At 43.3% G+C, this 144,179-nt stretch overlaps 1 protein-coding gene across 3 annotated transcripts; it reads left to right on the top strand.

Moving 5' to 3' along the window:
* Positions 1–26,347: 26,347 nt before the first annotated feature.
* Positions 26,348–125,575, top strand: CNKSR3 (CNKSR family member 3). 3 transcript variants are annotated; one of them, XR_012158097.1, is made up of 14 exons: positions 26,348–26,578; positions 75,408–75,571; positions 88,595–88,797; positions 90,166–90,253; positions 97,467–97,508; positions 99,605–99,724; positions 101,430–101,489; positions 108,998–109,066; positions 109,860–110,006; positions 118,762–118,886; positions 121,335–121,543; positions 122,011–122,100; positions 122,505–122,794; positions 123,998–124,085. XR_012158097.1 is itself a non-coding variant. In XM_073337708.2 (14 exons), exons 1-14 carry the CDS (start codon positions 26,527–26,529, stop codon positions 124,294–124,296), a joined length of 1,746 nt encoding a protein of 581 aa, XP_073193809.1. In that variant the 5' UTR covers positions 26,348–26,526; the 3' UTR covers positions 124,297–125,575. The 3 variants fall into 3 exon arrangements, 2 of the variants coding, with proteins under 2 accessions (XP_073193809.1, XP_073193808.1); XM_073337708.2 differs by lacking the exon at positions 122,505–122,794 and adding an exon at positions 63,513–63,590 and having other exon boundaries at positions 123,998–125,575; XM_073337707.2 differs by lacking the exon at positions 122,505–122,794 and having other exon boundaries at positions 123,998–125,575.
* The last annotated feature ends 18,604 nt before the right edge of the window (positions 125,576–144,179 follow it).

Raw genomic sequence — 144,179 nt, 5'->3', positions numbered from 1 at the left:
GAAACAAAAACAGAAAACTTAACAGACTCCGAAGATTTTAATATCAAACATGAGTAGACTAAGGACTAGATTTGTAAAGATTGTTAGGTTCCTAGTGGGATTTTCCAAAGCTTCTGGGTGCCTAACACCCAATGCTTTTGCACAATACCACTAGATGCCTAAATACCTTTAAAAATCTGGTCCTAAGTGATTACAAAGGAATAGACAACATGAATGGATGGGCAATGCAGGACCATAATTAACTGATGACAGATGATGGAAGTTTTCCAAAAGAATCAGATTTTTGGCTCTGTTCAGATAAACTCTTAAAAACTTGGATGATTATCTATATCTCTTGTGTAGGATATTAAAAAACTGGGTCTAATTTTTCTCCCATTGCAGTCAATGGCAAAATTTCTGTTGACTTCAGTGGGAGCAGAGTTATGCCAGCATTAAGTGCTGTTGAAAATGCCACCCCTTCTATCTAAAAAATGGAGCAGTATGGCAAATGCCTCAATAGGGGTTCGTTGGTTTGGTTTGAATCCACTTTGGTAAAGACAAGACCCAGAACACAAGTTCTTTATGTTGCATATTGGTTATTGGAGTGGTCGCGAATACATAGGTATAGAGCATATCATGTTAATACTGTATTATACCCAGCATGTGGGCAGATATGTTAACCAAATTATATTGTGTTTTTCCCATAATTCTATCCACTTTGCCAGGGCCGTCCTTACCCATACGCAAAGTACACAGGTTCTCTGCATAGCTGCATGCTGCTCCAGTCCCTGCTCTGCCTCTTCCCAATGGCCCCCATTCCTGCTCTGCCCCAGCCCCACCTCTTCCCGCCCCTGCTCTGCCCCAGCCCCACCTCTTTCTGTCCCTGCTCTGCCCCAGCCCCACCCCCACTCCCTTGAGGACTGCAGCAGGGCTGGGCCTGCACTCACCAGTGGCAGGAAGAGCAGCGGCCTGGCCCTAGCCACATGGCTGGTGACTGCTGCGGGGTGGTTCCCCCCTGTCCCCCAAGCCAGACCCCCTTCCCCATGGAGGCCTGCGGGGGCGGGGGGCTGCATAGGGCCCCAGAATAGCTAGGGACAGCCCTGCACTTTCCTCACTTATTCCAAGACAGAGATATCCCACAAGATTCCGCAATGCTAAATATAGCTTTTGGCATTAGCAGATCTAAAGCCTGTCACAGGCAAAATACATTTATTGTGTACAGGCACTTTCATGGCAACCAGTTTAAAATGTAGTATCCAAAACAAAGACAAGGAAAGGTACCAAACAACATGTTAAGGAACTGGTACAAACTGGTGAGTTGGATCTTCGGTGCTGTACAAAGTGCTTTATAACTTGTAAGCTACTGTCATATAAATATAAGTGGTTTTGAGGGTGCATTTTGAAGCACACCTACTGTGTAAGGTGAACATGCTGTGAGATAAGAATTGCTTCCCAAAAGATGAGGTGTCTGTCTCCCTTTCACATTGTACTATTTTGTCTTAGACAAAGACTAAATTTTGTTATTCAGTCTCTTGAACATTTTTCATAACAAAGCCCAAGTGTAGTCAATCAATTGGCTATATTGTTAGCGACAGAGGTTTCAGAAGGGTTTGCAGGGGTTGAACAAAGAAGAACATACCACATCACCAAGTATCAGAAGCTTCATGAACCACAATTAAACCATGACTTTCAGTTTTCAGTGATAGCAAATAATTTTGCTTTGAATTTCAGCAAAGGGCCACATGCCAAGAACAGGTTTACACAATACCCAGTGGGTTTCAGGTATATGTATGAACTCCACATGTTTTGCAGTCCAGTGTGAAAAGTTCACAACGCTCCAATAATGAATGCATATAGGCAGTAGTCCACTTGTTAGATTCAAATACATTAATAATTTTGGGCATGATCTTATTCCCATTCACTTCATGGGGAGCAGAACTGGGCCCTTTTAATGATTTATTGAAAATACCCTGTAATGGGATAGTCTTTCCCTTATGGGTAGTGGTGCCTAGGGGTTAGCCCACCTCCCTCATGTGGTGTGGTCCTTTAAGATTTTGAAATGGGCTGATGTATATACAAGGACCTAGGAGATACTGATAGAGAGGAAGCTGTCCAAGGAATAAGTAGTGTTTGGGAGGAAATCCTGTCACTGATTCTTTAAGGGCCTGGGAAAATTTCCAAACTTGAGGGGAAAACGTTATGGGCCAGGAAGGCCAGTACTAAAACCCCCACGGAAGGAAGGGCCATTAACACCCCGGAATTTAAAAGGGAGCTGTATTGAGGAAGGTGTAGGAACTAAATATATTAGACCCCGAAGAAGGGGAAGATTGTTTAAAGACTCTGGAGCAACATTTCTCAAATGTGACCACCGTGGCCGCATGCGGCCACCAGGGGCGTTTCGTGCAGCCGTAACAGCCTCCTAGGCTGCTCCTGGATCTCCTGAACCACCTCTGGAGAGAGGTGGGGCACAACACTGCAGGAGCAAGGTGAGTTCTTGACCCACCTTTGGGGGGAGGGGGTTGTGGCGGCAGGCTCCAGCAGCGGGACTTCAGGATCCTGGCCGTGTGGCCCCGGGCTCCAACCGCAGGGCAGTGGGTATTGACCTTCCCCCCCGGCTATGGCCACATGGCCGTGGCTTCCAGCTGCAGGGCTTCAGCCTCCAGCCTCTGGTTCCAGCTGCATGGCAGCAGGCGCTGCCCCCCGGCTTCAGTCTCAGGCTCCAGCCTCTGGCGCTGACCCCCAGCTGCAGCCACACGGCAGCAGGCTCCAAGCACAGGGCTTTGAGGGCCACCCCTGGCTCTGGCCGCAGGGCAGCAGGCGCTGCCCCGGCTGTGCCGCGGAGTTTCAGTCGGCCTCTGGCCCCCAGTTCTGGCCGTGCGGTGGCAGACGCTGGCCCCCAGCTCCATGTGCTGATCCCCTGCCCCAGCTGCATGGCAACAGGCGCCAACCCACACTCTGTTCCCAGGCTCCGGCACTAGCCTTGGGCGCTGAGCTCCGGCAGTGAGCTCCGATCCCTGGTTCCAGCCACACCATTCCTGTCCCTAGCTGTGGGCTCTGGCCGTGGGCACTGAGCCGACCCTGGCCACATGGCAGAAGACACCATGCCCTGGCTCTGGACATGGAACAGTGGTACTCATCATTCACCTCCATTGCATCCTTGGCCCCCGTGGCCCCGTATCCATGCCCCTCCCCCTCCAGGCCCTGCTGCCTTCCTGGCCTCACATCCATTCCCCCCCATTACCCTGGACCCCCCTGCTGCCTCCTCCGGCCTGCATCCATTCCTCCATTGCCTCTGGCCCCTGCTGCCTCCCTCTTTCCCCCCGCCCCCTATCCAGGACTTAACGGGTCCTGGGGCTTGCTGATATTAACAAACAAGCAAGTAGAGTATCACTTTTCACATCAGACTTACTCGCTATCTGTGAAAAGCGATATTTGTATGTTTGTTAATATCACTTATCACTTTTCATAGCCTCCCAAGTGGCTACAAAGTGTGCTCTGATATTAACAAAGATACAAAGATCACTTTTCACAGCAAGCCCCATGGACCCACCCAGCCCTGGATGGAGGGGGGCCGAAGAGGGAGGCAGCATTATTTTTGTTATTGAGTCTGTCAGGAAACCCTACAAATACACATTACAAGGATTTGGATGTGAATCTGTGCATATTTAATTGTTTTTCCTAAAGTTAATTAAGTATTTTAGGAAAAAAGTGTCAGTGAGGCCACCAAACAATGTGTTGCAAGAACCCCTGCCTGAGGCAAGTGAGGGGCATGTGCCTGCAGAGACTTGCTCGGTCAGTGGAGGGCACTACAGGGTGGGCATGTCCTATGGCATACCTCAAAAGCGTTACTCCTTATTATGGATAAATGGCCTGAAAAATTATAGTGTTAAATGGTAAAATCGTTTTAAAGATTCCCAAGTGCCAGAGAGAATATACATCTTTAATTAAAAATGCTAAGTGGGTGTGTTTTGCTTTTTTAAAAATACCTAAATACAGTTCTAATTTTTCATGGCCAATTTCTAACCTCATAAAAGTAACAGTTTGTATTTCAAAAATCTGACAGTCGCTGCACTGTAGTGATACAAGCAGGCATTGCTACAGATATAGGGCCACACAGACGGTTAGTGCAATTCAATAAATTCAGTAGATTACACCAAAGATTAATTTGCCCCGCTGATTATGTGTGGGGTGGATACTCCTCCCTTTGAATTCAATGGTAGGACTCTTGTCGACTTCAATGGGAGCAAGATCACGTTGTATATCTTTAAGACAGACTACAGCCATAAGAGGCTTTGGTTTATTTGGCAAAGGAAGACAGGCATTACTCAAACATATCTCTTATTTTTGTGTTCATCTATATTTTTGGTGTATGTCTCTGTGTTTGTGTGTGTATATATATTGTCATTGGAAAAGCTAGCTATTGTATATGAATATATATGATCAATAAGACTTGAGAATGCATTTTTTCTATTTTTAATTTAGTTTTTTTCCACACAGAAAGGAGAAAATATATATATTACATGGCAATAGCTCTGTTTGTGAAAACTGTACTTTCTCCTATATGAAAATTACTAAAATATGAAAGGAAAATGCATTTTCAGGTCTGTCTGATTGTGTAATGATTCTCAAATACTGCTGTAGTAACTGTTTACATAAACCATACCAACTGTTCACCGGTTAAAGACGTTACCTTTCTTCACACAGAAACAGCAGGGAAGCAGACATGTAGGAGAGGAGCTTGGTATTCCAAACAACATAACTGATCATTTAAAGGACCATCTGGAAAACTTGCCTTCAGATAAACTGCTGATGACGGCTATAGGATGTTTAACACTTAACCACAATGCTACGCCATTGTCACACGACTTGCAGGGAAATGGGCACACTAGCACCAGCAGTTATTGGTTCACCTTTTAGTATTGCTTAACACCATGGGCTTAAATGTTCAGATTTGGTTTTCACTTTGCCTGGCTAAATGGATTGTTATACTGTATTTTGCATTAAGAACCTAACAAAAGGTCTCTCATGCCACTGGTATCAGTGCTTTATGGGATTATGTTCTCTTACATCATTTAATATTATATTATGGAGGTTCATTCTTGCAGATTTACAGCACACAGTGAATTGAAAGCAGCTCACCTTAGGTTTTTAACAAAAGCAACTATTTAATGACTCAGTGGATAAGCTGTTACCAGCAGGAGAGTGGGGTGGGAGGAGCTATTGTTTCATGGTCTCTGTGTATATAATGTCTTCTGCAGTTTCCACAGTATGCATCCGATGAAGTGAGCTGTAGCTAACGAAAGCTCATGCTCAAATAAATTGGTTGGTCTCTAAGGTGCCACAAGTCCTCCTTTTCTTTTTGCGAACACAGACTAACACGGCTGTTACTCTGAAACCTGGAAATGTATGATTACTTTCCCCTAAATAAGATATTCCAGTTGAGAGCAATTCCTCAAAATTAAGGTTTGGTTCAGCAAGGTATTCAAGCACATGTGTAACTTTAAACATAGGAGTAGTTCTGTTTCATGGGGACTGGTCATGTGCTGAAATACCTTGCTGTATCAGCACCTGCTTGAACAAAATCCCCAAACTTTCTTATGCTGTGTCTACACTAGTGTGTTTACAGTTGCACAGCTATACCGCTGCAGCTGCGCCGCTGTAAGATCTTGCGTGTAGCCACTCTATGCCGTCAGGAGAGAGCTCTCCTGTTGACATAATAAAACCACCTCAAAGAGTGGCCATAGCTATGTTGGTGTTCACACCCCTGAGCTACATGAATTTTGCCAACATAAGTGGTAGTGTAGACATGGCCTTAATCGACAGCATGGCTGGTTGCTTTACATTTTTGAATGTACATTTGTTCAAAATAAAGTCAATAAGAAAAAGAACAGGTGACTGTGATGAGAATTGTAAAATAAGGCATGATGGGGTCCTCATTGTTAGAAAGTAATTATTTTAGAAGACACAAAGATTTGATGTGCCAAACCATCTCATGCTTCACCAAGCAAGTAATGCATTTTTAAACTTGTTTTGTTCAAATACTATACTGGCAGCCTTAACTATGGCCTTCTCTACCACGCACATGCTATCACAAAGAAAGGTGGAAAAAAAATTACATTGAGCACCATAAAGCTAAAACGTTATCAAAAGACAGGAAAATATTACTATAGAAAAGATTTTCCAGTACAATAACACTGAATGAAACAGGGACTTGTGAAGCCTTCGGGATATGTATTTTTTTCTATTGAGTTTTTCTCCTTTCAGAAAATAAACAAAGGACTAACAATATTGTCTGGGTAGCCCTCTGCTTTTTCAAGGCAAAAGGTACTGAAATCGTTGGCCATCATTTTAATTTGAACTATTTGACCAATGCTCTCAATGAGAAGAGGTTTATGTTTTGACACAAAAATGCCGGCAGAATTGCCAGGAGTGAAGATGAGTTAGGGCTTGATCAAAGCCCACTGAAGTCAATGTCGACTCCCATTGACTTCAATGGGCTTTGGGGCAGGCCTTTTGAGGCCAACAGTGAAATCCTGACCACCCTGACTTTCACTAACTTCAATAGTGCTGGGATGTCACCCCCAGAAATCTGCACGTGCAAAGGGTCTTGTGTTTATATAGTTTTCTTACATCTGACATTAAAACCTTGAGGCATGGTTTGCAGAGTTCCTGAGCACCCACAGCTCTAATTCAAGTCATGGCACCTTTTGAAAATTGGACTCTTGTTTATGTACTATTGATATGTCTTTTGGGAGCAAGCTCCAGAAAAGATCTTAATGAAACATAGAAAAACTAAAGAAAACCAACTTAGACTTCCTGTAAAGTTATGTGGAAAACACTTAAGGAGCCTCAGCAGAGCTGTTGCATTTCTTAGCCATTTCTCATGTAATATCCGCATTAGAAAGCAAAACAGTCAATGCCACCTTCAGGGGATGATGTTCAAAAGCCCCTAAAGAATTTAGGAGCTCAAGTCGTGCTGATGTTCAATAGAACTGATGCTCTGCACTCACTTATTGAAAATCTCACTCTAGAGCTGTCCCAGTCTTAAAAGTGCCCGTGCGCACGTGTGTAAGATATATAATTAAATAATGTAGTGAATTAGGTATTAATGAAAGAGAAGATATATAATAGCTGCACAAGATACCCATTCCCCAATAGCTCTGCTAATGTAACATCTTTTACAAAAGACAAGTGTCTCTCCAAAGCAGAGGGAAAATTGTGCTGATTTGTTCTCATAGAGTTGTGCTGTGGATAAATGTCCATCAGGAATCCTCCGGCTGAGCTGGCTGATCTCCTGAAACTGCCACAGATGGAATGAATGCAAAGACGAATACAAAATACCCTCTCTGTTTTACGGTGCTCTCTACATTAGGGAACACTATACTCTCACAAATAGGTGGTCCCGCCAGAATATGGTTGAGGCACATTGGCAATGAAGCACGGGAAAAACTTTGGGGCCTGTTCCAAAGCCCATTGCAGTTGACTTCACCTCCATGCTGTACCCGTTTTGTGGATATAAAGAGGCTTTTAAGTCTTGCACTCTGTCCATTTTCTGAACATGAAATTCACTTTTTTTAAAAGTGACATAATACATCACACATGCAAAAATAGCCCCCACTAATAAATGTCTGTGTGCTTCTATTAATGTGGAAGAGCCAGAAACTCATGTGTTGAACCGCAACTTTGACTCATGCCTAATGCTGACCGCGGCAGTACTTGTGTAAGGAGTGATACACTAGAGATGCCAGACATCCAATGTTTTAAATATTAAAACAATTCTGCCAATCTCTGGTGACTTTTGGAAAGAATAAATGTCTGTTGTCTGGCTTGTGCTGCGATAATACATACTACAGACATATTACACACACAAGAAGCCAAGGACTTCAAACAACTTGGTCTCCTTATGGCCTCAGGCATAAACAATGCACACACAGCTGATGTTGATACTGAAATTTCTGCCCATTGGATCTCCCATCATTAAGCTGTTTTTGGTGTTCATGTCCTGCGAGTTTTCCTTTACATCTTTCTTGTACGCAGTTTGGTTCTGAGGATTCTGTTACTGAGAGGGAGGTCACTGCTGTGGTTTTTACACAAAGGAAGAGAAAAGCTCCTGGCATGAACTCGATTCCTGCACAAGTGTATAATTCTTTCCTTGTCTGGTGGACTCCTTGCCTGTTGTTCAACTTTTTAATTATATTATCATATTTGAAACAATTCCTCTAAGCTGGAAAGGAAATATAATTATCACTGTATAGGAGACAGGGAAGACTTGTAGACATATATATTTACTGGAAGTAGTTTCCAAAGTTTTTTTTGCCAGATTTCTGTTATGAAAATTACTGTCCTGAGGGGAGACAGTAAACCTATTTTTGAAGAGTAGATAGATTTCAAGAGGGACTATTGTACTTCAGATAATTGCTTTACCCTTTCTTATATGATTAATAAGGACTCCCAAAGAATGAACCAACAATTGTTTGTGACTTGTACTGCCCTCAAGGTAGTCATTGATTCAACTGACAGTCTTACTCTTTGGTCCAAATCCATAGAGCTGTGCAAGCCAGTTCCAGTTCACAGATAGATTGTGAGACCTTTTTTTCCTGTCTGTCTGCATGGAGTTCCTCAGCCAGAGTTTCACTTTGAGTTTTAGGTTTGAAATAAGGAAAGAATTGGCTCTTATGCAAAAGCAAGAAAAATCTGGAAAAATCTGTGTAAAACATACAGTAAAATTACTGTATTTCACTATTGCCCTTCTGATTATTTTATTTAAACAAAAGAGAAGTTTAAACATCTCAATGATAAGTAAAAAAGAACTAATATATAAAAGTCAAAACAAACACATGAGTTTAATTTAAAATTCCTATTTGAAGCAAAAGACAAATGTGTTATGGTAGTGATACTTTCACAGCACAAACAGCATTCCTGGTGAAGACTAGTATGCAAGCCTCATGACTAGGGAGTGCAGCTCCAGGGTTTGCTAAAGACTTCATATGGGACCTGAACAAGTCATTTAACCTCTAAGTTTTGCAAGTTTTCTCTCATCTGTAAAATGAGGACAATATTTTCCTATATGTCTACATACTTGTAGGGCCCCATTGCTGTAGTATCAGAGCGCCTCACAAGCGTGATCAGATTTAAACTTGCAACCCGCTGGTGATATCCCTTCATTATAGATGAGGAACTGCATAGAGAGATTAAGGCCTCTTTACTCTGGAAACTCTTAGGGCAAGTCTTCATGACAGCGCTACATCGGTGCAGCTGTGCCAATAAGTACTCCACCTTGGTGAGAAGTGGTGTGGACAGTGCAAAACTTGCATCGCTTGGAGTGGGGGATTCTTCACACCCCTGAGACATAAGTTATATTGACTTAGGCTGTAGTGTAGACCTGCCCTTAGGGTATGTCTACACTGAAATTAAAAACCTGCAGCTGGTCTGTGCCAGCTGACTTAGGCTGGAAGGGCTCCGGCCAAGGGGCTGTTCCATTGCAATCTAGATGTTTTGGCTTTGGTGCTGTAAGACCCTACGAGGTGGGAGGGTCCCAGAGAGAATATCTATGCCTCAAATAAACTGCCCCTTAGCCTGAGCCCTTTAGCTTGAGTCAGCTGGCATGGGTCAGGCATGGGTGTCTAATTGCAATGTAGACATACCCTTGGACACATGCTTCCCATTGAAATTAATGGACCTACTGTCAGACATAAAGTTAAGTAGGTGTGGAAGTTGGTTTAGAATCAGGCTCTTAGCAACATGCCCAGTGACTTGGAGGATAACTGACAGGGCAAGGAACTGAGTCCCAGTTCAATGTCTTACCCACACAGGGCCACATGTAATTAGTGAGACAATTCATTAATGTTTGCAACATGGTTCGAGAGACGCTGCAGAAGTACAAAGTATTATTATAAGAGCTGTGGATTTGCCTTTCATTGTAGTGTGTTTACTGATGTCTAGATAAACTTGTTTATAAACTAGTGGGGGCTTCTATTCTTGGTGATACTGCATTGTTTGGCTGCAGTAATCAGTTTGTAATATGTGTGTCTTGCGATCTTGATTACACTTAAAACACGCATTAAACGGTGTGAGTCAGTGCAGGAAAACATCAAAACATCTGCTCAGATTATTTGGGGTTTGTTTTAAATAGGCAATAGACATATTTCCTGTCTTTCCCTTATGTTTGAATCCCCACATCCTCATAACTAACGTTTATATTTCCATGTAAAGCCCCAGTGGAAATAATTAAGAGTTTCCTCACAACTATCTTGTATTCCAAGAGACTAGAGTCTGGAAACAAATGTATAATAGTAAGAATGACAGGCATCTGAAGTAAAATGTTTGCTTGCCTAGCTTGTTTATCCCCTCCAGAAGAAGAGGAAAAAGAAATATATATACTCGGAGGAGTGTGAGGGAAGAAGGGGTGAAGAGAAAAATTCTGCAGTATTTTTGAAAATGATCTCCTATATAACTTTAAAAATCTATCTATTTCTAGTGCTGCCATCACCAGACCATCTAGGCACAAATACCAGAATTAAAGAACTGTCAGCACTCTCTCGGTTAGATTGTCTTCTCTGCTCTCCCATTAGTGAGACCTATTCCTGAGGTCTTCCTCTGAGTGAAGAAAGAAAACAGACCAGCCAGAGATGGCAGAAGGCATTTCTGGCCACTGCTGTAATATGTGGGAGCCCTGGTGTTCATCAGTAAGGGTCAGGATGTAGCACGTGCTGCTGTTGCCATTCTGGCTTGTGTGGCATGCTACAGGCAACAACAAGAGATGGCTTGAGTAGCCCCCCGAGCTGCCTAAATTACGCTGGAGGCTGTTTCAGCCCCTGAAATAGCCGATAGGTGCAAAGTGGCCTAAAGATATTCCTCCCTCTCCGCCCGCAGTGTTGTGCCATCTCTGCTTCACCTCCTGGAGGCACTGGGTCTAAGCTGAGGACAGAGTTGAGTGTGAGTCGATGTTTCTGCACCACTCTGATAAATGACCGCTGGACAGACATCCCTGACAGATGGGAGTAGGCATGGCTTCTGCTATGTTCTCAAGGTGTTTCTCCCTCTCTACCAGCATAACCATCACTTCACTTGTGTTTTAAGTCTCTGCCAGCTCTTTTTCATCCAGGGGCATAATTCTTCTGGAGCTGAGGAAACTGGCCATGATGGGAGTGTCTGCTCTAGGTGTCTCTCTTCTTACGTGTGGTCCAAGAGCTAGGTCAAGCGACTGAGGGTGAAGACTTCAGGGTGAAATCCTGGCTCCACTCAAATCAACGGCAACACTCTCACTAACTTCCGTACGGCCAGGATTTCACCCTAGGCTTCTATTTAAGGCTGATACTGACAGGCTGACAAATTCTGTACTGCCACTTACCCAGCTGTAAAATTATACTTTGTATTTAACCACCCCTGGGTGATGCTGGGAGGCTTAGTTAGTTGTAAACAATGTTGAGATCCTTGCATGAACAATGCTATGTAAGTACAAAACTTATGAAAGAACATGTTTTCTGCTCAGTGATTTGAGACTGACTTTCTAAAATAACTCAAGGAGTTAAGCAATGTAAATAGATTATAAGGCAGAGCCCATTTCTGCACTTTTATTGAGGCAATTTGCCATTAGAGTCAAGGGGATTTCACCTTGAGTAAGAACTGCAGGAGGAGCCCCTCCATATTTTTTAGCTGTGTTTTGCAAAGTATCAGCAGTCAATGTACCTACAAATAGGCACAGCAGCAAGCAAGTCCCAAAATTCACAACTGGGAGATTTAGTTGTGAACCTGCTGACTGAAACCTCTATTAAAGAAAACTAGGAAGATCCAGGTATAAGACCTACCTGATCCAGACTGCAATGAAATCTATAGGAAACAAGTAGCATGAAACAGGCTGATGAAAAACAATCCTTTCACTGAAGAGCCTGGTAGTTCCATCAAGAGCTTTTGATAACCATCACACTAGATTGCTGTGGTTATTGTTGGCACACTCATAATTACTTTCCTCTTGATGGTAATAAATATAGTTTTATGATCAACTGTAAACCCATAGAAAATGAAACTAATTTAACAAAGGCAAGAAAAAGTCTGGCCCGTTTCTACTTTAAAATCATAACAACACTTAGCACCTAGTCCTCTTCAGAGCATTTTACAAACATCAACTAATTAATTTCACATCAAGCAGGTGAGCCGAGGTCAGTATTATTAACCCCATTTCAGACATAGGGAAATTGAAGTGCACAGGGTAAGTGATTTATACCAGTCTGTCAATGGAATCAATGTCAAAATTGGGATTAGAGCTCAAGAGATCCTGATGCTTCCAGCCAAAGGGTCAGTTTAATAGACTCCCCTCCTTTCTCTTCATTGCATTCAATATTTTGCTTATGGAAAAACCCTTTTTATTAACATTCTGATTTAACATGTATATTTTGGTCTTACAGAGAGAAATTTCATAGCTTTATAACTAAATAATTTTAGATTCAGGACTTAAAGTGAAATGACTGCATACATTTTGATCAATTTCATTTCACCGTTAACATCCCACCCATAACACCATGAGTTGATATCCTCAGTTGTGGCCATGTAGTAGAAATTGCATCATGGGAAGAAAGGACACAAAGGTGACTTTTGCACTCCCCAGTGCGGGACTGGCTGTGGGATGGGCCAGTCCCCCAGTACAGTTTAGATTAACAACCCTCAAATTGCTCTAAATTATGCCTGCTCCCAACAGCCCCAAAGGGCTGAAATGGTAGGTTGGGATCTCTGGGGCATAGGGAAAACATTGCCATACTCCCTTTACTGAAGCCCATGGTACAGCACAAACCAGCCACAGAGCAGTCCAGGATATTCTTCTGAACCTCTCAAAAGGAAAATCATTCCAATGGAATACTCCATATTCAAAGTGCAGACAAAACAGACGCATTGTATATAGTGTAGAACATTAACATCTTCATGTTGTAACACATATACAAAACTCTTCACATATACAGAGCATGTGACAATTTCAGATATCAAGGTAGGGAGTGGGATATAAATGCCCATGCAATCTTGATTTGTCCCCCTTGTGTGCATGTATTATGATTCAGTCATTAATGACATGATCACATGCTAGTTTTTCCATAAGGACCAATCCCAATTCTGAGGCTGATTCATTGTGAGTCACTTAATCTCTCTCTCTCAGTTTTCCCAATCAGTAAAGTGAGGTTTCAAATACTTACCTACCTCAAAGAGTCTTTGTGAATGCTAGTTAATTAGGGTTAAATCCTTTTCTTATTCTGTGAGTGGTCCCATGATTTCACTGGGATTATCTGAATGAGTATGGCAATGCTTGAAAAGCTCTCTATAAATGCTAAACTGTTGTTTTGTTGCTGTTGTTATGGGGAGGAGGAGTAATAAATGACATGCTACAGTATGAATGGCACATGGTCAGGAAAATCATTCCCTGATGATAATCACTGATGACAAGGGGAGGCACAGGATTTCTATTTTTCTACTATTCGAAGTTTGCCACTATTTCTGGTACACTGCGAATCCCACATTAATAAATACGTAAACCCTTTAGACACACGCAGTAAAATACAATGAAGCTCTCTAAGCCAAAGATTTGCTGAAGGAACAAACAGGATAAAGTCAAACAACTCCTACGTGCAAAGATATACATTGTAATATGCTGACCTTTAAAAAAAAATGTTTCCTGTGCCCTGAACTGAAACCATTTACGCTTTTTTAATTTGGTGTGTGATGCTTAGCTCGTCACTTAACCCTTAAGGTTAAGTGTGTCTACACTGCAATAAAAGAGTTTCCCACACCTCTAAATAGGGATAATAATGCTTACCTACCTTTGAAAAAGGATTTTGAGATCTAAGCCCTGATCCTGCAACTGGATCTGTGCAGACAAAATCTTACACCCATGTAGAACCTCACTGATTTTGTTTCAGAGTAACAGCCGTGTTAGTCTGTATTCGCAAAAAGAAAAGGAGTACTTGTGGCACCTTAGAGACTAACCAATTTATTTGAGCATAAGCTTTCGTGAGCTACAGCTCACTTCATCGGATGCATACTGTGGAAACTGCAGAAGACATTATATACACAGAGACCATGAAACAATACCTCCTCCCACCCGACTATCCTGCTGGTAATAGCTTATCTAAAGTGATCACTCTCCTTACAATGTGTATGATAATCAAGGTGGGCCATTTCCAGCACAAATCCAGGTTTTCTCACCCCCCCCCCTTTTTCAAAAACCACACACACAAACTCACTCTCCTGCTGGTAAATGGCCCACCTTGATTATCATACACATTGTAAAGAGAGTGGTCACTTTGGATGGGCTATTACCAGCAGGAGAGTGAGTTTGTGGGGGGTGGGGGGGGGGGGGGGCGGAGGGTGAGAAAACCTGGATTTGTGCTGGAAATGGCCCAACTTGATTATCATACACATTGTAAGGAGAGTGATCACTTTAGATAAGCTATTACCAGCAGGAGAGTGGGGTGGGAGGAGGTATTGTTTCATGGTCTCTGTGTATATAATGTCTTCTGCAGTTTCCACAGTATGCATCCGATGAAGTGAGCTGTAGCTCAGGAAAGCTTATGCTCAATTAAATTGGTTAGTCTCTAAGGTGCCACAAGTACTCCTTTTCTTTTTACTGATTTTGTTGGGATCCACCTGCAGGGATCTGATTTCCAGCATCAGGGATTTGCAGATTAGGACTAGATTCAGTCTCAGCCCTGAGTATAGGGCAAACATAGCTGTATCACCTCCAGAACAGCACTGTGAAGGATCGTGATTCAGACATTCACACAATTCCTCCCCTCCTCCTCCCTCACTGTGACTGGGGGTGTATGACATTATTTCACCCCTTTTCAGGGTGCACTTGATCAGTTTGCTGGCTGTGTGGAGGAGGGAATGGAGCCATGGCTCTGTACTCCCGAGACCCTTCCTGCACACGTGTTTGTGGGTGGGAGTGTTAGGCATTCGATGACTGGGACTCAAGATTCCAGACCCATTCATGGTAAGGGGACCCCTCAGGACTTGTGAGACTGCTGTGCATCACAGCAGCCTGAGTTACAGCAGGCATTCAAAAACTCTGTGGGCACACAGTCACTCCCATTTGACTCCCTCCTACACCCGGAGCTCCAGTCCAGAATCCATAATGCAGCTGCATGGCTATAAGGAAGTACTTATTCCCTCATACTCACCTTAGGGCTAGAGTCAGTCTAGCCCTAAAAGTGCTATAAATACTAATGATTATAATTAAGCAAATAATGTACCTGTTGAGAGAATACAGTTAAAATTAAACCTTACTGGACTGAGATTAAACATAACTTTTAAATTAATTATATAAACAAGGAGGGCACATTTTCAAAAAATTGTAAATTGTAAATGGTGTAAATTTGCAAGTGTGATTAACTGCATGTTCAAAATCCCCATATTTTCACGCACAATAGCAGAGCATACAAATTGGGTAATTAGTTCTCTATGGTTATCTGATCTGTACCCACACTTATACATGCAAATTCTTGCAAGACCAAATTTTCAAATATAGTCACTGGGTTGATGCCCCTGGGAAATGTGGCCTTCAAATACTCATCTGTCATTGTGGAAAAACTTTTACGAATGAGGACTGGAGGGAGACAGCAAACTATTGATCGTCATGGTTGTCTGAATGAAATCAGTGCGATGCATTTTGAGTGAAATTCATATAATTGGATGGCCCTTGTTCTGGCTATCAGCAGAGGATTGAACTCCATCCTCCATGAATACACCAGATGTAAGCAAAAAAAGAGCACTACCATGTTTACTGACACCACAGTCATGTCAGACAACATATTGGCATTAAAGATGTCCAGTAAAATATGCAGGATCTGAAGTCATGCCAAGGGGCAATGCTGTTTTTCAAGTAGGCATTGATGGAAATGAAGAAAGCTGGTAAAACTGATTTTTCCCTTCTCCTGTTGCAGCAAGTATTTTAAACAGAGCCATGATTAAACAAACAGCAGTTCATCTAATCATGCCAGCTAATTACATCATGACAGTCACTTACAGTGAACCTTGTTTTAAGGGGAGAAGAGAGTGAGATGATGCAGCTGGAGAAAAAGCAGTTCAATACACAGTTCCTGTCTGGGTTTAAACTGAAGAAACACAGGTAAGCAACTCAGAAATGGATCCATTGACTCTCTGCCTCTGCCCCAAATGAGATCCTAAAGACCTCCTTCAGTAACCTGAGGGTAAGTGGGTACAGTACGTCATACAGACAGAGTCAACACAATCCCATCTTGTCTAAGAACGCTAAATCAGCCATTTAAAAAAACTGTCAGATATACCAGTGAGGAATAATTAAGAACCACATGGGAATGTACCACCTTGCTAGTCTGCTGACAAAGGACCTGATTTGTATGCCTTAAACCGGGGAGGGGGATTATCCAAGTGGGATTGGGCCCAACATTGATGACAAAGGAGATGCTGCTCACCAGATGAATGCTCTAAAGCCAACAGGGAGAATCATTTGCTTTTCTTCTTACAATCTGGGGAGCTCAGCACCTGTGTAGACAATACAAAATCATTGTTACGTTAACCATTGTTAAACTGCTAAATGGGCACTGCAAGCCCCATCTGTTTATTCAGTCATTTGCCTGAGGTGGGCTGGTTAGGAGGGAGTTGCTTTTTTGTTGTTGTTTAAATTTGAATGACATAGGTACTATGGGGAATCTGTAAACTTCTGGCTTTTGTACCAGTTAAATGTGTACAATGTGGATTTTAACTAATTTCATTGTAGTCTTTCCAAAGTGTTTGGAGACTAATTGACAGGCACATGGTTCACAAACTGAATAGCAAATAAATGAACCAGAACCTAAACTGAGCAAAATGATGGTTCTCCGATAAGTGAAAAATAATTAATATTGAGAGGGTTTTCGTGTGTGTGTTTGTGTATGTGTCTGTGTGTATATATATATATTTTTTTTTCTTCCTCTCACTCAAAAGTCTTAACTTCATGTTGTTTCTGTTTTTTAAAACTATATTTCTAAAATGCTTTATCCAGCTATAAGCCTCAACAGACTCTGCCTCAGGGTGTATGTATATGTATCTGTTCACTTGTGTGCTGTTGCAGTCGTGTCTGAAAGCCCCAGTCATGGACCACAACCCTATATACTAGGTGCTACACAAACACAGAACAAAGAGACAGTCCCTGTCCCAAACAGCTTACAGTGTAAGTATCTGACAAGAGACAACAGATGGATACAGTAAGAGAGATGTGGGGGAGGGGGGAGCACAAGGAAACAACGAGACATTATTGGACAGCATGATGGACAGTGGGCCCAGCATGTCAGCTGCCTAACCATTGTGAAGACAAAGTGGGTGAGGTAATATCTTTTACTGGACCAAATTCTTGAGATTGACAAGCTTTTGAGATACATAGAGCTCTTCTTCGGGTCTGGGAAACTTAGGCCTGTTCTATATTACAGAGTTAGGTCGACGCAAGGCACCTTACATTGACCTAACTATGTAAGTGTCTACACTAAAATTTCGCTCCCACCTATGTAATTCATCCACTACACCAACTTAACTCCACCTCCATGAGAGATGTAGAGTCAACAGTGAGGTAGTTAAGTCAGTGCTGTCTCAGTGTAGACACTGTGTTGCCTACGTCGACTGTTCAATTGGTGCAAGCGCTCCTGATGAGGACGTGCACCGCTGACAAAAGGAGCAAAGTGTAGACACGTACAAGTGATGTAATTACTGCAGTGTCTGTATACCGACATAAATTTTGTTGACTTAATTTTGTGGTGTAGACATGCCCTTACCCAGAGTGTCACAAGGTGGAACTGATTGTTCAGCATAAGTAGTTAACAAATATTTCAAGGGACCATTCAAGGTGAAGTGGCCCGTTAACATCCCTCCTATCATAGGGAGGAAATAAAGGGGGTGAGCGGGTGGGAAAGCAGCTGCGGGAGAAGGGTTGTAGATTGTTGTAATAGGCCATAAATCCAGTGTCTCTATTCAGTCCATGATTTTTAGCGTCTAGCAAAGTTATAAATTTAAGCTCCTAAGCTTGTCTTTTGCAAGTGTTTTGCAGGTTTCCTTTGAGGATCAGGTCTGATAGGTTAGATACAGAGTGATTGCTTTGTTAAAAGCGTTCACCCACAGGTGATCAGTCCTCATCCTCAAAGGAAACTTGCACAACACTTTCGAAAGATGAGCTTGGGAGCTTAAATTTATAATTTTGCCAGACACTAAAAATCATGGACTGAACAGAGACATTGGATTTATGGCCTATTACAACAATCTATACACTACAGTCCCCCCATCTGCTTTCCCACCCCCCTTCTTTCATCCTTATGACAGGTGAGTTCACGGGCCACTTCACTTTGAATGGTCCCTTGAAATATCTGTTAACTACTTATGCTAAGCAATCTGCTCCACCTTGCAAGTAGCTCTGACACTCAGGGCATGGCTACACTGGAAACTTCAAAGCGCTGTCGTGGGAGCACTCCCATGGGAGCTCTCCCAGTGCTCCTGGTAATCCACCTCCACGAGGAGACTAGCTCCAAGCGCTGGGAGCGCGGCTGTTTACACTAGCGCTTTAAAGCGCTCTGACTCGCTGCACATGGGGTGATTTTTCACCCCCCTGAGCCAGCAAGTTAGAGCGCTATAAAATGTAAGTGTAGCCAAGCCTTCAGAGTAGGGGAAGTCTACACTACAGCTGTGCCACTGTAGCACTATAATGGAGATGCTCTGTCTAAGCTAAGGCATAGTTAATCCACTTCTCCGACAGGAGGTAGGTATGTTGGTGGGAGAAGCTCTCTCGCCAACATAGCGCTGTCTACATGGGGGGTATAGCTATATTGCTTTGGGGTGTGGATTTTTCACACCCCTGAGTGACATAGTTATACCGATATAGGTCTGTATTGTAGACCAGACCTTTGTTTCCCAGACCTGAAGAAGAGCTCAGTGTAAGCTCAAAAGCTTGTCTCTCTCACTAATCAAAGATATCACCACACTCACCTGTCTTTCTAATATCCTGGGACCAACACGGCTATACCACCACTGCATATACCCATTGTACAGTTTAATAATGTTGAACAAAAAGTTTCATGCACACATGCTCACCCATCACATTAGAGTTCACCATTCTGCTTGAATGGGAAGAGGAGCAGTGCACTTGACAAATGGGCCTCAGGTACGGAGAGCAAGAAGCTGTCACTGAGCAAGATCCCTCTGGATGAACATTGTATAAACACCTAGATAGTTTCCCCCATGCTACTCTAATGTTGGTGAATGGAAAAGTGATTCTGAGATGAGTGACATACTTGGTAACAGCTGAAGAAAGTGGGCTGTGCACTAGTTCATACAGACCTTAGAACCTCCAAGTATATTCTGTCAGTCACTAGGGGTTTGCTCTGACCACATAGAGTTGCCTTGGACAAATTATAAACATTTCCTTAGAAGACAGTGAGCCTGAAAACACTGAAAAACTTAACATAGCTCCCACAAGGAGGGTAATAGTATCTCCAAAACCAGGAACACCCAGAACTGAATGGTTTAGAGTAGGAATATCAACTAGCATGTTAGGGTGCTAACATGGGAAGGGAGTGGTCCTGGGGAACCTGCAATTGCTGCTGCTATCTTTGAGAGCACTTCCACTTCAGGCAACCAAAGATTCCTGCTCCCTTCCCTGCTCTCAGCACAGCATCTGTCAGCATTTTGGGGGGAGGCAATGTCTTTTGTTCTGTGTTTGTACAGCTCCTAGCATAATGGGGTCTTGGTCCATGACTGGGGCACCTAGGCACTACGATAATCTTCTACTACTCAGCCTGCCTTGTCCGAGGCCCTCTTCCTCCCTGTTTTGGTGTTACCATCCCCATGCATTTGAAAATCACATCAGGTCCCCCTGAGGTTTTTTTTTTAAAAAAATAGGGTTCTTTTAATTTGCCTTCTGGGTTTTGAGCCTTTTAGGGTTCAGGTTTTCAAGCTTTTCTCTGCAACTATGAGGGCCAAAAATGTACCTTGTTTTTATGAAATCGGAGATTTCATGTAATCACATGACTCCAAGAGCCAGGACTTTAAGAAAAACACAATAAGAGTTGTGATAAAATCTTATGAGTTGGCAACACTGCGGAGTGTTTCTTGCTCCAATCCTGGTCTTTGTGGTGCTCCTCCATGCAGTCAGTGGCTCCCACTCAGTAGTAGGACTCTGGCCACCCAAAACCAGAATTAAAGTGAGAATGGAGAGGGAAAGCATTTCTCTAAGGCCTGGTGTACGCTGGGCGTGGGGAGGGTGGGGGTGGGGGGGTGTCAATCTAAGTTACGCAACTTCAGCTATGTGAATAACATAGCTGAAGTCAACGTACTTAGATCTACTTACCATGGTGTCTTCACTGCGGTAAGTCGACAGCTGGTGCTCTTCCGTCGACTCCGCCTTTGCCTCTTGCCCTGGTGGAACACCAGAGTTGATGGGAGAGCTCTCAGTGGTCGATTTACCGTTGGATCAATTGCTGCCCATCGATCCAGCGGGTAATGTAGACAAGCCCTAACACATAGACAATATCCTAGTATGGTCTCAGGCTTGGTCTACACGAGAGAGTTAGGTCGACATAAGGCAGTGTATGTTGACCTGACCTATGTCAATATGGCATAGTGTCTATGCTACAGCCTTGTTCCCGCTGATGTAAGTGCTCCTACTACACCGACATAACTCCATCTCCGTGAGACGCGTAGGGCTTATGTCGGTATAGTTAGGGTGGCGCAGTGTCTGTGTAGATACTGTCTTCCCTACATTGGCTGCTGGCTGTCTTGTCAATTTCATGGCTCTGCTGGATCTGTGAAATTGACAAGAAAGCCAGCTCTGGGCTTCCCAGCAGGGTTGCTGCCTGGTCTCTGCTCCAAGCAGGGCTGCCGTCTGGGTTCCCCACTGGGAGCCCTACTGTCCCCCTCCTGCCCCCCAGGTCCTGGCTCCTCGCCGGGAGCACAGCAGCCGGCTGGACTCCAGGTGTGGATCTCCCTGCTGGAGGCAAGATGCCCTGGGCAGCTTCCCCCCATTCCCAGCTGAGAGTGGGGGGAGCAAGAAGCCTGGGGTGCAGCTGGGCTCCGGGCAGAAAGCTGTATGGAGCTTAGAGCCCTGGCCCCCACTGAGAGATCCCCACACTGCTCCTGCTCAGGATGCACACCACCAACAGAAGGAGGGTAGCGTGGACATCAGCCACCACAGTAATTGCCTTGCAAGACTGGGCCCAACCAGGTTGTGGCTTAGGCACTACTGCAATATAAATGTTAGTTAAATAATAAATAATAATAATTAATTAATAACACTGCCAGGTGGTTAGGGATGCTTTTCCCCACATACCATCAATGTCCCCAATTTCTGCCATCAACCAAGAAGTACAGGTAGGGATAGAGAGAGACAGCAAACATAAAAAGAAATAATTTTTTCCAAAAATGAAGAATAATCTTCCCCCAATTGCTAACCTGTGTGAGTTCCCCAGTTACAGCGTGGGTGCAGTGTATGGCATTCCTTAAAATGTTTACTGCAATTGCAACTACTGATCTCGCATGGCTTGGAATTAAATTCCTCCATTTCCTCAAATTATGCCCCTGTAAAAATCCCTATGGTGTAGCAAATCCTTGCTTGATGATATATGTTGTACCCATTTTGGAGGCCCTGTGCAAGAAATTTCAGTTTAAAACACAATATCCAAATACTTTGTAGATGGAAAAGGAATCAACCATTTCCATCTCTAGTCCCATTCTATGTTCTCTGATCCCATTGCATCAGAGGATTGCTATTCCACTTAATGTAAAAGGATTAAATTTTAAAGATTAACTGTTTTGCTGGAATATTCTCAGTCTAAAGCATTTAAAGGAACTACCTGACAGAACATGTTAGATTATAATAGTTTTTTGCATCTCTATAATTCGTTCCATACAAGGATTCAAAATGCTTTAAAACGTGAATGAATTAAACCACACAATGCCCCAGTAAAGCTGTTTTGATGTTATCATTGATGGGAGAACTGAAGCAAAGATGATGAAGTAACTCACGCAACATCAGGAACTAAGTTAGTCTATGACAGGACCAGAAGCAGAATTTAGATCTCCAGCTTTAACCACTAGACCATACTCCCTCTTATTGACATAGTCAACCATTTATTTTTCTTTTAGGAATGGGCCGTAATTACCTATGCCAAGGGTTCATTTCCCAAATTATTGAGTGGGTTCCTAAAAGTTTTTATGGTTTAATACTGGGTGACCTTTTTTCTAATATGAGCGTTCTGCAGCAGTCAGACTTTTCCTGTATTGCAGCCCCACCCCATAATCAGCTTCTGAGGGTATGTCTACACTACCTGCCAGATTGGTGGGCAGAGATCGATCCAGCAGGGGTCTAGACGCAATAAATCGACCCCCGAGCGCTCGCCTGTCGACTCCTGTACTCCACCGCCGCGAGAGGTGCAGGCGGAGTCGACGGGGGAGCGGCAGCAGTTGACTCACCGCGGTAAAGATACCATGGTAAATTGATCTAAGTACGTGGACTTCAGCTACGATATTCACATAGCTGAAATTGCGTAACTTAGATCGGTGTGTGTGTCTCCTCCCCACCCCCAGTGTAGACCAGGGCTGGGAGAGTGCAAAAGTGTGCTGCAGCTGCACTCTCTCTCGATCCTAAAATCATTACCTGTACATTTTCTCCTTGCTGGAGAAACTGACTGTTTAGATTTGTCCAGGTCTCCAGGTTCTGTGGCAGTACACAATGTAGAGCTGGTTGGGGCAATCTTCTGTTAGAATTATTTTCCAAAGGAAAAATCACTTTCTGACTAATCAAAATTTTCCACAAAAAATTTCAATTTTGCTAGACAATTTAGATTTTCCATTGGAAAATCATTCTCACCTCTGAGGCCATCTGGCTCTGGGCAGCCTGGTCTTTAGGTCTTTCAGGGTCCTGGCTCCTTGGCAGCCTAAAAACCTTAGCTCCCAAGCTGTCTGGCTTCCCAATAAAGCAGGATCCTGGAACTCTGAGCAGCTTGGGGAACCTCAGAAGTGTTTAGAGAAATCCAAAATGAAATGCCCTTTTGATTTTTTTCTAAAAAAAATATTTGGAATTTCTGTTCCTGGGAAAATTTAATTTTTCATTCCATTTTGGAATGGAAGTTTTTTGAAATTTCAGAATTTTCCATGGAATGGGAATTCCAGTTTCTGACCAGCTGTACTACAGTAGAACCTCAGAGTTATGAACACCTAGGGAATAGAGGTTGTTCGTAACTCTGAAATGTTCTTAACTCTGAACAAAACATTATGGTTGTTCTTTCAAAAATTTACAGCTGAACATTGACTTAATACAGCTTTGACACTTTGCTATGCAGAAGAAAAATTCTACTTTTAACCATTGTAATTTAAATGAAACAAGCACAGAAACAGTTTCCTTACCTTGTGAAATATTTTTTTTAAACTTTCCCTTTATTTTGTAGAAGCTTACATTTAACACAGTACTGTACTGTATTTGCTTTTCTTTTTCTTTTTTGGTCTCTGCTGCTGCCTGATTGTGTACTTCCAGTTCCAAATGAGGTGTCTGGTTGACTGGTCAGTTCGTAATTCTGGTGTTTGTCGTTCTGAGGTTCTACTGTATAATTCTTATTCAATGGGCCATAAAATAGGGCTCTTCCTTCTGTAAATGCTAACCTTCAGAAAAAGGGAGACTTTTTATGCTATCTTTTTATGCTAGCATAACTATGTTACTCAGGGTTATGGAACATCCACACCTCTGAACGATGTAGTTTTACTGACTTAACCCCTGGCATAGTCAGCGCTATGTTGAAGGTAGGGCTTCTCCTATCAACATAGCTACCACATCTTGTGGAGGTAGAGTAGACCTAGGGGGGGAAAATGGAGGGGTGAGGGAAGGAGGTTTGAAATCTGTGAAAAAACCCATAGAATTATTTTTCCTCCTTTTTGTTGTTGTTGAAACTGTGATTGATTGGAAAATGTTCCAAACAGCTCTACTCTGTTCAAGTTGAGCATGTGCATAAGTGTTTGTAGAATCAAGACTGGTTTCAGAGTAGCAGCCGTGTTAGTCTGTATTCGCAACCAGACCACACCACACGATCCATCGTCTACAGCCAAGCTCTACAATACGACCGCATTTGCTCCAAACCCTCAGACAAAGACAAACACCTACAAGATCTCTATCAAGCATTCTTACAACTACAATACCCACCTGCTGAAGTGAAGAAACAGATTGATAGAGCCAGAAGAGTTCCCAGAAGTCACCTACTACAGGACAGGACCAACAAAGAAAATAACAGAACGCCACTAGCCATCACCTTCAGCCCCCAACTAAAACCTCTCCAACGCATTATCAAGGATCTACAACCTATCCTGAAGGACAACCCATCACTGTCACAGATCTTGGGAGACAGGCCAGTCCTTGCCTACAGACAGCCCCCCAACCAGAAGCAAATACTCACCAGCAGCCACACACCACACAACAGAACCACTAACCCAGGAACCAATCCTTGCAACAAAGCCCGTTGCCAACTGTGTCCACATATCTATTCAGGGGACACCATCATAGGGCCTAATCACATCAGCCACACTATCAGAGGCTCATTCACCTGCACATCTACCAATGTGATGTATGCCATCATGTGCCAGCAATGCCCCTCTGCCATGTACATTGGTCAAACTGGACAGTCTCTACGTAAAAGAATAAATGGACACAAATCAGATGTCAAGAATTATAACATTCATAAACCAGTCAGAGAACACTTCAATCTCTCTGGTCACTGGATTTCTGACCTAAAAGTGACTGTTCTTCAACAAAAAAACTTCAGAAACAGTCTCCAACTAGAGACTACTGAATTGGAATTAATTTGCAAATTGGATACAATTAACTTAGGCTTGAATAGAGACTGGGAGTGGTTGAGTCATTATACAAAGTAAAACTATTTCCCCTTGTCTATTCCTCCTCCCCACAACTGTTCCTCAGACGTTCTTGTTAACTCCTGGAAATGTGCTGGAAATGGCCCACCTTGATTATCACTTCAAAAGGTTTTCTCTCCCCCCACCCCACTCTCCTGCTGGTAATAGCTCATCTTAAGTTATCATACACATTGTAAGGAGAGTGATCAACACCCATTTTTTCATGGTCTGTGTGTATATAAATCTCCTCACTGTATTTTCCACTTTATGCATCCGACGAAGTGAGCTGTAGCTCACGAAAGCTTATACTCAGATAAATTGGTTAGTCTCTAAGGTGCCACAAGTACTCCTTTTCTTTTTGAGAATCAAGACCATAAATCTTACTTTACTAAAGAGTCTCTTCTCCCCTGGAAGCACATCTAAGCGTATTCGTGACAGAGATGTGCATTCTAGGGCCCTGCTTTGGCAAAGACTTAATGTGCTTCACTTTGGGCAGTCCCACTTTGATAGTGCTACTCCCAATGCATACAGTTAGGCACATGGGTTAGGTCTTTGCCTGTTTGGGGCCTAGGTGGCACTTAAATTCTCACAGATTATTTCCTGGAGCTTGGGACTTTTGCCCCACAAGGCATGCTGGGGCTCCTATGGGTTTGAAAATATTTACTGGAACTCTGCTCCAGATAGCTCTGACTGAATTTAAGCCCTGGCTCTCTGGTTGGGTATTTGAGTTCCATGTGGGGGTCCTCCCCCAACTCCTTGCAGGATCCTGGCCAGTGCTTAATTGGTAATGGAAGAGGTGCTCAAGCAATTGTTTTATTTTCATAACTGAGGGGCGATAAGCCCTGAGGTTGCTGGGGCCAACCCTAGAAGTGCCAGCAGGGCTCAGCCACCCAACCCTGCCAAACAATTAAGCCCCACTCAGGCCCTCTAAGGGAAAATGAGACCCAGGAAAAGGAAAGGAAAACCCCAGGGGAGAAGGGTTAAAGAAGAAAATGTCCATGCTGGCATAGGTGCTGGAAGTAGGGGCGCTGGCACTAGGAGTGCTGCAGGGTTCCCAGCTGGCTCTCAGCGCCGCCACTGTACAAACGGAACGAAGCCATTCCCGGGGACGGGTCCATGCCACAGCCCCTGCGCCCGCTCCCCGGGGGAGGCTATAAGCCCCGCTCTGAAAACCCATCCGGGCAGAGGCCCAAAGCGGCTGCGGAGTGCGCGTGGGCGCCGGCGGGCGGGGAGCAGACAGCGCCGGCCCGGCCCGGCCCGGCCCAGCCCAGGAGTTTCGCTTCAGCCCCCGCTTGGGCTGGAAACAGCTGCACACGCAACCTGAGCCGCCGAGCCGCTCCCGGCCCGCCTCCGCTGGGCGCAGCCTGCGAAGCCGGGAGAGGAGAAGGGGCAGAGCCGAGCACCGGGGGATGGTGCGCGGCCAGGCAGAGGGCGGGGCCGGGACGCGCGGCAGAGACGGGGGCAGCACGTGGGGGAGGAGCCCGCAGGAGGCGGGCGGAGCTGCTGGAGCGGGGGCAGCCCGCCCAGCCGGGGAGCGGGGATGGGCGCTTGAAAGGGGAGTCTGTGGCCGAAGGAGGGAGAGCGGGACAAGTGGCTGGGTTGAGCGTGCCCCGCTGGCGCAGGCTTCCCGGCAGGGACCTTTGGGGCGCGGCTCAGCCCGGCGGGAGAGCGCCCAGCATGGAGCCCGTTACCAAGTGGAGCCCGAAGCAAGTCGTGGACTGGACCAAAGGTAAGAGGGCGACTCAGCCGGGCTCGTCCCGCTCAGGGGAGCCGCCGGGGCTCGCAGCCAGGGGTCCCCCGCGCGCCCCCTGTGGTGGGCGCAAACTTTCTGGGTCGGGGAACAGCTGCCTGGAGGGGACTCGCCGTGTCCCGCCACCCCCCCTGTTTCTGCCGGGGACGTGGGGCGCTGCCGAACAAGCTCCCACTCTTCCCCTTCCACGCGCTTTGCGAAGCTCGGCCGCCTGCGGACTCCCCAGCTCCGTGCCGTCCCCTTCCCGGGACTCGCCGCAAGCGAACACCGCGCCTCCGGACATGTTGTTTTGCGGCTTGCGGGGGGAGCCGCGGCTGTGGAGTTAATGTTAGTAGTTCTCGCCGCCTCCTGCTTTTGTATATACAAGTGCTCGTGCTGCACAGCTCTGGCCTCCTGCTGGTCTCTGTGCAACGCGCCCGTTGTTGGTGCTTGGCCACCAGGGGCGTACCGTGACTCTCGTGTGATCCTTTTGAAGATCCCTGAAATGCTCATTAAATAACACACTCTGGAATGGTAGGGCTCCTGAATGCCTGGCTAAATAGCAGCAGTCCTGCTTTGAGCCATTCAACTCCCCAAGGGAGGAGAGGAGCTGATAAAACGTCCCAACGTTACAACTTGAAGGATGTATTTGATGTTGATTCCAAGTCAGTCAGTCTCCTGGGCAGGAAAAGTTATTTTCCATGAGCGCGTGTAAGCTTGGCATTACTACTTTAGGATTTCCAGAATCCTGCTGGAAACCTGGCAGTTTGCCGGGAGATTTCCCATCCACTTAGGTGACTTTGGTCTCCTAGCTCCATAGTTCAGAAACCAGCAAATTTATAGTATTACCTTTTGGAGAGGAGTACATTTTTGACCTGGATAACTTTGCTTTGGGTTGGGATTGAGAGCTCCATGGTACTTCGTGTGGGTTCTTCTTTAATTGAATTCTGTCCAATGCTCAGTCCCTTTGTCCATTTCACTTGTGGTCATATTGCCCAGTCTATTTGCATAATCAGTAATGCAATTATTTTCAAAGAATATTACAAGTATTATGTGACTCATTCTGCAAAGTTCTAAACAAAGCCAATTACTCTCAAAAAGGCATGCCATTTGTATAATTTTGTTGGAAAACTGCAACCAGCTCTAGTAAGCAAGAATTATTAACCCCATTTTACAGATGGAGAAACTAACGGAGTTAGTGTTAGAGCTGGGATTGGAACGCTGAGCTCCAGATTCTGTGACTATAGTACCCATCTCTCATTTATCCACCAAAGTTTCCCACCCCATTTTGAGGCTTCATCAGCGTGTTGACATAGCTGTGGGAAGCTTCAATGTAGCTGTTGCATTTGAAAAGAGTGCAGAGCATCTTCAAAGCTGAACAAATGGGCAAGTTTTTTTTTTTCTGGAGGATGGGGAGGCAGGCACCTGGAGAGGTCAGGGCTGTTCGGTTGCATTATGTGTTTGCAGATGTAAGATGCCATAACTTTGTTCACTCTGGATTTTTATGTGTGATCGTCTCTAACCTCCTGGCAACACTGTTTTGGAAAGGCAGCTTTAGAGTATTAATATCTGTTTTTGTTTTTTTTAGTAGTCGAATCCTGGCAGCTCTAGTTTGACTTACTTTATGATCCATCTATTAAAGACAGAAATTTTGTCACATCATAGAGTATTTTACGAGCTGCTGTTGTACATTGCAATATGCTACACAGAGAGGAAAATGATTAAGAATTGGGTGAGAGCTTCATTTCCTGCATCCTATCATTTGCATCTTTTTGAGAGTTTATACATTTTATTACAGGGTTCACTTGGATATAGTAAGATGGATCAAAATGTTCTGTTGGCATCACGCTGACTTGAAGCTATGATTACTGTCCCTGTGAAGAGAAAGTTTCCCATTGATCAGAAGCCCTCACTTAAGCATCTTAATGCTGATTGAGCTGCATAACTGTGGTCAGTTCTTGGCAACTTTGTCTGAAGAGCAGGCAGATTTGGAAGCCATGCTACTGTTTTGTTATTGGATGACATGGGTAATTTCAGCATTTGTAAGTCTGAACTCATGTAAGAATGCTACAGCACTTACGATGACAGGGCATGCAAGCAGCCTCTATGAAAGAGAATGCTGTAGAAATGTGATGTAATGCATAACTTCACAACACAAATAACTTCTATAGAAAGATCTGTTTCTTTCAGTGGTGTTGATTTAAAAGGAAATATATCTTGCTTTGTCACATGGAATATTTACCTAACACATTCTTTCCTCTTACTAGTCTGTCTCTCCTGCATTTTATCTTAGCATTCAAATTTATTGCCTTACTTCATAAAGGGATAAATCTGCTAATCATTTGAAAAGGTTTTATTGTATGCCTTTCGTAAACTTGGTTTGTTTTCTTGCATAATTTATTTTAGCTTGTCTATTCCTTTTAACAGGTCACTCTTTACTTGGGCTCTCAATTAGTATGACACAGAATAATCAAGGCCTGGTTGCAGTTTAATCATCTGATTGACACTAAGACATGTGTGCTTTGAAACGAAGAGGCTCATAGGAGTGAATAAATTAAAGACTCTGTCGTTGATTTCCAATTTCACAGTGTGAATTTGACCTCTTAGCTTCACAACAGAAATCTCCTTCTGGTACTACTCCATGCATGACAATTTTGTAATAAGGAAATAGGCAGGGAAAAAGTGTTTCTTTATGGGTACACGTTAACTTCTGTCATTGCATCTGAATGTCAGAATTGTAACTTAAAAGCCTGTAAATAACTGGGTAATAGCCATGTTGGCACAATGTTTCATGTTTAATTTTTAATCCAGAATAAGTCTGCCTTTCAGCCCACCACTGTCAGATTTTATTTCTGACCAAAGATCAATATTTTAAGTTTTATCCTGTGACTACTATAGCTAAAAAAGCCTAGTTTTCTAGGACTGTTTTCTAATTACAGCATGCACACAAAAGAACCTTCCAAGCCTATAACTAGGTTTGGAAGGATTAGATTTTTATCAGTAAATGTCAGTAAACATCAACTTCACTGTACGCTCAAACTGATGAAAAATATTTCTGTCAATCAAAATGTATAGATAAGCAACATTTTTCTTACTTTGCCTGAGAACTTATTAGCATTTGATTTAAGTATACTTTATATATTTTGACATGTGATGTTGACAGTTTGTGTGTTAATGGTTATAAAGGTTAAACATTTTGAATCACCGTGTCTGTTCTCATTAAATAATTGTCTGACTTGCCAAAACTTTCACAGTTGTGGGAAATTAAAATAAAAATAAAAGATGCTTACAAACAAACAGCAATGATACCCGTCGAAACTATAAACGGAATACCCTGTAGCATTTGTTTGAGTATATGTGTGCCCTGAGCAATAGCTAAGATAATCTTCAGCATAGCTGAACAGACCATGCTTTCTGAGGGAAAAACTTCCTGTGTGTTGGTGCTCTGTTCTACCTGTACTCAGAACTGTGATGGCATTGAGATGAATTCTGACAAAATGGTATAAATAGATGCAATGGGGGATGACAGTTCTGAGTGGAGGATTCAGGTTTGCAGATACTGGTGCATTCCTGTTAGACACTTTTTAGAAAATGTGGGGAATAACCATTTGGATCTGGCTAACCCATTTGGAAGCTCAACAGGAGGTTGTAAAAGAGGTTTTCTTTACTACTAAAGCCTCATCAGCTTCTAATTCTTCTAGAGCAGAACTTCTGGAGTTCCTTTCTCCTTTTAAAAGAAATTCAACAAAACAACCAAACAAAGCTTTTAGTAGAAGTATCAGTAGAGGCGCTTAGTTTAAGCAAATTTGACTTTCTTTTTTTGGGGGGGCAGGAAGTGTGGCTAGCGTATGTTTTCTGGCTTTTGTACTTGGATTTATTGACAAGCTAACTGTTGGCCTAAGAGATAATCATATAGAAGCTTATATTACAGGGTTTAAATTTAATTTGAATATGGGCTTTAGGCATACACAGTTTTTGTGTAGGGCCTTGTTGTTGGTCATCAAAGTCTAACAACTGATATAGACTAGTTACTGTCACTTGCTGATTCAGACTAGTACTCCATGATTTTCCTGGACAAGTGTATTAATATAAATACGTTTTTGTGATTAAAGTGGGCTGAATTGACATTACTGGACACTGCATGCAGTAAAGCAGAACCATGCTAGCTAGCTAAACTTGTTTGGAAATAACGTTTGATACATGTCTTTGTCATGGCTTCATTGTTCAATGTGCACAGAATTTTTCTCTGAGCTGTGCTCCAGACTACCGTCTGACAAGTCTATAGTGATGTTTCTGAGTATTTGTAACGAGAGGTGAAAACCATGTTACTTTTGTGTTTTCTTATAGTGTCTGAAAACTGTTTGGAGCATGCTTACTGGCCCCAGTGAGAATGGTGCTTCGGACTGCTCTCCTCTGCTTACAGGAAAAAGTCCAGAGTGACTGGCAAGCTTTTTTGCACTGACCCACAAATTTGCCTCAACCCCATTCTGGGGCCCACCTTTAGCAGTGAGAGCATACTTCATTGTCTAGGTCACTAGGCCTTTTGAATCATTATAGAGACCGCTAGGAAGAGTCATGCCAGTTGTCGTGTGGTCACCTGTTTACTGGAAACTGACTGATTGTACTGAGGTCAACAACCTATCTTACATATTATGTTTGACCAGCTGTTAGATAAGAGTGAATTCTGGTTCCACTGAAGTTGATGGGAGTTTAACCATTGACTTCAAGGGAACTGAGGATTTCACTCTCAGGGCTTCACTGCAGAATCCATTTCATACTCTTAGGTATTGTCCTTAACCTGAGTCCTGTTGGTAAACACATCCTCTCACCCAAGTGTGGTGGTGTTGTTTTTATACCAAGGGTAGTTGGTCTGTCATAGGCTATTCAAAGTACTGCTTATGCTCCAACTGTAACCTGCCCACTTTGCAATGTGGGCACAGGCTGAACCACTCAAGTGTCGATAGTCCTCCAATGCCTTCCCGCAATTTCCCCGTGTGCTCAGAAGGACGGCCAAGTTCTACCACTATTCACTGTGAAAGAATCCTAGCGTGATTCAGTTGCAGCCCTAAACTGTGGGAAATGATGCCAGGAGTCCTAGCGCCCTCAGGTGAGTGAGTGCAGCACCTGCGTGGAAGCACGTGGCTATAGCTTTGCAGTGTGGTTGCTGTCACTCAAGGTAGGTCAACCTGGGTACTGATGACTGAGATAGCTGTGCAGTGAAGGCATACCCTTAGTCTCTGCCAGTCTGGGATAGATTCCACCTAGTTACCAGGAGAGTTCACTGGCATAATCATACCACTATAGTTACACTAGAATGGCGCTTGTGTGGACACTTATTCTGGAATAAGACTGTTCATGTGGGGAGTTATACGGTACAACTATAACAGTATGATTTTATTCTAGTAAATTTCCCTCTGTAGACAAGTTCCCGGAGGCCTCTGATCCGGGAACCTTAGCCATTTTGTGTTCATTCTTCAGAAAAAATGTTGATAGGGAAGAATGTAGCTTTGTTCTTTTCTGACTTTTTTTTTAATGGTATGATTCTCTTTTGTGTAAAAGCAGCATAGTTGCCATTACTTCTTCCTGAAACAGAAAGGAATTTCATCTATATTTCTTTTGTTCTCTACAGCCATGTTCTTGTCTAGCTGTTGACATGTCTATATTAGTTGTGACTTCAAACCAAACTGCATACAGCAAAGATAGTGTGAAATTATACTGGAGTGTAGACCTTTTCATTGTGTATCTCTGTTACAATTCTGGACTCATGTAGCCCTGAACCAAGATGACATCTCATTCTTTTACTGCCGCTTCAGGTTTAGTTACTCTGTGCATCTACTCATGGGTATCATTGGCTTCTGCCCTCTGGTATGTCATAAACTACTCTGATTTTTGTTAATGGTGCCTGTAAATACAGTTGTGCTAAATGTCTTAATGCATTTCCCCATTTTTTTTTCTATTTTCTTACTAGTTAGCAGCAATTCATCTTGAGAGGCTCTTCTTGACTATTTAAAGCTCTTTGTGTTTTATGTTGCTTAACTTATACAACTTGGAAAAGGTCAATTGTATCACAATTGTTTATGCTATTCAGTTGAAAACCATAGCTGGAACAAGTATGAATGGCACATGGGCACCCAACTGCTCTAAGTCCTCACTTTTTGTAATGCTCTTTTGGGAAAACTGAATAATGTTGTAAGGCACCAAATAACTTTAAGCACAATATTGTGGGGATTATAGATAAGTACTTGCATCTCCATTCTTCTGACTTGAAAGTTACCTCTAATTGGGCTGCAGAAGAATTTTTGTTTTTCATGTTTACAATTATTTCTAAAGATGTTTTGCGTAATAGACCAGGAAATGGCTTTGAATGGATGCTTTTTCTGTCTATTGAAATTATGAATAGAGCCAGCCAGTAAATGCTCTGTTAGCGACAGTTGAAAATATTTAACAGATCACTGTCAAGGTTCCTTCCCCACTCTGAACTCTAGGGTACAGATGTGGGGACTTGCATGAAAGACCCCCCTAAGCTAATTCTTACCAGCATAGGTTAAAAACTTCCCCAAGGTACAAGCTTTGTCTTGTCCTTGAACAATATGCTGCCACCACTAAGTGTTTTAAACAAAGAATAGGGAAAGAGCCCACTTGGAGATGTCTTCCCCCCAAAATATCCGCTCCGCCCCCCAGCCCTACACCCTCTTTCCTGGGGAAGGCTTGATGATAATCCTCACCAATTGGTACAGGTGAACACAGACCCAAACCCTTGGATCTTAAGAACAATGAAAAATCAATCAGGTTCTTAAAAAAGAATTTTAATTAAAGAAAAGGTAAAAGAATCACCTCTGTAAAATCAGGATGGTAAATACCTTACAGGGTAATCAGATTCGAAACCTAGAGAATCCCTCTAGGCAAAACCTTAAGTTACAGAAAGACACAAAAACAGGAATACACATTCCCTCCAGCACAGTTTATTTTACGAGCCATTAAACAAAAGAAAATCTAATGCATTTTCTAGCTAGATTACTTTTATTAACTTTACAGGAGCTGTAAGGCTTGCATTCCTGATCTGTTCCCAGCAAAAGCATCACACAGACCAAACCCTTTGTTCCTCCCCCTCCAGATTTGAAAGAATCTTGTCCTCTCATTGGCCATTTTGGGTCAGGTGCCAGCGGGGTTACCTTAGCTTCTTAACCCTTTACAGGTGAAAGGATTTTGCCTCTGGACAGGAGGGATTTTATAGCACTGTACAGAGAGAGGTGGTTTCCCTTTCCTTTATATTTATGACAATCACTTATCTGGATTGAAACTGACAATTTTTTTTTTTTTTTTAAGTTGCACAACCAGTTTCTATTACTGTTTTTTTTAAAGTTTTATTCATTTACATCCACCGAGATCAGTGAATGTGTACCAAAAAACAACTGAAGTGTGAAGTAAACGTTCGTATGTTTAGCTCATATTTTCAGATTTTGCTGTGTTGCAATTTCTTGAACAGCTCAGGAGTTCCATGAATGAGTTTTTTTTTTTTTTTTAATGTGAGTGTACACAGTCAGTTCTGTCTGATTACCTTTACATTACATGGCTGATCAAACTATTTTAACCAAGGATCAGAAGCCTACAGACAATATTCCATCAGGTTACTTAAAAAAACCTGTTAAACTTTAAAGCAACAGTGACTTATTAGAAAGTTGATTATAAACTTTTTTAAAAAGAAACAATGTAAATACTACGTGTGGATGGAAATATGTGGAGTGATGACAGTGTGTTTAAGTGTTTTGGGATCCAAAGATGTGCGCTCAATTTTAGCTTACTGGAGATGTCAAGTGTCTTAGTTGAGAGAGACCCCTGTAAATTGCCCAAAAGCAGAGATAGGTAAATAAACCCAAGTCATAGCTTTTCCCTCTGAAAAGCTTTTCAGTGACAGGAAATCTTCTGTATCTATTATTTTATCTGGTGTTGACGTAGGGGAAGCCTTGTTCCTGTTTTAAAAACGGGTGCTTGCTAGTTAGTGATGGGCTCTTGCTTTACGTTTTTACTTGATGTTTTTTCCAGAGTAGAAGAAAGCTGGTCACTTTTAGAATGTAAATCTTTCTAGGGCAAGGACCATACTTCCTTATGCTTGTACAGTGCCTGGCACATTGCATGGGCTACTGAAAACCTATAGTGTGTACTGGACAACATGCTGTCAATGTTGTCACAATCTTGGCTGAAAACAAGAGTTTCTACTTTTAGCTCTTTTACTGCAACAGATGACACCCTTTTGAACTGCATTTATGGGAGGGGTGTGTGTACATGTATATAGAGAATTCCTACAGTTTTGTAATCATGTTTTAAGTGTGTTTTTTTTTTTTTTTTTTTTTAAAATATCACAGTCCCTGGGCCCGTCTGGAGTGAGCTGTTTACTTGCAGGTGTGCTGCCCCCAGGAAACAAAAACAGACGACTACTAGTAACCAATAATCCTAAACTTCAGGGAAGTTCAAAAGAAGTGACTTGACCTCAATTCCTCTCCCAAAATATCAGGCAGCCACTCAGTTTTCTTTGTCTGTTGCATTTTCTTGTTGCAATAGAACTTGCATAGGTAAGGAAACATCACAAGTTACAAGTATTAATGAATTAATCCAAATAATGGCCCTGTTCATTGACTTAATGAATCAATAATTATTGTATTTAATATTCATAATGGTGTTACCTGACCTGATTTGAAGGCCTGTCCTCCGGGCCACCCCTCACTGTTTCCCACATCTTAGATGTTCTGCTTTCCTGGGCTGTAGGCAAGCAGGAGAATATGGGTTGCAGGTCAGCTTGCTCACCACTAAGGGTACTATTCTTGCTGAGAAATCAGCTTCTCCGTCTCCTTCTCTGACTGTTCTCCCCCTGCTGATCCCAGCTACATGGAGCAGTGGGGTGGCAAGGAGTTGGCTTAGGCAGGAGAAATGGGAAGCAGTTATGGGACCAAGGGCTAAAATAGGCTGCCTTGAAGCAACCCATTATCCATCTAAAGTACTTACATGGCCCCAATTGTCATAGTATCTGAGCTGCTCATGATTTCTTTTTCTTTTTTAAACTGTTTGTTTAGGAAGTACTGAAATTCACAAATCCTTGGTATGTAAATATCAGAAACAAAACAGTAATTACAACAGTGAGCTTTTGTTTAGAGCCATTATATAGTAACTCATCAGATCTTTCCATAGAACAGGCATTACCCTATTACAGAGTGTGCATCCTTTCAACACCTGTGATGTCATCTCTAGTGATTTTTATCACGGGCAGAGATTGTGAGGCTTATGCAGGGGCATCGCCCCCTCCCCCAAATGGATATGACGCGTGGGGGTGGAGGCAGATTTCTCCCTTCTATTTGGCCCTGTTTTCTCCCTGCAGAAGAATATTCAGGGGGTGGGTTGTGAGCAGTGATGTTGCCAGGTGCTCTGTGTGTCCAGGTCAGTTTCCCCACCTGGGTTGCTAAGGGGAGGGCAGGAGAGCAGCACCTGATGCTCACAGCAGAGCTCCAGCTTGGGGCCGTTTCAGTTTTACTAGCCTATAAAGTAAGAGACTTGCCCCAGAAACACAGGCATCTAGACATTCTAATCAGCACCGGTAACATTGTAAGAAAGTGAACACAGCTCTGAGCTGCTCCCAAGCATCTGAATAGTGTACAGCATTGACTGCGTCAAGCCCAGAAGAGTGACAGAGTGAACAGATTTCAGAGTAGCAGCCGTGTTAGTCTGTATCTGCAAAAAGAAAAGGAGTTCTTGTGGCACCTTAGAGACTAACAGTGACAGAGAAGGTTAAATGTGAATGCAGTGTGCTTAGGCAGATGGGCAAAGGGGACAGACTTTAGCGATGGATTTGTTTGTGTGCATTACATGTTCATGTATCTCTAAAACCAGGGAGACATTATTCATAGTTACATGAAAGTGCTCGGTTCCGTTTATTCAAGAATTTGTTTTTATGCTAATGTTGATTTTTAAGTGGCAGCTGGTAGACATGGCAAATAATTAAGTTTAAAACAAAAAAAGGGTGATTAAATAATGAACGTAAACTGTATTTGTGATTTCAAGTACACTGTAATTTAAGTACCGCTAACAATCAGTAAATCCAGAAGTTAGACCTATGCCTATTATTAATAGTATTAAGCCCCTTGCCTTCCCAAATATAGAAGTCAAACTATGCCTATGATTTTTATTAAATTGAGTGAAATCTCTGATAGATCTTTTAACATACTAGTCAAAATAATGGGACAGCATGCTGGTGTGTGTGTGGTTTTTATTTTTTTCAGGTGAATGTACCTTGAGTATTGAATAAAAGGTAACCAAGTATCTATTTGTTCTGTTTGTTTTTGCTGGGTATGTAATTGGTGGGTTCCATTTTTCCATAGCCACCACCTCCCATACTTTTTGAACCATTCCTCTGCAGTTGGACTATGTGATTTTTCTAATGTAGTTATTCTCATCATCCCTGTGAAGTAGGGCAATGGTGTTATCCCCATTTTACAAATGGGGAATTGAGGCTCATAGAGACTAAGGCCATGTGTACACTAGAGAGTTTATAGTGTGGCACAGCTGTACTGATGCAACTGTAGCCGCTTTATGCTGATGAGAAAGCTCTCCCATCGACATAATTATACCACCCCCAATGAGTGATCTCAGTGAGAGAGTGTCTTCCACAGACATAGAACTATTCACACCAGTGCTTCTTTCTGTGTAACTTACATTGCTCAGGAGTGTGTGTGTGTGTGTGTGTTTTTTTTTTTCTTCTTCACACCCCTTAGTGACATAAGGTTATACTAACAAAAGAGATAGTGTAGACATAGCCTAAGTAACCTGCCTGAGGTGACAGAGGAAGTCTTTGAAAAAGCAGAGAATTGAATGAGTCTCCTGATTCCCAGGTTAGCACTCTTAATGCTGGGTCATGCTTCCCTCCCACCCAGCAACTGTTCCCCGTCCAATCCTCTGATTAGCTGAGGCTTCCCATAGACCTTCCCCTGCCCATCTCTTAAGTGGGGTGCCCACATGTGCTCCCTGCCCAGGTGGAGGAGCGTTGCAAGGGAAATCTGGTGTCATCTTGACTCCTTGCCCTGGCACTAAATCAACAATGTTTTCAAGACTGATGTTTATGATTATAGGCAAGCTATCTGCACACATGTAAATGAGCTAACTTGCGTTAAATGTCACGCACAATGCTGGACAAAACTTGGAAGCTATGAGTTAGTGATTTGACAATGGCTAAAACTACACTTGTATGGTTCACTTAGCTGTGTACTGAATCAGGCTGTGGAGTAATGTGTACTATCCTACTGCACCAAACAGCAGGGTATGTGTCAGTGTAATTACTCATAAATCCCTTTACATGAAGATGGTTTTCTCCCATTGGCACATCAGTGATTGATCCTTCTTAGTGCTTTGTTTATACCTGCCGTTAGCTGGACCTAAACTGGTGCCTGAAAGCACAGTTGCTGTCAGTGCATCTTCAAAGGGAAAGGACACTCCAGACTTTCATACAGATGTGCTGTATGAAAAGGGAAACTGAGGCACACTGCCATATTGCTTTTATGGCTAACTGCCAAGATTCCTATACTATGGACAACATTAATATCTACATTGACTTGATGTTAGTTAGGTTTCACACATTTGCCAGAGCTTGTACGAATAAAGTATCTAAGTTCTTTAGCTCTTGGCAAGATCACATGAGACATACAGGAACTATGCTGCAAAAGCAGATCCAATCCACTATTGTTCTAACCAAGTTTTACCTTGAGTTTGTAAAGAGATTCACTCATGTTATTGAACATGACTTTGATAAACCATTTCTGTTATACACTGATATGGCTTCTAATCCAATACTAGCTGTAGTAAGACAAAAACAAGGATGGGGAGCTCTTGGGATGTAGTCAGTGATGTTTGTGTCATCCCTTCCTACATCAGTTTTGTGTTGGGGGTGTGACGTTATTGACATAATTTGGGACCGTATAGATCATTGTTGCAACCAAGGTCCTGTAGTGGCAACAAATCTTATGTAAAGGGGATCAAATGAGGTGTCTGAGACAACGTTATGGTTTGCTGATTATGATTATGCTATATGTGTGTATCATTTTTGTAGTTGAAGTTATGAATATTGGCTCTATACTGCCTGTATTTCAAACTTATGCTGTGCTTCTGGGTGACACCCCAGACAAGTTGATGTCAGCTCTCAGCTTGATGGCCTATTAAGGACCATCAGCTATAGAATTGACCCATTGAGAGAAGGCGGACACGCCTTGTGACTCAGCAAGGTATGCAGGGACATGCCTATGGACAGAACTCTGAGGTTTTTCCATGCCATGTGATGGACAGCTTGTCTTTGGAACAAAGAAAGCAGAGACCACATGGCAAGAGACTATTAAAAAGCTGCTGCGGCTCCTCCATCTTGTCTTCAATCCTGATTCATACCTCTGGAGGAACTTTGCTACACTGAAGCTTTGAACCAAGGACTGAAGGACCCATCCCAGCTGTGGATGTACTCCAGAGACTTAATTTGAACCTGCAGTTTATTCTGTCACTGCTGCAAGCCTGAGCCAAGAATTTTGCCATTACTGTATGTAATTGATTCAATTTAACCAATTCTAGCTCTCATCTATATCTTTTTCCTTTTATGACTATACCTTTAGATTCTAGATTCTAAAGGATTGGCAACAGCGTGATTTGTGGGTAAGATCTAACTTGTATATTGATCTGGGTCTGGGGTTTGGTCCTTTGGGATCAAGAGAGCCATTTTTTCTTTTACTGGGGTATTGGTTTTCACAACCATTTGTCCCCATAACGAGTGGCACTGGTGGTGATACTGGGAAACTGGAGTGTCTAAGGGAATTGCTTGTGTAACTTGTGGTTAGCCAGTGGGGTAAAACCAAAGTCTTCTCTGTTTGGCTGGTTTGGTTTGCCTTGGTGTGCATAGAAACCTCAGCCTTGGGCTGTAACTGCCCTGCTTTAAGGAATTTGTCCTGAATTGGCCCCCTCATTTGGGTCCCACCAGAACGAGCATTGTTACAGTTGCTGCTTGATCAACGGAAAGAATCCCATTAAAAACTCTTAATTTGGTGTACATCAAGGGTACAAGGCAGATCCTCCCATTGAATTAGATTGCAGAACATGCACCCATGCTAGCGTGATCCTGATTCCTCTGTCTTTCATGCACAAAATGGGTAACGACTGGGTTGCCATACCACTAATATTAATGGATAGGATTTTGTTCCTGTATTCTCCTCCTGCTGTGCCACCCAGAAAACCCACCTCCATGCTACAGGAGTGAAATTTCCTTCACTTCAATCAGCCTTTTATGTAACAGCTCCACAATGCATCCCCCGCCCTTCTTGCATGAGGGTAAATCTTGCCCTGCGAGGACAGAAGCTTGTGCTTGTTTAAAGGACATGTCAGCTCCGCTTTCCCAGCCAGCTTGGGACTGCAGGGGCAGGCCTAAGAGTGTGGCTGTCCCCCTATCCCATCCCTACTGTCTTGTGACAACAGTAGGCCAGTGAGGCGGCTCCCTCAAGAGAGGGCTCTCATTAGATGATTGAAGTTGCATTAGCAGTCTGGGTTTGTTAGTTGGGGCACAGGGCAGTTGGTTATGGAGCCCAAAAGGGTCTCTGCCCTCCACTGCTAAACACTGGTCCAAGATACTCCTGTTGCTGCCATTGTTGTTCAGAGTGTGCATATGTTGTGACTCACAGACATAACATTTTACTCCCATTTTAAACTTATCAGATTAGCATTCTCTCTCCTCGTTTGCTCATCACCGCTCTCGAATGGCTGGTGTGGGCCTTCTGTTAAATTAGTCGGTTTCTGGAGAGAGGTAGTATTGCAGCTTCAGCCAGCATCTTGAAAAGTTAGTTTGAAAGTTGGCTACTGCCACGTTGCCCAAAAAGAGGTACTGTGGTGGAGTGCGTATCTGAATGGATAACTTGACACTGTCTGCTCAATAATATCCTCATTTAAAGTGTTTAGTTTGGCACATGGAACGATAAGATTTCTGTGTAGGACTCCCCGCCCGAGGAACTCTAGAAGGCAAGAAGGAACAAGTTCAGACATGCCTTAAGAATGTCGGAACAATACAGGGAGACCCCTTTTGGAAGATGAGAGGATGGTGCTTGGCTGAGGCAGCTTATGAACTGGAAAGAGCAAGCGAGAGTGCAGTGAAAAGCACAAATCTGAATTCTGGTGTGAGATTGTTACCAAAAATATTCAGGAGAAAAAGGAGTTACGCTTTCCCCAAACCATTACCTTAACTATAAAATGTTAAGATATAAAATTTGAAAGAATTGTTGTCTGTCCCAAACTAACAATATAAAGATCAAAAAACTGCATTGCTAATACATTTTACCAACAATATGAAAAACATGAAAGATGGAATTTTCAGAGGTGACTTAAGAGCTCACCAGTGCTACTGACCCATTAGTTTGCTCACCTGATAACTTTTTTCAGAATGATTTTAAGGAACTGTATCTGTTGATTGCTTAATTTCCCTCTTTCCCCTCCCAACCCCCCAGTACAAAATTCCTGTTGCTCAATCGCTAGATAGTAGTAGTTAAAAGTCAATTTTAAAGTGATAATAACAAACCACAAACAGAACTTTTAAAAATTCCTAAAGAAAATAAGAGAGGGACTTTGGAGGAAAGAAGAAATAAGACATGATGTACTGTTGTAGTTTGTGTGTGTATACACACGCATATATTCTCTCTCTCTCTCCCCCCCCCCCCCCCCTCAGATGCATACTTTCACCTGTGATGAATGCTCAGCTAGATGTAAAAAGACTGACTTAAAATATTTGTGTTTAATAGCAATTGCATATCTTTTAATGAGATCTAAGTATATGTAAATATATATAAAAAATTAACAAACTCCATATATAATCAAAATATAATAATTTTGAAAACCAAGTCCACAGATTAACCTTTGGAAGGCATTTTGTGTGACTCACTGAAGTGCAGCTTCCCTCGGTGGTACCTACACATGAATAAAGCTAAAAGAATATTTTTAATTTCCCCCCTCTCCTTTCTGGCACTGATTAATGATCAACTGTAATCTGACTGTATTTAAGAGCGCATATGATGTTATTCTGTCCTGGGTGATGAGGCTCATCCATTGTTGCGGGTGGGGGAAGCAAATAAGTGCGGGGGGGGGAGCGGGAGAGGAGGGCCACAGTAATGCCAAGTACATAAAAGGCCCCTGCCCTGAATATGGCACAGATAATCGCCTGGCAAGGAGAGGGGGGTGGCGCCTGTGGTGGCATAGCGTATGCCCTTTGACCTTAAGGCCACTAAGATGTGAGGACCTGTTAGTCATATTTGAGAGAGGTTTTCATACTTGTTACTGTCTTTTCAGCGATGTCCTAACCACTTTCCCAGACATCAGTGGTAACCCACCAGAGCATATGCATGTGCGTGATCTGTCTGTGAATGGTGAGATGCTGGCATATGAGGCATATTGTTTAGTGTGTGTGTGTGTGTGTGTGTGTGTGTGTAAACCCACCAAAAAGTAGGTAACGATTTAAAAAGACTCTGCAAACAAACTTGTTGGGGGCAGGGCCAGTGTCTGTCATCTATGTGTTTGCACAGTGCCCAGATCCTATTGTAGGTATCTATATGGTCCCCCATTACCGTAGCATGTGAGCACCTCACAATCTTTAATGTATTTATCCTGACAATATCTCCGTGAGTTGGGGAAAGACTATTGCCCTAATTTTAGAGCTAGGGAACTGAGGGACAGAAACTAAGCAACTTGCTCTAGGCACAGGCGCCAACTTTTCCAGGCACCAGTGGGTGCTTGCCCCTGCCCCCCATCCTGACCCCTTCCCCCAAATTCCTGCCATGGCCCCGCCTCTTCCCGGTGCGCTGCGTTCCCCTTCCTCCCCACTCCCTCCCAGCGCTTGCTGCTGCAAAACAGTTGTTTCGCGCAGCAAATGCTGGGAGCTAGGGGGAGAAGCGGAGCTGCAAGTGCTATGGGGAAGAGGAGAAGTGGAGGTGAGCTTGGGCGGGGCAGGGAGCTGCCGGTGGGTGCAGAGCACCCACCAATTTTTCCCCATGGGTGCTCCTGCCCTGGAGCACCCACGGAGTTGGTGCCTATAGCAGCTTTGGCAAAGGAGGAAGTGGAACCTGGCTCTCCTAAGTCTCTGGCTACCATCCTAACCACTGGACCCTCCTTCTTCTTTGTGTTAGACCTCTAGGTGCTGCCATAATACTGTATATAAGGAGTGACATTGTGTCCAAGCCAACCAGGTAATGTTGAGTGGAAAGAACTTAGCCTGACTGCACGTAGGACTGATGAAATATTACTAATTGATAGACCTCAAGTTGGCCTGTAAAAAGGCAGGAAAGCAGCTGCTGAATAGATTAAAGGGTGACCTACTCTACAGAGATGATGTCAGGTATCTTGTGCTATCAAGTTTCTGTTAATTCTAAAATGTATTGGTATACTTTCTGAATGCTTTCCATTTCACCTTGATGGTATTCTTTGGACCCCCTTCAGAGTTTAATTTTAATCCCTGATATATCTAAAATCATGCCTGTTCTACAGAATTGGCCATAGAAGTGGAACTAGTTGCAACATGGCTATCCCTGGACATGATAAAAACATATAGTCAGTGAAATACCTTCAGTTGTATGCTTTAAAAAGTAGTTTTAAAATGTATCCTGTTAGAGAACACTCTTATATTCTTAATCCACCTGTTTTAAAAGTGATGCAAATCTTGTATTTCTAATTTCTAAGGCTCTTCTCAACTTGGTATGTAAGCATCAGATAGTGATTGTAGTAACATTGGCCACTCTTTTTTAAATGGCAGAGGTTTTAGCTCAGTAAGAATTGTACTGACACAAATCCCAAGGCAGTCTAATTGGAGAGGAATTCCAGCTCTCGGTAGACAAGTCACATGCCTGACATGCTCGGGGCCTTTTGTTCAGTAGTCATTCACATAAATATTTACTTTCCAGATCCTGAACTTTTCTGATAACTTAGTTATACTTCAGTTAATAGAACTTGGTTACTGCAGGAAATGCTGGATGATGAATGGACTGTCCATGTGTCTCAGACCTATCTGTATATGTTGTACATTCAACTAAATTCTTATTGGTCAGTATCATTGTCAGGTTTCCAAGGATTAAATGTGTTGAAATTACGGCATATTAACAGTTGGTAAATTCTGCTAAACACCTGCTGCAGCTTTACCAAAATTAATTCTGCTTTTCAGTATAAATTGCTTAAAACCGCTGTGCTCTCACACAAAATTGCTAACTTCTGAAACCTCCACTTACCTTGAGAGCATTCCCAAGAGGTGCTCAGCCTCTTGCAGGATTGGCCCTTTTGAGATTGCCTTGTGTGTGTTTGAGTGACTATTTTCTGCAAACTTTGGCCTCCCACTGACTCTAGAACACACACCACTAAAGAAAAATATTCCTATGATAAATGTTGCCAAAATAACATGTTTAAGCATGAAGTGGTGCTACAGAATGTTTGAGTACAATAGTAAGTACAGATCACATAAGTAAAATTGACCAGGCTTCCAAATATTTGATATGAATTGGTGTTTTAAACATATAAAAGTCACAATGCTACTAGTCAACTTTCTTACAGTTAACAGCATTGCACATGTGCTTGTATGCAGGCAAGTTCTTTGGCCATATTGGGAAGTAACAATCAGTGTGCGCCTCACCTTGGCTTTATGACATGGAATAATTAAAGGATAGGTAGGTAATTCTTTAAAGCAATTATAAAAATATGGGAATGAGGAAAGATTTGTACAGATCTTGTTTGGTCTCAGAATCAAACACGGTATTCTAGTAAATCAAATTTCTAATGCTGTAGATGCTAAATCGTACTGTGAGGGGTTGTCCCCCTTTAAGGTGCCTCCTGATGTACTGGGATACCATTGAGCTCACCTGTTTTGCCATCCTGGGCCGCTTTTACCCTATGTTGATGAGCCAGGCTCTTAAGCCTTCTCTAGCACACACACAGGGAGGGCTACACCCAGCTGCAGAAAGACACAGACACTGAGATCAGCTCTGGAAGACTCCACTTAAGGGACTTGCTCCAGCACTCAGGTGCCCACCTCCCTTGGAGTGCAGACCCAAAGGTATATTGTATTGCGCTGTTTAGAAAGATCTGCACAGCGCAAACTCATAAAAATTCACCCTCTCCCTCGATGTGAAGAGAGAGATGCACAGCTTCTTGTCCGCCCCCCTCTCCCCCCCCCCGCTGTCCGATATGGATTACACAAACTGGGTTATGTTATAAACAAGAAATAAATTTGTTTAACTACAAAAGACAGATTTTAAGTGATTATAAGGGATAGCAAACAGAGCAAAGCAGATTACCAAGCAAATAAAACAAAACACGCAAACTAAGCTTGATTCACCAAAGAAACAGGTTACAAAATGTATTTTCTCACCCTAAATATTATTTTAGGTAAGTTTCAGAGTTTCAGTAGCTTAATATTCCAGTTATTTCTTCAAACAGACTGGACCCCTGTCTCAGTCTGGACTCACCCCTACCTTTCCTTTCAGGTGCTTTCAGCAGTACTCCTTCTTGGATAGGCAATGGATAAGAGTCCAGATCAGCCCCCTCCCCAGCCCTTAAAAAGGAAAAGGCAGAAATCCTTTGTTTGATCCCCATCCCCCGTAGAGTGGGAAAATACCAGCAGAATCCAAGGGGGTATTTTTCATCAGGTGACGCTATCACCTGACCTTGTAGTGTCAATGCAGCATTCCAGGAAGCACCTTGAGAAGGTGGGAGATTAGTATCTTCAGAGTTCTATTGTCCTACTGTCTGATGGGTGTTTCTGCAAGTACACACACAGTTGTAGTTGTTACATAGTCAATATTCCTAACTTTTTAGATACAGAAATGATACGTGCATATGAATTGGATAATCATTCAGTAAATCATAACCTTTCCAGTGATACCTTACGTGAGCCATCTTGCATAAAGTATATCTTAGTTATGCCGTATTCATATCATAACCATATTTCTATTAAGAATATGGGGTGTAACACCACATACTACATGTTTTAGCATCTCAAACTTATCAATATAGTATATTGCACCATTCCATTTCGCTTTTGTCGACATAAACTATTGCAGTGTTGTGGTGTGGTTTAATATGCTTTTCCAGCATGGTAAAATGTAAATAGACCGGTAACAGCATGGCAGGTTCTAGAACCTTGCATATTGATGGGGGGCTTGGACTCATTGATGGAGGGCTTGGAGCCAGCTACAGAGCAATTTTTGTTGACCCAGTGGCAGGTGGCTCTTGTTAAATCTCATATTTGGCTGAAGTTGAGGTCTGTCTCTGCTGCAGAGGATTTAGGGAGCTTGACGGAGGGGTCCTGCAGGGAGAAATCCTAGGAACAAGCCTGACTCAGGAGGAAATTTAGGCTCATGATTGTTTTGTTGTTCAAGTTAACACTAAAGGCAACCCCCAGAAAAGAAATGAACTTGGAATAATAACCTGTTCGGTGTTGAGGGCAGAGTGGGGGCTCTGTGCTTCACAGGGCCCCTAAGGAAGGAGTTGCTTGTGGCTATAATTTATTTATGATTTGTAAAGGTCCAGTTCTATAGCTATTCCATGCATTGAGCATCTACATAATCTGTCCCAAAGGGAAGTTTGTGAAGAAATAGCTTTGGAGTGCAGACCTGGATTCTACAGAGGGATGGTAATTATCAAAACTCCACAGCACAGAGACTCATGGCTTCCCTTTGACATTATTTCTTTTTAAGTATAGTTTTTAAAAATAAGCTAAAATGCTTAAAATAAAAGTACACTTCAATATCCATAATCATTTTGTGTCTCTGTAGACTTAAAACTGCAAATACACTTCAAAGCAAAATACTCAAACACTTCACCCACAAAAGCTTATGCTCCAATATGTCTGTTAGTCTATAAGGTGCCACAGGACACTCTGCCACTTTTACAGATCCAGACTAACACGGCTACCCCTCTCATACTCAAACACTTCAGTTCCTCTTACTTCCCTGCTGAGATTTAAGTTTCTAGCATGATCTGGGAACACAGTTTGGTTCAATATGTGCCACAAGACTAAACTGAAAACTCTGAACCATGTTTTAACCAGGTTTTGCAAAACGAGAGAGTCTGTAGTAGTGGGATGACTGAAGACTGGTTTCTGTGTTAATTAGGATAGGGTTTGTGATATCACCTGTGCAGGAAAAACGTGCTTTGCTGCAAAGATCATTTTCTAAACCCATCGCTTTGACCATGTCACCCCTTTCGTGCATCCCTGGTTCCCCTTCTCTATCACATCAAACAGGAGCTACTTCTCCATTTTTCAAGGCCCTTTACAGCCTATTTCCTCCCTCCTTATCTATCTTTCATTATTGAGATGTTGACTCCTTTGTCTGATCAGCCAATGATGCCAGCCACTGTTGCTCGCTTGTGTAAAAAAAAAAAAAAATTTAAGAAGTCCTTGGTGCTTTCTGCCGTGCGCTGCCCCTCATGCTTAGGAGAAGTGCCTCATAAATAGCTGCAAAACTAACTCGTTCTCCAAAAATCTCCTTAAAACTCTCCTGTTGTGATGCCTACAAATAACTTGATAATGGTTAGGCTGCTGGTGTGTTGAGACCACTGCCTTTGTTGCTGACCAATGTTGCCTTTGTTTCCTTGTACTCCTCAGTCTATCTCCACCTGTTGTCTCTTGTCTTCTGCTTTGGTCTTGTCTATGCTTATATTTTATAGCGCTCTAACTTTCTGGCTCAGGGGTGTGAAATATCACCCCACTGAGCGCAGCAATTTTGAGCGCTTTAAAGCGCTAGTGTGGATAGGCTCCAAGCGCTGGAAGCCCTGTCCCAGCGCTTGGAGCTATTCCCCTTGTTGAGGTGGATTACCAGGAGCGCTGGGAGAGCGCTTCCGCATATGACCGCACTCATACTTCAAAGCGCTGCTGCAGGAGTGCTCCTGCGGCAGTGCTTTGAAGTTTCTAGTGTAGACATAGCCTTAGATAGTAACCTCTTTGGGACAGCAGGTACCATCTTCTTGTTCTGTGTCTGTACAGCACCTTGCACAATGGGCTTGGTCCATGACTGGGATTCCTAGACATTACGGTAATACAAATAATAACCCTCCACTGGAGTCAGAATGCTGGTCTTAGTAAGTGAAAACCTTTGTCCCTTTGTCGTAAGGAATGTATCCACAATTTGTTTTTAATTTGGGAGTTCAAACAGTATTTTAATTTTGTTTTCATAAGTCTTGCTCTACCATATTTAAGTGATTAGCAACTGTTGATAGCTAGTTATTCTTACAGGAGTGGCATAAACAAAACATCTGGTAACAACTAGATTCTAGGCTTGCTATTCATAAATGTTTCATGACGTTTTGTAGTAATCTCCTAGATTACTGTCTCAAAGGCTGGTTATCTGTGAACTTTAGCGGCTTTTGGCTTACTGCGTATTATTCTTTGACTAGCTCATGGATGTAACAATAGCTGTGGCGGATTCCCACATATGTACTTTATTCATCTGTGCATACACAAAGTAATAGACTTTGTTGCATCAACTAGATCAGTTCCACATGGTAGCATGAGAGGAGATTGCCCCATTTCTTCTTGGGAACCAAGAGTAAATGTTGCAAAACTGCCTCCTGCTTCCACTGTGGGAACAGGACATCAGAGCCTTAATTACTGGAGTTCGGAAAAGGAGCTGTTGTGACTAATGAACTACTCCTTAAACCACAAAATCCATACTCTTTTGAACAGAGTGAGCTCTTAATTGCATGTTTTAGGTGAAGGCCTTAGAGCAGGGTTTGCTGCACCGCAGTAACTACATTAAGTTACCGAGCACACAAACCTGATGTAAGAGAAATACAAACAAGTAACGCACAGTATACTAACACGGTTTTAAAACAAAATAAATTTGGGCTTGACCTGTGTAAACTTAGTATTTATTTATTTATTTATTTTTTTAAAGGTCAGCAAGGTCCCTAGCTACGTTTGCCGATGTGTATCAATAAACATGTCTCTTTCTGGAAGAAAGGTGTTGACCTAATTTCTCTGGGCCGTGTGTAGCTGGAGCCTAAAATATTAAAGTATTAGTTGACCAGCCATGAAGGTAAATCCCTCAGAAGCGTGCTTCAAAGGGAACTTTTGTTTGTTTCAATAACCCATATTTTTTATACCAAAGAGTACTGACAGTGTAAGCGACTGAATTGCACACTTCATCTCTTTTTTTTCTCTTTTTTTCTTAAAGGAAATTAATGACTCTGTCTTGAGTAAAAGTTCTCCTATTAGCAGTGGTAAGAAAGGACAACTAGATGGCTAGAGGTTGTGTAAATAGGATGCATAATCTATGACTAGAAGATGTCACAGACGTCTTTCTGACTGACCTAAGTGGAATTGGTTGGTTGGTTTCAGTCTATTTGTCCGTGACCGGGTATTCATATCACAAAAGCCATTGCCATAGTTGGCATTAATTGCTCACTTGTTGGGCATCTCAGCAAAGTGGTTACTCCTGGGGGAATCACTGTTCGTGCGCAAAATTCATGTCCCCTGCAGATTTTTTTGCTTCCCCACAGAAAAATGACTTTTGACAGAGAAGCAAAGGAAAGCTACAAGAGCGGTCATGCGCCCCTCCCTGGCAGTGCAGGCATGTTGGTTTGAGCACCTGGAGTAGCTGGTAGAGCCGTAAATCACCACTGGGGTGGGGAGGGCTGGGCAGGTGTGTGTGTGTGTGAGAGACAGACACTCTGTCCCTCTCGCTTGCTATGGCAGCATGCTTGGTGTGAAGGGGCAGGGCTTCAGGGTGTTTCTGAGGAGTTAGGTGGGGGGCAGGCTCTGTCCCCTCAGGTAGAGCAGAATGTAGCAGCCTGCCTGCTTAGTGAATTATTCCCATTATCTTTGTGAATTCCCCCAGGAGTATAAAACAGGTGTAAAAGAAAGTATGGGCTTATAAATGTTTATAGTGCTTTAGTGATTTAGAACTGGTCTAGATTTTTGGACTGAAAAAATTTCCCCTTAAAATGTACTCTCTGAACTGTTTGCTACTGACCTTTCTGGAGATGGTTAGTAGCCAGTATAAATTGTGAGTTTGATCCCCCAGCCCTCATTTGCTCTTCAGTTGCCTATATTGTAACACTGAGCATAGGGCTGCATATATTTGTTGACTAATAACTAGACATAAAGGGTCAAACCTAGCTACATTACCGTTAGGCCAGGGGTTTGATACCCACTCCCTTTCTCCATCCATTGTATTGTAGTTTAAATAAATTACCGAAATACTTGAAACCAGAGTGATTATATTGTGTTGTTTTGTCAAATAAAATATGCAGGATTTTAAAATACTGTGCACAGAATTTTTAATTTTTTGATACAGAATTCCCCCAGGAGTAAGCAGTGAAGGATTTGAATGGGTTGGAAGCTGACCTATCTTCTCCATCCTAGAATCAGTCCCTTTGGGTTAGAGTATAGTGAAGCGTGCACTGCCATCACTGTATGTGAGTAAATGGAAGACTTTGGTTTGCTTGGGCTGTCAGTCCAGTGTCTTTTACAAGCACTAAATTCACACATGCAAAGAAGGTGCAGGATAGAAGTTGAGAGGAAAAATGGTAATTGGAGAGATTTAATTCCTGCATACTCACAAGTACTGGTTGATTCTAATGCCATTAAACTTAGAATTATAAACTTCTGGGATGGGGGGAAAATTTCATGCTTGTTTGATGTGGGAGAGGTAGGATTTCCATTGAGGGAGAAAATAGTGAGTTAAAGGGATTGTACATGGATAGAGTGATCTGGCAATATGATATACAAATTTTCATTTTGTCTTGTGGGCAGCTTCTTTTTCCATTCCTGATCATGCTGTGTATGGCAATCAAATCAATTGCTAATGAGGAAAAATAAGATGAGGGAAGTAATGCATTTTATCAAACTTCAATGCAATATGATTTTTGAAAGTCTTACACAGCCTACTTTTGCTCTTAATGTCGTTTCACCTTGTTCCTGCATACATCTGTCTACTAATCCTCTTTTTCCTCACGTGCTTCCCTTTTGTCCTTATCCTCACCCTCTTCCCCATGCTTCCGTCTAGATATCTAGCTTTCATCTTTTCCCCCTGTTCTGTTGAATAAACTGCCCAGTTATCTTATTTCCTTGTCTACTGGCATTCCTGTCGTTGAAACAGTAGTTCCTGTTCCCTCTCTTCTTTGCTCTTACATAGTTAAGAGCCAGCTTGGCTGTATCCTGGTTGTTTTCAAAGCTCTTCTCAGTGAAGAACCCAGACAGTGTAGAAAGAACAAGGGAGGATGAATGCCATGTGGCCAGCAAGTGCTCTGTGGAGCAGCAGTGGTTCATGGAGTGAACCTGGTTTGGGAACTCCTAGTATGGACTGAGTTTTTCATCATCCCCCAGTCGGGAGTGGCCAAATTCATTATGTGTAGCTGTTATGATGACAACTGTTAAACCAGTTAGTACTATGTCACCTTTCTAATGAATGGGATCCACTTTGCAGAAACCAGCATCGCAACCGATACCCTTACTGAAGCTGCCAGAAGGAAGCCAAGAGAGGCCAAGTGGGAGTGGCGACTGAATGATGCTCCTAGTGGCACTCTCTCTAGCTTGGGGATGCATATGTTACTGCTGCTTTGTTGCTGTTCTGTGGGTAGAGGCTTCATTTTCCAGAGCTGTCGGTTTGGCATCTCGCAAAAATATTCCTGTCTTTTTAAAACTGCCACTAAAAATCCCTAGAAATCCTGACCTCTCACAAATAAAGGTAAAGATTAGCTTGATATAAAGAAGGCCACTATAGGGCATGTAAGTGCATGGGAGAACAAAGCTGTTCAGTGATCAGTGTCTAGAAATCATTACATAAAAATCAATAATCTTGTAATTCATGTGCTAAATATGAGGTAACAGAATCTTGAAACCTGTTAAATGTCAAAGTGACTTTAGTCCTCTAACCTTGAAGTTCTATTTGGTTTTAAAGTCTCCTCTCCCAAAATAACATGTATGCTTGCACTAAAGTACTTCTTTGAGTTTATATTGGTACATGCTCGCCATTTGGCATGATGAGCAATTTTGCATGATTTGGAACACTGAAAATGTGAACATAGGCTGGAAATTTTAATAGATCACACCTATGTACAGGTGACCATCCAAAAATAAATCCTAGATTTTAGTTATGTTGGGTTCTTCATCTTTTTGGGTAGATTGAAAATATAAGGCCCTCCAATGCTTAGCTTAGACAAATGGGTAATGAGGAAACCGTCCAGTCTGTGAGTTTGTTGTCAAAATTAAATCTTTCCATATTGTTTGAATTCACAAAGCTCACAACATTTTCTGGATCAAACTTAATATCTTTTGATTAGCGGATACATCAGTCACCATAAGTTTCCATGCCTTTTAGTTTTATACAGACCTTATCCAGAACAGATGCAACCTTTTAAAAAGTGATGTGTAGTTTGCAAGGTTAAAACCCCCCAAAACCAACACTCTAATTTTGCTAGGGATTTTTTTATAGCCTTTTCCTTGTTTTGAGTTAGTAGCACTAATAAAACCACTCTGTGATAGATGTGAATATTACTCCTATAAAAGATTGGGGGAAGGAGAGAGCTTAATATATCATTCTAGCAACATGGTTTTCAACCTAGAAAATGTGTTAGAGGTACAATACTGTTTTGTTAGGGAGAGTTAAAGGCAGCTAGGCTTGTTACAAAAAAGAGAACTAACAAAGCTATGAGTGTTTTAGAATAGTAAACATGCAACATAGTTCTCCTTTTCCCACCTGTCTACCTTCCATTCTCCCTGTGTCTTGCTATTTTTGATCCAGGATCACTCTGCATTGGATTTCTTATGGAATTGTGCATCTTTTTTTATATAAAAGAATGTTGTTATACAACCTGCAGTAGTTCTTACATTGTGCTGGGGTACTGCTCCCCTCAAGTCACACTTCTGCTTAGGACTGTACATGCAACTCAGTATTTTGGAATACCTCTTAATGGACAATGTAGGACCTCTGAGCACCAATAGAAGGCTAAATCAAATAGAAAATTATGAATGACACTAAAAACCCCTAATCATTAAACAACTAGAAGAACAATTTTATAAGAAACCGAAAGAGAAACAAGTTTTTTCTTTCAAGTGACTCTAGAAATAGGTAGAGGATGGAGGATTGGATAGAAAACTAGGCCAAGTACCAGACCCCTTGCTTGTTTTCAGTGCTGATTGGCCTATGCTAGCTCTGTCTCGTTCTTACCTTTGGGATGAACTACTTCTGTGCAGTGCAGTGCTGCCCCTCCTCCTCACTCTTTCTCTAACATTATAGCGCTAAGATATGAAAATGTAGAATTCTGTTAATGTTATTAACAGATGTGTAAACATGACTATGTAAAAACTTCTGTGTGCTTAAGCCATATTCTGATTGGTAGTTATCCATGTCCTCAAAGTTGGAGGGGCTTCCAGCAATAATTGGTCCTTAAAAGATGGTTCTGTATTAAATTACAAGTCAAGCAGACTGAGGAGAACAGTTAAATTTGAGAAAAGCAACGAAAACGCTGCCTGTTGCTGCAGTGATTAAGTTAATAGAAAGCTTCTCTTCCACCCACAGAAGTTGGTCCAATAAAAGATACTACCTCACCCACCTTGTCTCTGTTAAGTTAATAGATGATCTTTTGGTGACTGCTGCAATATTAGAATAAGCAGAACAACTATTATTATTTGTACTTAATGTTGCGGTTGCAGTAGTGGCAAGTGGCTACAGTCAGGATCAGGGCCCCATTGTACTTGGTATTGTATACCACAAAAATACACAATGCCTGCCGTGCCCTCCACCCCCGGGATTGTCCTAGCAACCATTTATAGGATACTGTATCCCCTCGAACATGTGTGTAATTGAGAATTCTGTGTTTGCACAAAATCTTAGAGACTCTGCCAATTAAAATGTTAAAATCACTGTACAAAAAATTCCAGTTTCTAAAAAAGTACCCCTTTAAAGTAAAGATTAAAAAAATCCTGTTTGCATAAAGGTCTCTTCAGCAGATGAAAAACAGACTGACTGTACAGAGAGACAAAGGAACTGACTAGACACCAACTCTGTGTGTGTGTATGTGTGAGAGAGATAATATGCATGCATTGATTGAAAACTGTGGCAAGCCTTCCCTTGCATTAATAGTATGGTGATGACTCAAACTAGGTGTTACAAGGTTGTTTTAAAAGGTAGTATTAAAACTTACATTGTTACAACTGTGTGTTTTGATGAGAACATACCATTAAGCTGTATAGGAAGATTCACCCCTCTCCTGCTCCTAGTGTTTCAGTCTGTGGCTGTATTTGTAGGGCATGGCTACACTTGCAGATATAGAGTGCTTTGAGTTAAACCAGCCTTCGTAGAGCGCAGTAGGGAAAGCGCTGCAGTCTGTCCACACTGACAGCTACAAGCGCACTGGTGTGGCCACATCTGTGGCACTTGCAGCGGCATTGGGAGCGGTGCATTGTGGGCAGCCATCCCAGCATGCAAGTGGCTGCAACTTGGTTTTCAAATGCGGGGGATGGGTGGAGTGTGTATGTATGTGGGGAGAGAGGGAGTGGGTTTTTGGGTGGCTGAGAGCATGTCACCATGCTGTGTTGTAAGTTCAGACATCAGGAGACTCCCGCCTCTCTCTCTCTCTCTCACAGCATTCCACACTAATGACTTGCTTTGTCTTAGAGCAGATAAGCATGCCAGTTGTCAGAAATGAAGCTTTCAAAGGGCATATCCACATTCTTGCAGCAATTCCAAAACAAGGACAAGAGTGGCCACTTGACTTAAGGGGATTATGGGATGTTTCCGGAGATCAGAGGGCAGTAATGCAACACCTTGTTCACACTGGCGCCGCGGCACTCCAGCAGGGCCGCAGCAAACGTTATCCCACTCCCTGAGGTGGAGTACCAGCAGCGCTGTAGCCACGGAGTGAGAGCGCTCTCCGTGCCTTGCCAGTGTGGACGGGTAGTGAGCTAGTGCGCCCGGGGCTCCTTTATTGCACTGTAACTTGCAAGTGTAGCCAAGCCCTTAGTGATTTACTCAAGAGCTTTACTTTCACCATAAGATGAGCTAGGAGAATTAAAATAGGGCAGGGTGGTGCTAAATGTGTTTTCATTGCCTCTCTTAGCAGGTTTTGTTTAAAATGTCACTTGGTCTTTTTGCCTTTTCAGTGTAAAATCAGAGCACCTGGAGCAGGGAGAGAGATGGGCTCTTTTGAAGAACTTCTCTCTGATGATGAGGCATAAAAATGATGATCCATCTCTCTTTAGTGCAAGCTAAAGGCAGGCTGAATGCCACTTCAGTGTCCTGACTGACCTATTCTCCCAGTAACTTGGGAATCTAAGGTGTGAGGCTGCATGATTGTATATAGTGCATAACATGCATCTGATATCTAGCCAATTGTTTTATATTATCTTGAAGAATGTGACACTATTGTATGACTTAGCATTCACCTCAGGTGATGGCAACAATGGTGTAGTCCACAGTGTAGACTTGAATTAGGCACTACTCTGTCAACAGCACTTATGGTGGTGGTAACACAGAGATTAAAAAGGCCTGAGCTCTGTGTGCAGTTTCCACCACTTGAATTACAGGGCCTACCGTTCTTCCTGTGGATAAGGCTTCAGTGTGATAGTCACTACAGGAAACCAAAGCCTATTGTTTGTTTTGTAAAAATCTTTGTTTTCCATTTAAAAAAAAATGCTCTGGTTTTCATAACCATGGGAGTAATTTTCTAAGTAGGAACAAACCTGCTTACTGTATTTTTCACTCCATGCATCTGATGAAGTGGGTTCTAGCCCACGAAAGCTTATGCCCAAATAAATTTGTTAATCTCTAGTGTGCCGCAAGTACTCGTCGTCGTTTTTGCTGATACAGAGTAACACGGCTACCCCTCTGAAACCTTTCTAAGTAGGGACAGTGTTTTGAGCTCATTTTTGAAAGTGAAATGATGAAATACTTAAAGACCACTCTTGAGGGGGGGAGAGTTCTCTTTTGAGCCTTGTGCATATGATAAAACTGAGTGGTGTGAAAAGGTTGAATTCAGTATGGTTGTGAGCTGGCAAAATTTGAGGAAAACTGAATTCTGTGTGTTTTAGTTTAGCCAAAACTTCTGTATCTGGTAGTTGCAGTGACATCTTCTTACAGATTTCTTTGTGACATAGTGACTGCTGGTGGCTGAGGGAATGTCTTCCAGTGTTGTTGGATCTTGCTTGCTTGGCACTGGTGGCTGCTATGGTCCCCAGTTGTTGTGGATCCACTGCTTAGAATTCTGGGAAATGTTCACTCGGTGACAAGGTGCTAGGCTTCATATTCTACAACGTGGGCTATGTATAATGGACTCTGACATATAGGGATATATATGGGATGGACTTGAAATTTGGTTATAGAGTTCAGAAAATTGTGAATGTTACTGCACTAACTATTTGTCCATGGAGCTCTAAGCTGATGTCGGGGTAGTCAGCACCACTGAATAGCCTAGGAAAATTCCTTGTAAATTTCCTGGAACCTTCAGCAGCCCAGGAGATCCAAAAACCCTGGTTCAGATGAGGGAAGCTGGATGAGCTGCTCATATGTGCTTAGAAGGTCTTGGGTGAGTTGACTGACCAGAATGCTCAACCTGAAGTTGGAAGCAACAACTTGTTCTGACCTCATGTTGCTGCCACCTACCTGCACAAGAAATGAATGATTTTCCCGCTGGTGTTCTCTGCCTCAGCTAATTGTTACTAGATATTATACACAGAAGAACGCATGTGGTTAAGCATGTTATGCACTCTCCACAAAGTCCTAAATAGTATGAAAAGGGAAACAAAGGCCTTGTGTATACCAGGGGCTATCCCCAGTTACAGCCATCAATGGCCAGCCTCCACTATAGTAGCGCCTGTACAAAGCCCTAGTATAGCTAGGCAGAGCTGCCATTTGCACTATTGGAAATGACCCCTGTTTCACGGGGAAGAGTCTAGGGTTGCCTATGACCAATTAACACTTTTTAAACACTGCTCACCCTTTTTACACTGCACTCAAATGCCAGCCCTCCCTAACTTTACATCATCCTCCCAATTTTTACGTGTAATTATGATATGACTAGTTAAGGCTTAAATCTACAAATTTTGCAAGCATGCACACATTTTTTATATGTATAAAAATGGGTGTCGCTCACTACCGCTTGTGTCCAATGAATATAGCAAGTAGCGCCACAGCCGGGGGCGGGGGGGCATTCTTTCCCCACTGCCCTTGTTGCACATGCGCAGACTGTGTGCAGTGAGGAGATGTAAGAGGCAAGCTGTGGTAATTATGAATGGGTTGAGGTGCTCCTGGATTCACCAGCCCAGCCTACTTGGACTATGTTAATGTGCTATAGGTACTTAGCCCTGGAATCCACTAGGACTTTAGGTCAAATTTAGCAGCATTAAATCGATGTAAACCTGCACCCATCCACACGATGAAGCCCTTTATTTTGACTTAAAGGGTTCTTAAAATCGATTTCCTTACTCCACCCCTGACAAGTGGATTAGCGCTTAAATCGGCCTTGCCGGCTCGAATTTGGGGTACTGTGGACACAATTCGACTGTATTGGCCTCCGGGAGCTATCCCAGAGTGCTCCATTGTGACCGCTCTGGACAGCACTCTCAACTCAGATGCACTGGCCAGGTAGACAGGAAAAGAAGCGCGAACTTTTGAATCTCATTTCCTGTTTGGCCAGCGTGGCAAGCTGCAGGTGACCATGATGGAGTCCCAGAATCGCAAAAGAGCTCCAGTATGGACCGAACGGGAGGTACAGGATCTGATCGCTGTATGGGGAGAGGAATCCGTGCTATCAGAACTACGTTCCAGTTTTCAAAATGCCAAAACCTTTGTGAAAATCTCCCAGGGCATGAAGGACAGAGGCCATAACAGGGACCCGAAGCAGTGCCGCGTGAAACTGAAGGAGCTGAGGCAAGCCTACCAGAAAACCAGAGAGGCGAACGGCCGCTCCGGGTCAGAGCCCCAAACATGCCGCTTCTATGATGAGCTGCATGCCATTTTAGGGGGTTCAGCCACCACTACCCCAGCCGTGTTTGACTCCTTCAATGGAGATGGAGGCAATACGGAAGCAGGTTTTGGGGACGAAGATGATGATGATGATGAGGTTGTAGATAGCTCACAGCAAGCAAGCGGAGAAACCGGTTTTCCCGACAGCCAGGAACTGTTTCTCACCCTGGACCTGGAGCCAGTACCCCCCGAACCCACCCAAGGCTGCCTCCTGGACCCAGCAGGCGGAGAAGGGACCTCTGGTGAGTGTACCTTTTAAAATACTATACATGGTTTAAAAGCAAGCATGTGAAAGGATTACTTTGCCCTGGCATTCGCGGCTCTCCTGGATGTACTCCCAAAGCCTTTGCAAAAGGTTTCTGGGGAGGGCAGCCTTACTGCGTCCTTCATGGTAGGACACTTTACCACTCCAGGCCAATAACACGTACTCGGGAATCATTGTACAACAAAGCATTGCAGTGTATGTTTGCTGGCGTTCAAACAACATCCGTTCTTTATCTCTCTGTGTTATCCTCAGGAGAGTGAGATATAATTCATGGTCACCTGGTTTCTTCAGGGGACACTCAGAGGAGCCCATTTCTGTTTTGCCACAGGCAAACAGCCCAGCAGGAATGTTCCCCGCTGTTAGCCACAGGGAGGGGGGAGGGTTGAGGGGGTAGCCACGCGGTGGGGGGAGGCAAAATGCGACCTTGTAACGAAAGCACATGTGCTATGTATGTAATGTTAACAGCAAGGTTTACCCTGAAAGAGTGTAGCCACTGTTTTATAAAATGTGTCTTTTTAAATACCGCTGTCCCTTTTTTTTTCTTCACCAGCTGCATGTGTTTCAATGATCACAGGATCTTCTCCTTCCCAGAGGCTAGTGAAGATTAGAAAGAAAAAAAAAACGCACTCGAGATGAAATGTTCTCCGAGCTCATGCTGTCCTCCCACACTGACAGGGCACAGACGAATGCGTGGAGGCAAATAATGTCAGAGTGCAGGAAAGCACAAAATGACCGGGAGGAGAGGTGGCGGGCTGAAGAGAGGGCTGAAACTCAAATGTGGCGGCAGCATGATGAGAGGAGGCAGGATTCAATGCTGAGGCTGCTGGAGGACCAAACCAGTATGCTCCAGTGTATGGTTGAGCTGCAGCAAAGGCAGCTGGAGCACAGACTGCCACTACAGCCCCTGTGTAACCAACCGCCCTCCTCCCTAAGTTCCATAGCCTCCTCACCCAGACGCCCAAGAACGCGGTGCGGGGGCCACCGACCAACCAGCCATTCTGCCACAGAGGATTGCCCAAAAAAAAAAAGACTGGCATTCAATAAATTTTAAAGTTGTAAACTTTTAAAGTGCTGTGTGGCATTTTCCTTCCCTCCTCCACCACCCCTCCTGGGCTACCTTGGTAGTCATCCCCCTATTTGTGTGATGAATGAATAAAGAATGCATGAATGTGAAGCAACAATGACTTTATTGCCTCTGCAAGCGGTGATCGAAGGGAGGAGGGGAGGGTGGATAGTTTACAGGGAAGTAGAGTGAACCAAGGGGCGGGGGGGTTTCATCAAGGAGAAACAAAGAGAACTTTCACACCATAGCCTGGCCAGTCATGAAACTGGTTTTCAAAGCTTCTCTGATGCGTACCATGCCCTCCTGTGCTCTTCTAACCGCCCTGGTGTCTGGCTGCGCGTAACCAGCAGCCAGGCGATTTGTCTCAACCTCCCACCCCGCCATAAACGTCTCCCCCTTACTCTCACAGATATTGTGGAGCAACAGCAAGCAGTAATAACAGTGGGAATATTGGTTTCGCTGAGGTCTAAGCGAGTCAGTAAACTGCGCCAGCGCACCTTTAAATGTTCAAATGCACATTCTACCACCATTCTGCACTTGCTCAGCCTGTAGTTGAAGAGCTCCTGACTACTGTCCAGGCTGCCTGTGTACGGCTTCATGAGCCATGGCATTAAGAGGTAGGCTGGGTCCCCAAGGATACATATAGGCATTTCAACATCCCCAACAGTTATTTTCTGGTCTGGGAATAAAGTCCCTTCCTGCAGCTTTTGAAACAGACCAGAGTTCCTGAAGATGCGAGCATCACGTACCTTTCCCAGCCATCCCACGTTGATGTTGGTGAAACGTCCCTTGTGATCCACCAGATTTTGCAGCACTATTGAAAAGTACCCCTTGCGGTTTATGTACTCGGCGGCTTGGTGCTCCGGTGCCAAGATAGGGATATGGGTTCCGTCTATGGCCCCACCACAGTTAGGGAATCCCATTGCAGCAAAGCCATCCACTATGATCTGCACATTTCCCAGGGTTACTACCCTTGATAACAGCAGATCTTTGATTGCATGGGCTACTTACATCACAGCAGCCCTAACAGTAGATTTGCCCACTCCAAATTGATTCCCAACTGACCGGTAGCTGTCTGGCGTTGCAAGCTTCCACAGGGCTATCTCCACTCGCTTCTCAACTGTGACGGCTGCTCTCATCTTGGTATTCGTGCACCTCAGGGCAGGGGAAAGCAAGTCACAAAGTTCCATGGAAGTGCCCTTACGCATGCAAAAGTTTCGCAGCCACTGGGAATCGTCCCAGACCCGCAACACTATGTGGTCCGACCAGTCTGTGCTTGTTTCCCGAGCCCAGAATCGGCGTTCCACGGCATGAACCTGCCCCATTAGCACCATGATGCATGCATTGGCAGGGCCCATGCTTTCAGAGAAATCTGTGTCCATGTCCTGATCACTCACGTGACCGCGCTGACGTCGCCTCCTCGCCTGGTATTGCTTTGCCAGGTTCTGGTGCTGCATATACTGCTGGATAATGCGTGTGGTGTTTAATGTGCTCCTAATTGCTAAAGTGAGCTGAGCGGCCTCCATGCTTGCCTTGGTATGGCGTCCGCACAGAAAAAAGGCGCGGAATAATTGTCTGCTGTTGCTCTGACGGAGGGAGGGGCGACTGACGACACGGCTTACAGGGTTGGCTTCAGGGAGCTAAAATCAACAAAGCGGGTGGCTTTATATCAATGAGTATTTCAGGCAGGACTTCACGGAGGGTTCCAATAAGAAATGGTGCACCTAAGTTATTGTTCTTATTGGAACAAGGAGGTTAGCCTGGCCTCTGATTGATTCATGGCTAGATTTACCTCGCTGCACCTTCTCTGTGAGTGACTGCAGTGTGACCTAGAGGAATGAGTCCCCTAGATGGGGGAGAGGGGGAAGAAAATGAGTACAAAACAAATCTGGTCTATTTCTTGTTTTGATCCACTCCATCTATCTTTTACATCTTTGGCTGGCAGCAGACGGTGCAGGAGGACTGCATGCCATCCACATCTCATGGCTGCTCAGCAGAAGATGGTGCAGTAAGACTGCTCGCCATCCTCATCTCTTGCCTGCCCGGCAGAAGATGATGCAATAGGACTGCTAGCAATCCGTATCGCCTGCCTGCTCACCATAAGACAGTTCAATAGGACTGACTGCAGGACTAAAGAGAATGACCTCGTCAAGTCACTCCAAATTTAATCCCTGCGCCCATGTCTGCCCAGGCGCTCCCAGCCGATGTGGCCAGGAGCACCTCGGACATGACGAGGACGGCTACCAGTCCTATTGCACCATCTGCTGCCCCAAGGCAATGGGTTGCTGCTACTGTGTAGCAATACCGTACCGCGTCTGCCAGCACCCGGGAGACATAGTTACCTATGTCGGTTGACGTAGTGGTGACGGTTACCTGAGCGGGCTCCATGCTTGCCGTGGTATGGCGTCTGCACAGGTAACTCAGGAAAAAAGGCGCGAAACGATTGTCTGCCCTTGCTTTCACGGAGGGAGGGAAGGGGGGCCTGACGATATGTACCCAGAACCACCCGCGACAATGTTTTAGCCTCATCAGGCATTGGGATCTCAACCCAGAATTCCAATGGGCAGCGGAGACTGCAGGAACTGTGGGATAGCTATCCACAGTGCAACGCTCCGGAAGTCGACTCTAGCCTCGGTACTGTGGAAGCACTCTGCCGAGTTAATGCACTTAGAGCATTTTCTGTGGGGACACACACACTCGAATATATAAAACCGATTTCTAAAAAACCGACTTCTATAAATTTGACCTTATTCCGTAGTGTAGACATACCCTTAGAGTGCACCAGCAGGGTCCACATGGGCACTCAGAGCAAGCCTGTGGCTTGCCTCCTCTCAGATAGTCACTCTACAGTCAGGAGTGGACGGGGTCAATTTCCAAGCAACCTCCCTAATTCCTCCCTATTTTTTTCATAAACTTCCTTAAAATTCTCAGATTGAGACTGTCATCTCTGTAGACTAGGGGTAATTGTCAGTTTAAAACTTAGTTAAAATGTGTTAACTAACACGTCTTAAAATGCAAGCTATTTTTCTAGTCTAGACTCAGCTTCAACTCAGAAGTGATGCTCATGCCACTCTATTCCTGTGCATAAGCTTCTGTTTTTTGCATCCAGCTGCTAGGGGAGGATCCAGTAGCTCTTTGACCCCACTCAGTTGGGGAAAACTTCTCTTCTTCCTGGATAACTGAGTTTTCAAGCCCTCTGTGGAGCAGAGTTCTTCCTGGCAGTTTCCAAAATAAAAACAACTTGGAGAATAGGGTTGCAGTCCTTTTATAGGAGGAGATCTACGAAAAGGGATCTCTGTTACTGAATGGTTCATTGAGTAAAAAAGCTAAAACTCAAATGTAGTTAATCAAGATCATGCATTATGTTGCTGAAGCCAGTAGAGAAGCTCATGCTGATGTTCAGCCATGTTGAAAGTAGTGCACTGGGACTTGTAGCCTTGTTGACTGTGCCTTGTATTTAAGGTAAACTGGAAGGGTCCTTTTGAGGTTAAAATCAGTCTATATACCACATTAAACTGAGGAGGTATGTGGGTTTGGAGAGAACTCCTGTGTGGTTTAGTCTAAATGCACAAGTTGCACTGAGTTAACTAAAATAATTTTCTTTAGTTAAACTTGTATAATTTTTCTGTGTAGACAAGGCCATAGTTAAATCAATGCAACTCTTCTTAAGAGATCTGTTACCAGTGTTGAAGCAGGATTTTGGTAATTGTTCTGACTGGGTGTTGCTGGTCATGGCACAATCTGTAAGGTCTTGTTAGATATATCATTAAGATTGTTATCTATATTACTTCTGGCATATCTTTTAATAGAAGATTTCTGTTTTGCCTCCCCTTTAAAACACACATGCATAAAATTGCTTTTGATGATTGTTCTGTCACCATGTTAAAAGCGATTTATTTACGGACAGTTTCCCAGCCATGTGTTTTCGTTCAGCCAGATGATTTCACTAATAGGCTGTAATAAACAGTAGGCTACATCACAACAATTACTTCAGATGATTACTGTTGGAAGAGCTTGGCTGAAACTGTTAACAAGTTCTTGTCCTAAACTTGGTATTCAGCGTACAGGAAAATTTTGTAGGGTGTAATGAATGTGTGTATGGATAGTTCTTGTTTTTGTTTTTCTGGGGAAATGAGTGGATTGTTATTAAATACAGTGATAATGAACTGGGGAAAGATACAGAATGTAACCAGATCTGGGTCACATTTTTGACTTGATGGCAGTATATCCATGTCAGTGGCACTGGTTATGATGACTTATTTAAACACTACATTTAATTATGTTTAAAAAAAAATGGAAAGGGATGTTTCTTTCTTTAGAAGATATAGTCTCCCCTTTCCCTTGAGCTCTGCCTCCCGCCACCGTCCCCCTTTTCTGTGGAGAAATGTTTGGGTATTACCAACGGTGCTGCAGCTGGGTTTACATCACCCACGGCTATCTAAACAGTACTGTATGTCAGTTAAATAAAAAGTCTGGAAATTATTAGGGCTAGGATATGTGCCCATTCATTTGATTTGTCTCGTTCACTCTGTACACTAGTTAGGGATGCAGGTGAATTGTATCTTGCCACAAATACGGTTTTGTTTTTTATTTTTGTTTTTTAATCTACAGAGTCATGTATAATGCTGTCAGCAATGCCGCTTTGTGGTGTTGGTTGTGAGGCAAGCCCAGGCAGTCTATGCAGTGCAGGTATACTTTATTTTAATGTATATTGAATGTATTTGGTGGAAGTTGGCTTTTGTAAGTGGTTTTTGTTGAAAATAAAAATGCCAGGTGTCTGCCGTGAACATGTGGACACACTTTGCTTTCATCCGATTTATTAAGTTTGCTAAACTAAACTTGTTAATGTGTGGAAAGGTTAAGATTTAGCCATATGCAGCAGATTAGATGAATGCCAGAGCTGGCTGTTAGGTGACTCAGCCCAAGAATGTATATTTATAAAGCCGCCTCCTCGTCCAGTGAAATTTAAATCTTGATGTAAACACTTGCATTTTGTTTCTTCATGTCATGTGCACGTGTTTGTGTACGTGTGTGTTACTACATGCTTAGATATTGCTTCTGACTCTATCTAGTCCAGTGGTCCCCAAACTGGGGGGGAGGGGAGGCGGGTGGTGGGGCTGGGTTGGTGGGAAGGAAGTGCCATCTAGTCCAGCTCCACCTTTTAACCCCAGCTCCTCCCCCATCCCTAGTTCAGTTCCTAGCTCCGCCATCAGCCCAAGCTCCCCTGCTGTGCAATAATGGAGGGTGGAGGGGTGCGACAGGAAAAGTTTTTGGGCACCACTGCTCTAGTCAGTTACCCCGGTTTTGGTGGAGGTTGGAATTAGTGAGGAGTTAGCATTGAAGAGCTGCCAGCAGCAAATCCTGCTGCCAGCAGTTTGAGACCTGGATGTGGGCCTTGTTTGTAATTCCTGTGCTTCTGCCTGTTACAAGTTGAGTATTCAGTATCTCAGGGAAGAGTCTGGATACTAAAGTTTGAGTGGTAAATCCTTAAAGAGGGGTGTGCTCATCTTTTCTACCTCATTGAGCCAGTTTCAACCATGGTGCCTAAAGCTATTGAAGTGACCTGCTATTCAAAGGTGAAGTCAGTGGTTTTGTCTTGACTAGGAAAAGTTGCTAACTTTAAGTCAATTAATATGTGCTAGCTAATCCTGACCTAAACTTTCCTACAACTGCACTAGGAAAAAGGTTGAAGTTAGGTCAGCTTTAGTTAGCATGTATTAACTAAGCCCAGCCTAATGCATCCACTTTTCCCGAGACAAAGGCTATGGGTGGGTGACCAGATGCTTTGAAAATCAGGCCACATAATAGGTACCTAAAGTATGGTGCATTCAGGTGCTTAATATTGTTCAACTAACCTTGACAATTTTGTCTGTACTTGTGTTAAACTAATTACTGGAATGAGGGAAATCATGCATATCCCCAAGATTATGCTATCCTTGCTAGCTGCCTTTAAACCTCAAAAGGAGGGAGGGAGAGAGAGAGGTGGGAAGGAACTGAGCAACTTGTAGAGTTTTTTTCTTTGCTTCTCTTCCTGCATAATGCACAAGTGTGATGCTCTTGATGTTCCTACCGCAATGATATGTAGTGCCGCTTTGTTTGCTTTTATGTGACTAAGTTGTATTGTGAACAAATGACCTGTCTCATGAAAAATGACCATTTAATGTAGGTAACTCTGGCCATCTTTCAGTGTCACTGTGTACAACTTGTAAACAGGTAAATATAAATGTGTGTAATACAGATTAATAGATTTTTAAGGCCAGAAGGGTTCATTATTATAATCTAGTCTGATCTTCTGCATAATACAGGCCATTTCACCCAATAATTCCTGGATCAAGTCCAAATGTTACCCACAGTACGTGTTAAACTGATTGGGCTGAGGAATAAGATGAATAGCATAGCATTGCTTTTAGAAGTCCTTGCTTTCTCATACTGGGAAGCATGTATGTCTCTTTCTCTGTGTATGCACATGTTAAATAAAACCAAAACAAGCCAGCATGTGCAGATATAATGATTGGGGATGATCTTTATGCAGGATGCGTGCAATTGACAGGTTTTTTGGCTTCTGAAGCCCTTGAGATATATGGGTGTGTACTACAATGAATCTCTCTTCGCTAGCAATGTCTATATTTTCAGTGTATAGCCAATGGTTTCTTGCAAACGTACACAGCTGCACTTTAGATCTCGTACTATTACATTTGTGGAGGTGTTATAACCTATTTTTCACTGTCAGGTATGACGAAGGTTCATGGTTGGCTCTTAATTCATATCTTCGTGCCAAATGTTTTTATTAAGTCATTCTGGTTAAAGCCAAATTAAGTTACATCATTACCTTTTTTTTTTTTTTAACACTGATGTGACAGTACAGTTCATTTTTCTATTTATATAGCTTTCCAGGTTTTGCTGTTTTTTCTATTTTGCTTGTAATTCTAAATCTTAAACCTAGGCCATAAATAACAGAAAAATCCCCATGGAAAATAATGGCAATGACTTATAACTCTAGCTGAAGATAACATTATTGGAGCCCTGGATCTTTCTTTTGTTATGTCTAAGATTTCTCTGAAAGTGAGCAATTTTAAAAATGAATTTGGTTGAGCTTTAGCCAAGATTTCCCTGGGAATGGGCCGCAGGTCTTTAAATCATCATTTCTCCCATGGGATGTCTTTCACTCAGTACGATGTTGTGCTCTGATACTGTCTGCCTCTATTGGTTACATGTTTGTCTTGCTGGTGAAAACTCTGCAGTTAGAAATCCTGCTTCAATCTAGACCTATAAATCCCAGAGTGCCTTGCTGCTTGCTGTCTATATCGCAACCTGGATTAAAACCTGCATGAACAGCTGTGCAGTTCACCCCTGTCTGTTTTTCGTAGCATTATTTACAGGGCCTGATGTTCGCTAGCCTTTTTCACTGGAGTGTGAAACTGTGGCTGTATTTTTCTCATTTAAATTGTCATGCTGCAGTTCAATATTAAACCTTTAGCCCTTTTCATTTTTTAATAAATTATTTGAGATTATGGAAGGATCTTATGCCTCTGTGGTGGTAAATATTCATGTATTTAGTTCTTTTAAATAACAAAGCTATGAAAAGGGTAAAATTAGTTTCTTTTTTACAACAACAAAAAAGTTGATATTTGCCTAAGGCTCTGCATCATCAGCCCTATAGGCCCTACAGCATGGGACATAGGAATGGCAGTTTCCCTCTATTGCCCTGCTAATGCATACTACCCAGAAAGTCTGCCTCTAACTGTTTCACTACCACAGATGCTGCTCCAACAGTTGTAGCAGTGGTTGGAGCACCGGTGTAGACAGGGCCCATGCATTCTTGCTACTGTGGTGGCTAAACCTGCTTGGTATAGATGCAGTCTAAGGGGTGAGAGGTAATTCAGTCTGGATAGCCATTCAATTAATTCAAAATGACAAGTATGCCAGTGCTGGTCAAGGTGGTAAGTTTTATCAGGGGTGGCCAAACTGCAAGCTGCTTGCAGCTCTTTTACAGTTAAAGTGGGGCTTGCAGAGCCCCACATACTGTGTTGCCCCTCCCCCCCCAATTCTTTGCTTACCAGACTGCGGGAAGGGGGAGACTCAGGGCTTCTACCCTGCAGCAGGGTGGTGGGGCTAGGGGCTTCTGCCAGAGATGACTGTGCCTGCTGAGTATGTGTGGTGGGGGTGGGGGGCACAATTTAAAGGCTCACCCCCCCCCCCAACAGCTTGAGACCCTCCCCCACCCTCAGTGGCCCCTCCCTGCAGCTCCCAGGTGTTCTCTCTGTGTGGAGAGACAGAGGCAAACAGCTGGCAGCTGTAAGGAGGGCTCCATGGGGAGAGGCAGCAGCAAAAGCAGTTCCTCTCCCTACTGCCGCAGCTCCCAGCTTGCCGGCTGCAGCAGCTGCCATGCAAGGAGGGGGCCCGGTGGCATCCTTTAACTAAGCGGGGCCAGCAAACCCTGACAAAAATCTGGGGGAGGCATGTGACCCCCTGCTCACCCCTCCCCCCACCAACGTCGCTTTTGGCTTTTGCCAGTGGGGATGGGGGCTGTCTCGGGGCTCCAGCTGCAATGGGGCTGGACCCCCGGCAGGCGTGCTCTGGCTCTTGAATTTCTGAAGATTGTCGCATGCGGTTCAGAGGGTCGGTAAATTTGGCCACCCTGTTATATTCAAAGCTTTTGGTTTTATCTTGTAATAGAGTTATGGGTGAATGTGAACTATATGGATTTAATTTCTGGGCAAACTTTAATAAATAGTACACCAGACCCTCACTTGAACACGCGTCTATACAGCGCAAATTCGCAAATAATGCAGCAGTGGCCATGGATCCCAAATTTAATTACTTTAATTGCAATTCATTTTAACGCGGTCCCCGCTATAATGCGGTACCGTGCATGGATCCCAAATCCCGAGTTCTAGCGAGGGTCTGGTGTATTTTCAGGTCAAATATTTTTATGTACAATACAATATCCATCATATACAAGGAAAACGATTGTTGCACAAGGTGTGCACTGGGATCTAGTGGGACAGTAGGTGTCCATTAGCAAAGCTGAAGATTGGATACCTCTCCTATCCCTGTTGTGATCTGCTTGAGGAAATGAGAAGGGAGGCATTCTCCTAGGTGTGGCCAAGCTGGCAGGCAAACACTGGCAATCCTTCCAATCCCATCTCTGAATGACAAGGAGAGAGAAGAAAGAACCCATACACCAGGTCATGCTGTTCTCTGCAATATCAGCAGCCAGTAAACCCAGACTTAATCATACAGCACCAGACCTTTGTTTGCTTCACCAAGACCTACTTAAATGATTTGACAAAAATTTGGAGGAGCTAATATGCCCATAAGTAAACTTGACCATGTAAGGTGTAGGAGTTTTATAAAAGTTATTTTTATGTAGCAGAGAGTCTATTATGGATTCTTTTTTTCCTGGCTTTTTTGTAATGTGATACTTAGGATGAGATAATGACTGTGCCATGACTGACAGTGGGGCAATTTACATGTATGGCCAAAAGCACACATTGAAAGAGGTTTGTTTATTCTGCTTGATATGCTAGAACAAGGGTCGGCAACCTTCAGCTTGTGGCCCATCAGGGTAATCCGCTGGCGGGCCGTGAGACATTTTGTTTATGTTGACCTTCTACAGGCATAGCCCGTTGCAGCTCCCAGTGGCTGCAATTCACCGTTCACAGCCAATGGGAGCTGCAAGAAGCGGCGCGGGCTGCAGGGCTGTGCTGGTCGCTGCTTCCCACAGCCTCCATTAACAGTGAACCGCGGCTACTGGGAGCTGTAGGGGGGCTGTGCCTGCAGACGGACAATGTAAACAAAATGTGTCGCGGCCCGCCAGTGGATTTCCCTGAGCGGCCACATGCCGAAGGTTGCTGACCCCTGTGCTAGAAATTTTTTCAAAGATCTCCTGGAAGCTTGTAGCTTCTTTTAGCAAATCCAAGAAGCCCTCTAAAAAATGGTGTAATCTGATGATACTCAAAGTGAGAGAGAATATTTTAGATAATTCAAGATGAATGGAAAATCAAACATAACAATTAAGAAATACCCAGAAGCAGGTGCTGAATACCTATTGCTAACTGTGATTTGTGGGTGGGGTGGGGAGGGAACATGAATTAACACTGAAATTAGTTTTAATTTGCTCCTTTAAAAACAAAACCTGTCAAAGGAACTTTTTGGTTTGCTGAAGACCTCTGTGGCTGCATCATTCCCTGACATTCCATGAGTTGCATGGGGCTGATGGTGTCAGTGATATCACTCCGTAACTAGGGTCCTACCAAATTCATGACCATGAAAAATGCATCATGGACCATGAAATCTGGTCTTTTTTGTGCTTTTACCCTATACTATACAGATTTCACAGGGAAGACCAGCATTTCTCACATTGGGAGTCCTGACCCAAAAGGGAGTAGCGGGGGTGGGGTGGGGTTCACAGTATTGCCACCCTTACTTCTTCACTGACTTCAGAGCTGACTGGCCAGAGAGCAGCGGTTAGTGGCCAGGCACCCGGCTCTGAAGGCAGTGCATTGCCTGCACCAGAACAGAAGTAAGGGTGGCAACACCATACCCTGCCATCCCTTCTTCTGTGCTGCTGCTGGTGGCAGCACCACCTTCAGAGCTGGGCTTCCGGCCAGCAGCCGTCGCTCTCTAGCTGCTCATCTCTGAAGGCAGCCCTGCCACCAACAGCAAGGCAGAAGTAAGGGTAGCAGCATCGCACCCCCCCCCCCCCCCACCGCCAATAACCTTGAGGGACGCCCCCCTTCCCCCACAACTCCCTTTTGGGTCAGGACCACTACAATTACAACACTGTGAAATTTCAGATGTAAATAGTTGAAATCCATGAAATTTATGTTTTTTAAAATCCTATGGCCATGAAATTGACTAAAATCCAACCATGAATTTGGTATGGCCCTATCTGTAACATAGCACTTCCCCTGTGCTGCAGCCTGCCTCTGTTCGAGCCAGCTGACTCTTTCTTCTGAGCTGGCTCTGTCGTACCTCCCTCTAATATATCTCTTCAACCCTATGGCACTCAGCTACTTCAGTCTGAGCTGCTTCTTTAGCTTCACAGAGCTGGCTTGCAGCTTTTCTAGGTCCAGTTCCCTTTTCCATCTACCTGCTATGGTGCCCCTAAGCCTACTTGCTGCTTCCCTACTCTGTCACCCCCACCTATCTTAATGATGCCATATGGTCCCTATAATCTCTACAACTTCCATTCCTTTCAGTCCTGGAGTTGTGAAAATGAATTAATGGGGTTAAATGATGATAATTAATGAAAACATAATATCAAATATAAGAAACCAACACTACGGTATCACCAAAACATGGGATAAGTGAGGCTCTTAGCCAAGGAGTGACCTTCTTTAAAACCAGTAGAGGATTGGATCGAGAGAGATTCTTCCCCCTCCAGGGGTGGTTTCCCAATGGTAGGTGTCAATGCTGCAGTAAATGCTGAAGTAATGGAGCAGAGTAAGACTGTAATATCCTCAGTTATGAAGGTCAGATTTTTACAACCTCAGAATGTTTACTTGAAAGTGACAAGGAAACAGATAAGGCTTTGGCAGTCAACATGAGACCTAAAATGCTATCCAAAGTGTTAGGTGTCCGCTTAATTGGTTTCTCCAGTTAGCACTAGAGTTCAGCTATTCTTTTATAGCCAGATGCTATATTAGTGTTAACAGCTTTAGCATACCAGATAATTCGTTTTACAGAAGGGAAACTAGGTATAAGTTTCTAAGTTTTCGGCCCATTTCCATGCTATGTCCTAATTAAATTGTCTGATATCGGCCCAGCATACAGATTAAGCAAAACAAATCACTGTTGCATATATATGTGTTTGTTGTGTTGACAAACCTTTTTGTCCTCCAATATTCCTAGAATCAAATTTATCATTTCATTGCTGAGTGTCTGGTCTTTTAAATAGTGGACATTTTTAATTCCCTGTGCACAGTGAACTATTGGCTAAGGCTGGGACCCAACTTTATATTTTCCTTTTCCAAGACTGGAAGCTGTCTGCCCCTCTCCATTCATGCACAGCTGGCTCAGCAGAGCTTGGGCTGAAGGTGGAGCTGGGGGCTGAACTGGGGATGACGACAGAACTGGCCAGCTGTTGGAGCAGTGGGTAGAGTGGAACTGTAGCTGGGGGTGGAGCTGTGCCCTGGCCCAGAGTTGGGCTGGGGCTAACCTGGGCCCTGTTGCATGCGCCCCACTTCCTATGGAGGCTGACACAAACCCCATCACGTGCCCCCTTGTCCCCCATGGTAGCTGAACCAGACCCTACTGCGTGCCCCCTGAATGTTTCTCCATTTGCCCGCCCCCCTTAGTGGTGCGCCCCACAGTTTAGGGACCACTGTTTTAGAGACATATTTGAAGTGGGTTTATAACATTGAATATAGACTCTTTCCAACTTCATATTCTGAATTGCATTTTATGAGACGCAAGAGGAGTTCTAGTTATACTGAAGAAAACTAGCTTGCTTTTCCAAATGGGCTACATTTTTTCTAAATTACAGGGGTATACATTGAGAGTAACTCCATTGAAATCAATGGAGTTAACTATTTAGTGTGACTGAGATCAGAATCTGGCCCTGGATGTGATACTGAATGATTCATTAATTTGCCATAAGCTAGTCTAACTTTTTTTTATAAAGTTGCCTTGCCACATACCGTACAGGTAATATTTTGCCCTTCCTACCACGTGTATTCTGTGTAGCTTTGATGCTACTGTCCATTGTGTAAATCTGCTGAAACTGAACTGGAAAGCAGGAGATAGAATATTGTATTCCTTCTGAAGTGCCCTGCATCTAAAAAGTATCTGAAGAAGTAAGCTTTCTGAAAAATCCAAGTTCTCTGAAACATCCAGGTTCTGCAGATGGAGAAAACTGAAGTGTATAAGAGAATCTCTGCATTGCACAAACTAATATATAAAGCTGATAGAATCTGGAACATTTCAGATGGTTGGAGGAGATGGAATGTTGCTGATATAGCAAGATTCCCATCACATGATGCATTTGAATGCTGTTTTTGAAGATGTTTTCCAAATTCTTTTGTTAACCAGATTTACATGAGTTTGTCTGAAATTTCTTTTGCCCTATTATGGGAACATGAGCTCTTTTGGCTTACATACCATACATAAATATTTCATTCACACTATGGAAAATTAAACAATAGACTATAAATCTGCTTGCAATCTCAATTAAAATATAAAAAATCTCACACATGTTCCTAAGTGCAAAAAAGAAAAAAAAAATCAGTGTGAATACTTGCTATAAAAGTGTTTGGGTTTCAAGGTCTTCGTTTTCTGATTTTTCATAAAAATTATTACCTTTTCATGACTTTGGTCTTAAGCGTGTTTCCCTCTATGAACAATCCTTGTGCCTTGGGGTTGACTGTTTTGGATTAATAGCCTTATAATTTGGTAGCATTATTTCAGTTTACAAATATTCTTGTGTAGTGACCATGAAAGTATTGTTCTTAAGGGTTATTATGAAAAGCACAGGATCTTTCTTTTAAATACATATTTTCAGAAATAGATGTTGAGTGATGATATATATTCAAGAGGAGGAAAATGTGAATAGGGAAAAGCCCCAAGGAAACTGAAAGGCACAATTCTATTTCTCATGGGGATGTGCACATTAATGTGTCTGGTGTCTCTTTGTGTAGAATATGAATATATATATATATATATAGCCAAAGAATCCGTCAAAAAAACTGGGTCAGCACCAGGACAGATACTAGGAACACGAATATTGTATCCAAGAAATTTTGAAGAAAATTTTTTAGCAGTCCAAGTAAAATTTAGTTGCTTGAGATGTCTGTACAATTTGTAATGGAAACTTCCAATGGGAAGTGATGATGGGAAACAGTGGTCTACAGGACAAGCATTAAAAATGGGGAATGCCAAATATGTGTACTGTATATTAGCCTCGGTTTAGATTTGTTTAAATCTAGATTTGAATATTTTAAACAATGAAAGCCAGATTTTCTGGGAAAATAGTTTGCATACCCCAAAGGGGAATTTGGCACACACGGGAGAAAGCAAACACTGGACTCAGTTTTCAGAACCCTCAAGAACTTGCCAAAATAGACTGCAATTTTAATAGGAGACAGAGCACTGGGAAATTTGTGTTCAGCCAACTTGCATCTGGGCACTAATGCAGGTGTTGGCAGCACAAAACAGCTTGATTTTTTTTTTTTTAAGCACATGTATGTCAATAGTCGTGTGTGAGTACATCCACTCAGGGTTTGACATATCACAACAACTAAGCATGCACAGTTCTTGGAAGGGGAGAGACTGCCTAATCCCAGTGGTGCCCATTGCTGCTGTTCATTGCTGGTAGGGTGCCATCAGAGCAGGTTGAGTGCATTAAACAAGTTTCAGCCCACAAGAGCTTGCAATCTGCAAGGATCCTGTGGCTAGAAATTGTACGGCAGTAGTCACTTTACACTTTGCTGCTGTTGTATGAACACATTGCATTTGACTTGCGAAGTCATCTTTAATTTTCTCACAGATATGGGTGTGGCAAGTCAATGTGTCTGGAACACTTGGTTTTTTGTCACCTGTCGCAAGTTGATGAGTGTACTCCGTACTCTCATCTTTCCTCATTCCTTTTAGTTCAGGATATTATTACTGTTTCCATTGGTGATGTGTGGAACCCCCAGGCCAATCTCCATGAAGAAGGAAAAATAAATATTAACACTAAACTCTTGAAAACATATTGATACATTCTTGTCAACAGTTACAGTATATGTTATACAATTGTCATATACATGGGCTATATTTCAAATATGTAGTTCTCATGTGTCTAGCCATGTATTTTGTCAGTCACACCGATGCATCTATATAAAGCTGACTGAATCAGGGTGATTTGTTTCCCTTTATTCTGTTTAAGTATGTCTACAAATTGGAGAAGGACATTAAGAGGACCCCATCAACTTTAAAAACACTTCTGTTCGAATATTTTTTTTACCTTTGTCATAAATATAAAGGGAAGGGTAAACCCCTTTAAAGAGGAAAAATCCTCTCACCTGTAAAGGGTTAAGAAGCTAAAGGTAACCTCGCTGGCACCTGACCAAAATGACCAATGAGAAGACAAGATACTTTCAAAAGCTGGGAGGAGGGAGAGAAACAAAGGGTCTGTGTCTGTCGGTATGCTGCTTTTGCCGGGATGGAGTCTTAGAACTTTTAGTAAGTAATCTAGCTAGGTATGTGTTAGATTATGATTTCTTTAAATGGCTGGGAAAAGAACTGTGCTGAATAGAATGACTATTTCTGTCTGTGTGTCTTTTTTGTAACTTAAGGTTTTGCCTAGAGGGATTCTCTATGTTTTGAATCTAATTACCCTGTAAGGTATACTTCTATTTCCTTCTATTTCTATTAAAAGTCTTCTTGTAAGAAAACTGAATGCTTTTTCATTGTTCTCAGATCCAAGGGTTTGGGTCTGTGGTCACCTATGCAAATTGGTGAGGATTTTTACCAAACCTTTCCCAGAAAGTGGGGTGCAAGGGTTGGGAGGATTTTGGGGGGAAAGACGTGTCCAAACTATGTTTCCCAGTAAACCCAGTTAGAGTTTGGTGATGGCAGTGGTTATTCCAAGGACAAAGGATAAAATTAATTTGTACCTTGGGGAAGTTTTAACCTAAGCTGGTAAAAGTAAGCTTAGGAGGTTTTCATGCAGGTCCCCACATCTGTACCCTAGAGTTCAGAGTGGGGGAGGAACCTTGACAACCTTCTATTCTTACAACTAGCATCTAAGATTGTTATAATTGTAAGGCATTAGAGAAGAGATTTTTTTTTCTTCATTTGATTCCATGATGTATAGTTGATTTTCATGAGTTCCTTGTCATAGTCAGTTTCCTCTGTTTTTAAAGATCTTGCATGTAGCAACAAGAGATGGAATTTATTTATTTTTGTAAAACTAGGAAAATTATAATTGTAAAAATCAACAAGGGAACTCAGATAGCAGGTGTTGTACCTGGAACTACTTTTAAATATTTTCTTTTTAAATATAAATACAAAGCTAACTAGATTTCATGTTGACTTTGGGCTTCAACTTTTCCAATGGGGAATGGATGATTCAGGGAATGATAGTATATGCAATTTGTCTCCTATAAATCATGAAAATATTGAGACATGTCAAACATCTTGATTACTTTGACTTTATATTGCTTCCCTTCCTTTCAGCGTGGTGTTTTTCTGTTTTTTAGACTGAACTTTTTTCAAAGTATGACGGGCCTTGATTTTTCTTGCTTCCTATAAAGCACATCGCTTATCTTGGCTGCTAAATAGTATAGATTGTTACTTGCTGTGTTCTTCTGTAAGGGTCTTGGGTCAATCCTAATAACCGATTCAGGGTGGACGGAACACCAGTTGCAGCAGGCCTTGTTCCCTTTTTTGCCAATATGCAACCTGATGTAAGGTGGTGTTTGCTTGATAATCTAATGCTACATATATTGGTGACAGCATTTCTTTGTGGTGTTTACAATAAAACAAAAATTCTAACTGGCTTGTCTTTCACGCTCTTGGTAGGCTTGGATGATTGCCTGCAGCAGTATGTCCCCAAATTTGAACGGGAGAAGATAAATGGTGAACAGCTGTTACAGATTTCACATCAAGATCTTGAAGAGTTGGGTATCTCACGAATTGGACACCAGGAACTGGTTCTGGAGGCGGTGGATCTTCTCTGTGCACTGGTCAGTTATTCAGTGAACATACAGGTGGTTTAAGAAACTTACTGTGTTGAAAATGAAATAGTAGCAGATTGTTTAATTCAAATCAGTGCCATCTCAGAAGTGTTTGCATATTTTTCCCGCCTGTTAACATACTAAATCCTTGGTTCTCAAACTTTTTTACTGGTAATCCCTTTCACACGGCAAGCCTGAGTGTGACCGCCATTATAAACTAATTTTTTTTTTTTTTTACATATTTAACACCGTTATAAATGCTGGATGCAAAGTGAGGTTTGGGGTGGAGGCTGACAGCTCGCGACTTCCCCCATGTAATAACTTCACGACCCGCTAAGGGGTCCCAACCCCCAGTTTGAGAACCCCTGTACTAAATTATGGGTTACATTTGAAGAATGAAGTTATTTGAGTGGCACTAAGGTAAAATCACATGGTTCCTGTCACTGTACACATTACCGAGAAAATAACTGTCAAGTATAGTGCGTTGGTCATAAAAAATGACATTGTGGAAATGGCAGTTGTTAATAATTGTTGATATAAACTGGATTAGGCGAGCCACATCTCTTCTCCATAAACTAGCAAAACTATAGAACTCTGTACTCTTATAGATAATTTATAAAAAGACCTTTTAAAAATGATTTAAGGAATATTTTGATGGTAGGACTATTAAAAAAAAAATCATTGTATCTGAAATTTCAGCTGTTTCCCTCCTTCCCTTTGTATAATTGTATGTATGGGTTTTAAATGTAGACCTGCTCTGGAATGAATGCATAAATTGATGTCTGTATTGGTGGTACAGTATTACAGATACAGTTTATTTAAAAGTCATGATTTGGACACACTTTGAGTACGTGTCTGATGTAATGCTATGAGCTAGAGCCAGAAATATATACAATTACATCACTGAGAATGGTGGGAAAGAATGCTCAGCAATTCTTTTGCCATTACTGGCCTACATTCCATTCATTATGTAACGTTTGCTGCACTGAGTGTATTCTTCTTAAAATGGACAGAGCTGTTACTCCATGTGAAATGTGCTATTCTTGTTTCAGAAAGATGGTACAGAGATCATTTGTACTCGATTAAACCAACGACAAACGGGATATCCTATAACAAAGCCACTGTGTTTCATCAACAGAATTTATAAATATTTTGTTCAAATACTTCAGCCAAAACATTTGTACAATAGCAAAGGCTTTTTTCCTAAATATTTTTGTATATCAATATTTTTTAACGTTAATCTTCACTTAACGGAAGAACTGAAACATAACTCATGCTGTGGGGATGGGGTATAGTGTGTCAGGCAAGGGAGAGAGTCTGGTGAATTCACAAATGTACTGTATATTGGCCTGAGTGAAATAATGGATGTGGCAGCCACCCTAAGGCATTTTTTCCTTACTATTATAATATGAGAATAAAACAAAGCTGGATGACTGCCAGAACCTAAAGCTGTTTTATCTCCTACAATTTCCTCCTAATTTCCTTTGTAGACAAAAGTTTTGACCTCAGGCCCATTTCTGGAAATACTTTTGTGTAGTACAGTTCAAGTTAATGCATTAGACAGAGTTCATATGCTGTAACTAAAATGTCCTTGTTCTTTTTTTGGGTAGAGGGAGTTTTGGGGGGAGGTGTTCCTGTGTTTTAGCTTTGTCTTTTGTCGTCACCTTAATTTCTTTTTTGAGTTTTAGGAAAGGCATTATTGTATCAAATCAGCCTTAATTTTGTGCTCCAGTGTTTCTGCTTCATGTTTGGATGTAAGTCAGCTTTTCATGGCTTTGCTAGCGCTTTCACTTTTCATATGAAGGAGAAGGTCTCCTCCTCCTCCTCCCCCTCCTTCCTCCCCCTCACCATCCCAAGGTCCTTCAGATACAGTTTTATGCATTAATGCATTCTGGTATTTTGTGCTGAAGTGACTTTTTCCCCCTAACCCCCGAATTAAAAAGCCAAAAAACAATCCATAATTACTGTTAGAAGCATACTTTTATGAAGACTTCTTCCACCTCCCACAATCTACTCCTACGTGACCTGGCACATAGTAAATGCAACTGGGCTTATACCCCACAACGTGGCCTTCTCAGGAACTTGGTGCTTTATTCCCACTCTGAGCCTTTATAAAAGATTGCTCTTTTCCCCCAGTCCTGCCTAGCATGTTTTTTTTTCTCGACCTCTTTCAAGAGTGTCCTCTGGTTCCACTGCATACCACAAGAACTCCTGCGACCCCGAAAGAAAGAAAGGAAAGTTGCCTTTGAAGCATCTTTCTCCTTAAATGGTCGCCAGATTGTCAACCTCTGAGATTTTTCTAGGCCCATCCAGCCACTGAATACAGGAGAGTCTGAGGCTAAGATGTCATTGTGGAAAGGACATCAAAGAAAATCTAAAGGAGGACCACATTGAAGGATGAGAGCTAATGATATTAAAAGGACACTGTCAACTTGAAAATAACTTCCATCTGTAAATGTTGTCTGTTGCTGTAGTAAACCACCCCTAAGATAGTATAAGTGAAAATTAGAGTAGATCTATTTTTTCTGTTTGTTTATGTTGTTCATTTGACAGTTCATTGTGCAAAATCAGTTTTGTGTTTTGATTGTATATCCTCCCCCTAGCCTTTTCAGAAGGGTGTTTATCAAGAACACCTGCAGCAGTACTGTAACTGAAGAGACAACAGGCAAGTGTGTGCTCTGAGGAAGAGGGCGAGGGGCTCCCCTCTGAGCATGTATGTTTGTTGCTCTTGAGCCTGCCTAAAATACCCTTCTCAACAGGTAGATGGAGCAGAAAAAACTTTTTTTTTTTCTTTAAACCTTGGATTAAAAGGGTGTTCTGTCAGAAAATGAACTTTAAAAAAAAATCAAATTGAGTATCTCTGGCTTTCCATACATTAAAGTGGGGAGCAGACACTTTAGTTGACTGAAATTTTAAAGGGACATGCACTTGCTTTTTAAACTCCAGTTAAACCACAGAAATGGTGGCACAAATTTAAAAGTTAAGATGTCACCATGAAGCAGAATTGTGCAAAAATCACCTGGAAAGGTGGTAAACTTGTGGAACATCTTGCCGAGGATATGACTAGACTTTGGCATAGGTTCAGTGAATGAAGAACAGTGCAGGCATTAATGGGAAATAATAGCTTCATCTTTAGTTTGCTCTTGGGATTAGGGTCCCAAATTCTCCTGTAGCTTATAATACTCCTATATATGTTAAAGCACAGACTAGATCTTCAACCATGGTAGAAAGATGCAGCTGTTTTTTTTTTTTTTTTTTTTTCTCTACCTTAGAGTTGAGGGATCTTGGTGTGGTGGATCTGCCTTTGATAGTTTTGCCTGATAGGGCAAACTCCTCCCTCATGCTGTAGCAATGCTTGTGATGTTGTATCAGTGTGGTGCAGTACAATGTAATTATATTTGGCGTGTCGTCGTCTTCAGCATCATGTGACATGCATGATCTGATCAGTTTTTCACAAGACCACCAAATCAAGTTGTATGATGATGGCATTTTAGAGGATTCCAGTGCAAAGTGACAACATATAAGTAGTTCTTGCAGAATTGACCTGAAAAATTAAAGATGAAGGTCAGGCTTGACAAAGCCCTGGCTGGGATGATTTAGTTGGGGATTGGTCCTGCTTTGAGCAGGGGGTTGGACTAGATGACCTCCTGAGGTCCCTTCCAACCCTGATATTCTATGAACCAAAAATACCAGGATGGATAGCAATCTTTGTTTTAGGTTAAGTGTATGCTGCTGTGCTTGTGCTGTAACTGTCTATGTATATAAATTTATAACTTAAGTTTGTGGAGGTTTCGAGCCCACAACTTACCCCAGCACTATATTCACTTTAACATTTTGATGCTGAAGGAAATTGGAATCAATGTATATTCAGAATTTACACTTTTTTGGATCTTTTGCCCTCTTCCACCCCCCCCCCCCCACACACTTTATTAAGAAGTCTCCAGTTGAAAATTATTTTTTTAAATGTCATCTACTTCTATGTCGGTTACCTTAACTCAACTAGTTGTCAGATCAGTGTAGTGTTTAGCAGACTGTTGTCTCTGTAAACTATAACGTGGTTTGGTGGCGGAGTGGGGGAAGTAGACGCACTTTGAGGTGTCTTATTTAAACTGAACCCTTACATGTGTCTTCCCAAATTAATGAATAATCAGATAGGAATGTTTGACATAATGTGCTCCCAAGGGCCCACTTCTTTGTGTGTGTTGATGAAAAATAAAGTTTGATGTATTGAACTAGAAAACAGTTTCTATATACATAAGCAACACAACTTTTTTTCTTGAAATAATAAACAGTTAAAACATTAATGTCGGGTTGTATTAAACTTTTTTTTTTTTAAAGCAAAAAGCTAAATTTTTGGGGCTTCAGCTACCTGCCAAACATCAGCGACTGATACTTGGTATAAATAGGGAGAGGTGGCATAACTGGAGCATGGGACTGGGAACCAGCAATTCCTGGATTCTAATCCTGACTCTAACTCCTTTGGTGGCCTCTGGTGAGTCACTTAATCTGTTCTTAAAGATGGAGAAACTAAAATGAAGTGGATTATATTTAGCCAGCTCCTGGCGGTGTTGAAGATTGACTGACTGATATTTGTAAAACGTTTTGAAGATTAAAAACATTAATTCACATGAAAGAAGTTCTGATTAAATCAAAGAAGTAATTGGAGGGAGATCAAGCATCAGAATAACGTAGGTGTTCAGATCCCATGGTATTAGGTGCAGAATGGGAACTCAGATAGCGTGGAACGGAATTAAATCCAATTTGGAAACCCTCATTTTCCCATAAAACCTGTATGAGAGGGTGATTTTCTTTCAAACAGTTGTGCAGTAGCTGGTGGTTCTTCGAGTTGAGTCTCTATGGGTGCTGCACTGTAGGTATGGCTGTGTGCCTGCGCTGCTGATCAGAGAACTTCGGTAGCAGTGTCTGTTGGGCTCACACGTGCTCTGTCGTTGTCCTCAGTTGCTTTTCAAGCTAGCTCCACCCCTAGCTAGAGATGGAGCCGTTGCTGTATGTTTGCGGATCGTTAACATTCTTATTTTGCTAAAATTTAGCTTCCCTTGAAACCTCTTTTTTCTTTCCTTGTTCCATTTTATTTGGCCATGCCTTTTAAAAAACAACAAACCAAACTGAAAAGAAGAAAGGACTCTGTTCTTTTGTCAACCTCTGTTGCAGTGGGGAGGGGGGAAGACATTTCCCACACAAGGGTATGCCTGGCTCTCTGGACTTCGAGAAGTGCTGCACTTGCAACAAGGCAATCCCAGTCATGGACAAGCAATCCCAGTGCATCTACTGCCTCGGCGAGGGCCTCATCCAGCAGAAGTGTTCCCTCTGTCATCAGCTCCACCTGAGATCCCCCTAGGACAGAGAGCACCTCCAAAAATCATCTTTATGGAAGCAGCTCTCTGATGAGCATGAGTCTTCCCCTCAGTCTTAGACTTTGAAGGATAGGGGGTCTAAGAAATGGTCCAGGGACTCCCCACTTTTTTTAAACCTCTGAGAGGAGTTCCCTCAGCGAGAACCGGGATAGCTGAAAGTTACTGCCATCTCACTTGGTATCCTCGGCACTGCCAACACCGAGAGTACAATTCAGCACCCATGCGTCACAGTGACCATCAGTATCTGGTACTGCTGTAGGCCCATGGACCCTTTGGGCATGGAAACCGAATCTTTGATACTGAGAAATAAGGGCAAATGCCCTAAAATGCTCCTGGTATGTGTGCTGACATTGGTAATGCCAGCGATAATAGCCTACCAGGCACTGGAGAGACCAGTACAGGCAAGGTCTCCATCTCGCCCAATACCGGGACACTCGGTACCACTAGAATTCCATCAAGCTGGTGATCTAGGCATGATGGAGGCACCCAACTCTCTGCCCCTCGATACTGAGTTCATGGCACCAAGCCATTGCTGGGCACGGGTATGTCCCTTCAATCATGCCATGCCCTCCCCCACTATCAAGTGAGGGATTGGATAGTGAACCGGACGGCGTATTGCAGTACTCCTCTCGAGTGCCATATGGACCTACTATCAGTAGGGTCTGGGAATGTACCAGCAGATGGCACCACCACCATCTTGGTACAGCCACCAGTGGGCAAGTCCATCAGGCCCTATGGCACCACAGTGGCCATACTGGGACTGCTGGGTGGCACACTGACAGCCTGCCTCATGAGCTTCAAGCATCACCTACAACCCTCCAAGCACGCTCCCTCAGCCACAGCATTGAAGGTTTCAGAGCCTCAAGAGACAGTGGAGCAAGAAGGGGATATGGAGGAGGAGAGGAGATAACACCTAAAGCCATATCTTCCTCTTTGCTGGATGAAGTGGTCATGCCTGCATCACCATCTGTGGCAGATGACTTCCACCTGTTTCAGGAGCAGGGGAATAGAGTAGCAGATACTCTCCACATACCATTGGAGGAGATCAGACACGCACCAGCAGCTCATTGTCATCCTCCACTTTTTGTCCTTTTAAAAAATCAGCCTCCCAATCAATAAAGCGATCTTAGAACTGGCTAAAACGGCGTGCCAAACCCTGGCATCGATAGCCTCAATGTGCAAGTGGGTAGACAAGAAATATTATGTCCCCACAAAGGAATCAGTTTTTTCTCCTACCCACCACCCAGTTCCATCGTGGTGGATGCTGTGACAACAACATCATCGTTCTAGGGGAGCACCCTATGACAGAGACTGGAAGTGCCTCGATGTCCTTGATAGGAAATTGTATTCCTAGGCCACCTTAAACCTTCTCTTCAATGTTCGTCCAACCACCTGCCCTAAACACCACTTTTGACAGGCGGGTCGAGGCATCACAAGACCACTCCCTACTACTGTCTGTGACCATGCACCAATTTGACTACTGTTTGGCAGCGTTCCACAGTAAATAATGTGGGACAGATAGGTCCTAGAGATTATCAGTTCCAGGTACTCCATCCAGTTCACCTTTCTACACCCCCACAACACCCTTCCCCTGCCTCTTCAGGAACCCTTTTCATAAGAGTCTACTATGTCAGGAGGTAGGTCAACTCCTACAGTTAGGAGCTATAGAACAGGTACCTCAGCATCTACGAGGCAAGGAGTTCTGCTGTCTTTACTTCCCAATGCACAAAAGGAAGGGAGGTTGGAGACCTATCCTGGGCATCAGAGCTCTCAACAAGTTTTTTGAGGATCAGAAGTTCAAGATGGTCAGTTTATCAATGATTAGTCCATCATTGGAACAGGGAGACTGGTTTTCAGCCTGCAGGACGCCTACTTTCATATTTCAATATTACTGGCTTACAGACGATTTCTCAGATTTATTTTGGAACATGACCATTACTAATACAGAGTCCTCCCCTTCAGATTTTGATTAGCCCTGAGAGTATATTTTCCCAGTTCTCTCAGTGGTAGCCACTCATCTACACTTACAAGAGATAATGATCTACACTTATCTGGATGATTGTCTTCTCACAACCTAGTTGCTCCAGGAGGCTTGTCAAGCCACCGACTTCATGATATGCTTGTTCACAGGTCTGGGCCTTCAGCTCAACACCAAAGCCTTCCTACCTCAAGACAGGTTCCTATCCCTGGTGTTACTCATAGATCCAGCTCAGTACAGACCTCAAATACCAGCCAGACTCTGCCTCCAACTCCAGGGGCATATGGTGCGAGCAAAGCTGTGATACCGGATGCCCGAGTCCACATGCGATGCCTACAGCTATGGTTCAGTTCAGTTTACAGGCTGAATAGAGACAGTGTGAACAAACCCTGTCACTACCTACCAGGATCAAAAACTGCCTGGCCTGGTGGAAAAACCCAGCCAATGCATGCAAAGGGATTCCCTTCTTACAGGTGTCACCATCGTTGCTCCTTATCACCGACGTATTGCGCAGAGGATGGAGCGCGGATCTGAACAGCCATGCAATGCAAAGCAAATGGTCACCTGTGGAGATATTCTTATATATCAATCTCCTTGAATTGAGAGTTGTCAGGAATGCCTGCGCCCATTTCCTCCCACTGAGAGCAGGATCACATACGAAGATCCTAATGGACAACATAGCCTGCATGTACTACGTGAACCGCCAGGAAGGGGCAAGGTCACCCGCTCTATGCACGGACGCAATTAGGCTATGGACCTGGTATAGCTCTCACGTCACCTTGTCCGCAGCTTACCTCCCGGGCTCGCAGAACTCGATAGCGGACAAGCTCACTGGCAAATTTCTGCATGATCACAAATTAGAGATGCATCTGTCAGTTCTTCGCGACTTGTTCTCACAGTGGGGAACACAGTTCACAGACCTGTTTGCCACTTACCAGAACAAGAAGTATCCAAGATACTACCCCAGGGTGGAGATTGGACAGCACTCTCTGTGAGATCCTCTCCTTCTCCCCTGGGACAAGGACCTTCTTTACGCTTTCCTTCCATTTCCCCTTCTGCTGAAGATCCTGCTAAAGGTAGAGGGATGGAGCTCACATAATCCTGATTTGCTCCTACTTGGCCAAGACAGACCCGGTACCCTTACCTGATGCAGCTCGTGATGTGCTTGCTGATCTCCCTTCTGAACTCTCTGCACCTCCTCTCACAGGACAAAGCATACATCCCAACTTGGGGATACTCTGCCTCAAAGCATGGCTCCTACATGGTTCCAGCACCTAGAAAGGTCATGCTGAAGGGAAGTGCAAGAAGTTCTGTAACACAGTAGAAAGTCCTTCAGGCAAAGCAGTTACCTGTAGAGGTGGTTTCAGATTTGGTGCATGTCTTAACAAATCTTTCCAGTGTCAGCAACTCTTCCACGTATTCTGGAATATGCTCTGACCCTTAAAAATTGGGGTTTTCCCTGAGCTCTCTCAGGGTCCACTTAGCAGCCATCACAATGTTTCTCCGACCCATAGAGGGATACTCAGTACTATCGCATCCAATGACCAAAAGGTTCCTTAAGGGTATAACTAACCTCTTCCCTCAACTTTGATTTTCTACCCCTCATGGAACCTAGACCTGGTACTGAAAAGGCTGACCAGACCCCCCTTTGAGCCTATGGCTACCTGTTCACTGACATACCTATCGGTGAAAACGGCCTTTCTGATAGCAATCACCTCGGCTAGAAGAATAGGGGAGATAGCAGCTTTGATGGTGCATCGCCCTTACACAGTATTCTTCCCAGGCAAGGTTACACTCAGGTCGCATCCAAAGTTCATTCCTAAGATAACATCGTCATTTCATATGAATCAGTCTATCCACCTTTCCATCTTCTACTCCAAGCCTCACTGAGACAACAGGGAAGCCATACTGCATACCTTAGATGTTAGGAGAGCCCTTGCATCCTACCTCAATAGGACACACAGCTTCAGGAAGTCCCCTAAACTATTCCTCTCCATGGTGGAAAGATCAAAGGGTTCAGCAGTATCAGCCCAAAGACACTCTAAGTGGGTCTCGAATTGCATCAGACAGTGCTACCAAATTCGTAACATGACCCCCTCCAGACTCTATCCATACAGATTCCACAAGATTGATCTCCTCATCTGTCACCTTCTTTAAGGATGTCCCTATTGCAGATATCTGCAGAGTGGTGATGTGGGTGTCTGCTCACACCTTCACAGGTCACTGGGGACTCCACCTCTAATGCCATCTTTGGCTTCACAGTACTGTCATCTGTGACTGACTCAACTCCGAAGTCCCAACCCTCCAAAAGGGTTGCAGCTTGGTAGTCACCTACAATGGTGCATCCATCGAGGAGTGTCCCTAAGAAGTTATTACTCATCATCATCCGATGAAGTGAGCTGTAGCTCACGAAAGCTCATGCTCAAATAAATTGGTTAGTCTCTAAGGTGCCACAAGTACTCCTTTTTCTTTTTGCGAATACAGACTAACACGGCTGTTACTCTGAAACCTGTCATTACTCACCTTGTTCAGTAATGATGGTGGTTCGAGATGTGTGTCCCTGTGAGTGTTCCACAACCCACCCTCCTCCCCTCTACTTTGGAGTACTTCTTTGACTGTGGTAGAGAAGGAAGTGAGGACAGTTAGCCCACACGCACTGACTAGTCTCATGGCGCAGCATAGGCCCAACAGACACTGATACCAAAGTTCTCCGATAAGCAGCGCAGGGAAGCAGACACACCTACAATGGGGAACTCGTAGGGTTGCACATCTCGAAGAACCATTGTTGCTGCACAAAGTGAGTAACTTCTTCGCGTGCAATGGTGATAATTGCTTGCACTAATTAGGCATGCAGTTGCATTCTCGTTTTTATGCATCTGAGTGCATGCCTGAGTGCTTGAAACTCAGGCCTTGGGAATTCTGCAGTTGTCCCTCACCCTGCCTCATCTGAAAGGATCACAGCTCTTTATCGAGTGGTTCTAACCATCTAATAACTTGTTTGAGTAAGTTGCTCTCCTTATGGGTTAAAAGGGCCTATAATGTTTTCAGTCCCGAGTGAAGGGATATTCTGTTTGCTCTCTCCCCTTGCCAGAGTAATTAGGCTTTTATACTCTTCTAGGACGCTGCTATTTTCACGTTCTTGTGGCTGCAGGAAGTGGCTTGGCACTCAGAGCTGGTGGTGAGGAAGCAGCACACCAAAAACAAACAATATTGCAGCATCGTGTAAGAGGATGAAAGAACTTGGCTGCAAGAAACTCATCAAAATGATCGTCTCTTGTTTTTGTTTTACTTTAAATCGAAAGGTGGCAAGTTTTTATATGGCTACAGAATGTAATGCTCAGACTTTTATTATTAAAGCCAGAAATTTTCCTGCTCTGGGATGACGGAAAACTTAAGGATATCCTCTGCTGTTGGAAGGGTGTTGTTTCTTAGACCACATCCTCTCTCATCTCAGCAACACCTCTCTAGCTGTACTCTAGATACCATGTGCTCCCTTGTCAAGTGCTCTAGTAGACTTTTGCAGTGTATACCCGCTGGACTGTGGCCAGAACTGGGAGGTAGTTTTAAAGGCAATTTGGTGGCTGAACAATGCCAGTATGTGTTAGCTTTGTGGATTCCTGAGGGGAGTTCTATAGGCTTTTTTTGTGGGTGGGGTGTTTTCTTTTAAAATAAAATAAATAAATAAAAAGTTCCCTGTCACTTGTGCTACAGCTTTTTCAGTCCATGGTATCCCAGACTTCATTAGGCACATTTGACCAGGAAAGCCAGGGAGTACATGAAACTTGAGTAGAGTGGAGCACAACAATCTGCATAAGAGATCCTAGATCAGGAATATTGCCAGTAAAGCTGGGTCACGGATCATGTAAGCTTAATGGAGTGGGAAGAGGTGTTTTTGAAGGCCATAAGGGGGCTTCTGGGAGAAATGCTGTGATTGAGGGGAGGAAGTGGTGGCGGCATGAGATTTGTACGGGGACAAGTGGTTTGTTGTCTCTCATCTCTTACAAATCAGTATAGATACAAAGTGCAGTTGAAAATCATCAGAAGGCTTTCCCCATTCCTAGCACGTGTTCTAGCCCATCATGTCTCTGTAATAACTTCTTGAGTTGCAGTGTAGTTTTTTTTTTGTTTTGTTTTTCTTTCTAAGTAATCTTTGTGCTAGAGTGGTGCCCTTGAGCTGTGTCTAAACAGAGGTTTTTGTAAGTTCCAGTGTTGCCCTGGCATTAGTGTAGCTCCAACTCCGAGCATAGCTAGTCTGTGCTAGGGCTTCTGCCATTGCTAGGGATGGTGGAAATTCATCTGGGCAATAGCAGTGATGGGAGAATTTCACAAAGATCTCAAGTGCAGATAAGACCCTAAAGACTAGGGTCAAGCTTTTTCAAACATGACTAGTGATTTTGGGTACCCCTGTTTTTTGGTGCTCAACCTGAAAAAGGGACTTTATTTTTCAGAAAGTGCTGAGGGACCTATTTGCCCTCTGAAAATCAAGCTTCTTTAAGATGCCTCCAGTGAGGCATCCCAAATTATTAATCACATTTGAAAATGTTGGCCTTAACCTCTGTCTACAGAACAGATACAGCATGGGTTTTGTAACTGACATTTGGACTGAGACAAACTGATTTTGCGTAAGCCAACTGGATTCTAATTTTTGTTACTAGTGACTTGGGTGCCTTTGAACTCGCGACCTAGATGTTACAGGTTCTCTCTGTATTATCACTCTCCTGAGTGATCTAGTATTCCATAGGTTTTACCTTTTGGGATGGGGGGAAGGGACTTCAAAGGCAATTTTCACTCTTTTATGCATAGTGTTGATGCTGTCCATACACTTGCAAATAAATGCCCTTTCCTAGTAGGGGAACACTTACCTCAGAAGTGTTATAATTTCACAGTCAAAACCCTAGTGTAAATATTTAATCCTATCTGTTGCCTGGTAGTTCAGCTTTTGTCCCTCAGCAGGTTTAAACTTCCCCCTCTTTTTTGTTGTGAGTGGAACATAGCTATGCTGCTTCTGGTTTTCCACCATAGTACTGGGAGCAGCCAGACTTCCATTACCTTTAAAGGGAGAAAAGTGAAATCAACGCTGCTGTGTTCCATTAAGAATCAAGTGATGTGATGGGATTTGGGGCCCTAATATTCTGAGATTGAGTTCCCTCAACTCCCAGTGACTTCAGTGGAAATTGATGAGGTTTGTCACATAGTAAAGTCAGGCCTTCAGTCAGGTAGCTTTTGTCTCCGTGGCATTCTGCAGCTGGAAGTGGAACCCTGCTGCATCTGAATGTTCAGAAATCTATGGACTGCTTTTCAAATCTTTGCATCTGGGACAGCACCTACACCTGCTTTCCAAACCAGTTACCTACACACCCACAACAGGATTTGGGGACTTCCTGCATTGTCTAGGAGTTAAGAGCACTGAGGATAACTGGGATTAATAGCATACTTTCAAATGCCTAATATAGATTAGAGACTGCATTTCACAGAGCGGGTTGTCCAATGGTGTCTGGTTCAATCAAGTTGCTTTTTTCCCAAACAATTTTTCTTTTGTCAAGAGAGTAATTATAAGCAGTACTCTGGATCTTCCATCCCAAATAGCTAATTGCACCACAAAACAGACTTAGATGGGATCTCTATATTGACTTACAAAACTATTTAAAAAAAATCTTTCTTTTTTTTTTTTTTTTGCAGAATTATGGCCTTGAAACAGACAATATGAAGAACTTGGTTCTCAAATTGCGAGCTTCTTCCAACAACCTGCAGAATTACATCAGCAGCCGGAGGAAAAATTCGAATTATGATGGAAAAACCTCACACAAACCCCCCAATGAATTCCTCACCTCAGTGGTGGAGCTCATTGGTGCTGCTAAGGCCTTGCTAGCATGGTTGGACAGGTATGAGATTGGTACTCTCATTTAAAAAAAAAAAAAAAATCTATATGGTCACTTGTGTTAGTGAAATGAATGTTTTCGGCTTCCAAAGGCAGCTTCTAGAGTGATGTCTGGATGTAAATGTCTCTGTTCCCACCCAGACCACCACTTTATTTAAATCTTAGGATGTCGGTAATTAGCAAGTTGAATTGCCAGGCTGTTGGTGGCTGCAGGGCATAGGGTGATGATACTTCTAAAATCAATGGATTTGACCAGTGTTTACAGTGATTGGAAACTCTCTCTTCTCCTCCACACCCCCCACCCCAAAAATTCCCTAGTTCAGACAGGGCTTTAAAGAAAATTCCCCATTCTCCCCGCCCCCTTATACAGATGCAACTTTCTGCTCCACCCCCTCACACAAAATGATTGTCTAAAAAACAGTCATTTGTTAACGTGGCTTTAATTTTTGACTGAATTTGCTCCTTTCCCAAATGTGTGCTTCAGTGGCCTGGAAAAAGACAGGCAGCAAGAAAGACTCCTTTGCTTTTCCTTACACGGGCTAGGGTTGCTCTGTGACAGCTGCTGCGGAAACAGACAGGCAGCTGAGCAGATAGTGTCCAAGCAGTGATGCTGGGACAGGATAAGAGAGGATTGTAAATTCTCTCGCATGTTGCCAGCTTTCCTAGGGACCCAGCTTGTGGGGAGGGAAGTCAGAAGGAGATCATGGGGAGGAAGAGCTGTTATCCCATGAATGGCCCTCCTGTCACTGTCAGGTGGTGTTCCCTGGCAGTAGCTTGCTCTTCTCACTTGGTCCTTTCCTGCGGTCACTGCCAGCCCCCACCAACTTTCCTGTCTGCTAGCCCCAGCAGCAAGATGGCTGACTTATCCAACTTTGAGCCCAGTCAGTGTTTTGGAACTCTTTCCCTTCTCTCCCTGCCCCTCATAAAGTAGCAGGTGGGGCTGAGGTGCCCCCTCAACAGCTCTCTAAAGTGGTCTCCTTTAAGGGAGGGTATAATCACTGAGCTAGAATTGAGTCCTTTGTAAACAGTGCTGAAAGGTTAGCAGCTGTTCAGATTTACCTCTTAGAGGAAAGCAAGCCATTACAGAGGCTGATCTTGGCTGAGATATTTTTCATGATAAAGAATACACTTGTTATAAGGGTAGTTTGTTGCTCACCATATTGGTGCACTTGTGTTAAAAGGCACTTTAGTCTATTTACTGCAGCTACGGTTATTCAGATTACATTTTTACTGTGTTAACGGGATAGTTCCAGCATGTCTCAGGTTTGCTATCTGACCTGCAACTGTGTAAATCTATGTGCTGTGCCCATTAACAGCCAGAGTTGGAAGCCGAGAGGGCTTTTCATTCTAAGGGGATTTTGTCTTGTTACAGGGCCCCATTTACAGGGATTGCTGACTTCTCAGCGACAAAGAACAGAATCATTCAGCTCTGCTTGGATCTCACTACCACAGTTCAGAAGGTCAGTTGACTTTTTACCTCCTCCCAGCTTTTCTTCTCACCTCTCCAAAAAAAGGAAGGAAGGTGGGTGGCTGGGGAAATAACTGTGTGCTAGTTATGTGCAACTTGTTAATGAGGAAAACATATGCTGGAGTACCATACACGTGATAATGATCAAGTGCATGCTGGCTGCTACCAACTTTGGTCATTCTGTTCTCCTGCAGTTGAGATTTTTGTTTAGTTAATTTCAAAACTTCTCAGCAATGTTGAGCTAGGTGTCTCCCATTTTAAAGTCCATTAGTGTTTTCATTAACTTTAAGGGTTGGGTTTGGCCCTGGAATAGCTGCTTTGAATTTGAAAACCTGAAAGCTGTTTTTTTAACTCCAGTTAGAATCAACGTTGGTAACTTGTTTTAATAAATAAAATAGCAACTCAAATTATACCCTGGAAGAGAGCAGTAGCCGCTGGGTGTGGACTGCAACAGGTGACGGAAAGAGCTGCCTTTTCCTCACGTTTCTGTTTCCACCAGGCTGACTTCCACAATGTTTTATTAAAAATTAACTATTAGCTGTGATTGGCCAAAATCGTAATGGCTAGAGGGTCATTTGGCATGTAAGTGACTTTCAGCAGACCAACTCATTTCATGCTTTGGGTATAGCTGGGGTCAGAGTGGCTGGCTCCCACTCTCCTTCGATGCCTCAGTACGTACCATACTGTGATATGCAGCTCCCACTGATGCCTGCTGGAGCATGGAACTCCCTTGTAGGAGATGGTCAGGTAAGTGGTGTGTGTTGGGGATTTTATTGTGGGGGTTTTTTTGTAGGTGGGATGAAATCTGTGGCATGGACTTGTGCACTTCGTGTGTGAGGAAAAAGCTATGTCATTTTCAAAAACTTCTCAAAACCATACATACAGTATATTGAAAGAAAATGAGTTAATTGCTTCTCCCCTTTTGGGAGAGAAGCTCTTGCAGGTGACCTCAAATGATTCGTGCTGGAGTGTCCTATTAAAAGCAGGAAACAGGGACCCAAACAGGGTTTATTGCTTAATTGCTCCATGCCCTTCTTACCCTTGCTGTGGGGCATTCTGCACATAACCCTATAGCTAGCTAACTTTTAACAGTGCATTTGCAGATGACCATTCAAGGCTTCTCAATCTACCTCTGCTTCCTTCCCTCCCCTCCCCCCTGCAATCTGCTCCCCGACATGTTCACAAGCCTCCCTTTTTAACCAGTGTATGGAAATTAATGCGATGCTGCTGCTTTTAGAATTGTTTCTAACCATGGGAGCAATCAGTGTTGGATCATGTGTACTAAGCAGGCCAACTCAGATTGAAATAATTGGGGATTGGGATTGTGGTTGTGTTTGGTGGGGGAGGAAGGGATGGAGACATGGGTTCATCTGCCCTATCAAATCTGCAGTTTGAGGGTCATGTTTAGAACATGAATTTTAGTAACATGGTTAAAGCAAGATTAGTCACTGACAAGACTTAATTCCTACACAGCTGGCATGGTTCACAAGGACTCACTAATTAGTTATTATATGTTTTTCAAATACCCAAAGGGAATTCTTATTAAAAAAACAAGCAACTTTATACTGGAGTCAAAGTTGTATATTTCTATCAATTACTTAAGAGACAGCCCTTCGGAGCACCTGGTAGTTTTCTCGAAAAACCTGTCACAACTAAGTTTTTCCAAACTTTCTACTTAAGTTGCACTTAAAACAAAACCAAATAAGGAAGGGCTTAGTTAGGCCTGGTCTACATTAGAAAGTTAGGTTGACACAAGACAGTTTACATCAACCTAATTGTGCATGTGTCTTGACTTTAAATTGGTTTCCCCCTTACATAAGCACCCTGTTATGCCAACGTAGTAACACCACCTCCCTGAGTGACACAGAGCAAGTGTAGACACTGAATTACTTACGTTGAGCCTAAGTGTCCTCCAGCAGCTGTCCTACAATGCCCCACGCTGACCTCTTGGGTCACCATTATGAACTCTACTTTGCAGGCATCACAGAGACCGAGACTGGAAGCCCCCTTCCCTTTAAAGCCCAGTGCATTTTTGAAATTCCTTTTCTCGATTGTCCAGCTTGATGAGCACACCTAGCAGCTCTCCACTGTTGAGTGCAGCTGCCCGTGCTGGCTACATGCTCCAGAAGCACTCTGGCTTGGAGTAGACAGGAGATACCGGATATCCTGGGCCTGTGGGAAGAAGAGGCTGTGCAGGCACAGCTCTGAACCAGCCTAGAAATGTTGACGTCTATGAGCAGATGGCTCAGGGGATGCAGAAGAACCGGTACGATGGGGACCAGCAGCCATGCAGTGTGAAAGTCCAGGAACTGCAGCAGGTGTACCAGAAGACCAGGGAGGCCAACAATCGATCTGGTGCTGACCTGCAGATGTGCCACTTTTTTACAAAGAGCTGCAAGCCATACTTGGTGGAGGACCCACAGCACTGTGGATACCTCTGAGGAGCCCACCGAGTCATAGGCCCCTGCTGTGAACAGCAAGGAGGTGGATGAGGGGGAGGAGTATGGGGTCAGACAACCTGGGATCCAGCTGCGCAGCAAGTCAGACCTCTTTTTGGTGATGCCACAGTCTCACCAGTGGATCACCGGCGAGCCCAGTGCAGGGAAAGGAACCTCAGATAAGTGTTTAGATACATTTTCAATTACAGGGATGGCAGGACACATCTTTTGACTTTTTTCATTAATTTACTCATGCTAGAAGAGGTAGTGGTACAACCATGAGACGTAGAGTTGCTATTTGCTTTTCATTCCTCTCTGGAGTTAGGCAGGGGCCACACAGAGTAGTTTGTTTATGTATACAGGGGTGTCCCTTGAATCCTCCTGAGAGATCTCCATGAAACTTTCATTGAGGTACTCGGCAATCCCCTCCTGAAGGTTTTTAGGGTTGGCAGCCTTATTTCGTCCTCTGTGGTAGGGCACTTTTTTCTATGATGCTGAACGGTAACTTCAGTAGGCACCATTGCAATAGCAGCACAGGCTAGCAGCTTATGGGCTCGGGCAGCTTTAGGACACCGCAGCAACTGTGGGGTCTCTGCCTTTTGTAACCCTCAGAAGTGAGATGTCAGCTAAAATCACCACTGCCTATGGAAAATGGTGCGAATATTCAGTGCCATTGCTCTACATGACTGGAATCATGCAACCAAGCAATTCGCTCCATTTCCCCCAACCCCCGGCGGGCCATATTCACCATGGCTAGTGCTGTGACTAGCGCCGTGCACAAACTATCCCTAGCAGAAGTGAGAATGTTGTGTTTACAACTGCAAGGGAGCAAGTTTCCCTTTCTGTTGTGAATATGCTGATAAAGGTACCTCAGTGTTTTTATCTTCAGCTGTTGCCATTCTGGCCTTCACACCGCCTTCCACACGTGCAGAATGCCTGAGCCAGATAAAGCGGAGAAAGAAGAGGACTCAGGATGACATGTTCAGTGAGATCCTGCAAGCCACTGCCACATCAGACTGCGAGCACAAGGCCTGGAGGATGAATATTGTGGCCAGCCTGGAGAAGGAAAGAGTGGAGAAGAGAGAGCTCCAGCGGGAAAAAGAGAGGGAGATGCACAAAGACATAATGAGGCTTCTCAGGCAGCAAACACAGAGGCTGCAGACTGTGGTGGACCTGCAGGTTCAACAGTCCTGGGCTCACCTCCCTCTGCAGACCACTGAGAACGCAATATCCGGACCTCCCTATACCCCTCCCATTCCCCCAACATTCTGTGTGGCATCAGGGGCCACTGCACTACCCCTGCCATGCCACCCAAGGGACATTAAAGACAATCATAGCTAAACATTCCTGTGACAGCCACGGTTGGTGTATGTGTAGCTGAAATGGGCATCAGTGTTCTTTCCCCTTCATACATTCTGTTTATTAAATTTTAAGTTTTTTAATGTATTGTTTTAAAATTGTGGGGGTTTTTTTGCACTGATTGTGATTTTTTTAACACAATTCATCTTTATTAGTTCACAACATATGCTGCCAAGTGATCAGCAGTTCTGAAAGCAACCAGTTACCTATTATTGCTAAGTGCCACATAACTCATGAGATAATTCAAAAACAAAATTAATAGGTGCATTGACAATGTTGTATTCCTACATGTACAGTGATCACCACACAACTCCTGCAGAGCCAGGTAGAACACACTACAACAACACACCCTGTTCTTGCTCAGTGTTAAAATGGTCTTTCAAAGCCTCCCAGAGCAATATAGCTCTGCACTGAGCTCTTCTAATAGCCCTTGTGTCTGACTGTTCAAATTCAGATGACAGCTCCTCCACCTCTGCCCTGCAGCCTGATGGAAACTTCCCCCCTTTGCTTCACGTATATTATGCAGCACACAGCAGGCAGCTATAATCATTGAGATGTTTTTCTCACTGAGGTCTAATCTTGTAAGTAAATAATGCCAGCTACCCTTAAAACCACCAAAAGTTAATTCAACTGTCATTCTGCATCTGCTGAGCCAGTAGTTGAATTGTTCCTTGGTGCTGTCAAGGTGGACGTATATGCCTTCATGAGCCAGGGGAGCAAAGGGTAGGCTGGGTCCCCCAGGATCATTTTTTGGCATTTCAACATTTCCAATGGAAAACTGCTGATCAGGAAAGAAAGTCTTGTAGCTTTCACAACAGTCCTGTGTTCTTAAAGATGTGAGTGTCATGCATCTTCCCTGACGAGCTCACACTGATGTCAGTGAAGCGTTCCTGGTGATTCACCTGTGCTTGCATAACCACAGAAAAGTAGCCCTTCCTGTTTGGTGTACTGAATGGCAAGGTGGTCTGATGCCAAAACAGAGAGATGCAAGCCATCTATCGCACTGCAATTCAGGAGCAGCACTGTTGCAAATCTATCTGCTATGTCCTGCACGTTGCTGAGAGTCGTCACAGTCCTGCGTACTGACCCTGCATACTTGCCTCACAACAGCCCTCCTGGTGAATTTCCTTACTCCAAATTGATTGCTGACTGACCGGTAGCAATCTGGCATTGCAAGTTTCCACAGTGCAATTGCCACTCACTTTTGCACTGTCTGTGCAGCTCTCATTTTGGTATCCCTGTGCAGGAGGGCTGGATAAAGATCCCTGCACAGATCCAGGAATGTGGCCTTGCTCATCTGAAAGTTCTGCATTATGATGCGATTCCAAAAGTCAGTGCTTGTTTCTCGGGCCCAGAAGCAACACTCCACCATCTGCAGGTGGTCCCTGAATGCTACGAACAACCTTGAATTGATTCTTACTATGTCCCACAGCAGTCTGTCCTGTGAGGAATTGTCGTGTTTCCCCACTTCCTTTGGCGGTTCTTATAGCTCTGGAAATGTTTCAGGAGCGTGCAAGCTGTACTTGCAATGCTTGTGATAATAGTGCAGGCTTTATGCTTCTTTCAGGAATGGTGGACAGAGGAGGCCGTGTGTGTTTGTGGGCTTTTTTTTTTTTTAAAAAGCATGAACATTATGGGATACAGATAACATCATGGGATGGAGACAGTTGCAAAATGGGACATTCACCCCATGCTTCCAGTCACCCCTGCGTGACTCATTTCAGCCCCATCATGCATTGCCAAAACTTCCCAAAAGATAGTGTGCTGGATGGTGGCGAGTTGCGCAGTGAGATACCTACCCGTGGTGCACCGCATTCTGCATCAATACAAATGCTCCTGGTGAGCACGTAAACTGCTGACACAAGGAGCCAAGTATGCATGGGCACAAATGATGTACCAACCGTGCCATCTGTATGCTAACATAACTTGAGTCAACATAAGTTTTGTAGTGTAGACATGGCTTTAGTCACCACACTATTCTGTCCTTGTATGGCTGTCCAGAGAACAACAAAAAGACAATCCTACGTGGAAACGTTGTCATTACTTCAGTGACTGAAAATTGAGAAGTGATCTAAAAGGTCTTCTAGTACCTTACTCTTGTTGATATATTATTTTTCTATTGGAGCACTTAAAGCAAAGTACATCTCTCTTTACATTAGTATAGCAAGCTACTCTTCTTTTTTTCCTCATACGACTACACTGTCACCAGAAAAAGTGAGGTTACTGTCTGTTCGCTAAAAGTGACGGCCTTTGGAGCAATTTTCAGGACAAGTCTCAAAAGCATATGGAGCATCAAATGTAAACGTGTGGTCAGACTTGGTATAGATACATATGTAGTGGCTCTAACCCCCTTAAGAACCAGGCCAAAAATAAACTTAATGCTAAGGACTCAGGATATTGAGCTCACGCTTCCATAACATGTACGTTTATGTAAAAACCCAAGTTGTGTGCTAAGTTCTTTGGCAAACTATATAAAGTAAGTAGACTTAAAGATTTATGCAGACTGTGAATACTTAGTCTTCAGCAAATCCTTCTTCATGAAATCTCTTCGTTAAAATGTCTCAATCTTTTACGATGAGGTGTGACAGTTGTGCAGCTTGGAACTCTGGTGCGATATGGGTCAGAGTTAAGATTGTTAAAGTGATCTTTGTGATGTTTGGGTTTTTTTCCCCCAAATATAACCTTAACTTTGTATTTTCAAAACGTTTTGTTATTTTTGAGAAAAGTGTTAGTGGGGGTTTCTTAAGTAATTAATAAATATTTACAACCGTACCTGTGGTTTACCCTCCCTTCCCCACCTCCTTCTTCTTTTTACCTGGGAATGTATTGGTGTGTTCCAGTTTTGCTGTTTTTTTTCAGAGAACAATGGTCTCTTCTGTAATCTACTAAATGAACTCTTTTCAGTTCAAAGTCTTTTGTACCTGAGCTGTGTAAATAATGCTCTGTGTGCCATTCCCTTGCCTTTGTGAATGCCATCAATAGCATATTTTAAAAGCACTTCTGAAGCTATTTTTAACCCGTGGTTTTTTTATCCATTTTGAAATGATGAATACAGTAATAGCTGGCTCAGAATTTGTAGTATCTAAAACAAGCTTATATGGTTTACCTTAACAAAGTCCATCTTTATTTGTGCATAACTCATTTTTCCTGGAAAATTCTTCTGCAGTAACTGAAGGCTTGTATTCTTTTAACATTTTGAAGGTCTGTATTGCCTCTTAGATCAGGTGTCAGAAAATTGTTGTTCAATGGTACATTTCATGCCTAGAAGGCGAAGCAGATGTCTGATTAATCCCTGCTCCAAAGATACTACCCTTTTTGCCTGAGGTCAGGGGTAGCTATATTTCAGTATTTTGCAACCTAGTCTGTTTACACAGTTCTGTTAATTTAGTGCTTGTTTTCTCTTTTTAGGATTGCACTGTGGCTGAAATGGAAGACAAAGTTCTACATGTAGTAAGTATGCATTTCAGTTACGACCTAGTTATTTGTATTCCCATTTATTTCAATGACTTCTTGATTACTCAGACTGACAAAGTTGAAATATACCATGTAAGCAAAACTCCATTGCAGGCTGTTTTTTTCATTCATTATTCTTTCAGAAGGGATAATGGTGAATTTTTAATGATGTATAAGTCAGCACTGCTGTATACAGTAGATGATCCTTAAGGTTTTATTCCATAGGTATTTCTTCAAGTCCAATGTCTGGCTCAGTTTTTAGGGGAGGGGAAGGAATGTAAAAGGATGTTCCACCAAGTAAAGCAAAATGTCCATGATCCGCAGCGTGGGATATAGCACTTTATTTAATAGATAATGTACCTTGCTGTGGTCCTGTAAAGACACTGTCCTGCCTATGGAAGTAGAAAGATCTATGTCTAATTATTCTTCATTCTGAAAGCTCTAAGTTTTCAAAATCATTTTGAAGCAACCTTGTGACCAACAGTGGGATGTAATGAAATACTTTTAATATTTTGTAACAGTTAATCATCGCTTCCTGCTTTTGACATGAGCCAGGCTGTGTTCTTTGATAAGGCCTTCCGTTTGCTGATAGATGCTTAGGCATTCAGTAGCACAATAGCTAAAAATAATTGTGTCCATAAATAAGGAAACCAAGCAAATAGGAGTTTTCAGTTTCTCATTTTTCCACACCCCATTCCATATATGTACTGTTGTTTGGAATTCCCTTGTTTTAGCAGTTCCTCATATTCATGTTTGGGCATTGTTTCGATTTATTTAAATTACATTACTTCAGTTCTATAAATCTGGTTTAGAATAAAAAACCTTGAGAATAATTTACCGTGTGCCCACGGTAAATTAGATAGAGGTATCTTTATACAAGGCTGCATTTTGTGCGGCCCCTTAATTACATATGTCTCCACTGAGTGAGAAGTCCCAAGGGCACTTGGAGATATTTACTTTCTCAGGTGAGCTACCTTCCAGTTTCACAGCCAATTACAAATAAATGCTATCCTGAAGATTTTAGGGCCTTTTTTTTTTTTTCTTAACTGTTGAAAACAACTTTAAGTTAAATACATTGTATTTTGTGTCTTGATATGTATTCAAACAATGAGGTGTATAATGAAAAGGAGTACTTGTGGCACCTTAGAGACTCACCAATTTATTTGAGTATAAGCTTTTGTGAGCTACAGCTCACTTCCTCTCACGAAAGCTTATGCTCAAATAAATTGGTTAGTCTCTAAGGTGCCACAAGTACGCCTTTTCTTTTTGCGAATACAGACTAACACGGCTGTTACTCTGAGGTGTATAATGTAAATTTTGAGTGTGTGGGAAGAAAATAAATGTTTTGACCATTATATTTTCTCTGATTAAACAGTCATTTTGCCTGTTTGAAACTTTTAGAATGTAAAAGACAAATTACTCCCTTCTGATACGTAAGCCTGACTTTCACTGGCTTCGTTAGTCCGAGTTATATGTGTTTAAGGTCAGAATGTGTCCTTAGAAATGGTATTGGGTTGGGATTGGATATATTTTGGTAACAAGGAAATATAAGTTTGTAAGGATTCCAGCAACTGGCACAAAGGAGATAACTGCTAAAATACTTAATTGTTAAATGCCTACCTACTCAAAAGCTTGGTGTAGAGTACTCACCAGTTGCCATTGGCTTCTTTAGCACCATCCTGCCTAACCTTTCTTAAAGCAGATCTAAATAACTGTTGGCAGCTTTTGGCACTAAAGGTAGTCAAATGTTCGGGATTTAAAAATAAAAATTCCAAAAAAATATAGACTAAATTTTTGCAAGAGTGTGGTGGTGTCGTTTTTGCCTTTTTTTCCAGGCAACTGTAGCGGCACCTTTTCCCAACATGCCTTGTCACTGGTGGTAGCAGAAGTGGCAGATTTTTACCCCAAAAGCCTAGGGTAGACAAGGCCATAAAGGAGAATTGTCTGAATGGTCTCGTATTCTGCTACCAGTTCTATCAAGCTTTCTTAGTGGGCCAGATTTTATAATTAAATAACTTCTGCTTTATTGAGAAATTAGTGTGGGGAGGAATTCTAGAATGTGGCTTTCCTAATGAATTTTTGTTCATTTTCAGTCCAAGATTTTAAATGGAATTTGTGATAAGATGATCAGATCAACTACAGATCCGTTGATGAGCCAGAGTGCATGTCTGGAGGAGGTTCATTTAACCAACATTAAACTTGGGGAAGGCCTGGTAAGAACTCAGCTGTGTCTGCTTCTGTGGTTACTATGTCTGCATTGTTAGTGCCTGGCCCTGCAAGCCGTTACGCCTATGTGCATTGTTTACTCCCATTAAAATCAGTAAGGATTCAGCGTGGGACTAACTAGACTCATGGGCAAAACTGTCTGCAGGATCAGTCCCTTGCCTGTGTTTAAGGCATTTTTGAGGTGGTAGTATGCTGAGTACACCTGGCTATTGGTGGGATTCATCGATGGAGGGGAACAAAGGGGTCCCTTACCTTCGCTGGTCACCTAAATCAACTGTACATAGAGACTTTCTGAAGGATTTTTTTTTATCTATACTGTTTTGTGAGATTTTTTTTTATCTGTAGTTTTGGTTGGATGTGGGGCGTATTTGGCGTTTGTTTTTAGCAGGGGTCTGTGGTAAACCTTTGACCATGTGCTGAATATGGTTGGTCGGGTTGGATGTTCCATTGAATGGTGTTTACAAAAAATTGGAGATGGGACCTTTCTGGCTGGAGTGGAGGTGGTTCACATTTAAATGCCTTAAAGGAAACTGAAATATTTATCTGAAATTATTTAACTTACTCTTAAAACTATGAAGAAGTGAGAAATATCTTTTGTTGAACAGTTTTTAAAAAACATGGGTGCTGTGATGGAGAACCTACAGTGTTTTGAGCTACATTATTGCAGGGCTAACGGAAGGGACACAAATGAACTAACCATGTTCCAGAACTATGGCAACTTCTTCAGTGCGGTTTGGGTATCAAATAAGGGTATTCGCTGAATAGCAGCATGATAGCTTGTGCTCTGCAAGAAATGGGGGGACAGCGAAGGAGGAGGAGGAGGGCAGGGAGCATAAATCTTTGCAAATGGAGAAGAAAATCAAGAAAGAAAAATGTTTTGTGTTCACGCTTCTAAGTGGTGGATAGTAATTCCTGGCACATAAATTGCACTTAGCACTTGAATGGCACTGCATAGCTAAAAAGCACAGCATGGTAAGTAATCTTCAAAACAGCTTATCAGGAAGGAAAATGACCTATGTTATCTATATGGAAATTGATACAGAAGTCTACTATGTGTAATTAAAATGTGAATGTTAGCCCATTTGTAGATGGTATGTTAAGAATCCACACGCTTAGACCTATTTCATTAACATTTATCCTTGCAGCCACACCCAGTAGTATAGTAAAGTGGTGCTAGCGTATGGTTTGCCTGTGCTCCTGGTTTACGCCAACACTGTAATGTTACAAGATGGCGAGCATTAAGAACAGGGATTATTTGAACTTGCTTGTCTGTAGAATATTTGTAGCAAACTTGTGAGGAGGTGCTTGGCATGCAAGGAACTCTAAATGGCTTATCTAAAATTCTCCAGGATAGTCAAGGCTATAAAGAAGTTAAGTTACATGATTTAAAAATAAATATTTTAAGGATCATCTGCAAAGGGTCAAGTATAAAATTATATGTACTGAGTGCCCAAGAATTCAGGAAAAGAGGAACATTTAGTACTTTGATACTAGATCACACTATTTACAAATGTGAGTCCATGAATTTTCATATATTTGATGTTTTTTACACAGAATGAGTTTTAAGTTTGTTGTAAGATGTTGCTTAACCTGTTACATAATTAGTATGCAAGTTTTTATTCTTGGCACTGCCTTTCTTAAATTTGATTATTTTCAATTTCTTCTCCCCTTCCCCCCCCCCCCCCACATTAGGGAATGTATATCAAATCAACTTATGATGGATTGCATGTAATTACTGGAACTACAGAAAATGTGAGTACGTCTAATTCAATTTGAAGTAGATGTATTTTTAATTTAAACTATTCTGGATGAAAGTATGTTTAGGCAGATTCCTGAGGCTTTTTGTTTCTGCCATGTATGGATCGCAAAATCCTATTGCGAGCAACTTTGTGTGATACACCATTGGTTTATCCTGGATTTATGAAGATTATGCATATATGTATGTTTTAATAGAATAACACAAGGGTATCCTGTTGATATAATAGCTTGGTCAAATAATCACATTTTGTAGGAGACAGCCTTCTACATTGTGGTGGCATACATCTAGGTATGATCCTATGTTTCTCTTTCGGTGATGGTCCTAAGAAGGGCCATTTCACTGGATTGTCACTTGAGTTGCTTTTTAGACTGTGAGGCCATGGACTGCTGTTCGGTTGCCATGTTGATAGTGTTGGTTATGCCAAAGCACTTAACAAGAGAGAGACTTATTGTATAATGAAAAAGCATCAAAATATGTAACATTACAGAATAACATTTAGTGGAGAGCCAACACACGAACTAGCAAAACAAAACACGAACTAACAACATTTGTGAGACAGGCTCTGGAAAATCTGCTGCATGGTCTTGAACTCTTCACCATATGTCGTCACAACGAGAGTCAGTGAGTTTGCGATCCCCAACATCTATAAGCCACCAAATGTCTCCTGTACCACGCAGGTTTTACTGAATCACCACCACTCTTTAATATGGGTTGGAGACCTCAAGAGCCATCATAAATCCTGGGGTTACGAGACAATGATACTTAAGATGAACAACTTTTTGAATGGGCTTCGAATCAAGACAGGCATCTACTGTTCAATTCCAAGTAGCAAGAAACCTTCTGTTTTGCCGGACGGAGGCAAGTCTACTTGCTGGACATGTGGTTTGTGTTCTGTGGCCAGAACACGTGGCCTCTAGTTGTGGAATGAACTGTCCTTGACAATTTTATGCATAGCGAGCACCCTCCTGTTGTCATAGACATTGCTCTCCAAGTCCCCCTAATCACATTGCTACCAAGGCTGTGTTGGAACTTGAGGAAGGCCTATGGGAACAGCTACTCAGAAACCACAGGAAAAGTGGTTCACAGGATACCTGCAAACATCAGGTTCATCAGCCTTCTTAAAGAGGGCACAAAATGGAATATCACACCCCCCCCCGCCCCCCCAAGCTACAGAAAAGCCACAGTTCTTGTTGGTTGACAGACAGTGAGGCATTCCTAAAGGAGTACTGGATAACAGGTGACCCTCCTGCTTCAACTCCTGGAATCACTGAACTCCACATAGCTTTTGCCCATCACTCTCATCTAGCAGAACCTAGATTCCACTCGCTCAGGCAGGAAAGCCAGAAGCTGGGAATGGGCGACAGGGGATGGATCACTTGATGATTACCTGTTCTATTCATTCCCTCTGGGGCACATGGCATTGGCCACTGTCGGAAAACAGGAGTTGAGGTTGATGTTCAAAATACCATTGGCTTTAGAATATTTGCCTTACGGAATTACTAGAAATTATTGTTCAGTTACAAAGTTTTTATGGTGTCTTGAGTAAACAAGTGCTTGCTGAGCAAATATGCTCTTCCATACTTTGCTCTTATTAGGACAACTTCTCTTTACCAAAGGAGATCAGGGAGGGTAGTTTAGACCAGGAATAAACTATGTGCTTCTCAGTGGCAAAGTAACAGCAGCTAAGATCACAAAAAGTTTTTTGTTTTTTTTTTTTCCCCCCCCCTCTTGGGTTTAGGATGTTGCCGTCTAGATACTAGTCCTCTGGTGTGCTGAGACTGCTGCCTCTTTATTGTATGCTTGTACAGTGCCTAACACAATAGGGTTTTGGTCAATGACTGTGGCTCCTAGGTGCTACTATAATCCAAATAGATAATAATAGTAGGACTATTCTATGTGGATGGTGTGGTTGCTGAAAGGAAGAACCTGTGAAGTGCAGCTTGTGTGATCTTTTCTAGTTAGAAAAAGGACTGGTGATTCCTTCTGAACCCTTGCTAAGTTATAGTGATTAGGGAGGAGTGGGTGGAAATCTGTACTTACCATTTATCATGAAAACTATAATCTTTTATATCTGCCAACTCTTAATCTTACTGGGTTATTTGGCATAACTTGTTCACCATAGGCTGAAAGACTGAGTCTACTGTGCAGCAATGTCAACATTTGATAGATTGTAAAAGATTGTAACTTTGGTCACCATTAAGTTGTATAGGTAGTTGAAACACAGGCTGAAAGCTCTGAGTGAGACTCTGCTGCAACCATAAACCAAAACTCTGAACCCAGGTGAATCTGTAAGTATCAGTTCTTCTCCTAGGAAACCGCATTCTCCTTGGAGAAATAACATCAACTAGGAGATGACAGTGAGAGATCTACTAGCAATAATTAGACTCTTTCCCCCCTTTCTGATGACAAAAGATCTAGTTTATATTCGGCTACAAACTACCTTTCTGACCAAAGTAGTATCTGCATTTTATTTAGCTTTCAAAAAATTACTTTTAACATATGTGAATGAAACCTTTGCCAGGTGGCTGTTATCAGAACTCTAGTACTGCACCAACCACACTGAATGGTTCCAGGAAATCAATACACTGTCTAATTTCAGTCAGTTGTCAGGATTTCCAAGATCTTCCTGCCTGTTCGTGATTTCCTGTGTTGCATGAGAACACACTGGCCAAAACAAAACTTTCCACCTTCTTCCATGCTCTCCATAGGCGTGGAATAGCTGCCTTGTGAGCTGAAACTGGCTATATATGTACTATCTGAGATCTCTCAAGCAGACTGTTGATCATCCTGTAGGATATTCTGAATTCAGTGCTCACTGCTTAATGAATCAGGAATCACAGAAATATAGGGCTGGAAGGGACTTTGAGAGGTCATCAAGTCCAGCCCCCTGCACTGAGGCAGAACCAAGCAAAAACCTAGACCATACCTGACACCTCTTTTGTCTAACCTGTTCTTAAAAATCTCCAATGATGGGGATTCCACAACCTCCCTTGGAAGTCTGTTCCAGAGCTTAATTTCCCTTACAGTTAGATTAGCTATTAGAAAAAAAAATGAAATCTTCCTGGCTGCAGGTTAAGCCCATACTTGTCCTACCTGCAGTGGATTTGGAGAACAATTGGTCCCCATCCTTTTTATAACAGCCTGTAACATATTGGAGACTGTTATCCGGTCCCCCGTCAGTATTCTTTTCTCAAGACTAAGCAGGCATAGTTCTTTAACCTTTCCTTACTGGTCAGGTTTTCTAAATCTTATTTTTGTTGCTCTTGTCTGGACTCCCTCCCTTTTATCCACATCTTTTCTGAAGTGTGGCACCCAGAACTGGACACAGTACTCCAGCTGAGGCCTCTCCAGTGCTGAGTAGAGTGAGATAATTACCGCCTGACTCTTACATGTGATGCTCCTGTTAGGCTAATATTCTGAGATGTTCTTTTTCCCTACTGCATCTCATTATTGACACTCATTCCATTTGTGATCCACTATAACCTCCGGATCCTTTTCAGCAGTACTGCACCTAGCCAGTTATTCCCCATTTTGTAGGTGTTCATTTGATTTCTTTCCTTCCTAAATATAGTACTTTGCAATTTTTTTTGAATTTTATCTAATTGAATTCAGTGTCAGACCAATTCTCTAATTTGTCAAGGTAGTTTTGAAATACAATCCTGTTTTCCAAAGTGCTTGCAACCCCTTAATATCTTCCACAGGTTTTGTAAGTCTGCTCTCCACTCCATTATCCAAGTCATGAATGAAGATATTGAATAGTGTCAGACCCAGAACTGACCTGTGTGGGACCCCCCTAGAATATTTTCTGCAAGCATAATCACAGCCCAAAAGATGCTGTTAGCCTTGGTTTGGACAGTATTCACCCCTCCAAACAGGCATTTCCTTGATGAAGAAGCAAGAGGATAGCAAAGAAATGTGTCAGAGTAGCAGCCGTGTTAGTCTGTATTCGCAAAAAGAAAAGGAGTATGTGTGGCACCTTAAGGTGCCAGAAGTACTCCTTTTCTTTTTGCAAAGAAATGTGGTTACTCATAGTAGTTGGAGCCTCTGTCACATGTACAGCATCTTCCTCATTGCACAATTTACTCCTATAGTGTCCCACTATTACAAGATATTACTTGAGTTTTGAAGGTCTGGTGGTGATGAGAGAGAAACTTCCATCCAGGCTTTCAGTTCTTCAGTAGCTCAGGGATATTGTCCTCCTATCCATATTGTTGTTTGTGGGGAGAGAGTGAGGCTTTTGCTATGGTGAGTAGCCCTCCCTGTGTGAATTGCACTGTGGACACGTCTGTTAGTGTATCTCTGTTCTGCCAGTGTTGCCACGGCTTCATCAGAGTTGATATGTTGTTATGGTAGCAGGAATATTTTTTAAATAACTGTAGCAGTAACCTGTGCATGGCACCAGCTTTAGATAACTCAGAGTAAATATTTACATGTTTAACAGCTGCTTGTTAATGTCTAGCTGAGCATGTTGTCTGTTTTGGGAGGAAATTAATTTTTAAATGTTGTTGGTTTTTTAACACCTATATCTCTCAGTACACATCATGCGCACACATAATGTTGTCCGGTTACTTAAATATAATTTTCTTATTTTCTTGATGCAGGCATTTGGATTAAATGACTAAATTAGGGACTTAAATGAAAACTTGCAGCTTTCATTTAGATTAGTAAGCAGTGAGGGGAAAAATGAAATGGCCCCAGCTGCACTCGTTACTTTTCTGTCATATATCTTCAGTATTTGAGACTTAAGGCTTTTAGCGAACACGCTAAATGAAACCACGTTATTGTGTTTAGATTCAGTTATAACAAGTAGCAACATAAATAACTAACAGTGCCCATATTGTTTCTTAATAGGATATGTTTAATCTTTTATTATCCACTTCAAAGCTGTTTTCTCCTCTAAAACCTTTTATTCAGTGTAGTTTGTGTAAAAACATTTTGTTTTTAAACCAAATTTAAAATAGCACAAAGTTAAAAACTCTTTGCAATGCAGCTGACTATTCCATCCCTGTAGAACCAAACAATTTGTGATGGTCATCTTAGCTCCTGTTCCTGGATTTTCTTAGCACTTATTAATTGCCACTTTTTCTTTACTTAGGTTTATGTTGCTATTGATGATAACTATCTGACCTGCTGTTAGCTAACACAGACTCTAGAACATCCAAATTGAAGTGTCTGAGATGACTGGTGTGTCTTGGGGGTGTTCTGGATGTGAGGCTAGGATAAGGAACCGGCACAGATGGGTGTATATTAACTGAAGCTTGGTGTTTTCCTGTCTCGTGAAAAATTTAGAGGTTTCAGATGTGTTCCTGATCCACATTGGGACCAAACTGAGATCTTTTTTTCAAGGATTTTCCCAAAAAGAGAGATCGTGTCTGTGTGCTTCTCCTTGAATAGCCCACTGGTTAGGGCACTCACTTGGAACATGGGACAAACAAATTCAAGTCCCTGCTCTGCCCAGTTTGGACCTGACACTTGAATGTCAGTCTCTCATATCCCAGCTGAGTGCCCTAACCCATGGGCTATTCTGGAGTCCGGGAGGTGGGGAGGGTGAATGTCTCAATTGCTAAATTGTGAAAGCTGAGTATTTATTTATACAAAGCTGAACATAGAATCATAGAATATCAGGGTTGGAAGGGACCCCAGAAGGTCATCTAGTCCAACCCCCTGCTCAAAGCAGGACCAATTCCCAGTTAAATCATCCCAGCCAGGGCTTTGTCAAGCCTGACCTTAAAAACCTCTAAGGAAGGAGATTCTACCACCTCCCTAGGTAACTCATTCCAGTGTTTCACCACCCTCTTAGTGAAAAAGTTTTTCCTAATATCCAATCTAAACCTCCCCCACTGCAACTTGAGACCATTACTCCTCGTTCTGTCATCTGCTACCATTGAGAACAGTCTAGAGCCATCCTCTTTGGAACCCCCTTTCAGGTAGTTGAAAGCAGCTATCAAATCCCCCCTCATTCTTCTCTTCTGCAGGCTAAACAATCCCAGCTCCCTCAGCCTCTCCTCATAAGTCATGTGTTCCAGTCCCCTAATCATTTTTGTTGCCCTTCGCTGGACTCTCTCCAATTTATCCACATCCTTCTTGAAGTGTGGGGCCCAAAACTGGACACAGTACTCCAGATGAGGCCTCACCAATGTCGAATCCAAACAGTCCAACAGGAGAGATTGAGATCACAGAACAGCCATATGCTGAGATGTGGGAGACTGATTTACTTCAAGTGTCTGGTCCGAATCAGGCAGAGCAGGGACTTGAAGTTCTGATTTAGACCAGGAATTACATCCTAGACCTGAGAAACTGTTCCCGGTGACAGTTCTGTCAAAACTGATAAAGTCCTGCAAAAAAAGTTCTGTTTTGATTAATTGATATTTTCCAATGAAAAACCATTTTGTCAGAAAATTCCCTCCAGGCGGCAGACAGGATTCTGGCCGGCCGGGGCCAGCGGCAGATGGGACCCCGGCCAGCCAGGGCTCAGTTCCCTGCTGGTCTGGGGTTCTGTCTGCTGCCCGCGCTGCCAGTCTGGGGTCCCGCTGCCAGCCTGGATGGAGGTAACGCTCAGCCGGCAGCAGGCTGAGCGGGGCTGGCGGACAGAATCCCAGACTGGCAGTACAGGTGGCAGATGGAACCCCAGACCGGCAGTGTGCTGATCCATTCAGCCCGCTGCTAGTCTGGGGTTCCCTCCTCCGGCCCCTGCCAACCAGAGTGCCGGCTGCCATCACCACTCAACCTGCTGCCGGCCCGGGGTTCTGTCCATCCAGGCCAGCAGCGGGCTGAGCGGGGCTGGCGGCCAGGACCCTGGCTGGCAGCAGAGTGCCACTAAAAATCAGCTTGCATGCCGCCGGTTGCTGACCCCTGATCTAGCCAGCTTTCTATCCACCTTATTGTCCATTCATACAGCCCATACTTCTTTAACTTGCTAGCAAGAATACTGTGGGAGACTGTATCAAAAGCTTTGCTAAAGTCAAGGAATAATACATCCACTGCTTTCCCTTCATGCACAAAGCCAGTTATCTCATCATAGAAGGCAATTAGGTTAGTCAGGCATGACTTGCCCTTGGTGAATCCATGCTGACTGTTCCTGATCACTTTCCTCTCCTCTAAGTGCTTCAGAATTGATTCCTTGAGGACCTGCTCCATGATTTTTCCAAGGACTGAGGTGAGGCTGACTGGTCTGTAGTTCCCCAGATCCTCCTCGTTTCCTTTTTTAAAGATGGGCACTACATTAGCCTTTTCCCTGTCTTCCGGGACTTCCCCTGATCGCTATGAGTTTTCAAACCACATGGGTACTGGGGACATAATACACACTTGACAGTTCTGTGTATAAATATAGTTTATATATACACATATTAGCTCTGCTGCTGCTTTAAATATTACTTTCACAATCTGAGTTTTGGCATAAAAGAGCAGGGTTGTTTTTGGTTTTCTGTGTTTGTTTTTTTTTTTCTTTTTAGAAAAAGGGAAAGCCTATTGAAACGCATGCCTCTTATTTATTTCTCTGTAGTCCCCCGCTGATCGATCTCAAAAGATTCATGCTGGTGATGAGGTGATCCAGGTTAATCATCAGACTGTAGTAAGTAATCAAAAACTCTATCAACCTTTTCCTAAGCCTTGCTTGTTCTGCAAGACTTTTCCCTCCAAGATGATAATTGGGTAACAAGCTTTGTATTTAGGGGGTTTTTTTGTGTGTGTCCTTATTGCAATATGTGTAAAAATGGTTTCACTTTAATGTAGAAGTCATTTCTTCTACTGAAAATACTTGAAAGATTTGATTTTTATCACACATTGTTTTTCAATAAATCCTTGCAATATTTTTGGATAAAATGATTTCTTACTTAGGGCCTACGTTTAAAGTGAAATGTTGAATTTGTATATGTTTTATTAATAAAAAGTTGGTATTTTTTAAAGAAATTTTTTTGGCAAATACCTTTTTGCCCCTCGGAGAGTTGAGGGATTCTCCCTCTCCCCCCTCATTTTAGTTCCCTGTCCCATAAACAGTCACATTTGCATTTAACTTCACACACAAGAGCAGACCCATAGAACTCAGTGGTATTAAATATCAGGTATGATTATATTGGAGTAATTCAGTGTGACTACTCGTGTTCAAAGTTGAGCAAATGCATAAGCCCATGCTGAACTCTGGAGCCTGACCTATCACAAAATGGATGTGCACTTGAAATAATTGTGATACATTTTTGAGAGACCTACTAAAAAAGAAAAAAAATTAGTGTTTCAAGTTTTGTACCCTTTACAGCTGCTTCAGTGGGTTTCTTCTATTGTTTGTGTTGTTTGAGAGAAAGTGTCTGTCCTAGTTATATTCCATTCATTCTGAATGCATGCAAGAGGTACCTTTTCTTCTTTTTAAGGTGGGATGGCAACTAAAAAACCTTGTGGGAAAGTTGCGAGAGAATCCTGCTGGAGTTAAACTGCTACTTAAGAAACGTCCTACAGGCTCTTTTAATTTTACTCCGGCCCCACTGAAGAACCTACGCTGGAAACCACCACTTGTACAGGTGATACGCTGATGGAAGAGTTGTGTTCATACGTTAATAGTTGGATATGAATTACTTTGCAATCCCCCCCAAGATAATTTATTCTTTTAATATCTGACATCAACAGCCAATGTGACCATATATCTATGGAGTTTTGGGGGTGTTCGTTGTGCAGTGGCTGTCCCTTTTGGATCAGAATTAAAATGGGAAAGGGTCCTTTCTTTAGCCAAATCTCATCTAACATTCCAAAAGAATAAGAGTATTTAATGTTGACTTTCATAATCCAAGTTTTCAAGGCACTGATTTTAGAAAAAAGTCATTTGAGGCTGAAAGGCTGATAATCTGCACTGATGAATTTTGTAAATAAACAATAAATACCAAGATTAGTTTATTCAGCAAAGATAATCTCGTATAAGTTCTCCAAACCAATGTTATCCAATGTATACTTCCGTTTTAGTCTGGAGAGGGAAAAGTAGTTCAAGCACTGAAAGAAAAGGGTGTGAGCTTCTTGTTTTGTGTACGTGGTCAAATGACGTATGTAAGCATAATTTGGACGTTGGGAAAGCCAGAGGCGGGGTAACGGGTAGGGGAGGAACAGGGGTTCTAATAACTTCAAAGACTAGTTTTGGAGGACAGCATGTTATAGCAGAAAGCAATTTGTTTAACAGCTACAGGAAGATACAATTAATTACATTCTAATCTAATAAATTGCCTATGACTACAGGTACCATTTTTTCCTTTGTTCCAGCCTCTGTTCTTGCACAAGATGTCTATAGCTATGGGGGTACTTTTTTCTCAGCAAAGTGTATAGATGGCTATCTGGAGTGCTTGAGGGGTGTGTGTATGTGCATGCATGCTCCAGAAAGCTGTAAATCTGAATTCCTTGCTACTTATGAATGAGACTATCATCTTACACCTGTGCTCTTTGAGCATCGTTATTTTACATGGTTTACAATGTGGACACTATTTATAGTACAGAGTCATTTAAAATGTGACCATCTAAAGATCTGGGTGCATATACAAAATACTAATAAATCTATCCAATATAAAAACTCTGCCCCAGTGTCCAAAACTAACCCTCCTGCATCCACACACACCATTTTCTCTTGGACACACCCTCCATTCCAGGAACTTGAGTGTTATGATGACAGGTTATAAGAAGATAGTCTTCCTCCTCATTCTCCCTCTCCCCTGCAAGAGAAAAAAGAGAATTTGAAGCTTCCCCTGAAGGACATCAAATCCAGGGTCTGGCAGACCACAGGGAGAGAAGTTTTCTTCAAAGCTTAGGAGATTCTGAGACTGTCTGGCCCCTCCCAGGGCCTGTTAGCTTGAGTGCGTCAGCTGATCACAGTTCTTCTTGTATAGATGCAGACGTTTATTCCATTTAGGTGTGTCTGTGCCCAGCACGCTGGAGCTGGAGACTTTTGCCTAGAAGTACCTGTAGAGGGGTGGTGGTCATGTCTGTGGTCCCTCCCCGACTATATGAGGTGCTGCCCCTCTGACCTCCTCCCCTCCCCGCTCAGTTCCTTCTCATTGCCATTGGCTGGAGTCAGAGCTCTGTGTGGTTGTAGACTCTCAACCTCACATTAAGTCTTAGCCTAGTTTATTTTAGTTAGTCAGTAGATAGTGTTAATTGCTCGATTGTGTCCCTGGTGAAGCCCTCACTATCCTTTGTGTGGAGGGGTGATCCCCAGCAATGCCCCCTACATGAAGCGCTTTGCTTTGTCTTGGCAAAAGAGCATTGTGCAATCTCATTCAAGAAGTGGATTCAAATGGCGTGGGACTTTCACATCAAGCAGCACCTCCACGAACAGGCCATGTAACCTGTTCCGGTACTGAGGCCCTCCTCGGGCTGAAGATCATTCTTGGGCGTGGAAAGCACTGCCACCTCTTGTTACAGGGCAAGCGCCTCTCCAAAGAGGCGGAGGAGCCTTTCTCCATCATCAGTGCCAATGAAGAGATCTCATAAGACCAACTGGGACAGCTCTAGGTTGCGGGGCGACTCTTCTGCCTCCCCCAGAAAAGAGCAGTCTGGTCCGGCATAATTTCTGGCATGTGGGATGGCATTGGTGCCTCTGACCCTTCTCTGGTACCAAGAGGGAAGGGCAGAAACCCTGTACCATCTGGTCTGGTTCCGGCCTCTGGGTGTCCATTGAGGCCAGTACTGACAAGGGAGTGCTGGTACCCACAGTGTCCATTTCGTAGGCATACCAGGCAGCTGTGGACCTACTCTGCCTTTTGGTCCAAGACCTCCCAGGGCTGCATCACCTATATCCCCTCTGAATCCTCATGTCTGTCAGAACCACATCCAGACCCTCCCCTCCCCATGATGGGGAGAGAGCCGGTGCTGGAACTAGGGGTGCTGCCACACACCCCGGCTTGAAGGTTTCCATTATTTTGAGAGTTTGCAGTTTGGTTCAATGGCTCTCAGCACTTTCATTACGCAAATTGTTCCAGCACCCCGATCAGAATCGGTATGGGGGACCATGGCACTGGGACCATCTTCGGCCCTGCTACATTCAACACTGCAGATGCTCCCATAGTGGCTCTCATCACCCTCGACATTGACATGCTTGGGTGCTCCGGTACCAGTGTTTGCACCGGGACCAACGCTGCCTGCAGCACCAACATGCTCGGCCTTCATCAGGGGCACGAATTCCATCTCGTTCTGGGTGACGGATGAATTGGACTGCCTGTTGGCTGCCTTGAGCATCGCTTCTCCCATGTCTCTGAGATCTTGGGGCTTTTCTGATTCTGAGGGAGCGTCGTCATCTTCTTGTTCTGCATCACATGATGAGCTCCGAGGTCCGCCAGTGGACCAGTATGGTTCTCAGAGTTGGCATGTTCCCAGGCTGGGAAGAATTTCCCTGTCCGTGCTCCTACTGGCCACCAATGCCCTATCCATATCAGTGACCTCCTTGGACTCAGCGGGATGCTCCTCATTCCCAGTGATCCCATTCCTTGTCTTGTTCAAAGCCGAAATCCCATGCCAGGTCAACAATGGTGACGGCGGATCAGCTGCAAGCCTAGGCATTGGCAGTCTTCCTCCCAGTAGAATCTCCAAAGTCCTCCCTCTTGGGTATGCCTTCCTGGGAGTAAGAGCTGGTTTGCACTCAACCAAGACCCTCATCCTCATTGCTGGACTATGCTGTGCTGTTTGGTTCTGGAGGACTTTAATGTGCATCGGGACCTTTTATGCTGTGTAGCCAAATCCCTTGACATACAAGCAGAGTTTCTCAAAGAGAACACACCCAAACTAGTAGATATTCTATAGCCCAATGTCCCTGTGAGAGTGGCCCTCCCAATTAATGATGCACTCCTCGAGCCAGCGACCTCTGGAGTACACCGGCCTTGGTACTGCTGGTGGCTTAGTATATGGAAAAGTGCTATTTTGTTCCCATGATTTGAGGGGTTCTATTTCCGCCTGGCCCTGAATTCCCTGATCATAATGGCAGTAAACAACTGGGCCTGGCAGGGTAGGTTTAAGTCTACACTGTGACAGGGTCAGGCCAGATGGCTATAGGAGAGTAATAGAAGGCAGATATATTAGCCCCAGGCTAAGTAGGTCCCTTTTCCCTGGGTATGGTAACAGGGAAAGTTCCAGAACAAACAGGAACCTTCTGGAGACGATTAAGCCAGGCTGATTAGAACACCTGCAGCCAATCAAGAAGCTGCTAGACTCAATTAAGGCAGGCTAATCAGGGCACCTGGGTTTTAAAAAGGAGCTCACTTCAGTTTGTGGTGTGCGTGTGAGGAGCTGGGAGCAAGAGGCACTAGGAGCTGAGAGTGAGAATGCGGACTGTTGGAGGACTGAGGTGTACAAGCATTATCAGACACCAGGAGGAAGGTCCTATGGTGAGGATAAAGAAGGTGTTGGGAGGAGGCTATGGGGAAGTAGCCCAGGGAGTTGTAGCAGTCACACAGCTGTTCCAGGAGGCACTCTAGACAGCTGCATTCCACAGGGCCCTGGGCTGGAACCCAGAGTAGAGGGCGGGCCCAGGTTCCACCCAAACCTCCCAACTCCTGGTCAGACATAGGAGGACTTGACCTGGACTGTGGGTTCAGAAAAACGGCCAAGCTGAGGGAGTGCTGTGAAGCTCCAAGGCGAGCAAATCTGCCAGTAAGCGCAAGACCCACCAAGGTAGAGCAGGAACTTTGTCACAACACTCAATGACAGAGACTCGGAGCGGTTGGATCTTTTGGGCAGTAAGATCTATACCTCCTCATCCCTACAGATGAGGATAGCTAATCAACAAGCTTTGATGTCCAAGTATGATTCCTCAGTTGAACAGCCATATCTAAAGTCAAAGACCAGTTGCCCAATGTCTTGCATGAAGAAGTTCGTGCGTTTGTTGTGGAAGGCTGCTTGGTGGCCAAAATGTCTTTGCAGTCTGCCTTTGACATTATGGACACCTGGTCATGGCCTCGGCAGTAACTATGAGATGGGCTTCCTGGTTGCAGAACTCTGGGATTGGTTTGGAAGTCCAGCAGACCATCGAGGACTTGCTTTTTGACAGCCAAGTCTTGTTTTGTTCTTGGATAAGACAATGACACTCTACACCCCTTTAAGGTTTCCAGGGGTACCTTGCGGTCCTTAGGAGTTTACATGCTGTTTGCACAAAAACACCACTATAGGGTGCAGCAGCAACAACATTATCGCCTGCAGCAATCCTTTTTGCAACCTTTCCCTCTGAAACAGTGGGACGCAGAGGAAGCAGTTGGTCTCAGGCTTTGGACAGTCCACACACACTCCCTTGGTGCTGGCTAAGCACCTATTTTGACTCCTTAGTCCAGAGCAATGGCCCAGTCATTACTCTGCCCTCTCTTGGGACTCAATTACCTCCGACAGCAGGGTCCTAGACATGGTCAGATCGGGCTACAATCCTGTTCCTCTCCTTGCTCTCTTTCCACCCCCACCTTCATCCCCAAACCCTCCATCCCTCTTCAGGGACCCCTCTCACAAGACATTGCTCATCAAGTAGGTCAGCTCTCTGTTGACATTAGGAGCAATAGAGGAAGTTCTGCAGGAACGCTGGGCCACAGCTCTTTCTCCCAGTATTTCCTGATGCTGAAACTGAAGAGCAGGATGAGAGACCTATTTTTGACCTTCGCGGCCTCAACAAATTAATCAAGTACATGAGATTCCACATGGCCATTCTATTGGCTATCCTTCCCATACTGTCTCAGAACAACTGGTACGCTGCTTTGGATCTTCAGGATGCTTATGTTCATGTGGTAATTCTATGGAGCCACAGGAGGTTTCTCTGTTTTGTGGTAGGAGAATGTTACTTTCTGTATATGGTTTTCCCGTTTGGGGTCTCTTCTTCCCCTCGAGTCTTCACCAAATGCATGGTGGTGATCATGGCATATCTCAGGAGAAAGGGAATCCTCAATTTCCTGTACCTCGATGACTGGTTACTGATGGGTGACTCCAGAGAGGAGGTTCTAGCCCACATCGACACCACATAGTGTTTGCTTGACCGTCTGGGACTCATTTTAAACACCACAAAGTCAACCTTGGTTCTACTCAAGAAATCAAGTTAGATTTTATGAGGTCGAGGGTGTTCCTGCCAGCCAACTGCTTCCAAGCATTTCAATGGCTCTGACTCAGTCTAAAGCCTCAGCCCTCCATGACAGTCTGCTTGTGTCTGAGCCTGTTGGGTCATGTGTCCGCTTGCATGCAAGTGGTCCAGTTTGTCAGGCTGTGCCTTCGCCCTCTTCAGATGTGGCTCAGGATGGTTTATTGCCCTGCTTTGCATATCCTGGATAGGTTGGTTCGCTGTCTTTCAGTAGTCCTAGATTCCTTGTGCTGGTGGGTGTCCCCACACCATGTGTGCTAAGGAGTCTCCTTCACTCGGCCATTGCCAACCAAGTCAGTGGTTCCCTTCTGGATGTGGGGAGGAAGGGATGGACATCTGGACTCATTGAGGGTGCAGGGTCTGTGGTCAGGATAGGAAGCCTCACTCCATAACATGTTGGAACTTTTGGGCCATCTACAATACATGTTGCGACTTCCAGAACCACATCAGAAACTCAGTGGTTCACATACTCACCGACGAAACCATCGCGATGTAATATGTGAACAAACAAGGGGAAGTGCATTCCGTGTTACTCTTTCTCTAGGGATCAATTTGTGACAATTTTGTATTGAAGACATCACTACGGTAGCAGCCCACTTGTTGGGGGTGCAAAGTTGTTGTCTTGTGGACCACCTCAGCAGAGTTTTTTCCCTAAGTCATGAGTGGTCTCTGAAGGAGAGTGTCTTCCAGGTCATCTTTGCAACATGGGGCATCCCCGCGATCTACCTGTTTGTGAGAAGGGAAAACAGAAAGTGACTAGTTTTCTGCTCTTGACGGGGCCTCAGCAGAGGCACTCTCACAAATATCTTCCACTGCAGCTGGTGGTCAACTCTTCTGTACACCATTACACCTATTCTGATCATTCCTCAGGTCCATCCTCCAGCTTAAGGTGGACTGGGCCAAGTTCATCTTTATTGCTCCAGCACAGCTGAGACAGTGCTGGTTCTCAGATCTCCTTGCTCTGTTGTTCAACTTCCACACTGTCTCCATCCTGACCCTTGTCACTCAGAACCACAGCTGGACCCTGCATCCTGTGATCAGCTTCCTGCATATTGTGCAATGGCTGTGGCATGGATGAATGAAGAGGAAGAGCAGTGTTCGGAGGCTGTCCAACAAATCTACTCAAAAGTAGGAGGAAGTCCTGCACTCGGACGGCCTACTTAGTGAAATGGAAGAGGTTCTTGGTGTGGTCCTTGGCTCATAGAACTCAAACAATAGGGGCTTTCATCCTGGACTTCTTAGAGTACCCGTTACATCTTCAGAAATCGTCCCTGTGCTCAGTTCACTGAGAATGCATTTGGCAGCAATATCAGTGTTTCATCCCCCCTGTTCAAGGGAATTTTTTTTTCTTCTAATGCCATGGTAATGAGATTTCTGAAGGGGCTTCTCCACCTGCGTCCTTTGGTCCAAGAGCCAATTCCCTTGTTGGACCTAAACATGGTTCATTCCCTACCCACTTCCCCTCCTGCCTCAGAAAACTGTGTTCCTGTTAGCCTTTGCTTCGGCAAGAAGGATGTGAGAGTCGCAGGCCCTAATAGCGGAGTTGCCTTATGCTCAGTTCTTGAAGGGCAAGGTAACGTTGTGACCACACCCAAAGTTTTTTTATCTAGGATGGTCTCTTTCATCTAAATCAGCCGATGGTATTTACCTGTGTTTTTTCCCTAAACTGCACTCTTCCCCCGAGGAACAGCGCCTCCATAGTCTGGACATCAGGTGATGTCTAGCCTTTTATCTAGACAGGACTAAACCATTTTATGTCATATGCGCACCTCATGAAGGGGAAAATAGTTCTGCACAGACCATCTCTAGATTGATAATATCCTGTATCAAGACTGTCTGAGGTGGCATCGGCTTTGCTTCGTCAGCAGATACGGGCTCTCTCCACGAGAGCGCAAGTGACATCGATAGCCTTCCTCAGTGACCATTTTCCAGACTGGACACTTGTAGGGCAGCCTAGTGGTCACTCATAGGTATGTTTACAGACCATTATGCTATTGTCACATCTTCCGGAGCAGATGCACACCTCAGAAGGGCAGTCCTGCGATCCCTATTTCAGTAGACTTCAAGCCCGCCTCCAGATTGGGGTACTGCTTGTGAGCCGCCTATGTAGATTACATGTTGGCATCTACTCGAAGAAGAAGAAGAAACTGTTACTTATGGTAACTGATTTTTCATGATGCAGATATATATTCCACAACCCTCCCTCTGTCCAATCTGCACCTGCATCTCCTCATGGGCTTTCAGTATGAAGGAACTGAGGGGGGTTGGGGTGGTGCTGCCTCACAGAACCAGGCTTGGGGCCACAGTCATGAGGCTCAAGTCCCACCCCTTTATGGGTACTGCTAGGCAAGAGTGTCTGTCTCCAGCATGCTGGGTGCGCACTCACCTACATGGAATAGATGTTTGCATCACATCTCAGAAACTCAGTTACAGTAAGTAACCTTTTCTTGCTGTGGTATCACGAAGAAGGAGAGGTGATCTCTGTGGTAGTCAGAGATCAAACCATTTGTTGGCTTTCTAGATCAATCTGAAACTTCAGAGAAATCAACTGGTGCAGCTTTTATATTTATCCCTTTGGAAAATACAACCTGATAAATGAGCAAGCGCTTGGTGCACGAGCAACTTCCAAATGGGTTTCAAGGTGTAGCTTTATGTAAACTGGATACTAGTGATCTACCCACAAGGTGACAAAATAATGGACAGCTGTGGAAAGATCTTCATCGAAAATAAAGGATACAATCTCCTTGCTAAGGAAAGATTAAAACATTCCTTATAACCTCTGCTGCACTAGGAGGTTGTAAAACTGAGTAAGAGGTGGCAGGGCAAACCTTCCAAATAGTGGGGCAAAAATATTCCATGCTTTTCTTCCTCTACCCTAACAGTGTTACCTACATTGTCTGATATCTTGTACTCATCCATGCCCTTTAGACATAAAGTAAATTGTTCAACCATGCAAATGGGTTGAATGACATTATATTTCTTCAGCATACTGAAGACATCCATCACTGTCCCTACATCAGCAATAACTTCTGTAGTCTCATATACACATTGAATAGTCTATTTCGACAGTGAGTTCCACAGTGTAAAATATGGTAACTCTCTGATTATAGGGTTGGCTTCTTCTGGTGGGTGGTAGGAGATGCTGGAGAAGATAATTTCAAAAATATCTTACAGGTATTATATTGCTTTAATTTCAGACCAGTCCTCCACCAACTACAACTCAGTCACCAGAAAGCACCATGGATACCTCGATGAAGAAAGAGAAGCCAGCCATCCTGGACCTCTATATACCCCCACCACCAGCTGTTCCATATTCTCCTCGGTATGCAGATAAGCATGCACTACTGAACAAAAAGTTCCTTTTTATCAGACTTCTCTATGCTGGCTTGCCTGCAAAACTCAGTGCAAATTATCTTGAGGAAATTGCAGATCTTGCAGATTTTCTCTGGGCTTAGTAAATGCATAAGCCACTAAGTACTTCTTATTGTTGGAGAAAACAATTGTGTACAGTTTTAGAAAATCACTGTGTGCTACATAGAGCAGAGTTGCCCAAAAAACTTTAATGGGTGTTATTCTGGCATGTGAAAAACCACTGAGTAGCAAAAATAGCCATACTTAATCCTTTTCATGACATACTTTTTTCCGATGTTCTGTTCTGATCAGCTTCAATAACTACTTGGAAGAATTTTATGATTGAACACAACCGGTTTTAAATTTGTTAGACCCAAAGAACCCTAAAACTCAGGAGTACTCTAGGCAGAGTAAAAGAATCAGTTGGCAGGCTGTATTTTTGTCTTTGAGGATCTCAATCCATAATAAAATTCAGACTTAGTCACATGAGGGGAGACAGAGAGAGAGAGAGATATCAGGTGGTTGAGATCATGCTAGCTTTAGGCTGTTCCCAAATCATTGGTGATCTGACCTACCTAGTCTCCCCTCCCATGGTAATACTCCTGAGAAGGTGCTGGGTGCTCAGCACTTCTGAAAGTCAGGTGACTTGTCCATAAATACGAAACATAAATGTAAATAAATATGTATTTAGCAACCTAACTGAGATACTCAGGTTTTTAAAACATTGGTCTTCAGTGCTAAAATTTGTCAGACTAGATATGCTTTGACTAGCATTTTTAAACAGTTTTTACTATGAGGCTCTGCAGTGCTTTTAAAAAGCCCTTTTAAGGTTTTTTAGGACCAGAATAGCAAATCTAAGCCCAACTGTGTGCATCTTGAATAAGTGTGTGTAGGGATAGAGTTGGAATTAGGGGGTGGGGGTTTATAAAACTTGGACACCCCTCCTGGACGGGGCAGGGAAAGGCAGTAGATAGTTGTATGTTGGTTTTGTTCCCTTAAGGAAGTAAACGTGGGAAGCTTTTGGCATCTGGAAGCAGGAGAGAGGGTGCCCACTTCCTTTTATATTTTGTATCCTGTTGTCATTTCTCTCCTCCCACCCTTAGTGTGAAGAGAACCATGGGCATTTGCCCAGCCTGTCTCAGTTGCCTCTTGCATATGGTGGTTACATAGCTGAGCTCTCTGCAGGCTAGACACTCGCTTCAGTTCTGTGTGGCTCTGATCTGAATTCCCATAGATATGACTGTACATGTGTCTCTTGGGCCCCGTAGAGGCCTGGATAGGCCTGGAATTATATGAGTGAGGATGGGGGGGGCCCTAAGGTGCATATATACTCAGAGCCTGCTGTCCGTCTCATGCTGGTTGCCAGCTCCTTCAAATAATCATATTATAGTGGGTGTAAAAAGTGGGTCAGATCACGGTTGTGGGGTGGTATGTGTGTGTTTTTTTAGAATTAAACAGATGCTTCTGGTTTTCATGAACATATGGTCACTCTAGGAAGGGAAGTTCATGCAGAAACCACCCTAGAACATGTGAAAATCTAATTGGAGTATTTTTTTTTTTTATAATTAAAAACTCTAAGAGAATCATACTTTGGTAAGTGGGCAGGGAAGGTGATATACTCCCATTGGCTAATATCATTTGTAATGACTGAAATGCCAAACCTCCCAAATAGGGATATGCACCCAAAACTGAAAAAAAATTAAGAACATCATTATTTTAACCAGCACTTTTCCCTTCAAAGAATTTTTAATGCATTCACTAGAGAACCACAGTATCCAAAGTACTTTGCAACCCCGAGGGCCACATCGGGGTTGCAAAACTATATGGAGGGCCAGGTAGGGAAGGCTGTGCTTCCCCAAACAGCCTGGCCCCCACCCCCTATCTGCCCCCTCCCACATCCCACGCCCTGACTGCCCCCCTCAGAATCCCTGACCCATCCAAGCCCCCGCTCCTTGTCCCCTGACTGCCCCCTCCTGGGACCCTTGCCCCCTGACTGCCCCCCGGGACCCCAACCACTTTCCAACCCCCCCCTTCTCCCTGTCCCCTGACTGCCCCAACCCCTATCTACACCCCTGAGAGGCCCCCGGGACTCCTATGCCTATCCAACCCCGCCGCTCCCTGGCCCCTGACTGCCGCCCTGGGACTCCCCGCCCCCTTACCATGCCGGAGCCAGCCACACTGCTGTGCTGGCGGCGTGGCGCAGCACGCTCAGGCTGCGGGGGAGGGGGGACACTGGCGGAGGGGCCGGGGACTAGCCTCCCCGGCCAGGAGCTCAGGGGCTGGGCAGGATGGTCCCTCGGGCCAGATGTGGCATGCGGGCCGTAGTTTGCCCACCTCTGAGCTAGAATGCTCATTCTGGGCTCATGACTGCAGTATAAAATACCTTTCACATTGCTAATTGAGGCAAATGTCCTTTCAGGGATCAGAAGGAGTGTCTCGTTTATGGAGGAGGTAATAAACCTAAGCAGCCATTACCTGGCTCCAAGGGCGCAGAGTCTCCTAATTCTTTCCTCGATCAGGAAAGCCGAAGGCGAAGGTTTACTATTGCGGATTCTGATCAGTTGCCTGGATATCCCATGGAAGCAAATATACTGCCAACAAAGATGAGAGAAAAAACACAGTCTTATGGTGAGTTCATGCCTCTTTTTATTGTTGCTATTCAAGATTTAAATGCTTGGGTGGGTGTGGATTTTTTGTGAGAGTATGAGAACTGCTCGCTGAATTTTAAAGGTAATCTGAGGAAAACATAAACAACAGAATTCTAAGTTTGAATCCACTTATTCATTTCACTAAAAATTAAACCCTGTTGTTCATTACTTTAATGACTGGCATCAAAGCCCAGCTGGATGAGATCAGATTTTGGTTTACCGTTTGTGCATCGGTTGTAACTTTTGGTGGTCAGTTATAGTAGAGTTGGAGATAAGCATTTTGTGTGGCTGTCAGATCTCCTCATAATGCTTCCTTGTTTTAAAAGCAAAAATTATCTTGAAATAATTTGTTCCCACAACACTGTGATGAGATAAATGGAGATGAGATAATGTTCTCCTAAGCTTAACAGTACATTCCTCTTATAACCTTCTCCATGTTGCCCTTAGGAAAACCTCGTCCTCTGTCAATGCCTGCAGATGGGAGCTGGCTGGGAGCTGCAGATCCTTTCTTGAGGCCCCGAGCACAAGGAAGAAAAGGCAAGACTATTAAAACAAACAAAAACTTCCTTCAATCAGGAGATGAATTGGGAGGAATAAAATCTTAAATTTAGGAATAAAGGATTGCTGTTTGCAGATCAGATGTTCAGCGCTGATGTCACTGTTTTATGCTTTAAGTATTAATAACACGAGGCAGTGGTTGGACGACTCAGGCTTAGTTTGCATTGAGACCAAAACCTTTGTTGTTCTGTCTTGCAGTTGACTTAAGCATCTGAGATGGGTTGGACTGATTAGGGCAGATCTGTACTTGTATATGTTTCTGCTTTCTACTAACGGCTGTTCCATTTCCCACATACCCTTCGCGTCCCTCCCACATCTGTCCCGTGAATGTTGAGGACTAAGCTGTTTCTTGATCAGAGCTTTTATGTTTGTTCAATCTGTAGTAGGGGCTGGTTTTGAAGCAAGCTAGAAGCAGAGCTTTCCAGGAATTATCCCCACTACAACTATTGCTAGTGTCCAGCACTAGAAGCTTGACGCTCTTAGAAAGTGGTTGGGATGAGAGGCACGATTTAGCCAAGTGATTGCAGGGAGAGGAGACCAGGCGAAAGGAAAAGGAGAGAAAACCAGGAATGCTATAGACAATGCACTCTCTCTCGTGAGATAAGCATCATTGTCAGACAGACAAGAAGCACTTCCTCCAGAAGTGCCAATTCAAGCTTCAGCAAACGTCAAGGTAAGAAATCCAAAACAAAATTGGGTCATCAGGACTCTTCTAAAATTTTGGACCCAGGTTTTTTGTTGCTAATGGGACATGGTCCCATTTGAACAATTTTTTTTTTTTTAAATGAAGCCAGGAGAAAATCAAATTTCTTTTAACATGTACTCATGCTGGCAAAACTGATTAGCGATTATGCATGAGCACTTGACCTGCTTGGCAATTGGGAGGTCAATTAGGAGGTGAGGGATCCTAAAGCAGCATGCACAGAATGGCAGAGAAACTTAGTATGATGGAGTTGGATACTAGCTTTCTGGTTCATATTGTTTCTCTGAAGTTCAGGTACTGTAGTGATGGGGTTGTATAAGAACCTGTGCAGAATAGGAAAGCAGACAGGATGACTATTGTTACGTGTTCTTGAAGTCAGTTACAGAAGACTATGTGCATTTCCAAGAAAGGTCATTGCAATATAGAGAAGCTCCTTTGAGGTTTGCAAAATGCTGAAAACTGACTAATTAGCCAATCCAACAGAATGATCAGCAGGTGGCAGGGCTGCTTTTTGTTTAGATTTTAGGAGGTTTTTAAGTGTACCTGAACTGTTAGTACAATATAAATGTGCAATCAGAAATAAAGAGCTTAAATTTATATTTTCAAAATACTTGATTTCCAGTGTCCAGACAGAATATTGTGGCTTTAAGAGGGTTACAGCGAGTCAGGAGTAGATGTATGTTCAACTTGTCATTCAACAGTATGAAAACAATGTTTTCAGTCACCGAACATGCATCATCATGGTTTTCACTCATGTGAAATGTTGCTTTACAGCAGGTTTGCCGTGTTTGAGTCTTCCAATTAACCTCCAAACACTGTTCCGTGCTTATCAATTTTATTTTGTTTTGGGTATTGAATAACCTTGCCACACTTTTATTGGCTAAGTGTGCGCAGATAGGGCAGGTGGTTGGATGCCAGCACTCCTAGGTTCTGTCACTGACTTCATGGTCTAAACATGGGAAAGTCACTTGAAACCTCCATGGACCGCAATTTACCCATCTGTAAAATGCAAATAATAATTATTCACCTCATAAGCACGCTTTTTGTGCCTTAATTGGTATTTGTATCATGCCTTGAGATCCTCTCAATAGGTATAAAAAAGCAAGATGGTTACTTAATAATGAATTGTAGAGGCAAAAACTACAAAGATTTCCACCTTCTTTTTTACTGCAGGTGAAGATGTCCTCTGCAGGTACTTCAGTAATGAGAGGATACCCCCAATCATTGAAGAAAGTTCCTCCTCGCAGCAGCATTTTGCAAGGCCAGTGGCTGACAGGCAGTTAGTGAGGGGCGCAGACTACATTAGAGGCAGCAGGTGCTTTGTGAATACAGATCTTCATAACAGTGCAACCATCCCTTTCCAGGAGGAAGGAGCTAAAAAACTCTCTGTTACATCACCCACAAAATCTTCCTCCACAGAGCCTTCACTACTGGTCAGTTGGATCACAAGACTTAAACTGTTGACTCACTGATTGTTTAATGGAATGTGTTCTCATCTTCTGTTACCAAGTGCCTTTGTTTCTCAGTCAGACTTCTTGCTTTTCAGCTACAGTATTACATAGTGACTGATGTGTTGATCTATTCCTGGAGAGTTGTACACACCTCCCCTTTTTTGAGTGTGATTTTTGATGGCTCTAATGTACTGGAACAGAGAGGATTGGATAACGTGAGATGGAAGTGGGATAAAGGTCTAGTTTCTTTTTCCTGCCCCAAAGTTGAGGGAATTCATTCCTCTGGAAACAAGTAAGGCTCCAGTGAATCAGAGGTCACATCTGATCTGAAATCCGTATGACCTGTGCAGAAGCAATCGTTGCATTACAATGAGGTCCAGTGGCACTTCATTTGCTAAAATGCTCTGATGCTGCGCAACCTACTGGGTTGCTGAAAACGTAGGGTTCAGTGAAAATCCAGAGCTGTTCTCCTGACCAGAAAGGCAAGAGGGGAAACATCTATTTTGTATAATAATGTGGGGTTGTGGCAAGTACTGCTGCAGCTTTAACTTTGTAAGGAATAAAGGTAGCTTCTTCTCTGTGATAACCAGAGAACTGTGTTAGGAATATATTAAACCTGGTTTATAATCCAGTTATTGAGATCTCAGTACAGGCAAACTAGTGTTCTCTGACTTGCTGCAGTGCTCATCCATAAAGATGTGGATTGCTACAACATGCCAAGGAAGTGCATCTCTAGAGGTGGTAAAAGAAATGATTTTTTTCCTTCATTGTTTAAGAATGATTTGCTGTTAACCAAAGTATCCATATAAAAACAAACCCTGCTGGTTTTATGGAACCTCTACAGTGGTTCAGTTTTTGAATGGATAGATCTGTGTTTTCAGAAAGAAAAATATGCTGTGATACATTACAGTAGTAAGACACCTGGCTATTTTTAAATGTAGCTCCAGTTTTTCACCTTTAAAAGTCTCAAGCAGCATCTGGTTTTTGGGAAGGGGGAAAAAGCTTGTAAAATTATGGTTATTAAAGAATCTTTGTTTAAAACTGAATGTACAAGAGGTTGTTAGTATGCAAAAAAGTGTTTAATTTAAGTGTTAAATATAGCTGTATATTTTTTTTATTCTTAACCAGATGTAGTTTGTACATTCCTATCTACAGCACTGTGCACTAATTAACCAGTGCCAAAAAACAAATACTGTCATGTTCTCCATTCCATCAACTGCCAAATGCTGCACTGGGTGATCTTGCAGTAATGACAGTCTCCTGTGTTCCATCTACATTAAAGAAAAGAAAAACACTTTAACAGTTTTTAAAGTCTTTGTCTGTACTGTGGATTTTAGCATGTTGGGGCACTGCCCTGACTATGTTATGACATAGCACGGTTTTGCCTATGTGACCAAGCTGATGTTACGAAAATGTTATGGAACTCTGTTATGGCCCTCTGGAGACCAGGTGGTTAAATTCAGCTCTCTGGTAAGCTAGTGCAACTCTGACTTCAATGGTGATTTGTACGAGGGTGGAATTTGTCCCTAGAGCTGTAACCCCATTCTGTAACACGGTTATAACACAGTTTGGCCCCATCTTCGTAGACATGACCGTACCACATTATAATAGTGAGGGCACTACGGCACTACTCTCCTCCAGCATGACAGAATTGGTAGTGCAGACAAGGCCAACTGAGTTCCATCTACGTGGATGGGGCGGAGCCGAGTGCAGAAACTGCTCTGGTATAAATAGATCTAGGCAATGAACGCTGAGTGTCAGAAGCCACTTACAACATAGTCCAGCCCTGTGCACACAGGCTAGGCTGGCTGCTGTTGAACTGTGGTCCAATTCAACAACTGCTGTTAAATTCAGTGTAATTCATAGTATACAAGTTCTGCTTGCCTTTGATAGGCTTAAAGGTGTCTGTAGAAGCACACATTTGTGAACAGGGTTGTACATGTGTTCAGATGGGTGGAATCAGAGATATGTACTGCTTTTTGCCTCCCGAGAACACTTGACCCCTCCTGGGTGTAGTAGTGGTAGCTCATCCAGTCTGATTCTCTGGAAGCCACACTCAGTCTAACAAGAATAGTGAGAAAAGCTTGCTCTAATTTAGTCAAAGTAGTTTAAAACTTCGGTAGTCATTACAGCTTAATCTACACTGGCTTTAAATTGTGCTTGAGAATGGTTCTTAACCCTAGTTTGGATCTTAAGTTTAGTTTACTCTGTTGCAGCTTTTGTGCTGATCTGATATGGCCAGTTAGCATCCCTATATTTTGAACACTATTACAACAGTCTTTGGTCACTTCCACACCTGTCCAACAAACCATGTTAGAAATCTAAAAATCTGTCTCCCAGCTATTCCCTCTTCCTCCTCTCTGCCTTTTCTTTAAAGTTAGGCTGCAAAGCAAAACTAAACTTTTGATCTTGCCCTTTACTACAAATAAAACATAGCTTCAGACTTTTTAATAAAAACAAATGATATTGCAAGGCTCTTACTTCTTTCTCTTTGTTGGAGGAACCCAAGAGTGATGTCTCTCACCTCTGTAGTGGCATTGCTCATTCCCCCCAGTTGAGAGGTGCTGTGACACTGATTCTAGGGGACAGATTTTTAAAGCTATTTAGGTGTCTGCAGGTGCAGATAGACATTTAATAGGTTTTCACAAGTGCCTAGGTGCCCTAATTCCCATTTATTTCAATTTTAACCTCGCTTTACTTCAATGGGAGTTTAGTGCCTAGGCATTTCTGAAAATCCCACTAGCCCCATCTACATATGTCTGCACCTAACTACCTTAAAATATGGCCCTTGCTCTTAATTTTTTTTTCATAAACATCATGAAATGTAAGGCCAGAAGGGACCATTAGATCATCTAGTCTGACTACCTGTATTATCACAGGCCATTGTGTATATGTGTACACTACAATTAAAAATCTGCAGTTGGCTTCTGCCAGCTGACTGAGTATGTCTACACTGCCCGCTGGATCCGCAGGCAGCGATCGATCCAGCAGGGGTCAATTTATTACTTCTTGTCTAGAAGCGATAAATTGATCCCCGAGCACTCTCCCGTTGATTCCTGTACTCCGCCGCCGCGAGAGGCGCAGGCAGAGTCAACAGGGGAGCGGCAGCAGTCGACTCACCGCGGTGAAGACACCATGGTAAGTCGATCTAAGTACGTCAACTTCAACTACATGAATCACGTAGCTGAAGTCAATGTACTTAGATAGATTTCCCCCCCCCAAGTGTAGACCAGGGCTCAGGCTTATGGGCTCAGGCTAAGGGGCTGTTAATTGCAGCGTGTTCAGGCTTGGGCTGGAGCCCGGGTTCTAGGATCTTGCAAGGTGGAAGAGTCCCAGAGCTTGGGCTGCAGCCTGAGGCCAAATGCCGACACTGCAATTAAACAGCCCCTTAGCCCAAACCTTGCTGTGAGTGTGTAATTGCAGTGTAGACATACCCTAAACTTCACCCAGATGCCCTTTGTTGACTCCAGTGACATTAGATCAATGCATTTCAGTCATCGGGAGAGGCAGAGGACAGGTGTGACTGAAGTGCCACTAATGGCAGAAGCCTCTGCAATGGCAGAGAGATGAGATTAGGTGGGATATATCCAGACAATCCTAGCAGGACCTATGCTGCAGAGGAAGGTGAAAAACGCTACCCCAGCCAACCACCTGAGAGGATTCTCTGAAACATTCGGAGCGACTATCTTGAACGTCATTGAACAGTAAAAGGTACAAGCAAATTTATTTTTGATTTACAGTTCACCTTGGAGAAATCTCTGGCTTCTTTCAAAGTCCTGCCATCAATTACTGTGATTTTGGAGCGCAGGTTGATATTTTTTGTACTTTGGCAATTCCTGATTTTTGGCTGGGTTGGAAACTACTGTGAGAAGTAGTCACTCTTTTTGTATTGCTGCTTCCATTGGAAACCAAAATACTACAAGAGCCTGATCTCGCAAGATTTCTAGCCCAAAGTACATAATAAGTCCCCACACCCTGGAGGCTTGCCCATCACTAATAATTTAGCTGGCCATTGTAGACACAGTGCGTGCCCCTCCGCCCAAACCCACCCCAACAAATTTTCAAATGTCAAATAATGTACATGGTACCCAAGAAATGCAATCAAAACAGCAGTGCGAGGAGGCTCAACAACATCTAAACCAGAGGTAGTCCATTATTTTTTGGTCAAGGTATAGTCAAGGTCCACGCTCCAGAGAAAATAATTTAAAAAACCAACAGTAGTAGTAATAAGCCAATAAAAAGATTTGAGGGTTTGTTCAAAAGTGTCTGGCGGTCCAGGTTTGGCCCTTTGACTACCCCTGATCTAAGCTGTGTCTGAGACGGATACTTTTAACAGCTAATATCATGGTCCTACTAAAGACACTGAATTTATGGCATATTACAACAACCTATAACCCACTAACCCCCCTTTTTCTGTCCTATGACCACAGAGGTGTTAATGGGCCACTTTACCTTGAATGGTCCCATTAAAACATGCTAACTACTTATGCTGAACTATTTGTTCAACCTTGTATTTAGCGGAGACACTTTTTTAGGTTTGGTGTACACCACAGACTTACATCGGTATAACTACATCCCCAAGGGGTGTGAAAAATCCACATCCCTGAGCAACAGTTATACCCACCTCACCCCTGGTGTAGAGAATGCTATGTCAAAGGGAGGGCTTCTCTCATCGACACAGCTGCTCCCTCTTTAGGTGGTGGATTAACTAGGCTGACATAAGAGCTCTCTCTTGTCGGCATAGGAGCATCTTCATTAAAGCACTATAGTGGTGCATCTGTGCCAATATAGGGTTTTAAGGGTAGACCTGCCCTTAATACCTTTTGCAGACCTGAGGATGAGCTCTGTGTAGCTCGAAAGCTTGTCTCTCGCCAACAGAAGTTGGTCCAATAAAAGATACTACCTCACCCACCTTGTACCTTTTTAGTAGCACTAAGGCTGCACAAGGGGGGAAAGAATGAATGCAATAAAAAAAACCCCAGTTCTGCAAGAAACTGAGTTGGCGGAAGCTGCCTCTGCCAGTTCCACCACAAAGAAAACCACTTTCCTGAGAGCAAGTCTGCAATCCCTTCTTCCTAAACATAACTGCTGTGAAATAATAGATCACCCCATATCGGGTCTGCCAAGGTTAGCGAGCACCAACAGGCATACACTGGTAGCAGAGCACGATGGACTGGCTCCAGATGCTGCAAAAGGCATGTGCCTATCAACCATGCTTTAATGTGTGTTTGAGCAAGCTGCCTGAGCTCGCTCCTCTCAGGGGGGAATAAGTCTCTTAGCCCCAGCCTTTGCTTACTTTGTTTCAGCGCAGATTGCAAGCTCCTTTTGTAATATTGCTTTCTTTGTGAAGCTGGCATTTTGCAGGCCTGATCGGAGGTGACTTTAATTAAAAAGTACTGGATTGCCAAATGGGGAGGCGACACTCTTTCTTTCTATGGGAGCATCTGGGAAGTTTTCCTTTGAGGTAGGGCTGGCAGAGGATGTTGGAGAAGGAAAGAGACACTAACATCTTACCAGCCCAGTGGTTTGTTTCTAGGCATAAACTGCCCGGCACAGAGGTACCTAACGTGCAGCCCTGCTTTTGGTTTTCTATATATTAGAACACTAAACCTATTGCTGCTCTCTGACATCCTTGTGAACAGCCTACCCTGGCTCATTGTTTTCATTGCTGGTAAATCCAATTAATAAGGAACACAGCACATCAAAGAATCTAGAAATATCACCAAATATAATGGCTGTGTATGTTTATATATTTGATAGTGTTGTCAAATAGACAACACTCAAGTTCCTGGCAGTCTGCCACCATGGCCCTCTTTGGTGCACCTGGCCTACCCTTTTGCAAGTGTGTTATCTTCCTGAGGACCCAATCTGAATTTGCTGCACAGGAACACGATTAACAATTAAAGCAACCACTAAAAGTTTCTAATCCAATGAAAACATTAAATTATTAGTGTATATCATTAAACTGTTTCTGGGAGCTGGGGTTCTGCACAGACTTTTTACCTCTGGAGCCCTGGGTTCAGGGTGCAAGCGTCTTCTCCTAGAGCTATTTTGTTCCTCTTCAGCATGGGGAAGAGGATGAATAGGGAGAACAAGGGGAACAAAGCTTCAGACTGGGTTGGGTTACAGGAGAGGGAACAACCTTCCCATCATGGTGGTGGGCAGGGTGAGAGAGAGGAAGCTAGGAAAACCCTGGAAAGGGGTGTAGCTATTAAAACATCTTCAGTCCAAGAATCTAGAGAAAAAACCAGGCTCAACCTTTGAATGCCTCTCCTTTTTTTTTTTTTTTTTGCGCTCTGATTAAGGCTCTTCTGTCTCTTTAGCAGCATGGCCAGGTGTTTGCTCCCCGTGGTAGCTGTGCTCTTGCTTCCTTGGGGAAGGGTGGGGGGAAGCAGCTGGGCAGAAGTCTGTGCAAGGAACATTGTTAATTTCTGGCTCCCACCGTGCTTTGCTAGGAAAGCACGCCATGTTGCCCCATGGTCATCTCTCAGTTCCGTGAGCCCACGTTCTATGTGGAGAGGCTGCAGTTGGCTCTCAGAGCGTTCCATGTGTTTCCTGCCCCATGATTCATGAATAAGTGATCTCCCTCACACCAAGGCAGGGAGCATTTAGCCCTTAATACCTTGTTATACCTAAAAAATGGCCATACAGCTGGAACCCTGTACTGAAGGAGGACTAGAATGGCGGGGGGGTTCAGGCTATAATTGAGGGGTGGAGGAGCCTTGTCAGAGCTGTGAAGGGGAAATGTACACACTGGTGGCCTGTATTATTGACACTGGTAGAGTGGTGTACCAGGGGCCTTAGTGTAAATGACAATCAAGCCCTACATCCTTTTTCAAGCCAATATCAAGCCTCTCACTTTTCATGAGCACTAAATGAATGAGAAATCCAAAAACCAACTCACGGAGAAATTCACAGAATAAAAAGAGCAGGAACTTGAAGATAGCATAGTGTGTCGTCATTGCCACAAGCAAGGTATATCTGCAGATAGTGGTTACTTCCCTATCTGATGTTCCTTTGCTGGCAATGAGAAAATGAAGTATATGGGAGAAGAATAGACTTAAGTCTTACTTGAACAGCTCTCTACCTTCACCTCAAGCTTCAGTATTAATTAGCTGATGTTTAGCAGATAGCAAGACGATACAGAACAAGTGCAACTACTGGTTTAGCTAGAAGGATTTAAAATCAGAGAAGAACTGGCAGCAATGAAGGTCAGATTATGGCAGAGTCTGGATTGTGTTTATTCTGTACCATAACGGCCTTTGTTAAAAGTTCTACCTGTTTTTAACATTGTTTGTAGCATAGAAAAGTATTAAAAATGTGACTTATCCAAAACATTCCTGTCCCTTCTTAGTTCTCCGCTGTAGAAGGGAGCCTCACATCTGGTGTGTACATGTGTCTCTATGTGAGTAATGTTTTTCTCTTAGCTTCCTGTTATCTCTGACACAACCCACCTTATTCAAATAGCTGTTTCTGACTCAGAAGGGGAAACTTCTGAATGTTTTTATTTCTCCTGGGTTTCATGCACACGTGCTGCAAGCTTAACTATATTTCCTGACCTACATTTGTGTCATAGGGCCTGCACCTGAGAGGTGCTGAGCACATGTAACCGTCAGTGACAGCAGCAAGTATTGTGGGTGCTTTGCAGCTTCTGGGATCTGGACGAAACTTGGGAACCATACAAGTTCAAGATGGCTTGTTAGTACAAACTTGGCTGCCATGGGTTTGACTATTGGGTATGTAGGCTGTGTGTACGCTAATGAGCAATACCTAGACTAATTTTACTAAAGAACACAGCAACGGTTGACCTTTGTGTATGCAATAGTAAATTTACAGGAAGCTGGTAGTATTTATTAGCCTGCTGTGGTACAACAATGCAGAATCACTGCATCTGTTTGCAATATAGAATCATAGAATATCAGGGTTGGAAGGGACCTCAGGAGGTCATCTAGTCCAACCCCCCGCTCAAAGCAGGACCAATCCCCAAGTGAATCATCCCAGCCAGGGCTTTGTCAAGCCTGACCTTAAAAACTTCTGAGGAAGGAGATTCCACCACCTCCATGGGTAACGCATTCCAGTGTTTCACCACCCTCCTAGTGAAAAAGTTTTTCCTACTATCCAACCTAAACCTCCCCCACTGCAACTTGAGACCATTACTCCTCGTTCTGTCATCTGCTACCACTGAGAACAGTCTAGATCCATCCTCTTTGGAACCCCCTTTCAGGTAGTTGAAAGCAGCTATCAAATCCCCCCTCACTCTTCTCTTCCGCAGACTAAACAATCCCGATTCCCTCAGTCTCTCCTCATAAGTCCCCTAATCATTTTTGTTGCCCTCTGCTGGACGCTTTCCAATTTTTCCACATCCTTCTTGTCATGTGGGGCCCAAAACTGGATACAGTACTTCAGATGAGGCCTCACCAATGTCGAATAGAGGGCAACGATCAAGTCCCTCGATCTGCTGGCAATGCCCCTACTTATACATCCCAAAATGCCATTGGCCTTGACAACAAGGGCACACTGTTGACTCATATCCAGCTTCTCGTCCACTGTAACCCCTAGGTCCTTTTCTGCAGAACTGCTGCCGAGCCATTCGGTCCCTAGTCTGTAACAGTGCATGGGATTCTTCCATCCTAAGTGAAGGACTCTGCACTTGTCCTTGTTGAACCTCATCAGATTTCTTTTGGCCCAATCCTCTTAATTTGTCTAGGTCCCTCTGTATCCTATCCCTACCCTCCAGCATATCTACCTTTCCTCCCAGTTTAGTGTCATCTGCAAACTTGCTGAGCGTGCAATCCACACCATCCTCCAGATCATTTATGAAGATATTGAACAAAACCGGCCCGAGGACCAACCCTTGGGGCACTCCACTTGATACCGGCTGCCAACTAGACATGGAGCCATTGATCACTACCCATTGAGCCCGACAATCTAGCCAACTTTCTATCCACCTTATAGTCCATTCATCCAGCCCATACTTCTTTAACTTGCTGGCAAGAATCCTGTGGGAGACTGTGTCAAAAGCTTTGTAAAGTCAAGGAACAACACGTCCACTGCTTTCCCCTGATCCACAGAGCCAGTTATCTCGTCCTAGAAGGCAATTAGATTAGTCAGGCATGACTTGCCCTTGGTGAATCATTGCTGACTGTTCCTGATCATTTTTCTCTCCTCTAAGTGCTTCAGAATTGATTCCTTGAGGACCCGCTCCATGATTTTTCCAGGGACTGAGGTGAGGCTGACTGGCCTGTAGTTCCTAGGATCCTCCTCCTTCCCTTTTTTAAAGATGAGCACTACATTAGCCTTTTTCCAGTCATCCGGGACTTCCCCGGATCACCATGAGTTTTCAAAGATAATGGCTAATGGCTCTGCAATCACATCCGCCAACTCCTTTAGCACTCTCGGATGTAGCGCATCTAGCCCCATGGACTTGTGCTCATCCAGCTTTTCTAAATAGTCCCGAACCACTTCTTTCTCCACAGAGGGCTGGTCACCTCCTCCCCATGCTGTGCTGCCCAGTGCAGCAGTCTGGGAGCTGACCTTGTTCGTGAAGACAGAGGCAAAAAAAGCATTGAGTACTTCAGCTTTTCCCACATCCTCTGTCACTAGGTTGCCTCCCTCATTCAGTAAGGGGCCCACACTTTCCTTGGCTTTCTTCTTGTTGCTAACATACTTGAAGAAACCCTTCTTGTTACTCTTAACATCTCTTGCTAGCAGCAACTCAAGGTGTGATTTGGCCTTCCTGATTTCACTCCTGCATCCCCGAGCAATATTTTTATACTCTTCCCTGGTCATTTGTCCAATCTTCCACTTCTTGTAAGCTTCTTTTTTGTGTTTAAGATCAGCAAGGATTTCACTGTTAAGCCAAGCTGGTTGCCTACTATTCTTTCTACACATCGGGATGGTTTGTCCCTGTAACCTCAATAAGGATTCTTTAAAATACAGCCAGCTCTCCTGGACTCCTTTCCCCCTCATGTTATTCCCCCAGGGGATCCTACTCATCAGTTCCCTGCAGGAGTCAAAGTTTGCTTTTCTGAAGTCCAGGGTCCGTATTCTGCTGCTCTCCTTTCTTCCCTGTGTCAGGGTCCTGAACTCGACAAACTCATGGTCACTGCCTCCCAGGTTCCCATCCACTTTTGCTTCCCCTACTAATTCTTCCTGGTTTGTGAGCAGCAGGTCAAGAAGAGCTCTGCTCCTAGTTGGTTCCTCCAGCACTTGCACCAGGAAATTGTCCCCTATGCTTTCCAAAAACTTCCTGGATTGTCTGTGCACCGCTGTAGTGCTCACTCAGCAGATATCAGGATGATTAAAGTCGCCCATGAGAACCAGGGCCTGCGATCTAGTAACTTCCGTGAGTTGCCAGAAGAAAGCCTCGTTCATCTCATCCCCCTGGTCCGGTGGTCTATAACAGACTCCCACCACGACATCACCCTTGTTGCTCACACTTCTAAACTTAATCCAGAGACTCTCAGGTTTTTCTGCAGTCTCATACTTAAGCTCTGAGCAGTCATACTGCTCCCTTACATACAATGCAACTCCCCCACTTTTTCTGCCCTGCCTGTCCTTCCTGAACAGTTTATATCCATCCATGACAGTACTCCAGTCATGTGAGTTATCCCACTAAATCTCTGTTATTCCAATCACATCAATTCCTTGACTGTGCCAGGACTTCCAGTTCTCCCTGCTTGTTTCCCAGGCTTCTTGCATTTGTGTATAGGCACTTGAGATAACTTGCTGATCGCCCCTCTTTCTCAGTATGAGGCAGGAGCCCTCCCCTCTTGCGCACTCCTGCTCGTGCTTCCTCCTGGTATCCCACTTCCCCACTTACCTCAGGGCTTTGGTCTCCTTCCCCCGGTGAACCTAGTTTAAAGTCGTCCTCACTAGGTTAGCCAACCTGCTTGCGAAGATGCTCTTCCCTCTCTTCGTTAGGTGGAGCCTGTCTCTGCCTAGCACTCCTCCTTCTTGGATCACCATCCCATGGTCAAAGAAACCAAAGCCTTCTCTCTGACACCACCTGTGTAGCCATTCGTTGACTTCTACAATTTGACGGTCTCTACCCAGGCCTTTTCCTTCCACGGGGAGGATGGACGAGAACACCACTTGCGCCTCAAACTCCTTTATCCTTCTTCCCAAAGCCACGTCGTCCGCAGTGATCCGCTCAAGGTCATTCTTGGCAGTATCATTGGTGCCCACGTGGAGAAGCAGGAAGGGGTAGCGATCCGAGGGCTTGATGAGTCTTGGCAGTCTCTCCGTCACATCGTGAATCCTAGCTCCTGGCAAGCAGCAGACTTCTCAGTTTTCCCGGTCAGGGCGGCAGATAGATGACTCAGTCCCCCTGAGGAGAGAGTCCCCGACCACCACCACCCACTTCCTTCTCTTGGGAGCGGTGGTCGTGGAACCCCCAACCCTAGGACAGTGCATGTCATGCCTTCCAATCGGCGGACTCTCCTTCTGTTCCCTTCCCTCAGATGTATCATCTAGTCCACCCTCCGCATTAGTACCTGTGGAGAGAACATGAAAATGGTTACTTACCTGTATCTGTGTTGCTGGTACATGGACGCTCCCCTTTCTTCTTTTGGAGGTCACATGCTGCCAAATTTCTTCACTGTCCTCCTGTCCCCGCAGTGCAGCCCGCTCTGAATCTTCAGAACGTTGTGTCTGTAGAAGCATATCCTGACGTCTGTCCAGGAATATCATTCTGGGAGGTGGAACAACACATTCTGAGGGAGCAACATTAGACAAATCATTTTCCATTCTGCAAAAAAGGTTGGTGTACTGAATTTTTAGCATTAGTACGTGGTGTGTGTGCATTGTACATTGAAGTTGCAGGATTGTTTACATCAAAAGCAGTGGAGGGGGATAGCCAGGCCAATAGAAGTCTTCAGAGTTAAAGTGAAATAAATTAACTGGTAGAATGAGGACAGTCTGTAATGATATATTCAGGACAACTATAAAGCAGTTTTGGTTTTCTAGGATTTGGGATGACTAAATTTATAAGTGTTCTGGAAACTGCTGTTTGGAAATGGGCTGCCCAACAGTGACACACATACAGGGTAAATTTTATATGTGTGGTTTCTTTAAACCAAAGATTAAAGGAAATTAACAAGATGTTTTCTCTTACTAAGCAAAACTTGCTTTAAAACAATATTCTGTGTAGACTTATGTGTTCATTGAATACAACATGAAACCTAAAACTCAGCCAAATCAGGAAGCAGATGGTAAAAATTCGACAGCTTTACATTTGGAGGAGTGACTGGACTTCTCTTTGCAGGAATATGATTTAAGTGACTTGTTTTTCAAGTACAAGTTGTAAAGTGATGGGTTTTTGTTGTATGCGGTGAGCAGGTGTCTTCCTCTACTGTCCTACACACACATCCACAGCATAGAGAGTCCAATTTAAACCCAATTCTGGACTTCGGTTTTAACCAAGAATTCAACAGTAAGTTCAGCTCTCACCTATTTTCTAGGTTTTGCTGCTTCTAGGATTCCTTCCTAAGAACTGTTCAACTTACATCCTAGGTCTTCTTTGAGTTCTCCTGCCTCTCTTTTATCTGAGTAGGGTAACGACACCTGGACCTATCAGTCATCAAAATGCACCTTCTAAACAGCCTCATTGCACATGGTTTCTAGATTATTTTTTTGTACTTGTTTATCTAACTTTCTCCATAACTAACAGCTTACACAGTCTCAGAGCATGACTTCAACATCAGATACTCCGATATAGAAGTGAAGTGTTGGCTGGATTATTTGATACTATACAATAAACAAGGCTTTCTACTTTACCTTCCTCTTTTTGGCCCTGATCCTGCATCAGACTTGCTGTGCCAGTGCAGAACTAATAAAAGATCTGGGCAATTGTATGGATGTGCTCTTTTCTTCTCATAGCCTTTGAGTTTTATAATGTGCTACAGTGCTTTAAAAAGCCAGGGAATTCATTAAAAACATTAAGTGTAGGAAGAGTTCTCAAAAATAATTATTTACACGTTTTGGAACAAGATTTGCTCTAGCCTGTGAAGAGTAAATATCTCCATATTCTCCCTACCACAGTTTTAGTAACCTAGTGCCAAATCTAGAAAGAAAACCGACACAAGTTCGAAAGTTATTACTTTCCCAATTGGCTGATTTTCTGATTTGTGTGGTGTTGAAATATATGAAACAAGGACGGTCATTCAAAGTGGTTTATATATAGCTCTGTGCACAGGACTTGAACTGTAAAATATATGACAAAAGCAGTAGAGTGCTTTTACGTGTAATCTCACGGAACTCAACTGCCTACACTGCAGCATCAGTTTTAAATAGAAAACTCACAGCAAGCTGCACTATGAGAACTCTGCACTTTGTCCATCATGTCATCAGCACATTCACTTTTTTTGAGGGAGGGAATAAAGGACTGTTAGATTAGATAGAACAGGGTAGTTGACTTGTTTGCACACTCAAAACATTGGGTGATTGTGAACACCTGTCACATGGGAAGTAGTGGAAATCAGTTAATTTGTTTTAGAGCACCAGACAGCAGTCTGGAAGGTGATGGCTACTTTTTGGTCACTATGGACTTAGTCTAGAGCTGAAAGATTGAATCCCATTAACAATATCACTGACCTAACATTCTTCAGAGCTGTGGTGTACTGAGGACAGTTTTGAATGGCAAGCTCTCACTTTAAGAGCAGGGGTGAAGGGCTTTCCAGGTCCTGAGGCAGCCCCTGGAGTTTGTAAATATGGGTGTAGGTTTTCTTGGCCATAGGAGGTGGGGCCAGAAGATGGTGGCCAAGTCCTCAATGTACCACACAAGCCAAGCTGAATATGTATATTTTATTCTAGTTAGGCACTAGACATGAGATGGCTGCCAAGGCTAGTTCTCTGATGGGAAGAATGAGGATTATATGTTTACTAGAGAAGAAATCAGACCTGAGTATTCTCCAGCTCTATTCCCAGTGGGAGAGAGAAACATTGTAGCATGACCTAGAACAGATGTAAATATACTTTTTTACAGCTCCCTGCATGATTACCTCAATCATCCCTTGAAAGAATGCAAGCACCTCATTCCCATGTGGAGTTTATGCAGTAAAATCGATCTCTTTGTCTATTCTTAGGTGTGTGTGTGAGTTAATTCTGGAGCCTGAGGCTGTATCTATTCACAGAAGAGGCAGCAGAAAAACAAACATCTCTCATTCCTGACCTGGAAGGACCCCCCTCTAGTGTCTGACTGTAGTTCAGTGCTTGTCCTCTGATGAGGCCACAAGTTTGCCAAATAGTGGTGGTTTGGAATGAGGAAATCTGCCCCTTGGGAACTGGATTGAAGTCAATCACTTAAATTCACTGAGAGTTTAGGCTGGGTCTGAACTGGTAAATTGGTTGGTTACCAATCCCTCTTTTAATGTAAATGAGCAATAACATTTCACCTGTGAGTAAGGTAACCCTTCTAGGCTGGTCTGTAAGGGAAAATGTAGTTGAGAAAAGGTCTAACTAGAACACACTCGGAGAGTCTAGTGGAACCCACTGGGCTATTTTCCAGCTGAAGGCAGAGCTGCTGTGGCTCTGGGACTTGTCAGGAAGGTTTTTTTATTTTTTAAATGGCTAATAAGCATCAAACCATTCCTCTACACCTTCAAGAAGTTTTTATTGCAGAGGACTATTTATTTGGACTGAGGTATGTTCTATAGCTCTGAATAGAAATTCAACTGTCTATCCCTACACTAGGACCTTTCACAGGAACATCAAGAATTTGAAGGTGCATCCCATTACTATTTATAAGCAAACTTTTCTGGATATTGCTGGTCCAATGATCAGGTTGAAAAGGTTCATGCCAACCAGTATGCATAAACTTAGGTTTTAAAGGAGTCCAGAAGCTGGAAAAAGTTTTTTGAGGTGCCATAGAGACACTATTGTCCAAGGATATACACACCTGGCAAAGTGAATTCTAATAGCTGTTTCTCAAAACATGTATTTGGGTTCAATTATTGGATGATCATGGGAAACAAGTATTTATGGCAATTATAACTATAGTATACTGGTTCCTTCCAGAGTTTAAATTGATGCTAATTATCTGTGCAATGGCTCTGAATACAGCACAAGCCTTTGCCCTCTTATAAGTTAATTTCTAGAGGGGAGAGGACATAGCTCATCTCTCATTAGACTAGACTGTAAGGGGGGATGGAGACTTATCAACCAGCCTCATTATGTAACTCTGAGAGTGTGTCGAGTGGCTAGTAAGAAATTGTATATTCTTACAGATGGGGGGGGGGGTGGTCATTTATCATCTTCTGCCTCAGTTTCCCCCAATTTGCCAACATCTAGCGGCTCTTAGATCTGTCTCTGGCCTAGTTCTGCAAAAGTCCCTCCGCCTCCTAGATCAATGTCTTGTGGTGTACGTGTAATTGACTCACCCTTGATCAGAGGAAAGCTTGCCACAGCATGCATTAGAAATGAGGTCTTCTGGCTTCAAGGTCGGTACTTAAAACTCCAATACTATTCCTCCCTCTCATGGTACGTTGTAAGAATGAGACGTTCAGTTTATAGGTGTACAAATGAAGCTTCTTTTTTTAAACAAACAAACAAGCCCACAGCTACAGCTGAACTTTTCACAATCCAAAATCTTCTGCAGAAGTACAGTCCCCTCAATATATTGATGATTTATAATAGTTTGACATCAAAGTTCTTGATTAACTGCTTCACATAAAGAGCCATCTTTTCTTTTCTTTTTTAAAGTGGAAGCGGAGTACAAGAGACTCTGATGTTGATCAGAACTTCCTGCAAACTAGAATTGTATTACATTAATTCCAAGTGGTCTCTTTCCAGGAATTTATTACACAAACAGTTAACTATAAATGCTATTTTAATTTATAGTGTTTATCCAGCCGTTTGGTTTACTGCCTAAGATAACGTCAGCCAGAGCTTTACTGTTCTTTTCAGTAATAATAGCATTGACTGGAAGACAGTGTGTCCAGGAGCGATCCTCATTTCCAGGCCTTTGATTTTTCTGAAAATTCCTCTGATACTTAGTAAGCAGTCAGTTTTGACTCTGCTTAAGAATTGCTTGGACCACCCTGAGCAGCAGTTGTCTGGAAGCTTGGCCCTTCATCTTCAAACACACAGGTCTCTACGACTTGAACCAAAGGAAAATCTGCTTTTTTTCCTGGTTGCTGAACTGTAAATCCCAATTGCAGACCCTGTTAGTGAAAGGAGGTGGAGCTATAATCCTGATCTCCTCGTTTCTTTCCCTTTTCTGTCCTTCCCTCTTTTTGCTGAGCTGACTATTCCCTATGGAGGAAGAGCTAGTAGCAGGGAAGAGAAGATGCACACAGTTTTTGTCCAGAAGAGGGAGTGAAATGGGACAACTCTTCCCCATCAACTGCTAATACTGCTCCACCGACTGGCAGGAAATGTTAGGAGTCTTAGCCCTGGTCTACACTGCGGGGGGAGGGGAGGAAATCAATCTAAGTTATACAACTTCAGCTACGTGAATAACATAGCTGAAGTCAATGTACTTAGATCGACTTAACATGGTGTCTCCACCGTGGTGAGTCGACTGCTGCTGCTCCCCCGTCGACCTCTGCCTATGCCTCTCGTGGTGCTGGAGTACAGGGGCAGAAGTTGGTTAAGACAGTTTGAATGACTAGACCTGAACAATCCTAAAAAATCATTTTTATCAAGTAGTGTCCAAACGGGGATGGGGGGGGGCGGTATAATCAGGCTTCCTGAAGTAATTTTTAATCTGGTTTCCTAGCATACCCTTCCAGAGTGGGCACAAGCTCTTAAACCAATATTATCTCCAGTCTGTGATGAACGGAGCGATTGGGGGAAACTAATGTATTGAGAACACTGAGCCCAGTACCCTTCCCTTACCCCACAACTTAAAATGTGATATCCCACTGGGGGGGCAAGAGGCTCTGTCTGGTCTTTTCAGGCGCTGCTGACCTGTGGTATTCTCAGAAATACTTCCTCCTGACCTCCAGATTTGCATACATGAAAGAAGAGATACACAGAATGGTCAGGCCTTGGGAACTTCCATCCTCCACCAAGCGTATTCGCGTTTGTTTCACAGCCTAACTAAAATGGCAGCCATCACTACCAAGAAGTCCTAGAGGGAACACAAATTGCTTATGGTAGGTACACTGACAAATGCTATTGTGTAAGCAGAAAAACTCCCAGAATGAGTTTGTGTTAAATTTATGTGATGGTCTACTTCAGAACAATAGGTGCAACATACCAGGACAAGGAGTGCAACAAAAGAGGAAAATTAGCCAGAAGTTCAGGTTTGAACATAAAATTACACCCACTGGGTTGGGTCTTATTGCAGAGCCACCAACTTGGAGCCTCTAGCTGCAGAGGAGACAAAAGCCTTTTGCAGGTGGTTTTAAGAAATAAACTCATAAAACAGAATGTACAAAACATAGACTCAGGTGGACCTAATTATCTCCTGACTTGGAAGGCCTTGCGGGACTGCTTCTGAAACCTGGCTGGGAATGAACACCCAAAACTGTAGGCCATCAACTACTTCAGCGGGGTCATTGTGGAGTGGGAAAGGGCTTTGGGGTCCTACTCAGTGATCTGCCTAAAACGGATCCTTTTGTTAGTCATAAAAGTTACTCCATTTGCAATTCTTGAGGTGGTTCTCAGATTCGTCCATACTGGGATTCCCACCAATACTTCTCTCGTTAATTGGGAGATAGGTGGTACCTATTCCGCATTAACAATATGAAAAAGACTGGGCTGTCACAACCCCTATCACTTTTTTGTGACCCCCTTCTAATGGTCCAGGAATTGCAAAATCCCATCTTGAGAATCCCTCATGTATTTAATTGTAATAGTCACAGTTTTGATGAACTATAGACCAAGAATAATTTGCTGAAGAAATTTGTGAATATATTTGAATCACAGATAATTTGGCAATATTGCAACTATTGTGCATGGAAAATTTGTAAGCAATATAAAACATTTGTTGCACATTATTCTCTTAAATTTTGTTTCTTCAAGTACTGATAAACACGCCTAGGAAGCCATCATAGGACACCATTTAAAAAATATAATTTAAAGAGTGTACATGCGTGTGCATGTGCACACAGCCCCTCTCCCCCATCTGATGAAGGAAAATAAATATGTAATTATTTTATTGAAAAAGTTAATTTGGGGAAAAATTAAGAAAAAATAGCATTTTTGTGTGTGAAAAGTTCCCCCCCCCCACATTGAAATTTCAGTCACATTGAAATTTAACTTTCTAAAGTTAGAAAACTTCAACCAGTTCTATAACCAATTGAAAAAAAATAATTTTTTGTTAAATTTCTCTTCTTAATTTTGATGAAAATTAAAAATGTAGAGGATTTTGGTCACTTTATTAGTTGTATGTAGTTCTCTAAGGCTATGTTCACACTGCACTCCATTCCAGTTTCTGGAAGAGAGTGTATTCAAAGACAGGGGTTCTCAATCTTTTTCTTTCTGAGACCCCCAGTAGTATGCAATAAAACCTCCACGGCCCACCTGTGTCACAATAATTGATTTTCTGTATATAAAAGCCAGGGCCGGCTTTAGGGGGTAGCAAACAAGGCAGTTGCCCAGGGCCCCATGCCACAAGGAGCCCCATGAAGCTAAGCTGCTCAGGCTTCAGTGTCAGCCCCAGGTGGTGGGGCTCAGGCTTCAGCCCCATGCAGAGGGGCTTTGGCTTTCTGCCATGGGCCCCAGTAAGTCTGAGGCTGGCCCTGCTTGATAGCCCCCCTGAAACCTGCTCGCGGCCCCCCTAGGGGGGCCCCGGATCCCTGGTTGAGCACCACTGTTCTAGTACGCATGGACTCTCAGCAAAAGGAGATGCATGCATGCTGGAGCTAGCCCATTAAAAATGCTAGGGCCATGGTGGTCCAGGCAGTGGCTCAGTCTAGCTGTCCACGTACAAGGCTGCCTGCCCCAAGGTATGAACTCAGGTGGGTAGCTAGAGCTGGGGCCACATTGCTGTGTTGAATGGGATAGTTCCAGCAGAGCTAGTGTGTGTCTGCCTACCTGTGTTTGGAGGCATGCTCCCGGCTGCTGTACATACGTAGGATGGCTGGGCTGAGGCACCTGCTGCTATACAGGGAGGGTGTCAAAATATGGGCTTGATGCAGGAATTGCTGGGTGAAATTCTATGGCCTGCGTTATGTGGGCCAGCGTGGCTGATCATCGTAATCCCTTCTGGCTTTAAGATGTTTAGGTCTATGAATTGGGACAATGAAGATCATTCTGAAAGAAAAACAAAGCCACTGGCTGTTTGAGGAACAGAGGCACCACCGCAGCACGCTCCTCAAGTGCCTTCCACCCCATGATGATAGGACCTGTGCTCACCAGTGGCCAAAAATCCCAGCCGCTTAACCAATGCAAATGAACATTTTCCACAATCCCGTGGAAATTAAATCAACTATCAATTAAAGCACCAGCACGTACCATGATTTTCATCATTCTCGGAGATGTTAAACTATTTGCAACAATGAACAATAAATATATTCACAGTGTCACCTTCCCCTACCCCTACCTACCCCAGCTCTAACGAGATTGCCAGGACTGGTGCAGATTCCCACCATGCATTGGGGCTGCAATGTGTTCCTCTAGATCAGTGGTTCTCAAACTTTTTTTTTTTTTCGCAGACCACTTGAAAATTGCTGAGGGTCTCAGCGGACCACTTAATGATCTTTCCAAATGTTGTTTGTACCGTTAGTTTGATATTGTAAAGTGCTATATTAAAAAAACCTTAATAATAATTGAGTTTTTTTTGTTCTACAAATAAAAACACACAACTCATATTTTAATATCATATTTTCTATCATATTTTAATATAATATTTTCTAATGCGATGGATGTGCCCTCTCTCCCCTGCCGCGGCAGCCCTCAAGGTGGGGCTGGGAAGGAAGGGGTGTGGGGTCTCTCCCTCTCTCCCCCACTGCAGCAGC

Source organism: Lepidochelys kempii, chromosome 3 (genome assembly GCF_965140285.1).
Source record: "Lepidochelys kempii isolate rLepKem1 chromosome 3, rLepKem1.hap1, whole genome shotgun sequence".
Lineage (NCBI taxonomy): Eukaryota > Metazoa > Chordata > Testudines > Cheloniidae > Lepidochelys > Lepidochelys kempii.
The sequence above is the reverse complement of the archived record's forward strand: the minus strand, read 5'-3'. Positions and strand labels throughout refer to the sequence as shown.

What these genes read in the sequence shown, in the direction of transcription:
- CNKSR3 (XM_073337708.2), top strand. Translation starts at nt 26,527, where the DNA reads ATGGAGCCCGTTACCAAGTGGAGCCCGAAGCAAGTCGTGGACTGGACC. An exon ending in TTAAACTTGGGGAAGGCCTG is followed by an intron (nt 99,725 to 101,429) that starts GTAAGAACTCAG and finishes CCCCCACATTAG; the next exon opens with GGAATGTATATCAAATCAAC. An exon ending in AGAAAAAACACAGTCTTATG is followed by an intron (nt 121,544 to 122,010) that starts GTGAGTTCATGC and finishes TGTTGCCCTTAG; the next exon opens with GAAAACCTCGTCCTCTGTCA.